The 144,179-nt window shown below is 37.9% G+C and overlaps 3 protein-coding genes across 4 annotated transcripts; 1 reads left to right on the top strand and 2 right to left on the bottom strand.

Moving 5' to 3' along the window:
• Positions 1–35,501: 35,501 nt before the first annotated feature.
• On the top strand, positions 35,502–47,789 carry LOC121075566 (T-cell receptor-associated transmembrane adapter 1). The gene is made up of 6 exons (XM_040568990.1): positions 35,502–35,724; positions 40,202–40,315; positions 41,948–41,984; positions 43,907–43,968; positions 44,522–44,580; positions 45,789–47,789. Exons 2-6 carry the CDS (start codon positions 40,210–40,212, stop codon positions 46,047–46,049), a joined length of 525 nt encoding a protein of 174 aa, XP_040424924.1. The 5' UTR covers positions 35,502–35,724; positions 40,202–40,209; the 3' UTR covers positions 46,050–47,789.
• Positions 47,790–50,077: 2,288 nt separating this feature from the next.
• LOC121075553 (Holliday junction recognition protein) lies at positions 50,078–72,898 on the bottom strand. Of its 2 annotated transcripts, XM_040568974.1 has the most exons (13): positions 71,382–72,898; positions 70,800–70,866; positions 69,361–69,425; positions 68,381–68,408; positions 64,189–64,244; positions 62,449–62,488; positions 59,232–59,293; positions 58,237–58,335; positions 57,434–57,494; positions 54,863–56,460; positions 54,263–54,326; positions 52,991–53,078; positions 50,078–50,856 (listed from the first exon to the last, which is right to left on the bottom strand). In XM_040568974.1, exons 1-13 carry the CDS (start codon positions 71,457–71,459, stop codon positions 50,796–50,798), a joined length of 2,367 nt encoding a protein of 788 aa, XP_040424908.1. In that variant the 5' UTR covers positions 71,460–72,898; the 3' UTR covers positions 50,078–50,795. The 2 variants fall into 2 exon arrangements, with proteins under 2 accessions (XP_040424908.1, XP_040424914.1); XM_040568980.1 differs by lacking the exons at positions 62,449–62,488; positions 64,189–64,244 and having other exon boundaries at positions 71,382–72,897.
• Positions 72,899–87,763: 14,865 nt separating this feature from the next.
• Positions 87,764–121,213, bottom strand: GUCA1C (guanylate cyclase activator 1C). Its single transcript, XM_040568965.1, has 4 exons — positions 121,022–121,213; positions 95,759–95,908; positions 92,969–93,056; positions 87,764–89,993 (listed from the first exon to the last, which is right to left on the bottom strand). The coding sequence occupies exons 1-4, from the start codon at positions 121,211–121,213 to the stop codon at positions 89,863–89,865; spliced, it is 561 nt and encodes a 186-aa protein (XP_040424899.1). The 3' UTR covers positions 87,764–89,862.
• Positions 121,214–144,179: the final 22,966 nt, after the last annotated feature.

Below are 144,179 nucleotides of genomic sequence, written 5' to 3'. Positions count from 1 at the left end.
TTCATATGCTGCAGCTCCCAAGCTCTGAAACCCCACAACCCCCACAAGAGAAATATTGCTCCCATCCTTACCACAGACAAACGGCCAAAAGCAGCACTGACACCTCCTCCCTGACTGCCAGAGAGGGAGGATCCCAGGACAAAAGATGTGTTTTCTACTTCCCAAAGACAGCCCAGCCTCTGAGAGTGCTTGGGGAGGAGGCAGACATGGCTGGAGAAGCAGGGGATGTGGCGGCCTTCACCCAGCCCCCACCCACAGCCAGTGAAACTCTGACAAAAATGCCTCCAGCATGTCCGCTGCTCCTGCCCTCCGCCCTCTTCCCAGCCACAGGTGGTTTTTGGAGGGCACAAGGTCAGCAGTCCCCCACATTCCCACTAAGATTTTACCACCCTCCTTCCTCCTGTCTCTCAAGCTTAGCTTGGAGCAACTGGTCTGCTAAAGGAGCATAAAGATGCCATGAGAAACATCAAATGCTCACACCGCCACTTAGCTGGTTGTTTTTCTCTTGGAAGAGCTTTTCTCAGTTCCTGGCCTGTACTTCAGGACTTCTGAGACTTGCAGAAACACAAGGAATTCCTATCTGCTCAAACACCACATCCTGCTCTTACAGAGGGAGCCCTCAGAACAACTTTATTCTGACTGTACGCCGTTACCTACAGCACAGCTCAAGAGGCAGCTAGGCACCGCTTGTTTTCCGGCCCGTTACTTCCGTCACAAGCAGAGGAAATATCAACTTCAATTACAGCAGCAGAAAGAAGAAAGGCTTTGTGACTGCTCTAGTTGGCAATCCATAATTTAGGCATTAGATTTCTGCCAGTATAGAAATTCAGCCATAATGTAAGTCATTGCTAAATGCAGAGAGGGATTCAATTTCCCTTTTATTCTGCTGTAAGTCAGGAGGGAATCCAGGGGAACAGTGCAGAGCTGTAATAGGTGAAGGGACTCATGTTCAAAAACATTTGTTCTTGGTAATTTTCTGCAATAACAAGGTAATTATTATTTTACAATTAACATCTTTCGTACTTTTAAGCCTGGTATAGACATCCACAATTGAGTGCCACCTATATGACAGTCAGTCCCACACATTTTATGGAATAGTAATTAATTATAAATCTCTATTTCTGGAGAACATTTACTGTGGAATCAAAGTTTGGAAACTGGGTAATAGCATTGCTTTTCATTGCAGTAAGGACAAAGATCAAAGGCTCCATTTAAAAAAGGTGGTTCAACTTGCAGCGAATCCAGGTATGTTATAGTGAGATATTCAGGGAACAAAACCCAAACTTTTTTTTTTTTTGTGTGTGTGTGTGCAGAGAGAACTTCTGTCTCAAATGTTAAATGAAGTTCTGTTTTATAATGAATTAAAAAGTCCACTTTCAAGCAATCACAATATTTTCTTAGAGAAGTGCAAACATGCATCAAACCAAGGATGCTGGGTAAAAAGCTGCATAGCTATTCTTAAACCACTTTGAGCAAAATACTTGGTGCTAATTTTGTTTTGTAAGTATAGAATTCAACAGCACACAACTGAAAATAAGAGCTAAAACAGTTTGGGGCTCTTCCCCAATTTCTCAAGCTAAGCATTATTTCAAATTTGAGAGTGACTCTGTGATATGGCCGGGGGGGCTTTCATAATGTCTTTGGCCTCTGTAAACCTACCAGCCTTTGAAATACGTTCTTTTTACTTGGATTGCCCTACATAGCCTCTGTTACATCACCAGGGTCAGAATAACTCCGAGTCTTGAATACTATACTGGTACTACCACCATATGCTTTGAGACAAAGGAAAGGTCTTAAGTAGTAAGCAGCAAACCACAAAAGCTAAATGGGCTTAAGTCAGCTGATAAATTAATCCCTTTCAGGTCTTACAGAAGGCCATCTTGCTATACACTGTAAATACAAAACATTGATTTGAAAAATAGGCACAGCTACTTTGTGGAAATTTCTCAGACGTGCTTGGGGAACAAAGACACTGCATTCAAAAGATTTCTTCTTTAAATCAGTGTATTAGTGCAACACTTTCTTAGCAATCTTGCTCTGCCAAAGTCAAAAATATGTTCCCCATTTTGTATCGTAACCTTTCTACAGTTGCCCAGAGTGGCTTCATAGGCTGGCTATGGTTGTATGCTCCAGACTTACAGGGAAGTGCAGGCACTTTCTGGTCTGATAAGCACCATTTACTCTTCATGTAGCCTACCAGGCTGCCCATTTTATCTGTATATCTGTAGAAATGAACATGGACCACAGAAAGAAATGTAATTTCATATAGAGCAAAGAACAGCAATAGAGCAGAAAACAATTCGTACAATCACAAAACAGCTAAGGGTTCTCAATATCTTTTCACATCTTATCCTTGCTTTTTAAAAAATTATGTTCAATTATACTACAAAAAGTAATGCAGGTAGGCATTAGGGCATGCATTAAAGAGGACAAGCACATCATCCATGGCTTGAAATTGTCCCATGTTTTTGCTTTTGGAAAACAAACCTAAACCGCTGGACTCCTGAGACCACTCAGGAAAAGACCTAAACTTTTGCTTATGTTTCATACATATGCATTGGTTGAAAGAAGAACTCTGTGACACGGAATGTGGTGCGTAGCTTTTCACATGTTGTTAGAGAACTGTTTCTAATTTAGCACTTTATTGTGCTACATCTTTCTTTTTAGGCCCCCAGATACCACTGCAGCAATTACTGAATACTGAGCTAATTACTTGAGCTCAGTTCAGCATAGACAAGTCAAACATTGAAACGTCCTCAGTAAAGCAGGACTATTTGGACACTTGTTCCTTGGTTTTGGGCTTACCCTCACAACAAACATTACAATTATTGGCAAAGCATAGAGGATTAAATTCTCAAAGAGTCTCTCAGAGGTCTCATAAATTCCAAGTCAGCACAGAAATGGGGTGCAGAATTAAAACATCCCTCACACTGCTCATGAGGTAAAATACTTACAACTCGATTCTAGAACTTCTTTTCCAAGGAGTACAAGAGGTCAAACAGAGACAACATACAATATTAATTAAGCTGAAGACAGTACCTCTTACATTTGGTGAACACTTTTTTTTTTTTTGGTCACCAATCCACTGTAATTCCAAGCATTTCAATTTTCAGACAGAATTCCCTCCAACAAATAAGTGGTCTTGGGGATTAATGAGGTTTAGATGACTTGCACTAGGAGTTCTTCTCTTCTCAACTTGCACTGGTTGCAAAGGGTTGTGTGTGATGCCCTGAACTGGAGGGTTTTCCATGTTTAACATGCTAGTATAGGGTCTCTTCCTTAGGAACATGCTGTATTCTTACTGCAGCCATGCCAACCATCACAGAGGTACTGCTTACAGGTGACTCTTCTGGATTGCTAAAACCTAGAAACAAATGGAGGAAGTTCCATTGGCTAAGCTCTTGAAGGAACAAAACAAAACAAAACAAACAAACCATTAGAGCATGGTACTTGGTTATGTACTGGACCATAGAGTCTTGTTTCAACAGGAAGGACAGAGTTACTTAGTGAGTTGCAATTGAAACAGAAAGATTCACAAACAACAAAACCAAAACCTTTATATCACTTAAGTTTTTCCTCACACCAAGACGCATCAGCTATACTTCACTGTGGTTTATCACACCAGTGCAAGCATTTTAAAAAAAACAAGTTTTGATCAGCAGTTCTCTTTGCCTGCAGATTGTTATATGGAATTCAACGTCAGGCAGGAATAAATTGTAACATCTGAGAGATGGATTTGCTGATGCAGCTAGCTCATTCAATGTCTAAATGAAACATGATCTCCCTCAGGCTAGAGGTTGGTTGAAAATTATTTACCTACAGATGGGTTATATCCGTGGGCTTATTTCATTACTCTGCCGTTGGTCATTACAGTCCTCCCGTCTCCTGTTCAATGTGGTATATGTAAATTTTAAGAATAATGGGTTGTCTGGAAAGACTTCTTGATTTTTCACAGGATCTATAATGTTAAAATGTAGGTACCAAATCTAAACAAGATTTTAAGGAATGGAGAAAGAATGTAATAGTTGATTAAAAAAACTTGCCTAATGTTTTGTCTGAAAAGCATTTCACCTTTCACTTCCTTTTGAGGAAGAGAACAATTTTAGAATGAAGGAAATAATTTGCTGTGAAATGAATGCAAATCAAGAATAAAAGATCCAGAAATAAACCTCACTGATTTCCCAACAAAGGCTATAGAATGATTTCTTTAGGAGAAATGTGATTGGTGGTGGCAGAAGAAAATCTATTGACATTTAGGTGAAGTGGCATGGGGGCATCTGCATTTGTGTGTGACCTGTTAATCCAGCTCTCAAGAAACTAGGGATTTTCAGTAGGTGGAAGTCTTTCTTTTGAAATGAGCCTTTATCCTGGTGGTCTTTGAGACAGAATTAATGAGTTAGTCACATTGCACTGTTCTGCACATACACACTCTTCTGTCTGTTAGCTACCTATTTATAGCCTGTCAGGAGAACTCATAACATGTAGGCAGGTAGATTTGGTGATTTCTGGACAGTAAAGCAGTGCTTTCCAGTGTGAGCAGGGTGTTTCTTCCTGGTAGACCTGCTGTGTTGTTCACAGTAAGTGGGATCTTGACAGGTGAGGACTGCTATGAATCTCATCTGGCAGAGCGCTGTAATACATCCTTACCTTCAACTACGCAAATACCCTTGCTGAGTTCACTATATGCGTGCAAGACAAAACATCTGCAAAACTAAGTGCCATCCTGAATCATAATCAGAATACACAAAAACTGCAGGATTACCTCAGGCAAGATTTTTTTTTTCCTCTCCATTGTCTTCAGTGCTTCTACTGATGTTTATGGGAGCATCATTTTTAGGGTCATTACAGGCTGCAAAGTGTAACCCTTTACTCCAAGAAATTAAGCAATTTAAAATTTCAACAGATTGAATATTGCATGTTTTGTCACTATGGGACATATATAGAACCTGTGTTTAAAGAAAGGGGAATTTTGCATTTTACAGCAAGGATCCCAGAAATAAAACTGCTTTTACATGAACTGGATACTGTTCTAACTTTGCTGGGTAGAGGCGAATGTCAGTTTAAAAGTGACAGAGCAGGTTACACTAAGCAAATATCTTGCTGATGGGATCTAACCCACATACAGCCATCTTCTCTTCCCCATCCCGTAACCCTAACAAATCTTAAAAAAGGGAGGGAGATAAGCTAAAGAGGAGTCAAGATACTGCAGGACATAATTTACAATTAGAAGAAATCTTTGTTCTTTAGGAAGCCAGAGAAGTTTGCCCCAAATGATGGCTGGAATTCATGCCCCAAATGCCATAGCCATCTATGAGAAGGCCCAAATGAGGAGCCAGGAAACTACAGGCCCATTAGTCTTACTTCAGTCTCTGCGAACACCCCCATCCCTGGAAGTGTTCAAAGCCAGGTTGGATGGGGCTTTGAGCAACGTGGCTAGTGGAAGGTGTGCCTGCTTATGGCAGGGGGATTGGAATTAGATGATCTTTAAGATCCCTTCCAACACAATCTATTCTACAATTCTGTGAAAGTAATCAAAAGAGTCCTTCTAGAAACCGTTACAAACCAAATCAAGCAGGTGACTGAGTGAAGCCAACATGGGTTTACCAAAGGCACATCATGCCTGATTCACCTGATCACCCCTTCTACAAGAAAATAACATTTTCTGTTGGTTTGGGAAAGTAGTGGATATTTTTACCTGAACTTCAGCAAAGTGCTTGATGTTGTTTCCCAAAACCTTCTCCTAGGCAAACAGGCAAGGTACAGATTGGATAAGTGGTCTTGCAAAATGGATAGGCTGGTTATTTCAAGGTCACAATCCTCAAAGCATACTCTCATATCTCACTGAGCCTATCAAGGTCTGAGGTTTCTCCCACAGCATTTCTTGAAAACAAAAAACAACCTGAAAAATCAAAAATCACCCCCCATCTTCTCATACACTCGCTGTATTGAGATGTGAGGTATAGGAAGGATGAACTCAGGCTTTGAATGCATCTGTTAATGGTGGGATGAGCAGGATGAGCAGATTTCAGTTTCTGTCTATATATAAAATGGAAGTACTAGCTCTTCTCTGTGTCATAGGAATACATGTAACTATATAAGCACTTTAAGATCTGGATACCACAGTGCGAATAGACCAAGCATAATCCTTGGTATGTATAAAACCATAGGAATTGTGAAGTAACCTGCTTCATGCATGTGCTGTAGCCTGTCCTTTTTACCCAGTTTGAAGAGCAGCTCCTGCCCTGGCTCTGAGCTGTCTCCTTCGCTTTTGGGAGTGGGACAGGACCCATTTCCAGTTAAGTCATACTTTCATAGCAGTTTATATAAAAGTAACATGTGAAACATAAAACACACAAGTCTTCTGAACAGCTTGCCTGTATTTGGTAGGCAGAGGCTGCTCAAAGTCCATACCAGCTTATTCCTTTTTCTCCTTGATTTAGTAAAATGTGGGATGTATTAGTCTTCAGCTGGTTATGTTTCACTTACTCTTACCTACACTCCCAAATCGTCTTTCTACTTATCATGCATACAAAAATACAGCAAACTGATCTCATCTGAATTAGAAATAACCTCTCTGTTAGCCTCACTTTTTAAAAAAGCTATCATTTTCAACAACAGCTTTTTATGGCCTCAAGCAGCCTGATACTGCATTTCAGTCTTCAGGGAATCTGCATATTTTTTTCCTGTTGCATAGCTATGAGTCTGTGCTTTCTCCATTTCCAGACTTGAGATAAATAAAAATAAAATAGATATTTAATAGGAGACACTGACATTTTCTTCATGATCTTGACCAGACATTCAGGTTTGTAAGAGATGTGAAAATTTGAAATCTTCTCATAGTTTCACATACTAAAACAAGACTTCTTAGTGGCTTTAGGGTCCATTTAATAGTGTTCAGCTGGACTTTTAGTCTGTCTGCCTCTGAGGTAGAAGAAATACTTATTAAAACTGATTTCTGGGTAAGAGTGCCTCCTTCAGGTCACTGCAGATCATAGTTTTGCTTGGTGAACCTCCAAGCTATTTCAGAGAATCTTAACAAGCTTCAAGAATTCTGACCGCTTTCAAACACATTTTTCAGTGTTTAACAGCTGCCCTTCACTTGTCATTTACTGTTCTCTAGTTCAGGAGAGCATTGTTATTCCATATAGGAATGATGCAGTACAGTAGAGGAAGCCAAACACCAGAAATAGTAAATGATTTACAGACTACCAATGGGATGCAGATTCTTTCTTAACACCTAGGAAAATAAATGTTGACTTTTTTTTTTTTTCTTTTGCAAGCTGTTTGCAACACCAGAGAAAATCCATGGTTTATGGGTCACAGCAAATGTTTATCAGCTACTGGAACATCAAATATTAGCTATCTTCAGACACAGCACTTCAGTAATTAAAAACTTCATTTAGTGATTCAAAAGGTAACAAGGCATCATAAGCAACTTCTATGGTATAATTGCATATTGTATCCTTAACTCCTATGACAGGCCATACATTGTGTCAAATCTTTTAAGAACTCCATTTACACCCCACTCCAATACTGAGAATAAAACACATTCAGATTTAACCCTGAGAGTCCAAGAGCTGGGAATCTTGGGCTAGATCTAAAGCCTTTATACTTCATTTCCTTCCTTGGAAGCAAGGCAATTTCTATACAGTTCAAATACTCACCAAGTACATCGTTTCTAGGGCATTGATTCAGTTCTGTCATAACATCTAAAATTATAGTTACAAGCTACATTCCAGATTTCATGTGAGAGTTTTTAAACTTGTGATGAATGCTTAACTCTATTCCACCAGCTTGTCTTTCAGAAAGAAAGGGAAGCAGAACCTTCTGCAACACTCCTCCTCAGACACTCACAACAAAGTAATTTGCAGACATCTATAATAAGGGAACATGGAAACAAAAAGCAATTGCAAGCCAGCTGCTTTCCATAGAAGGCAAAACATTCAGACCCCTAACTTAAAAATCATTTTTCATTCATTGCAGTGATTATTACAGATACTTCTGCAAAAAGACTTATTTCAGTCCCTTGGTTTTATATTCTCCCAAGATACCCAAATTAGTCACCTCTAAGAGGAGGGACATCAGACAGTTTTGTTGTCTCTCAACTTCTGGTGAAGAAATCTTTAGTTAGTTTTCACTAAAAAATGTGCAGAAAAGGCACAGTTTTCTTGAATCAAGAAACTAATAAGGATAGGACAGTTGGCAGCTGTAATATTTGAGCAGTTGAACCTGAATTTAACATTTTCAAAAATACTCAAGAGCTTAAGGAGCACAAGGATGTAGTGACTTTTACGTGGTATTTTCCTGATATAAATTATCTCACAATATCTCAGGTGACAAAAACCTCTCTGAACTAGTACTTAGAAGCACCCTTTACAGCTGTACATTAAGTTTGGCAAACTGTTAACTTACTTTGAAAATAATTCACTATAAAACCTCTAAACCCTCAGATAGCTTGGAAAAATGCAATACTTCCCTCAGCATCCAAAGAAGACAGGAAACATTCAAAGGACTTTCCCACAAAGATGCTCATTTGGAGTGAGGTCTCTCCAATGCTTCTCTAACTTTAATCAAAACAAAGTAGTAATTTGTAATTTTATTATCTCATTATGATGTGCACATGTGTAACATCCCTCTGAGGCGTGACCATGAAGGCAGCAGCTGCTGCTTTGCCCACAATTGTCAGTGCTAGTGGAAGTACTCTAAAAAACATCAAGTACTACTGCACTTGACTCTATGAAAAGACAAATTATGCAATCTTCTTCAATGGATGGAGTACAGAAAAGGACTTTGAGTATCCAGCTCTGGTGTTTAATTTATATTAACTTCAGTCCATTTCTGGATGTGGAAGGTTTAGTTTATGTTACACTAGTTGTTGCTGTACAACAGTTGGACAACTATTTAACCTCAGTCTGCTCCCAGGTAGCTCTTGAGACAGACAAGTGCTACACAGTATTAATAGTGCTGCTTCCCTAATCCTAATAAGCAGGCTTCTAATCACAGCTATTTTAAAGCCATTAGTAACACTAGTGAGTGATGACACCAGGATGTAAATGATGCTTTAACCTACTATGCAAACTTAGGACTATGAAACAGTATCTGAAGAGCTATAAAATCAGCATAACAACAAACCTGGACCTTTTCAGTGATATGTGCTTTGCATTTCTACAGGCTGTATAACAACATAGACTTTTCCCAGAACAGCCTATGTTAAATATGGTACATCTGCAATGCTTGCTTTACATTAGATTTCATGTCTCCCTTTGAGGCCGAATTTGACATCCACTGGAACATGCTAAACAACATCCAGGAGAAACTAACCTTGTCACCTGAGCACATGCAGGCTGGCACTAAACACAACATCTCCGATGGTGATGGGAAGTAAAGTTTGGAAGCAATCTTCTGAGTGGTGATGTCTTCTTGGAAGTGAAGAACCCTCAGCCAAGGGAAAGAGGATTTCATGCTTGCCAGGTAGCACACCTAACATCACCTTCATATCTGGAAGCAAACCACAACTGAATATAAATACATGGTAGGATTTTGCTAACCTCCATTTACAAGCTTTTCTCCTCAATATATAGTTAAAACACAGGATGTTTACACAAGAGGAAAAAAAATACAATTATTTGGCAACCAATGAATAAAAGCTAAATTCACCATAATCTTAAATCTTCAAACTTGCAGGAGTAGCCATGGATACTGAAAACCTGTTTATCCACAGGCTGACACTCAGTGCGACCATGAATAATTCCTAAGTTTGCACACATTCCCATACAACTTTCCTGTTTTGACACAAAGGTGTCCTCTAGTCATGGGTTTATAACAGGTAGAAACCTTGCAGCTGCTAGAAATCTTGGCACTGGCAGAGTTGTGGATAGACCATGTATTTCACAATTCAGTTCACTGAAAGTGACTTCTTATTTATCAAAATAGCATAAGTTTACATCTTGGAAACAAAATCCTATATTCCCTGCCACACTTGTGCCATACAATTGGCAGCCAATGATTGTATGTGTACGGCTATGGGCCTAGAGTTTGCAAAGGTGTCCTAAGCCCTGGCAACACCTTCCCTTTTTAGTACTATAAGATTTTAGCAAGGTGCTCTTTAACAAAAAAAAAAAAAAAAAAAAAAACAAAAAAAACCCCAAGGACTTCTAAAGAAAAGGTGCTTACAGTTGCTGCTTAGAGATGTTGATTTTTTTTAACATTTCTGTGCGTCTGATTTGCCACAAAGAAACCTTCCGACTCCTCTTCCTCTTTCCTCCCTGGTAACCTGGGTTTGTGTTCTGCTTGTAGCTGGAGCCATAGCCTTCAGTTGTAACTGAATTTTCAAAAGTTCAGTTAGCTCACACAAGAAGCTTTATTTTGGAAACTCTTTCAATACAGGTGTGATTTACAGGTATAGGTTCACTGGTTTGGAGTTAGACAGCTAGGAAACTCTGTATAGTTTGCATCTGAAAGGAACATTGTATTGCTTCAACCTGCTTCCCTCCATTAAAGAACAATTGCCCTATTCAGCTGGAAAAGGAGAGGACAGGGGAACAAGTCACTAGACAGAAGAGATGTGGACTCAAATATAAATTGTATTCCTATGCCAACATTGTTGTCTTGAGTGCGACTCATTCTTCTCTGTCTCAGTTTCCTATGTGGAATGTGAGGCAGATGCTCTGTAGACACTTTAGGCTACACAAATAATGAGTCTTTAGAATAAAAAGAAAAACAATCAAACCCCAGAAATCGTTGGATGCACAGAATGCTTACCAGAAAATTCTGCTGCAATGGAGTTCCAAGGAGGAGGGGCTCTAAGGTAACAGAAGCACCCCACCACCTCCTCGTTCTTGATAATAATTGTAGGACACCTTGAAAAACAGAGATATGCACTCAGAAGATCATATTATTTGAAAATGTATTCAAATTGCAGAGCTCAGATAGGTACCTTTCTTAGTTTAGCTGAGAAAGAAAGATTAAAATACTGAAAAAAGCAGAGATTCATAAGAACTTTTGTGCAAGATGATACTGAAATCAAAAAGTCCCCAGCAGATTTAATACTACTGGGAGAATCTTCCCAAGTCTAAAACGGACACATCTGAGTGATGGCCATTATGAAGATGACTAGAGGCATTATACTCCTGGCTTCTTGTCAGACTCCCAGAGCTTTATACTTCTCTCTCCCCTCTGCCCCCTGCCTTCCTCATACTTCCAACAGTTCAAAAGCATTTATTTGGCTTTTGTTATTGTGCCAGCTGCTTATTCCTGGTGTTATCTAATAGGATTAGGAGGACATGAAAGGTGGAGATGCACTGCTCCTGTAATACTCTGAGAGAGTCAATATTTTCTGTGTAACACCTTAAAGTTTTATTTTTACACCAATTTATAATGGAATGATTTCTCCTCTCCTTTCCTTCCTCACTTCCTCCTGTGTCTAAAGAGCTGCATATTACCTTGAAAAACAGCATGTGGGATCTGACTGAGACAAGCAAAAGAGAAAAGCTTTCAGGAACAGATTTGTGGTCACTGTGGGAATCAAAAGCATAAATCTGAAAAGCACAGGATTAACTACAGTCTCAGATTCCAGTGTGAGAAGTAATTAAACTGTATGCTTTTCTAAATTCTTGTTAAAAGTAAAACTAATTTTCTTCTTTAGAAAGACAGTGGCAAAGATATCAGGTATTTATCATCACATCTCAGAAGCAATTTAAAAGGAGCCTGGTATCTTCGCAAGAATCTTGCAGTTCAAGTAGCTACTTCCTTTATTCTAACAATAAATAGTTCCTGAAAATTTGAGTAGTCAGATACTTAAACAACAACAACAAAAAACAACAACAACACAAAAAACCACACTGCCTTCTAGTTCATTAGAAACATTCCATGACAGGAACATACAGAACAGATCTATCTATGTAACCCCCTAAAGAAATTAAGCCATATTACGTAATAATGCTGTGACAGCCTTATTGATGTTCCCAAACGCAAACAAAATGACAACAGATATAAGCTAGTGTTCTAGCTAAGTGCACACCTTTACAACAGATAGGTCTGAAAACCTTCATCCCTTCCCCAAGAGGATATTACATGGAGCATTTGGAGAGCAAGAAAGTGCAGGGAGTGTAATATTTAAAGAGATGCAAAGGTAATGGCAGGTGTGCTTCACAGGAGGCATTGCTTACTTGATTTTTTCTCAGCTGCTTTCAGATGTAAAGCAGAGTACATTTACTTAGGCAAGTGGCCAGGATTCAGTTGGCTTTTGCTCAGAGTAGCAACTAAATAGGCTTGACCTGCTGTACTCAGGAGTCTCTTCCTGTCATACTTTACTACTCACACATGACACAAGTCAGTGCTATCAGGAGCCAGCCTTAGTCCCATGCTGCAGATATGTGCCAAGAGCTCTTAGAGAAGTAAAACCAAACTCCAGGTGCTCAGTCAGGGGAGTTCCATCTTCAGGCTGTGGTTGAGAAGGCTTAACTCACTAATTCACTGGGTCTGTTAATATGCACATGGATTACCACGAGAGAGAAAGAGCAGCTTTCACTTATATTGGTTGGTTTGCATCTTAGCTTTAAATTTATCCTCCTGAGGCTTTTCTGAATTCTGGCTTTTTCATCCTTTCTTTCCCATTCTCTACCCTGTTTTAAATCTCTTTTCACAGGTGAATTTTGCTGGATTTTAATCTTCCACTTTCCCAGCTATAATTTTGATCTACATACAGGGAAATGCAATGGTCAAGATGAGCAGCTAGTGAAACGCACAAGCTGCTAGAATAAGCTGAATTACACAAACTGAGTTAGGTAAGAAACCTGCCTTTTGCCTACTTAGTCTGGCAGCTCCCATATCAAACAGCTCAATTTTCTATCTGTAGTAAGATGCTAAGCATCATTCTAAAGTAGATATTCCCATCCATCCTCCTCCCCCATTTTTTGGGAACAGTCAGCTTGAAAGAGTCATTACATCCTGCATCCATCTCCCTCAGCCTCTCCATTATGTCATTTTATTAGCATCTGTGATGTGACTGAAACATTCAGGGTTTCATTCATAACCTGTACAAAACCCAACTACAGACGTTGCTGATAAATGAAGCTCCAAGTTCTACTTGAAACATTATTACATAATACATCAGTTTTATGTCAAAGGTACTGATGTTTTTATGGCCTCTCCATTCAGAGTAATGGGTCTGTACTCACAGGGGCTTCATAATTTGAAATGCAAGCATCTCTTAGATTGACAAAGTCATTTATAAAACCTGCATCATGAGTCAAGGCTAGTTATGTAAATTGGAAGTTTTTCTTGAAGTGAGAATTGTTGTCGCTTTCCTTTGACAATGTGTGGTCTGTATGTTCTCTGGAGAAACTCCTAATCGCTAACAGTATCATCAAAACAGAATTATGCTAACGATGGCATTTTTGATTTGTAATCCTGCCAATTAAATTTGAGCAATGGCTTTTTGCATATGGACACATGTAGCTTAATTTCCTGAGCATTTCCTTTCTTATGTTTTAGCCAATATAAGATCCCACAAATTCTGAGGCACAGCACCTGCAACAGCAGTTCTGGGTTGTGCTTTAATGCATATTCCTTACTTGGCCCAAAATATTCTGAGAAAAAAGGATGAAATGATGTGAAGAGTCTTCAAAGAGTATTTTTAAACCCCTCTAGTGCACCTGAACAACACTTTCTTAAGAAAATAAGTTAAATATTACTAAGGAGTAGGTACTTTTTTGATCTAAAATGTGTTTTTAAATGTCTCTTATATAAATCTCCCTGGCAGGTGAAAAAATAAGGAACATTTTTTGAATTCAAGAAGGTGACTGGTTGCAAGCAATGCAGGATTTGATGAATTAACTCAGACTCTGTATAAGTCCAGTTCCCGCTTCAGGTTCCTTCTTTTCTTCTGAATTTGTTACTGTTCTTGTCCTGTTGCTTGGCCAAAGTCCTAGTAATCTGAACAAAGAGGCACCTTGGCAATCTTTCTACCAGACTTTATGCTGCTTTTTCTATTTCTGTCCTTGTTACCAAAATAATATAGAAGTACACTACAAAATTAAAGTTGTGTCTTAAAAATTCAGTGTGAAAAAAGTGTTTTGCAATGCCGTTCTGATCCTGAAAATGGGGAAAAACAGTTCAGACAGTTTATCAATATAAAACACTTGACCCTAAACTGTTGGGCAGTACATTGCCTCCAGTTTTTCTATGATTCAGCTTTATCTTGGTCACCCTGTTATTCCAGTGTGCCACCAAAACACGAAATAGAATTTTAAGACATTTCTAGAAAAATGGTTGGAAAGCTCAGAGTCCATCTCAAATCTTAAAATATCTGAATAGGAATGTTTCTGGTAATGGTTAAAATAGTGATCAGATTCTCTTTAGACATGAAGCTACTTGGAATGGCTCCAAATCAGCTTTTCCTTCCTATCACCAAAGCACGGAGGGTCTTACTAATACCACCTACAAAACTCAGCGTGCTCCCCGCTGAGTCTGATGTAATTTCTGGTCTATTAATGAGAGAAGGAACTTTCCATTATTTAAGCTTTTACCCTATTAAATAGTATGTTTTGATCTTCTTTTACATGCGTAGGGAAGAAAGGTGAGCTTTCAAAATGCTTAGAGCTTTTTCATTATCAGAAGATATTATCTAAGGAAAGTGGCTATAAGGTTCAAGTAACTTCAAATGGTCATTTAGAGATTTAAGCACATTCAGCGTTTTAATATTATTTGACTGTTGTAGAAATTGTTCAGTAGCCATGAGAGACTAGAAGACACATTTCTAAACCAATAAGAAGGTTATTAGGAGAAATCTAGTAGGCTGATGGAGATAAACTACTTACAACCTTCATTCGAGTGTTTTATCTTGAGCTGATCATTGCTTGCTAATGACACTACACTATTCCACAGCATTTGTATTTTAAGTACTGGAAAGGCAAAGGAAAAGAGACCCACATCACCTTAAATTAAAAGGTTTTGATGTTAGTATTTTTAAACTTTAAGAAAGGTTTCAAAGGGAAAAAACAAACAAACAAACAAAAACCCTTTAACAAAGTTTAAAAGGAGGGGAAAGGGGAAGGTACCATTTATAGTCTAGGTAGCTGTGCTGCTGAAGAAGACAATGATAACTAAAGATACTTCAGCTTAATGTTTTCCCAAAAGATGACCTGAAAATAGCTTAATAGATATGATCTCCACAATCCCCAAACCTTTACATACTAGAGGAACACAACACGCAGGACCTATCTATTTTCAGTTTATTTTGAGCTCTACCTACCCTGTGTCTGACACTTTGCAACCACAGATAAATAAACCTTCCTCCTCCAAGATGTTGTCTACCTTCAGACAAAGGAGACTACTGGCCAGGAAAGCAATCAAGTGTAACAAAGAGAGGATCTTACTTAAATATAACAGTAGTTGTACATGTAAACAACTGAGTTACTTTGGGAGCCTGACAGTGAGAATCACAGTGCAAAGTATGTGTGTATATATATATACGTATGTATACACACACACATATGCATATAAGGAAATGTATACCAGTCCAAAACACTAAATGAAAAATAGTCACATGGGTACACTGTGTAATATTTAGACTATTCAAGATTCTTGTCCTTTATTCTTATTTCCATGCTTTTGCAGTAATGTTTGGCAAACACTCTAATACTTAGATACAGCATCTATTTTTTAAAACAGCAATCCTATTTCTGGTGTCCCAGAAAATTCAACATCCTTGCCTAAACTTTGTATGTAATAACTTAGTTACAATAAAATCTTATTCCAATTCTTTTAAGGTGTATCTTTGCCACTGAAAGTACAAAATTACACCCTAAATAACTTAATGTTTCCTTAAAGTTCTTTCCAGCTTCAAATAAATTCTCCATCTGGTAGATCACATTCACAGCCATCAAGAGATATCTTGATATATGTGGACATGAATTTTGCAGGGCTGAGTAACATGAAGGAAAGATGAATGACCTTGAACTATAAAAATCATAATGTTCTCCTACTTTTCCTGTTCCTTAACAGGAAAGTTACAGATGTACTGCACTTTGTATTGAAAAACAAAACAAAACAACCCCCCTAATGATTTAACATTGCATACAAGTAGTATAAGACTTTTTTTTTTTTCTTGAGAGTCTTAGAGTTTAATTTTGTATAGCAAGTCGCAAGCCAGACTCATAGTCAACAACACACTTCAGCTTCCTAGAATTAAGGTGGTGTCCAGGTCTTACAGATATAAAGAGAGCAGTTATTTAATTGCAAATGTTGACCTCCTTAAAAATATTATGTAGATTTCAGGCTGTTTTTTGTTCTTTGGCTTCAACAAAGAAGTTGTGTTTCCTTTTAATTGTTCTAATGCTAAATAATCTTAACAAGCCATCAACATTTTTTTTAATATATATTATTTGTTTGTTTCAATCAAAATAACAAAATTCAAAGCTGAACCCCTCAAACAATGCAAATGCAAACATGGCCTGCACGCTGCACTGACCAGCCAGCTGACCCTGGCAGTAATTTTCAGAGCAGCATATATTTTTTTGACCTACCATCCAGGTCAAGTACTAGCTGAATTTTTGCCTTCAGTATGCCTCCATTCCTTAACACGTTTGATTAGATTAGATTAGATGCCCCATTCTTTTCCATTTGACTTCCAACAATATATAGTACCTCTATGAAATTATTACTGCTGTTAGAGAGAGCTAAAAAGCAAGAGAAATACTCAGCAGTTAAGGACCAAACTCAGCTCCTCTCAGGACAACCTATTAATATGTAACAGTCGCTGAGCACCACAAATCACTGCTTTTCCTTTCCCCTTCTCTTAATAGAATGTGTTGTTATTTACTTGCATCAGAAATAACTACCAGCTCCTATAATTCCTATTAGTTTCACATTAGCCAACATTCATAAAAGTAGTCAGGAACTGGTGTACTTACCTGGACTCAGTGGAGCTACTCCGTGTATTCCATACCATGGGCTGTGCTCTGAACTATTGTCTTCCACAGAAGTTTACATTTGGATGTAACAGAGCAATTGTCATTTCTCGGTCACTTGACTGGAATCTTGACAGCCTAGACATGTTGCACACCATCTAGCATGATAACAGCTAATTGATCAAAAAATTGACAATTCTTGTGAATCTGTTTAATTTCTGTTCCTAAAATGAAACAGAAGTTGTGTCCCCCTTGGAAGGATTTAAAGTTAACATGTAAAACAATTTACTGTTGCTAACATGAGCAACCTACTGAAAAGTTAGCTGCAAATGGAAATTTTACTGCATTGTAAAAATTTGTTATTTAGGATAGGAAGACCTTCAGAAAACTCAAGGTGAACCAAAAACTCTAAGCAAATAAGAGAAAAAGTTTTTGTTTGTCAGTCCACGGAAGCTTCCCCAAAAACATTAATAAACTTGTAGCCCAAGGTAACAAAAACTTTGAAATAAACCAGTTTTGCACCAAGCTTTAAAACTTGAGTAAGAGTAGGGATGTTGTTGGTATCTCCTCAACCCTTAGTTTATGTACACACCAGCCAACTCCCTAAATTTATGGAGCTCCTTGATAATGAGTCTGACCTTGCTTTACTCAGATCTCTCTCAGTTTTCTTCCTGACCCTCAGAAGAGGGCGGACTGCTTAGTTTCTTCGCTGGCCTAAATTACTCTTAGGAATTACGACAAGAAAGACTAAAGTGCAAGATAGTGGCTAAAGAGGTCTTAATGTGGGGCCTGTCCACACAGGAACCGTGCTGTCAAGACTCTCAGAAGGAAATTAATTTTCCAAGACACTATATCTCCAGCCACAAACTGCTTTCAGCATCAAAAGGACAGCTCAGGTAGTGTTACAAGCAGTCTGCACAACATGGTTATCTAGCCTTTAATTTGTGCAGGAAACTTGAATGTAGCCTTCAGCCTCACTTATGTCTAATAGGGATGAAATAGGGGAGAGGTGTACAGGATCAAATTAAGATTTGAAGAGGGTATGGTGAATCATATGAGCTAGAATTACGATGGTTTAAATGGGTTTATCAGCCGGTCAGGCAACCAGGATCAAGAGACTAGATTATTCACTGTGCAGCAGTGCTGCAAACAAGGGTTGGATATCTTGAAAGGCCAATGACCTTTCCTCATCCTTTTGGCATTTATCTTCTTAACCATCACCTAAATCCTCTAAATTGCCTAGCTGTATTCAACACATTGCACAAACTCCAGCCTCACAGATCTCTGCCTCACTTCTGAGACACTGCTCTTGCCACTGGGAGCCCCAGAGCTGATCTTGGGAAGTTGACCACCAGTCCCATTACACAGTGCCCCAATAAAGGTGCTTTCCACCAGAGTGCTCCCAGGCTTGTTAGGAAATATGAACAGGCAGAGACAGGCAGCATTTTAACCATATTTTATGAGGGAGAAGGAGGCAGCTGACACCAGTTCACTCACTGAAGTCTTCAGAAAGTCCATTAATATCTCAGCAGGGGCTAACCAGCTATTTCTATAGCATACTCTAGCTACTTGCGGAAGTTAAGGAAAGGAGATGGTCCAGCCCCTTGAGAGCTAAGCCTGCTGAAAGCACCATCAGAATATTTATTTTTATTTCTTCCACCTTCGTTTTCTGTTCAATTCACCACACTTCACTTTTTCCATATCTCTTCACATCTCATATCAGTAGCAATATGAATCTGTTTCCCTTTAGCTTTGAGTCCTCCTCCTCCTTTTTTTTTTTTTTTTTTTTTTTTTTAAATAGAAGTGTCCCCTTGCATCCAGGTAACTTTGGTGCTATTGACTCTTTGGCTACATATCTTTCGTTGCCCTAATTACTGATCATTGCCACATACTTTCCTACTTCCCTTACATTTATGTATCATCTTAATTTCATAGCCTCCTGTCTCTTAAGTCCTTGTTCCTCTTAGCTTATTCATTTTCCCCTGCAGTTCCACTCCAAGTAATAAATACCTGTTTTTATTAACTCAGAAAAATATTTGTTACCTTTGTGCCCGTCCTTTTGCTAAAACCAGATTAAGCAACTGTTGCAGTAGCAGCCAGAGGGCGCCACTGAAATGAGGGTTTCTGTTGTGCTAAGCACTGTAAAGGCATACCAGCCTGACTAGTTGTACTTCCAACACACTTTGTCCTTTGAAGAAGTTCAAGGTTTCAAAAAGCACAGACCACAAAGGGGACAAAAAGTCAACCATTTAAAATGAGTTTCTGCAGAGTACAATTTATCCACAACTGTTGAGGGAAGAAATATTGCAAAATGTTGTTGCAACAAGGGAATCTTCAATAAATATTTGATCAAGCTTTTCCAAAAACAAAACATCAAATCCATTTTTAATGAAAAGTTTAGATTTTATTTGAAGTGACCTTTTGATGAAAAACTCTTACAGTAAATGTTGTTACAGACTCTAATTGTAAGCTTTCTAGGCAGGTTACTCAAACAGAAAAAAGTGCATTATTGCCTTTTGTATCATCATTGTGTAAATACTGAATGAAGAGAAAGAAGTGCCAAGGTCAGTCGGGCAACCCTACACCAGAGCCTGGTGCTGAACAGTATTTATCCTGAGTCTGATAATGATCAGCAGCTAACTTCAGATGCAGACATTTCATCCCTGCTTCTTGCGCCAGGGCCTCTGCCATTTCTATCACCACCTCCTTTATGCCTGTGTATACAGAGCAGGAATACAAATAGAGAGCCAGGTCCTCCACAAACTTCACGTATGGCTGCAACCAGGAATTCTTAAAGAAAGTGCTCATTTTATCTGGATTGATTTTTTTTGGCCATAGATATGAATGAAAATATCCATAAAAGTTGCCAATAAATAAGCGAGTAACATTCAAACCAAGTCAACACATGAAGTCTCACTATCTTACTTATGCCCATAGCTTGGCAGGACCAGATTTACAATACAATAGAAGCATTTTTTTTTTTTTTTTTTTTTACAGACAAGTCATGTTTTAAGACACCATTTTAAGACTTGTAGACTGATTAGTGTAGAACAGAAGAAAAATACACAGCTACACTTTTGTATTTCTGACTAGCTTTGCTTTGTTTGTTATATCTTCTCTTGCAGGTCAAGACCGAACCCCAAAATTCTACCAAAAAAAGTGTCATGAAGCATGAAGCAGACTATTTTGCATTGCTGTGCCTAAAGCATAATCTCTGCTGTGAGACCTGTCTGAGCTTCACACCTAAGGAAGAGAGACAACCTTGAAACAAAAAGCAGAAAAACCCAAACATACTTTTTTTTTTTTTTTTTAAAGAAAAACCTACCCACGTTTGTTAGGATAATGAAACAGCGTTTAAATTAAACCATATAATGATTTTCTGCCAGTCACTGTGCAAAGACACAATAGCCACGTTATTCACTGAAAAAAAAATAATAAGCACAAACTTTTCTACTCCAACGTATAGACAAGTTTCTAATCCTAAAAATATTTTGTTGTAAAATGTTGAGCTTTTCTAGCAATGGAATTTCTCACTAATTCTCTACTTGATTTCCTTTACTGGACAAAATAGTTACTATGATCAAATTGTTTAGTATGAAAGAAAGAAGCAACAAAGTCTTCTTTCAATACACTTACTAAGTGGAGAGGAAATTGAAATGAAGTCTTACAATGAAATAAGAAAATAGCCTAGATGGAGCATAGAGAAAAGAACAGAGGTCTTTGTCTGGCAGACTTTGCCACTGTCAGATAACTGACAAACTTGGATGTTTTACACAGTTCTATCTCTGCACTTCCCCAGTATTGGATAAAAATCAAAGGATGTGATGATAGCCAAAAACAGGTCTAAAGAGAGAATTATATAACCCTAAAGGCTGTTCCATAATAAGCTTTTAACTATCTTTTGGACATCCTTCCATTTACCCTGCAGTAAAAAGAGTCAGTGTTTTCATCAGCTTGATAGATTGCTATTACTAGGCTCAAGGTATGTAGGCCCTAGTCCCTCACTGACATGTGACTGCTCTGCATGCAAGTGAGATGAGCCTTCGTTTTCCCTCTGCCCAATCCCAAAGATTTTGTCGTCTTTCTGCAGCTGCCACCCCTCTACACTGCTGTTTTCTACTGTACATGGGTACCGGGGCAAGGAGGATTTTGGAGAGGACAACGAAGATCATTCGTGCTCATTTGCAATCAAAATTTTTGGACATTGTCCAAATGTCTAGAACCTTGTGTGCCACAAGGACCACTTTCTACTTCCTAGCATTATATAGCAGAACTCCATTAAGGTGGTCTGTGCGCAGTCTTTCAGTCTTGCTTTGGGGGACAGCTGTTTGCAAAGAAGCATTAGCAGATCTGTATTTGGACAAGAAGCAACCACCAAATGCTAGCTGTGACAATGAAGGAAACATCTTGAGCGTGTATTCAAAGTGTCATATGTAAATATGTAAAGCAACAGAGATGTTGCCCGGTATAAGGTTATGATGCACAAAAATCTTGCAAGCTTCCTTCTGCTCATATTTGGTTTTGAGAACCAGCAAGGAGTAGTTTCATTTGTTTCTTACATTCCCCTGACATCCAAAAGAACATATTGAGAATAGCTGAAGGGTTCAGAATATCTTTATTTCTGTCTTTTCCCCCTTTCCTCCTAGGAAAGGAGGAGCTTGATATTATTATGATTCTAGATTTGTTTTTTTCCCTAGTTAAGGGAATCAGAAATAAATATAAGCATTAAAAAAAAGAAAACAAAACCGTTTCTCTCTCCAAGTTCCTCTCTTGCAAAACATCTGCAGTAAACCGAACCCAAAAGACTGGCCTTGTTCTGTAAAATAGGGTTTGTAAGAGGAAAATCCCCATGACTAAATCAGCTAATTGGCAGAGGGGAAAAAAACACAAGCATGTAGCATTTCACTATCTAAAAGTTAACTTCTTTTCTTCTCTCTTCCCCCCCCCCCCCCCCCCCCCCGAATATTTTCTTTTCCTTGATCATCTTCTGACTTTATTCAGTCTGTGTATGTCAATTAGAGTTCATGGAAACTTAGAGAGGGAGAACACCCAGAATCCTTAAATTTTAACTGTGACATTTGTTGAGTCCATGACTTTGGAAGTTACTGGCTGATGGCTGGCAAGAGGTGGCCAAGAAATGAGTCTTACCCTAGATTCCAGTGCATAAACTGTGCACTTGACAGATGTACTGCTACAGTAGGAATTGCTGCTGCAAGCTGTATAAGTTCAGGAGAAAAAAAAAAAAAGAGAAAAAAAATAGTTGGGAGATCCCACAAACCAATGTATAACACAAATACTTAAAAAACAAACGAACAACCAACCAACCTCGGGCTTCACTTAGAAATTGAATACCATGATGTATAAACTTATTTTTCCATTAGTGACCTCTGACACATCTCAGCACTAAGTGGTGCTGGTGTACAACAAAAGAGGCAGACTTGTATTTCTGTAAAATTGGAAGCAAGGCAAAGCTCCTCGTTCACATATCATTAGGCAGTAACAGGATAGAGAAGTTACAATGGATGAGGCCCAAGTAGTTGTGAAGGTCTCATTGTTACTCTCAGAACTGACTTACGGTAAGCTTCTAAATCAGAAAGATTAAGGAAGCATCTAACATCTTTGAATGTGATTTTTTTTTTTAATAAATTATTTAAAGATCAAAGGTGATGTGCTCACCCTTATCCCCTCCAAAAAGAGTACTCAAGCAAATGCTTTTAATTCACTAATTATGGATTCTGAAAGATTCAATTTCATGCCCTTTCTGGCACTGAACAAGAAGCACTTATGATAGAGAATCAGAGATGGAGACCCAATGATGAAAATACTTCTCCAAATACAGATACTCCTCCAAAACAGAGGGTGTCAGGTCAGGCTGACCTACAGCCAGAGAGGTGAAGAGTACCCTAAGAACACTTTCCTCTTTTTAAGAGGATGCTAAATTTCTAAGGTGAACACAGTGTAGTCTGTCTGGAAGCTGACAGCAAGAATACCCTTGTGATCCATTCCCACACACAACAAACCACGTCAGTATTAAGTCCCTGAGGTTTGCGGAGTGTTTCCAGCATGAAGCACATAAAGCTGTTGGGTAAGGTTATTACAAACCACTCAGCTTTCAGCCAGGAGGCTGAGTGGAGCTGGCATTGGAAAGGACCCGTGACAGTCCATGGAAGCGTGACAGCCTGTTCTAAACTGATACTGAAATAAACTGCTATATTCAGTGGGCATATCAATGCACATTATGGATGTTACCTATGCCCCTTCTTTGCTGGCATCACTGAGGGACAGATCAGACTGATATATTGATAAAACACACAATATTATCTATCAGCACCTTTAGCAAGGGTAGTTAATAAATAAACCATATTGTTACTGACAAGCAAAATCCAGATTAAGACCTGCATTCAGAAAACCAACAATAGCTTTACTATGGGGAAGGAAAAGAAAAAAAATGTATACAAATTGTTCATTTTCTTCTGCATCAGTAGATGGTGCTCTTTATATTAGGTATCACAGGCTACTTCTGAGAAACAGTGCTTGCTTGCCTTGGGGAGAAAACTCTAAGTGCTTTTTCCATATGCCCCTCTTAATCTCCTTAAATTGCCAGACCTTCTTCCCTCTAAAATGGCTAGACAATAATCATATTAGCTCTCAATGTGTTCAACCAGGAACTTCAGATTAATCTCTCCCAGTAAATAACCAAACGAGCCAAAAACCATGCAGGATTTCTATGCCTCTCTGAAAGGCTACCACTCAGTAAATACTAATGTGATCCTTCCTTTGAAAGTGCCACAAAAGGCATCTCACCATACTTCTGTCCATGGTTGCCTTGGTAGGAATGTGCTGAGCAGCAGAGTGACACTAGATCTGACAAAGCCCAAACACAGTACATGTTGGTGCAGACCATGTTTAGAGTCAGTGTATAAGTTTGACACATCGCAGACACAGCAAAACCACCCTGCATGCTCCTGTAACATCACTTTCTCCTATTAGGCTACCAGAATCCCAAACACCCCAAACAATCACGTTGAGATAAAATGGACAAGTGAAGAGTGAAGAAACCTGAGAAACTCACACAAATACCAGCTTTTTTTTTCCTGGTCCCGGAACAGAGGAATTCATGGTCCAGACAGTAGCAGAACCAGATGTCCTCACATCCACAGCCAAGCACACAAGTCCTTGTCCTCTGGAAATGGAGCATTTGGACATTTGTTCCAGCGTAACTCGGGAAGGTGACAGAATATCACGCAGCCTTTAAATAGTCTCAGAGCCATGACAAAACAGAACCAAATTCTGGGATAATAGGAGGAAAATAAGTCTAAGTATACACAGACACATAAATCAGGCAAGTTGGCACACTTACATAAAAGTGATGCAGTACTGTGCAGGACTCTTTGTCCTTTCCTAGTTGCCTTTTAAGTCTATAGATTTCTACAACTGGCATTAATTTTTTCACATCTTCTTACTGAGTCTGGCACTACAGGCTGCTTTGAAGTTAATGTGTTATATGAAGTGACCTGGATTTATAAAAAAGAAATTAACCCATACCACAAAATGCATCCAACCCACGACAATAACGGCAAGCCCACAAACCACAAACAGTGCCACTGACAGTGCTAAAGCAGCAAAAAAAAAAAAAAAAAAGAGTGCTTTTCAGGCTAGCTTTGCCATCAGAAAATAAAAATAGCAAGTCGATACCTTTTACACTACTGTCTTCTTAATTCCTTATCAAACTTTGTTGGGGCCTTATTCTCCAGAGGTCAGAGATCGAGCTCCTTCATCTCTGGTGGGGGAGGAAACCCACAATGAATGGGTTAAAGGAAGAACAAAGGCTTCCTCAAGAATTGGCTCCTGCACAGCTGATACACCTTTTCAAACTAGAAAAACTCCCCTATTTCTTTTGTTCTGGGTCCTTTGCTCATGTGTACAGAGACTCCTTTTTGCCCTCCTCAGGAGGAGGAGTATTTTCCCAGAGCAGGCAAAGGAGAGAAGAAAGTAGCTGGATGTGAGGCTCTTTCTTAAGCTTCAACACTTTCATAGATTTTTCCAGATAAATGGACAGGCCTTATTTGTCCATTGCCCACTTCCAAGTCTCTGGTCCCCCAGCAGGCCCCCCAGAGATTTTGAGGAGGACGTATTAGCTCCACCATCCAAGGCTGTATCCCTCTGGCTATTTTAAAGAAGCATACCACATGTTTTAGGAACCTTTGTTATCCGTCCTTTACAGAAAGGATTTCAGTTCTGCCCTGTGTCTTTCTCTCATATCTCTTTGTTTATTTTTTATCTTTTCTTCATCTTAAATCATCCCGCTGTTTGCCCTGCAATATCCCCCAGTTGCCCATTCCAGCAAGGCCTATGCTCCCATTCAACCTTTGATGTAGCAGGCTCATCATTAAACTCAAGCACCAACAACCTGAGGAATTTCTTGAGACCAAATGAATTCATCTCCAAAATGTGCTGCTGAAAAGCATACATAGAGACTTAGAAACTCACTGTCTCTGTCTATATTTTCACAATTTCTTTCTGAGTGGGAATATTCACCTTGAGATAGCACCTAATACTGCATGAGTATACAGCTTTGGCACCCAGTCCTTTCCACTTCTTTTGTTTGTCATTCTAATGAAGCAACATAAACCCCCAGTACTTTTCTCCCAACAGAAACCATGTTTCTGAATGGTGTTTAAGGTACAGAAAAGGATATTGCATTTGGGCTGTCTAGGAAATGTCACTCTGCTGTGGTAAACTGAATTATATATCTTGACCTGACATTTGTCAAATGTATATATGGGCTTGTTTTCACTCCATGCTCTGCTCTCTCAACATAAGCCACCCTTTGAACACAGGAGGAGGAAAGGGAGACAAAAGAGGATGAGAAAAATTCACTGACACTGCGACAAGCCTCGAGCTCCTGCTGACTGCACAGTGCTAGTTCTGTGCTTAAAGCAGAAAGATGAGAACGACAAAACAGAGTTGGCCCCAAAAGAAAGCATCACTTGAAGAGCTCTCCAAATTAACACAGGTGTCTGCTGAAAGGATCTGAAGTTCTGGCTACTGAGCTTATCATTACAAGAAAGTCTTCACACACAGCAGATGGATGCATCGACTGTTTTAAAATCCTCTAATTAAATTGTAGTTTGGGTTAAAATAGCAGAAAAGTCCTAATGTTTGCCAGAAACCAGACATTGGAAGAAAAGCAGCAGTTATTGATCCCTCTCCAGGATAACAAACATCTTCATCCCTGATCTGCAGCAAGGCAGCTGCCAATTAACTGGCAGACTTGGTGAGAGGAATATGGCTGATCTGTAAAAATAAACCCCACAGCTCAATAATATGGGATCACAGGACCTCTTTGACCACTGAAGAAGCCAATTTGCTCTAAGAAGGGTTAATGGCATAAGTAACATCTCAATACTTGCATTTTCTAAGTCTTAAGGATTTGCATGCCCTTCCCTCCACCTCCTAGAAGGAGGCATTGGTTACATGCTACTAAAGGCTGGTGTGCTTGGACAAGCCTCTGGTTTTAGCCTCGTTGGTGCTGTCAGGTCTCTCACATAGAGAAGAACAACCTGACCCAACTGTCCCCCATCACTTGCTGCACAGCTTATACTTTGTGAGCTTAACCTCATGAAGCAATGCAGGAGAGAAGCTCAAGGCCTGCACAGGAGGCAGGACAGACCAGGGAGGACAGTGCTCAGGACATAGCCTGCCAGTAGCAAACTACTAACTGTGTGTAGGCCCAGGGTAGGAGTTCCTCACTCACCTCAGAGCCAGGATGGTGGAAGCAGGAGGAATCACATCAGGAAGGCAGAGACGTAGAAGGATGGTACTGTAAGTACTACATGGGATACATCAGTTAAGTTCATTTTAATAGTTTTCTGCTCCCCTCCTTTGCTGTTTCAAACTTGAAATGAAAACATCTAAGTCATCACTACTACTATAAAAATACTGGCATCAAAGGGACTAGCACAGGTAGTATTTCATAATTTGTCAGGCTCTCCACAAACATGGGGTAGTGTTACTGAGTTGATAAATTAATCATGTTATAAAACACAAGCCTGATAGGTAGGGTAGAAACTCCCTTGCTCCAGGAATTTTGGAAACGCTAGTACAATGCCCCTTCCTGAAAACCTGGACACATTTAGCTTTTAAATGCATTAAATTGCCAGATTTCTCCTGTGCTTAAATTAGATGTGAATTAGTGCTTTCAGCAAGTCATTTAAGGCCTGAACTTGCAAATACAGTAAAGCTCAGGGGAAATACAGGCCCAAGACTCGGGACACATACAACACTTCAAAGGTAGTATAGGTTTGCAAAAAGAGAAAAAATTACTCCAGCATATGGAGGAAATTGTGTTATTACTCTCTAATCAGGAGTAGCTAGTCTGCATTTTTCATTTGATGGCATCCTTCCATCATGGTCTTAAACAATCTCACAGGGCTGCTGCTGAATAAGAGAGATATTCTATATCAGAACTGACTGCAGTTCTGAGTTGGGTGTACAATGGTGTTGTTCATGATGCACACAGCATTCATTGATTTCAGTTTATGAAGTATTTTTATTGGTTTCAAGGATAGACACTACAGTCCTGCAAGAAGTCTTCTATATGATGCCTTAAAAAGGAGTTGAGTACAGATTCCATTCTGTATAGCTTCCATCTGGATTTCAGCATTGCCTAAGCTCAAAGCATGGGCACATTAAAATACAGAATTCCATTATATTATAGCAGTAAAAAAAAGTTAGCACCAAGTCACAGCATTAGTGTATGAATCATGCATGCAATTATACATGCTTAACCAGTGAAATAGAAACCTTCTGTGAGCTACAAATGACCTCAGAGGTTCTTTTCTCTCAATTAAAAAAAAAAAAAAGAAAAAAAAAGTATCAACAGCTTCTTTAAAAGAACTTCCTCAGCCTCTAGCTATAGAGAAAAAAACTCTGGTGTTTGCATGTCAATCAAATGCTGCACTTTTATTCATAAGCGTATTCAGTGCAAACTTTTGATGTATTCTGAAAGTCAATAATTTTAAAAGAAAAGCAGTCTTCCATCCATATGAAGAGAATTCCAGCTTTTCTTCAGACTCCTCAGTCTTGTTACTGCTAATGAGTTGTAGCACAACTCCAGGAAAGCTGCTTGCCAGGAAAATCAGAACCTGACATCTCTGTCTCACAAAATGACCTTCTGTAACTGTCCCATGATGTAAAGCCATGATGTGCACATTTCAAACACTAAATAAAAGCACTGAGTAGGAGAAAGCCGCAAACCAGAATGGTCAGCCTTTACCACATTTTTTTTTTTCTTTCCCCATGTAGCTGCATCACCCAGGTTGTGACTGTTCAGCTGAAATAGATAAGTGTTTCCAAGGATTACAGAAAACTATTTGTGCCGTCCTCTCCATTTTAGCATGGTGCCATCCTCCTAAAATACCGCTTCACTTCAGGTAGAGTGAGGCATAAAACTGATGCTGTATCCACGATGCTATAGCTCACAGCAAAGATGAACGTTTTCAAGCATACATTTAGCCTTGTACTAAGAAGGAAATAAAGCTTAGTGCACAAAGATCAAATAGTAATACCATTCCCTTGCTTGCCTCACTTCATTTTTAAGCTTCAGGGGTGCTTTTTTTCCCCCACTGTAGTGTGTATTTCAGGTGTATTTTTTTTTTCCCACTGAAGCACAGGTACAGCATATAAACTACCTCAGTATACCTCTCCACCCCCCTGTACTACTTATAATATGCCTGCTCTGCATCAGGGAGGTTCAGGTAAGGTTAGAAAATGGCTTGCTCTACGTGCCTCCTTGTCTTGTAGGGAATGCTGTCAGCTTCTGAATTCTATTTATGAATGCCTTTCTTTCCAGCAGCTGCAGAGCATGGCCTAAAGAGTTATTCTATGAGCTACTTAGTTTTAAAACACTTTCTGCTAAAACCTCACAGAGTTTTAAAGACAGAAATGTTATCTATTTCTGCAGTGCTCACACGGATAGCGTGTCTGGCTGAAACCGAGCCCAGTCACAATGTCTTTGCTCTATCTGGTCACATCTGATAGAGAGCTGAACCTAAATATGTACATCAATGGTGAAGTAGAAGGATGTGAGGTTTTTATTTATCAGGTAAATCAGCATCTGAACAGAAGTTTCTAAATAGCAATAAAATCATACATTGCCTGTCACCTTTAAATACTATGCAATTTTGTTCTTTAGATTACAGAAAGAGAAGAGTGACTCATACAAATATTTCCTACATCCTTGGACAGTACTACAAATAAAGTACTAAGCCACCAGCAAGAATTTGTTGGCATCAATAATCGCCCATAGGGTAAGTCTTTCCTAAGCATCAGCTACGGAAAAAGGAGCTGTACACATACAAAAAGTTGGAAAAATACTTATAAGTAGCATCTTTTCAAGAAAGAGAAAAACACTTAACTAGTCAAATAGACTCAACATAAAAGATAGTAAGCACTAAACATGAACTGAAAGACTGCAGTACCCTAGATTAGAAACTAAGCCAAAACCAAAATCATAGGATTATTCCTGATAGGTTATAAATCTGAATTGACAAGCACAGAGCTTGCTTAAAGGTGGTCAGTTTCCAGCAATGCCATACTTCTGAAATGAAATTACCTTGTTAGACATGGACCTTAGTGGAATGTGTTATGACACTTTTCTTGGGACAATTTGCCTCCACTGAGGACACAACCTTTGTTCGTGACAGGATAAGGGTGCCCACAACACCTAACTAGTGCCCATGACTACACATTTCAGTTGTCACATGGAGACAGATGCTCAAGTGCACGTCCTGACTCCTTCATCCAGGAACTTTAACCAAGACTCAAAGTATTATATGTTTAAGGTGTTTTCTTTCTCTGGCCTCTGAGAAATGTCAAAACATGTGTGTCAAATATAGAACAATCACTCTACAGCCTTACAACGCTTTGTAGAGAGAGACATTTTCTGCACACCTGTGCTCTTACTTTCTGCAAATGCTAACGAGTCGCTGACAGTTTTGTTATGATGGAACTAGCACACACTACTCTGTACCCAAATCCACTGTTGAGCAGGAAGTAGTAAGAAACACATGTTTTTAACAGCCGTGTACATGGTGAGACAAGTGGTTTTATCTGCTTACCAGATACTACTTTAAACAGAAAGATGGAACCACAACATTGTTAAGCTGAAAGCTTTAGAAGTTGAGTGATTCAGACCAAACTCACTACTCCAATGCATCACTGACCACTTTAAAGAACTATCTCATAGCCACTATTTCAGGTCTTCATCTGAAATTACATGCACATGGGTCGGATCTAAGATGTCTCACTAGTGCTCAGCTGCACTGCAGAGCTGTCTTGGCTTATTGGCAAATGTGTAAACACAGAGATTAAGTTGAGGTAGGCTCATGCATTTATTTATTTATTTTTATTTCCTCATTAATGCCTGTGACTTTGCAAACTTATGTACATGAACACGCCCCTTGACTCCCAGTGCTGTGGTACTCCTACTGCCCTCCAGCAACTGTGTCATAACAGGGGAACAGCATCCCTCAGGGATAAAAAGCAGGGTAGGATATTAGAGGAGAAAACAAGGGGGCTCAAATGCTTTTACCTGCATTGTCATGGCAAGGAGAGGTGGGAGAAGAAGCATATACAGATGAGTCTGACTTCTAAAACATACCCCAACCAGACAGCCTACCTTAGGTCTCCAGCAGATTTTAAAGAGCTCAGAAGTTTTGCTGTGTCCAAAAGAGGGATTAGGCCAAAGCCCAGTTAAGAGCCAACATTAGTCGTGCTGTGATAACAAAGGTTGTATGTCAAGGGAGAATTACAAAAATCCTAAAACCAGGTAAGTGGATTATAGCAACTTTACTAGGAAATATGTTCTTCTTGTGCCTATTGAAAGAAACACCACCAGAGATTACATCTCTCTCAGAATACAGCAGCTGTCTGAGCAGAAAATAAAATCCACTGAATTCAGTGGAAAGGCCATACTTCTACAGGTTTTGGATGAAGGGGCATCTGTTCTGTTTGCTCTGAGCTAGTCATGCAGAGACTCTGCTCAGCAATTTCACATCACGCAACACAAAAACCCCACCCCCAAAGCTGCACAAGTGTGCAGTGTTAGCTTTCAATGGAAATTTTGACAGTGCAGAATTACCAAGATAAGAAGTTTTCTCTTGCTACCTCTCTTAACAGTCTTTGATAATAAGGTTTTGTAACATGCGGAAAAAATAACCTGTGGTTTCCCCACAGGAAACCCATGATATTGCTTGTAATAGGAGCCATAATTTCAGGGGCTATTAATGGGGTAACATCGAGCTTAACATTGGTTTAAGATAAAACAATGAAATTCACGACATTGTCTACAATGCACAAAAGACAATGATTAACTTTACCATAAGTACAAAATTCACAGTATTAGTCAGAATCACTCTCTGAAGCATTTGAAGGTGGATTCAAACTTCTCACTCTCCTCTCTCCTCTGTAGCATTGTTGCTAATTTATATTTACTATAGATGTAGCACCACCTCTGCACCTGCAACCTAAGCAAAGAGCCACGTGCTAAGGTTAAAAGAATAGTTCTATTTCCTTGATGTGTTCATGAGATTAGTGTCGGAGTAGACACCACTTAGCACGAGCTCATCTCAAAACATTTGTTATAGTTGCTTTCCCCAGCGAGTCAGACAAGATTTACGATTAAAAACATATTCCCACTTCAAACAGAGAGGTCATTTACACCTTGCATTTTTAAGACTAAAACCAGTCTCTCTGTCTTCTATTCCTTACAAAGGGGTTTTCCACGATACCATTTAGCATCATAAATGATATAATTTCTAAAAGAAAGGCTTTAATATGAGTAGTGATAGAGAAAGTAGACATTTGAGGCCTGATTCTATTGTCAGCTGTGCAGTTTATTTTGTCTTCAGGAAGCTAGAATAAGTATGCATTCTGAGGTCTTAGAAAAGTACAACTTGCTGGTGACATGCATATATTGCAAAAATGTACTGAACAAAATGAGTTCTTAAGTAAATAAGAGATGTTGATTTATCAAGTCAAATGCATTAGAACCTTGTGCTAACTACCTTTTAAATTCGTCTTTTCTCTGACTACACTTGAAAAATTTTATATTCTTTTTTAACACCCGTTTTCTAAGAAAGTGATAAGACAGCCCCCAGAAGTCTTCTTTAGAGGCAGAGCAAAGAGTTTCTCACTTGAAAACAAGGAGAAAAGAATCGAGGGGGCTTTTTGATTTCTTGGGGAGGAAGGAAGAGGAAATACAAACTGTGAAATGACTTTCAGATTGATAAGGCTGTTTTTTTTTTTATATATATTTTTTTAAAGTTTTCAGTTGCATGTAGCAAATTCCAGGCTTGGAAGAGACTGCTGAGAACTGCTATGGATTGCAGCCACTGTAAAAAGTTCCATCCTGCCACAGTTCATCCAGAACCAGAAAAGTACTTTAAAACATATATATTCCAGTAATGGGTCTTGCTTTTGGAAACTTGCTGACATCCTCTGCGTCTCTGCAGCCTTTCCTTGGTCAGCCATTGCCTTAGCTCCATGTTTTGTGGCAACATACAGCGACCTCATCATAGAAATTGGATATATATATATATATCTACCATGTTTAGCTGCTGTCCCATATCTCCTTCCCCAAAATTGTTTACTATACAAGTTTAACAAACTTCACAGTAAGTGTGAGTTACCATTCCCTATAACATGAGTACTTAAAAGACAAGTACTGCAAGGACTTCTAATTATTCCATTCTGTAGATAGCACCACATATTTTCAAGACAAAAATGAACAAACAAACAAAAACATTTGTAACATATTATTTAATCTTTGTTTTTTTTCCTACACTAATATCAAACTTAGAAAGACTCAGTTAAGCCCAAAGAAAGAAATTTAAGATCAACCCTCTCCCTTCCCAAGTATGGCTTCTCTTCCAAACATCATCTTTCTTGACTGCTTTGGGATTCTCCTAGCCTGCCTTTCCCTAAAGCAGCAAAAACAATAATACTTTGTAAGCTTTCATTATTTTTTCAACTGCTCCTCACTCAGATTCACTTGATCATTCAAGTCTTCTGCCAAACCGTACTGTTTGTCTGACTCTATTTGAGCACAGACTTACTCCTTCTTATATGCCTGTGCATAACCATATTTAATAGTACTTCATTTAACATTTCCAAGAACTTGTCTAGCAAGAACTATTCCCAAACATAGTCAGTTGTCTATTTGATTTAGAATCGTATCTTGGAGACACCAGCAGCATATATTTAACAAAGATCAAATAAGTAGATAAGCGGTCAGAGATACTTCCCCAGAATATGCCCCCAGCAGTTTACAGATCAGGGACTTTCAAAAACAGAGGAAACATCTTTGTACACAATAAATGTGCATGGAGTGACATTACTTTATGTCATGTCTTTCTAAAATTAGGCACAATTTATCCTTGTCTTTGTTATCCTGAATAACAAAACTAAGCAGACGGCTGGTTCTCTCTCTCTCTTTTTTTTTTTTTTTTAACCTTAACACAGATATAAAAGACAAGAAAGAGAAGTAAGAAGTCATATTCACAATGGATTTTAGGGCCTGCAATGAAGAATTTCTTGCTGTCTAACAGATCTTGCAGTCTGTTGCAGGCTGCCCAGCAGAGCACATCAAACTCATGTCTAATCCAATAGACTTCACTCCTGTGACCAAAGATGCTACTGTACAACAATGATTTGCTCTTGGAGAACAGATTTATTAACATGCTACCAGGGCTACAAACCTAGAATCCCCTACTGTATTCTCACTGTTCACCTACCCATTATGGCTCTAATTATCTCCAAAGGAGTTTATTACTTGTAAGCTTCTTGTTCAGGGCTGGTAAACATTTTATTCTGAATCCTCAGCAGATCTCAATTTTACTCCTCACACTCTTAGCTGAGAAATTAAGCAACTGTCCCATTTATTAAACATGTATTTCCCACTCTCATCATCTTCCCCCTCAAATAAAGATTCTTTTTCTTTACAAGGGTCTCTTTCTGAGTTGCATACTCTCATCAGGTGGCTTCACGGCACTTCAGTTCACTTAAGCCTACGACATGGAACTACTAAAGGCAGTTGTTATAACTAGTTGAGTTCTTTACCTTCCCTAAGTTCATGATAAACCTTTTACTTTCAAAGGTATCAATTGCGGTCACCATTTCATAAAAAATGTATCTTTTTTCCCTGCTGAAAGCCAAGGTTTAAACCACGTATCATAGGATGTTTCACTTTTGAAAGGAAGTTTCATTGAAAAATGGAATATAGAATTAATAGGATGGACCTATGCTTTTTGATTTAACACTGAGAAAATATGTATCTAATTTTGATTCTACTGACATTTATAAGTAAGGTGTCTAACTCAGTTGCCGGCAAACACCAAAGCTATAACCATTTAAAAATATGTCATTTTCATACAATTTTTCATCAAGATAATTATAAACTCAAAAACTTTTTAATTATTTCTATATTAATGTCTCATAATCAATGCACCTCATTCTGATAAAGCTCTGAGTAGTTAAGAGTCTTATTTGCCTTTGGATTCAATGGAAGAGTATGTCATATTAATAAGACTAACCTGCACCTGCGCATTCAAAGAAGATGCTAAACCGGTAAATTATTTCTTAAGCATTAATCCTAAGGCAGTTATATAAAAATAATATCCTGAAGTAATAACATCCAAATAAACTTATACTGCCTAGATTGTTTCCTCTCCTATAAGAGCCTTTCTCAAAGACAAACATTTTACATTGCTCCTTAGATTATAGTGAGGACATTTCAATTCATGTATTCCAAAAAGACAACAGTCATGTAATTCACCTTTTTTTCTTAACCAACGCTTCCTACTTCTACATTATGCGTAATTGGAGATAAAACCATTTGCTCTGAAAACAAACAAACAAAAAAAGCACAAAACCCTCAAAAAGGTTAAAAGACAGCCTCTTCAACAGTGATCTACATGCAAGCGTCCTCTGGAAGAAGCTACTGCAATTCTGAGAATAACATGTCTTTTCTAGCCAAACACAGGCATGTTTTGCTAAATTAACAAAAAAAAAAAAGACAAAACACACACAGTAAGACACATGCTGATTTACCCTCTTTTTCCACAACTGTTGTGAGTTGTAAGCCCAGATTCACAGACTTTAAAGAACAGAGGGAGCATATTATATCTTAACCTGACCTTCCAAATCTGGCAGTGGTGTAATTTCTGCATCATGCCTCTGTGTTGTCTTACTGGCTAAACTGTAGGCTCTCTCGGCGACGGACTTCCAGACTTGGTTTAGAAACCTCAAGAGGGAAAGAGTCAAATAGCACTCCTATGTAAAATATTTCTGTAATTGAGTTTAACAGGCATCCAAAATACTTTTGTTGAATTCAATGTAGCACAAATAGGAAGCCTTACAGTATGGGTCTCATATAAATATTACCATAGTAGGTTTTTATGATATAAAATTGAACTAATAGTCCTGTACATGCTCCGTACATGCTCTTCTGTGGCAAGACAAGTGGTTATTGTATGCAAGTGCACATATGAATATTTTATTCCCTCTCAGAGGCGTACACTCAAGGAGACTGTCAGTTTGCTAGTAAAGTTGTAAAAGCCTGAACCACATTTCCTGTCTGTAAGAATGCAGGGGAAGAAAAGACTAGAGACTTTTAAGACTGACGGCAACTCTGGAGATAGATTTATGCTGTCAGATCTGAAATAAAAGCACATCCAAGGTCTGCCAACATAACATAACTTGATTTCCTGTTGGATAAAGAGACTGGGTATATTCCTAAAAACAACAAAACCAGGTGAGTCTTGTTTCAGTATTATAAATTTGGAAAAAAAATTGGACAGTAGAAACATACTTCGGTTGATTACCAGTCCTTCAAGAAGGTTGCCTTTTGTGCTGAAGTCAAATTATTAAGAACATATAATGATGAGGCTGAGTCACTGTCAACAGCTTAAACCTTCATTAATCTTCAGCTAAGTGGGCAAAAGCACTAAGGTTTGTTAATGAAGACTAAGCATTGACATCAATTTTATTCTTAAAATATTTACTAAGCATAGGACTTCTTATTTTATAGTGTGCTTCTTTCCTTCTGAAGTATGAAGTTGGTATCTTACAAAGCAATTAGTTATGCATTAATTAATTGCATCTTAACAAATCTTTTCCGGAGAATTAATCCTGTCTTAAAAGCTCACAGGTCGAAGCATTAATGTTAATTTAACATTCATCAGTCTCTTAATGGGTTTCTCTTTGGCAGGGGTCATTGGTACAGAATATTATTTACCTCACCATTTAATAGGAGAGGGAAAAAATAATTTTGTTTAATCTTTGACAAATTTACAGACAGAAACAATGAGAAACAACCTATTTTGTGCTCCAGCTTATCTTCTAAAATTTGGTAGTTATCAAAGTAATTAATCTGCTTACATGAATAATGAGTTGATACAATAGACGGCAAGACAGCTCTTGCTAGATAGGTATCTATATCCCACCTCTTGTTCCTTTTTGTAGGAAAGTACAGTAGAAGGATGATATACTCCTGTTACTCTTTGTGACAGATTCTCTGAATAAAATACATTAGAACAGGAAGGAACAGAGCTTAATACTTCTACTATTATACATACACTGCTAGGAGAAAACACATCTATTTCTAGCCCCAAATTGCTGAATCTGGCCTGTTCCACCAAAAGGTAAGTAGGATAGGATAGTAGGAAAGAATGATTATGTTAATTCCCTCAAGTTGCAGTAATTGCAGAATTCATCCAGGAAAGGCTAGGGTGTTTCAATTTTGTCTGTTCTTTTTTGTCTGTTATCCTCACGCTCATTACAGTAGAAGGGACTCTGCAAACCTAGGAAAAAGTCAACAAATATTTATTTATTCCTGTGTCCTGTATTTGTTGGTGCAGAAAGTCATCAAGAGATTTAAAAGGGAGAAAAAACACAAATAACTATGTCTTTGGAAATAGTTTTGTTTCCCTGTATTTTGTTGTGTGAATTTACTATAAAGAGTTGGGTAACCCCATCCCTAAAGTCACAAAAGTAGAAATAAATAAATAAATAAATCATCCAGACGGAGTAAATAATTACCTGAGGCAGATACTCTGCTTGGATGGACATCCAGTTTGATGCTGTTTCCAAACTAAAATGAAAGAACAGCAGAATAAGAATGTACCAATAATACTAGAGAGATTCTGGTATTAGGTATTTGAAATACTGGCATCTTTGTAATGATTAAATGTAGTACCACCTCCCAAATGATTAAAGGTAGTACCCACCTCCCAGGTTCTCCTGAATTAAAACTAGAATTGTTGTCCTCATGAAACCTTTGGCTATACGATGAATTTCTTTCACAGCGGAGCACATTGCTTTAAGAACAGCTTCAGTATGACCAAGTAACTATTGCTCTTAGGCTTAGACTATTGCAGAAAACTCTGATGGAAATTAGGCTTATCCTATTAGAATGATAGTGTACTGTCCGTAGGGGCGTATTTTTCCTTAGGACATTTTTCCCAAAGATATAATTTTTTTTTTTTAATCAGTTTGAAGGTAATTGAGTAGAAATGTCCCGAACACTGTTCTAAGGGTTCTTAAGAATAATATATAATTTCAGAATGGTAAATCTAGTTTTGCTACATTTGACAATAGATGATTTAGAATTAAAATTAGAGAATGGAATAAAACTATTTCAGAACACACTAAACTATAATTAAACATCTCTTGCTGTCTATCTCTCAGTCTCCACCCGCACTTGCCTTACTTTTTTTCTTTAGCACAACCAGTTAGCTGTCACAGATTGCATCTGCTATCATAACATAAAGAGAGAGCAGCGTAGTTATCTGAGGAGACAACTGTTCTTCAAACAAGTATTAGCTTTCCTTCTACCACTGCAGTTGTCAAAGTAGTAAATATTTGAATAATGCAATTATAAATGTAAATAGCTAGCATATTGGCAACAAATATAAAGGTAGTAAAAGAACAGCTGGGGGACAGCTGGGAGTTGTATATCTGTAAATCTGAGATATAAAAACAAAATCTCTTTACTACGAAAATTAAGATTAACTTGAAACTGACATTAGAAAACCATAGGCCAAACACAGAGGCACTCCTGTATGTCTGATCAAGGCCTTTACTATGGTTTTATGGGGTAACTGAAATTGATTTTATTTCTGAAATAAGTAGGGTTGTCTGAAAAACAAGTAGCTCATATTGCAAAGGTAAGAGAAAAAGATAAAAAAGACATTTACATTACATACATGTTTGTGTATGTATATAGGTTAAGTCACATATTCTACTGAAATACAAGCAGATGTTTAAATCGACATTTTGGGAAATCAACTTTAAAATAAATTAAATAATGATAAATGAAACTGTTGTTTTCTACCTTTCCCCAAACCTATGCAAGTTTCTAAACTAAGTATAAGAAAGACCTGTAGTTTGTAAGATTTAAAACATTGGTACATTTTATTAGAAATAAAAGTTGTTTTCCTAAGAGTATTTCAGAAGTTCTAGAGAAGTGGAATTGCTCAAATACTGTAGATTTTAAACTTGAAACTGAAAAGGAAAACAACTTTTTTTCCAACATCAACTATTTTCCAGTCAGCAATTCAAATACAACTCAGAAGTTGAAATATGAAAAAAAAAACTTGTCCACAAAAATTTGGTTACCTCTTCCACGTTAATTAAGAATTCTCCTTTTTCTCTGGAAACACCAAGGAAAAAGGGAATTCCTGAAACAGACCAATAAATTATAGCCTTCAATACCTAGAAAAAGGTAGAAACTCAGATCCAAGCTGTATATTTGATATCTACTCCCTGTTTTCATTCCAATGAATCACAGGGTTTTTGTTTCTGTCACAGGTACACGTGCCCTTCTCTCAGGCCACAATACTGTTTTTGCTCGCTGAACAAAATACAGTCTTAGGAAAAGCATTAATAAATGAAAATAAGAAAAATGGAAGGCAATCACTTCAAAAAGATAGGACAGAAGAAGAAGGAAGGATGATTATTATTATTTAGAGTTAGACTATATTGAGACTTAAAATTTCCTGTCTTTGGCATAGACTTCTTGTAGTTTTGGGCAGGTTGCATAGGATGCAAATTTTTTATAGTGATTCATTGTAGAGTAACCCCATTCCAAACACTGGTTACTCTTGATGTTTACATCTTCTCAAGGTGAGATCTCCCTTTTTCTTAATTCCTCCTCTGGAAAATGGGAATAACATAGCGTTATATCATGGTGTTTTGTCTCTTGTAATGAATGTCTCATTCACGTAGCTCATTGCAAAAAAGTGCCTCTCAACATGAAAAGCGTTATTGCAGTAATGGAGAGCCCTCAAATAACTTTTCTAGAACTAAACTAGGAGAAAAGAAAGGAATAGAAATTGGATATTTAGTTTAAAAGGATGGATAAATGGCCACTGGAAGGACTATGTGGAATAAACAGTTACAAAGCTGTTAGGAATTTACAGATTATTTGCTCTGCTTTGTTCCTTTAAAAAAAGAGAGAGTCCAGATCAGGAAGGAGAAGTGCTACATAGAAGTCTACGTGACACAATTTCTCACTAGCAAGGATTATCTTATCTTGTTTAATCATCATAAGAACATCTGTGGATTGGAATTAAAACTAAAAGAGTTTTTCAACACCGATGTAATTAGGGAACAAAAACCAGAAGGGGCATTTTCTAAGGTGAGCTGGAGTCAGTGAGCCAAGGAACAAAGCTGTGTCTTCTCAATAGGAGTAAATGCATTGGTACCCCTGCAACATGTGAATGTATTCCTTTACTCAGCTTTCCTTTAAAAAGTAAAGAAAACATTAAGCCCCTGAAGGAATCCAGCTATATCAAAACCAAATAGGAATATTACGGACCTGACTGAATCTCACTCTGCCAGTGTCATCTGACCTCTGCTCTGCTCCAGCTACCTTTTTTTTTTTTTTTTAAAGGCAATTAGAAAAACACTTTCAAAGCTATTCATTAAGATGAGTTTTTTTTTTATTATTATTTTAAGCAATATGTGATTTTTACTCCATTTTACAGGCAAACTAGTAGCCCAGCCTTTGGTTGATTTGCTATGAAACCACAGCTCTGTTAACAGTTTATGAATGTTGTTTTCTTGTTATTTAGCATCTGGTTTTGATATTAGTTATATAGCTCATAGAGCAATGGTTGCCACAGAATAAACAACAAAAGACTTGAATTACAGAAAGCAAAAATCAACCAAACACAAAGAATACAGTGTAATTGCTAGACAATACATAATATAAAACGATTTTCCTTCAGTTACAGAAATGGAATGCCACCCTTCTGTCTGGGGAGTTTTGGCCTTTCTGAGTCTGGCTCTGATTGTTTCATTGATACTGAATATTTCACACTATATGAAAAAGAAGCAAGAAAGTAAGTAATGTTGTCTCTGTAAGGAAAGGAATTTGACTGTTTAAAAGCACCCGCAGAGAAAGACATCATTTCTGGGAGATGTCAAGCCAAAAGATTTATACTTTTGAGTCTTAAAGTTATTCTTTGGCAAGAATGATTCTAGCTGTGAGGATGTAACTTTAAAATTTTTAGAAGAATCAGGTAAGATTACAGAGTGATTATTACCTGCCCAACCCACTGCTAAAAACCACTATCCAAATCTGTCCTCTGATGACAAATCAACAGAAAATGTACAGGGTGAAGAATTTATTTCGGGCTAATGTTTTATTTTTATAGTGTACTTTTAAAGTCATTAATTCCTTTTTTTTTTTTTTTTGAGTACATTTCATGTTACTTATTTATCAACTGTACTTTAATTTAAAAATGATTTTAAGTAACTGTACTAACATAAAATACATTTGAGAAAATCTGATCCTCCCCAAATTCCTGAATGCTTATTTGAATTTGGCTTTCATAATTAATTAGATTAATATTAAGATTTAATATTAATATTTCATAATTAATCAGCTTAATCAGTTTGTTTTGAAAACAAACAAAAAAACTTGCTTTTCATCATGGGATTCTCTCTCTTAAACCAATGTGTCACTGACAATAAGGAACTCATTTGTTTATTTTTTTAGAGGATGACTACAGATACTCTGTTTTAGTTAAAATTAACTATTTTTTTTTTTTTTTAAATGTGATTGACTATGACAGTACAACCAATCTTCTGCATATAATTCTATAATCGGTTGTACAATCCTACTGCAACCCTTCAGGAAAACCTGTCTTTACACAGGGAAAATTGTACCTTGTGCTGTATGAATATGAATGGGCAAACACTGTTAGATTGAACTACTTTAAAGGCTTACACACATATGTAATCCACATAAACAGAAGGTTTATGCTAATAAATTGAAATCACCAAGAATAAGAGAATTGGTATGACTACAGGCTATTAAAAGAGATGTTGGAGTGTTTTGGGAGGGGGAGGAGGGTGTCGTTTCTTTGTTTTATCTTGACTTTTAGTGTTATTAGGCAGATATTTATATGGTGAAAAATCACAGTCATTTACAAAACTAACCTTGAGCAAGGTTGCAGTCAGATTGGCTGATGCTACAGTGTTCTGGTATCAAAGCCTTACCATGGTAAAGTCTGGAGTCCTGGAGCACAAGATAGAAAGTCAGGCATTCCAGAGTTATTAATCAAGCTCTAGCAATAAATCTCTTTGTGGCTATTGCCTCTCTGCTTCAGTTTCTTCATCTGTGGATCACAGGATATCTCTCTTTCAGAGACAGAAGCAATGGAACTAGTAAAAAAAATGAACCCTTCATCTTCTAATATAAACACGATGCACCTCCCTAGGCATAGAAAAGGATATGTTAGAAGCAGAAGGAAGAGGAAACAAGAAATGAATCCCATGTGTTACAGTACATGTTTGGGAGAAGGGATTATATTTAATACACATATATGTTGCTTAACAAAATAGAGCCTGGAAGACTTACTTCTATACAGTGAAATCAAAAGCATGTTGGTTAGGACAATTATCTGAAGCACCCTTAAATAACACATTTCATTTTCTTTCACTTTTTTTTTTTTAAACAAATTTTCTAGCTAAAACGTATAAAGACTACGAAGACAACAGTCCAAGGTAAGAGTGGATAAAAAGTTTCTTTCTGAGAAGGGCAAAGTAAGCAATAAATTATGATAGATGGCTTTAGAGAGGTGACACGGGGGAAAATCCATTATCTCACATGGCCTGCCTGGAACTACTGGAGAGCAGGAGAGTTATGAAAAAAAAAAAAAAAAAGTTCTATGAAGGAGGGAGGGAAATAATTTCACACAGGAGAGATGTATTCCAGTCATTTTATCAACAATAAATAACTGCATGTTGATATGGTTATTTTATATACGGAAGGAAGTACAAGATATTGAGCCAAAACACTATTTATCACTCAAATTCAATGAATCTATTATAATTAAAGAGAACTCTCAGAAAATAATGAGAAATTATAGCCTGATATTTAATACTTGTGGAGCAGTAACTCGTGTGTATTTACTTTTCATAACCTCCTTTTGCACATTGCATTCAAAAGCCCTAAAACAGTCTGCTTGCACTGGTTCCAGCTGCTGGACAGCTCCTGATCTCTCCCCAGTTTATACTATATCAATGAAATTACTTTAGAAAACAGAGATGGAAGGAGTTTCGCCTCAACACAAACATAAGAGGCCCTTGAAACAAAAATACAAAAGATGTTGTCCTTCTCCCCAAACCAATCCTCAATGACGTGCTTACTTGAAATTGGGAAGTCCCTCTGTTTGTTACTGTCTGTTCAGCTGATTATACCACTGAAAAAAGCAGTCTAAGATTGCATTACTACATCCTCTTTACAAGGCACAGTATAGGGATGCAATGGGAACAGGATCACACAGTGCTTCACTCTAATGATTCTCATTTTTACAAACATGCTTAAAAACATTTTCAAGAAACACCAGGTAATGGAATACAGAATACCATTAAATATCCAAAGCTGAACTTTGTTTTGGTCTTGTCTAGGTGCATTGACATAAGAATTTTAGTTTAATCATGAGTGCACTTTTTTAAGAACATCCTCCCCAAAAGCATCATTTACTTCTTTAGTCTGTATTGCAAAGCGGTCTTGGAGGATGTGAACAGGGTTCCCTTCAGATGGAACCAAACTAAGAGCCATGCTCCAGGATTGTACCTCATACTCCAATTGTTAATCGGATTTCAGTGAATCGAATCAGGCTTGAGCTAAATAGAATTTAGCCCTCCTTCCCAACCACATACAGCTTTATCTATTCCTTAGCAACATTTTTTTGACTCTAAAGGTGCACTCCTGTTGTGCCACACTACTACATTGGGCCTCTTTGACCTTCACCAGCTTCCCCCAGACTTGTCAAATTTAGCTTGCAAAGTGGAGGTTCAGAAGGATTAAGCTACCTCTGCACATGAAGTTGTCATCTGAAAGGGAGCACATTTCTGTAGGTTAAAGGAGTTTAGCTTGAGAGTGAAGGCATATAACTCGACAGTGAACAAATTTATTTTGGTGGTAGAAGGTTCCTTATCACAGCAGTCACTATAAATATGAGTAGCAGGATTAGAAAAGTTTGATGTAGTTCTCAAATGATTATATGGTATGTGAGCCAATAAAGCAAGAGGTTGGTTACACTTATCCATGAAGTCCTTTTTGGGCCACTTTTCACAGTTATCTCACTGTTACTAAGAGACCATTAATATTTTTAGAACTCCACCAACCAGTAGCTTAGTAGTCTTGAGATTACCTTTATACTTACTTAAGTTACAGGAAAGAAGGGTTCAATTCTTGGCTAGATAATAAATTTATCCTCAGAATATTGACAGTGCCTTCTCTTCCCCTCCTGCAAATCCAGTGTTATTACCTCCCATTCCCCCAGATATTCTTCGTGTTGTTTTTTAGGTCATATACACTCTTTTACTGTATATTTGTGTAAAATGTTCGAAGTAGAATAGTGGGGTCTTAAATAAAGCTTATTATGTGATTTTAAAATATCTTTCCATTCCCATTCTAGCTATGATGACCATTACACAGAAGATGACCCAGTTTATGGCAATCTCAGTCAAGAAATTTTAGGTAAGCTTCACTTTAAAAACATGTGTCTATTCGGTGGCTATGAGAAATGTGAAGTTAAAAGCAAGATGGCCAACACATTCTGTGTTTCTCAGAAAACTTGGGAATCCTTTCCTTTTTAAATTGCTGTAGTAATACCTACTTGGGTTAGAACAGCAAACTAATGTACTGCACCGTTTATAAGACCAGGTCATCTACTGAATAGATCACCTCTACTGATGAATATTTATTTTGGTAGGTGAAGTTATCCCCAGCTGAAGATGTTCTAGCAGTCTAAAACTATGTCCCTTTAGTGCACAACAAGAAGCTTATCATCCACATGAATAGAGCATTATTTTCCATTTTAGAGTGTCTGTGCCTGAATTTCTAAGCTACTCTGTAAGCAGAGCAAGAGGGAGAGACTTGTGTGTCACTTCAAAACAAGTGAAGCTTCTATCAAAGTAAATTGGTGGGGGTAAAGGGTGGGGTTACTTCTGTCAGAGGGATTTGTTAATTGGATTTTTTAATCCTCAGTAGGATGTCTTTAATAACATTTTTCTACTTTGGTAAATTATAGAGGAATGTTGTTACGAGCAGATGAAGTCCCAGCCTCAAATGCCAGTTAACCAACTACAGGTATCTTCAATTTTAAATTTGGATATCCAAATTAGGGTAATGTGGTCTGTCTCAGAGTTTTTGTGGTAATCCCATGACAATAAGTAACTCAAATTCTTACACTGCTCATCACAAAAGTTACCATGCTTGAGTGTCTCAGTTCATCAGGAAATTTAAGCGCAGACTTGACACTTCGTTCAGTCTAGGCCATTAATAAAGGAAGCAGGAGAATTATGGACTGCTCATTTTTATCCATATGGCATAATAAAGCTCAGTCACAGGCATGCAGATCAGGCTCAATTAAGCATGCATCTACTGCCACGGTTTATATGAAGAATTGTATTTGTTTTGGACATCAACCAAATGAAAACATAAGTTGCATCACATGGTAATCATGAGTTTGACTGACTCTCTCCTGCCCAGCACAAAAATCTATGCCTTAACAAATGAAAGACAACTGATTTTCTATTGATTTTTATCTTGTTGTTACTTGGATACCTAAAAGCATACAAGCTTCTATTGAAATTTGTCTGTAATTGAAGCATTCCTAGTATCAATTTTTTGAATTGATTTCCAGGTATTTCATAAGGAGTTATTTCCAGCCTCTCTCTCTCAGGATACTTCCAGGGGGAAGAAACATGCTTTCTTATCTAAAGATCTGTTAACATAAACTTCACAGAAACAGAATCATCTATGAAAATTCCAATGTCAAAAGCACTTAACAGTTTGACTTGAAAAATGTATAGAGAGTAGCAGTGGATACACACACACAACATACATTTTGCACTGGAAATCAGATGAGATATAGAACAAAGAATCGTCCATCTTCTGTTTTCCGCACAAAGCCTGCAAAAACCGTTGTCGTGAACAATGGCGTTCTAATAGATCAAATGGGGGAAGAAAAACAGATCAAACAATGCCTTGCATCCCAAAGAACTTGGGCTGATATAAGCTATCCTTATTCCCATAGAGGGAATAATACCTTAATTATTTATTTTCTTACTGCCATTATTCCAAGAACATGAGTCATTTACCATTAGGTTATGTTGGTCTGTTTTCTGTGCTGCCATAGCTTAATCATTTGTACTTTCAATTAGTTCATTTACAGCTAGTTTGTGTAAGCTTCAGCCCCTACCACAATAACAATACAGACATACTGAAAGCCTTAGACATAATTTTAAATCAAGCATGACTACTGAATGTTGAATGCAAAGTGAATTTCCTTCCAGGTGGAGCCTGACCATCAGATGTGTTATGCCTCACTTGATCACAGTGTCAAGGGAAAACGCAGAAAACCAAGGAGAAAAAAAGACCCTTCAGTAGAGGATGAAGAAAGATCATCCAAACCCACCATTATCACTTCAAAAGTTAGCATTTACCTCAACAGTGATCAGCTGGCTGCTGAAAATACTGTAAACATAGAAGCCATTCATGATGATCCCATAAGACTAATGGGTTTGATTCATACATCAAATGGAGAGAACATTTGAAGTAGCTTCATGAACCAAATATGTAATCACAAAGTGAGATCTGCTTTGGTTGTTCTGGAGGAACGGTGAATGATTAAAGACTGTATCCTGTCAAACTGACATACCAAACATAGGTGTAAAACAGCTAAGTGAAATGTTCCAAATTGTCTTCCAAGCAAATCCACGGACTAAGCAAGAAATAACTGTAGGTCCAAACTGCCATTTTAAAGGACCTGTCCTCCTGAAAAAGTTTTGAAAGGGAATTGTAGGAGCAGTATCACAGCATTCACATGGTACTCAAGTAAAAATTAAACCTTTGTTTAAAACAACCATCAACCTTCAAACAGTCACAAAAGACCTACTCATTTGTGTGTAAGAACTCCTGCACAGTACGACTGTTCTTCTATATAGGTTTTCACAATACTTTTGGAAAGAAATGGTGTTTTGCACAAGTACACTTAAGGATTTAGTTGTTTTCCCAATTAAACACTGATCTGCTATTCAACATTGTGTACTTCCCCACTGTCAGTAGCCTACGGTATTAAAGGAATATACTTAAAGCTAATTGGAGAAATTTAACAACTTGTTTTAAGTAGTACCTGTACATCTAGGAAGATTTAACAAAACTCCTATATATCTTTATTTTCCTTCTGTGAGCAATATCAACATACATCTCAAATCTTCATTCCTCTACTAACAGTGTTTTATTTCATCCATATTCAAGAATAAATATTGACAAATGATCTGTACCAATAAATCTCCTGTAGAGAATTTTTTCCTTCTAAAATTATATTTGATATTTAAATTCCTACTGGGTGTTACAGTGCCATTTATCATTATTTTTATTTTTAAGTAGAAAGATTTTTATTTCCTAAGTATTTACATACTGGTTGCCACTCATAAGATGGTAAGATTTTATAGTGAGGATTTCTTTTTTGTAGCACGTTCTGGGAAGCCATTAAATAGTAGTAGCAGAAACAACAAGACATGCTGATGTACCACGCCTGCCTCTAGGTGTCAGAAAGTTCTGCCTTCTCAAAAAAAAAAAAAAGATATTAGTGCCTTTAAAATCTATGCAGAGCACCGTGCCGAGGAGCTTGAAATGCTCAAGGATATTTGGAGACATGACAGCATCTCAGGTCCTGAAAGAGACAGCGGCCTCGAAAGCAGTGACAAAAAACAAACAACCTATAGGTACAAAGAGCCACCACCTCTGGAAAAGCAGAAGTGGCTGCCTCTGTCTAGAGATGCACAAATTCATGAAGAAAAACAAATGTAGAGTTCTTTGACAGTCTGGCCCACATTTAGTTTAGCTTAGTTAACAAATCTCTCTCACATGCCTTAACTTCTATGTTAGACCAAAATGAATGACCCTGAGAGCCAAGCTGCTCAGTGTCTTGTGCTAGCATGGACTTTCATGTGCAAGATCAAATCACAATATGTTTTGACCATTAGATCCCAGAAACAAGGCAGACTCAGTAGCATTAAACTGACTGTTATCATGGCCACTGACCACATTAACACTAGAGAAACAGGAATAAATACTTGTGAAGAATCAATTAAAAACAAACACACGCACACCACCATTTCAATGGAGCATCATATTAATGATGACCCTAACTAAAATCCCAGGAGGGGAAAAAAAAACAGAAGTCAAATCCAAAATCCAAAGCTAAACAGCAAGATAAGAGAGCACGAAGTGCTATCTTAATTTGATCAGGTTGGAAAGAGTACCTTTTTTTTTTTTTAGCAGGGGCAAAGTAAGGAAGAATAAACTAGGCATTACAAGCTCTTGCATAGCTTCATATATGAAATAGTTGAGTAGGCATTAATGATATGTAAAATATTTCAATTTAACTGACACCAATCAGATTCAATACTCAGCCCTGTGAACCAATCAGAAGTGAAAGCTTTCTAAACAGCCTCTCCAGTATATAAGGAGAGTCCCATGGGAGCTATTTGTCATTGTTTTTCCAACACATACATGAAAAAGGAATGCTATTTTCAGTTAATACAATTTGTGTAAACTTTGTACAAGGGTTGCTATTTCCTAATTTTCTCTCAGCATTTGTACTCTGGATTTATGCCTTTCCTCTCAAAATTCCAAGATCAAAGAACTTCTGAGACCGATCATTAGAAAAAATATCAATAGAAATGAAGCATACACTTCTCATTGAGTAAACACATAACAATAAGCCCACTGCATAATGTTTTGGTAACATTTAGTTCCTCTGTATACTTAGCCTCATTGTTCAGTCCAGCTATTTATTTACTAAAATATTCATCCGCTGCTTTTCCCTGCAACTTTGTTTCCTAAAAAAAAAGTTGTTTCCTCTAAAAGAATAGAGTTATTTTGTAAATATCCTCCTTCAATATACATTTTCTTTCCAATTGTAATCACTGTTATCAATAAATTATCATTGCTGCTCTCACAGCTCAACTTCAGGATCATCTTTTGTCAGGCTTATCAATCCAAGGCCTTACTAATGCTGCTACAAGTCCAGATTCAATTTTATTCCTCCAGATCTTTACCTTCTCTTTGCTCTTAAATAAGGGAATCAAACCTTTTTTTTTTTTTGGGTGGCTTGTTTCAAGTGACTACTATTTTTAAATGAAAGAGCATGTTCCATATTGCTCCATCTTCAAGCCATTGACAAGACTTATGTAAGCTATCATGCATTTCTTAAATTCATTCTGTATAAGATTTCCTTAAATCCATTCTGTTTAATAGGTTCAGAAGTAATTAAAACAAATAAGAAAAGGAGATCCTAGGTCTAGTTTTGTACTATCTCAATAACTTAACCTGTTTTTATAGCATTCTTTACAAATATTTGAAGCAGAAGGATGCAGTTTGAAGCTGTCTTTATAACAGTAAGCTTAGCATCTGACTCAAGTATCAGTTCAGTGGAAACGTGAAAAAACAAGCCTATAGGAATATGGTGGCAGAAGCAGAAGACTGCTTGGAATGCGAGAATAGATATCAAAACAGAGTATCAAGTAGCACCATTAAATTTTCATAGGTCTAGAACAGGTATCCTTCAGCAGTCACGACAGACCCTTGGTGATACAACACTTTAAGAATCAGAAGACAAACAAGTGGATGTTTTCCAAATTCCAAAAACAGTTGTGTACTTTCTCCCAGTCCTTGCTACTGCTGGAACCAAAAAGGTTGCACCGGCATGAGCTTATCTCCAAACACCAGGAGTTTTTTCCAAGAACTACCTCTTAAATTCTAAGCCACTTCCATAGATGGAATGAACTATTGCTAAGTTCTTAACAAACTGTTTTTCCTACCTTGGTAAGCCCGTGTTCTGTTGCTTGTAGAAGTCATATTTAGACATGTCCAAAAAAATGATTCCAGTTTAGACTTACTTCAGAACAGAAATATTGGTGGAATTTTGTAGTCTCTGGTAGTGGTATCTCAAGAAATACTGGGAAATAATTACCTCAACAAATCAAAAAAAAAAAAAAGGGTAGTTCATAAAGTGTTTCCCTAACTGTTCATCCATATCTGTGGCCAGAAGTGAGCTGCCACAAAACGCATCAAGCATTTCTAAAAGACTTGTAGAAGACCCAACATAGGAACGATGAGGGAGGGAACACGTGCTATACGCATTGCAGAAGCCACCCACTGAAGTTTGTCTTACCCTAGAGTAAGCATTACTGAAGCTGACTTCTTGTTCCATTCAACACCACTTAAAAGTGACAAAAAATCTGGTTTTAAGTGCTACAATAATGTAAAGACAAAGAAATAAGCAAGCAAAACACAAACAGCAGAACACCAAAACACAATAAAAAAACACATGCCAAGAAAGGCAGTCAAGGAAAACTATTTTTCCTTTTCTGAAGCCTGGAAAGCTGACATCGGGCAATGCCGATAAAAGAGTGTATTTGACCTAACGCTTACCACTAAAACAACCCCCTTGCCAAGAAGGAGCACAGCAACGAAAGCCTGTGGACCCTGCCACATCGTTCTCATGTATTGTTGTAGGCATACAAACTTGTCCTGAGAATTTATACCTAAAATAAAATTCTGAAAGCAGATATTAGTTCAGAGCATGTATTTATTTAGAATATATAGTATGTCAGTTAGAACTTGGTGAGAACATAGAGATCAAATCTATTATTGTATAAAATTTTATTGTACAATCAAATCTGGTGAGCTACTTAGAAGATTACACACTAAAATTGCATAGCAGGCATATTAAAAGTTATTAAAAGTTAGGGTGTATGATACTGCATTTGGACCATCCAGTCCGGTTTAGATTTCTTTCATACATTTAGTACTGACATATCTATAAAGCAGGAAGGGGGTGGGTGGGAATTAAGCGGACACAGAACTTAAAACTGTAGCATTAATAGATTAAAAAGCAAAGTTCCTCAGCAGATGAAAAGATAATACAAACCATGTTCTACTATTAAAAACAATACCATATACAAAATTTAAATAAACTGAGACATAGAAAGGAATGTTGATTCCTTGCAATACCTGATGAAGCCCAAGGAATAAGGAGTACACTGTCAGAAGGGAGGAACCAGCTCCTGACAATTTATATTACAGGGAAGTATAAATCGCGACTAATTATGTATTACAACAATGTTCTTCCATACTATGGATCTTTTGCTTAAATATTAAATTATTAATAGATCTGTGATTCTTGGAAAAAAATAATGAACACAAATCAAAGATTACAAAACATGTTTTCTCTGTAACAGTCCATGAAGGTTCCTTGGTGACTTTTGACCAGGACATCATCCAAGGGATTACTAGAAGGGATTACTAGGATTTCGGTCTTTTCCATTGGTGTAACTTAGTTTTCTTGATACCCTGTGAAAAATAATTGTTTAGAACATAAAATAAATTACACAAAAATACTATACTTGCTGACTATCTGATGAACAGAATGAAAGTGAAACAACACACCAAAGCAAGATAAGTGAACACCTTGATTGTGAACAGCAGCAGGACTCCTTGCCTGCATTCCTATGTGTGTTCAGCTGAAGAGGAAGCTTTTCATCCTGTGTCAATTTCAATATCTCAGTAAAGCTACTATATTAACCTAAATTATGTTAACATAACTTTCTATTAAATTTTCAGATGCAAACTCTGAATGTATTCAGAAGTAGCTAAAAATTAAAGATACAAGTGAGAATAAAATTATTCATTTGCAAGTTACTTAAGAAATGGCATATAATTTTTTAAGATCTATTTTAAACTAATCTGGTATACATTTACAACTAAGTATAGCAGTGTAGTTGTAGAACAGCATTCCCATATATTTCCTTTTCTGAAAAAGGTCTTTTCCATAATCAGCCTCTAGATAAAGGCAGTAAAGTTATAAACAGGAAAAGAGTCTCCTTTCCTTTTCCCGGAGGTATGTCTTCCTCTCCTCTCCACAAACAGTTACTACAACAAACAGCATTTTGCCACCTGGCTTAGGCATAAAACTTTCGAGGGCTCTGAAGCCATTAAAGAGCTTCAGTCCTGGCAAGTGTATTTCAACCATAGAAGGCTAAGAATATCACACCACAGGCCTAAGGAATCTTGCCAGCTGACAGACCATTTTGGCTACATATCAGCAAACGTGTATTTGTGTAATTAAGGAACAGAGCAATAGATTTTCTTCCAGATGGCTTGACGAGAATGCACACAGTGACATTCTGATTTCCTATACTTTCTCAAACTTCTCTACTTGCATACATTAATGAAAGGAAAACCTTTTCCTTCTTGAGAACAATTACTAATTGAATAGGGAGGGCTATTTAGTGTGGACTCAGGAAAAAAGGAAATAAAGGAATTAAAAACAGAGCAGAATTGCTCTCAGCTAAGTGGGTATAGTCAAGATCACTTAAACATCCTTTTATAGTCATCAACACACCTCCAATCTTCCACTGTATCAGAAATAATCCAAATACAATCTTTATTGGTATTATCATATCCTTGTAATGCAAGCTTTTAAGTTTTAATACCATCTTTGCTTAAATTGAGACTTTTTTGATATACAATACAGTCTCTTTCAGATTAAGTTCTCCATACAAATAGTTTAAAAGCGCACTCAGGCTTCCTTTGAAAAATCAAAATTTTTAATTTGAGCACTGTCTTTTTTTTTTTTTTTTTTAAATATTAGCTGTATGATCACCTTAAGCGTGGTGAAAGCATTTATTGATTTTAAGTTCGGGAAGGCAGCATATCTGATGGTGCCAGAACAGACTTTTTGGCAAAAGAATGTTAGAAATGTTTCAGAAAATAAAACAAAACTGTTTAGAGAACTTGTAATATTTTTAATCCTGCTACCTATTAAATTAGTTAATAATTAAAAAGCCAAGAGATCAGAAACTTGAGAAACTTGCAGAAGCCATATTTGCTAAGGAAAATAGATGTAGTAGGCCATTTTCCAGGGTGCTGAAAGGCGTTTTCTCTATCCAGAGATGTCAATACATTGCCAATAGTAATAACAGAACAGGAGGCAAGGATCTCAGATACCTTCTGAACATATCCATTGCTTGTTTACCCAGAGCCAAAATGCATATAACCACGATCAACTGCACAGAAGCTGACTTTTGGAAGTCCATCTAAATGGCAATATCCTACACTCTCCAGAGCTTAAGGATCTGAGAAAACTTGTCAGCTCAAGCACACAGCCAGAATCAAAACGACTATGTAGTCACATAGTGGCTGAAATAATAAATATCCCTATAACAAACACAAAATAAGAACTGGAGTAGCTGATCCCTTAGGTCCATCTTGTATTCACTGCCATCCACGTTGGTCTCTGGCTAGTTTTGTCCACACTTGCCTCCCAGTGTTCAAGTGTGCAGGCTTGAGCTTGTGTTCTCTCAAGCATCCATGTTCATTTTCATTATAGATGCACTCATTTAAGCAACAAAACCCCCTACATTTAATATAAATGTAGAACAGTACGAATTTCCTCTGAAACTTCTTTTTCTCCAAAGGCACTTACTTTTGATGATGTTTCTGTGCACCTCCAGGACAGCTGTAATTCTGTGTTGTCCTATGCCAGCTAGAGCAGGCATCTGCAATCCCAGATTCTGGTGATGAAAGATAGTATCGAAAGGGTAAGAATGATGCTAAGTAGCATAAAGAATACAATATGTTTTAAAAATACTAGCCTGTTAAGACACTGGTAATAATCACCACATTTCAGTCAGAAAATTCTCTTCTGGCAAAATTTAATTTCAAAACATTTTATAACCTATATTCAAAAGCCTCAAATATATTTAAGTATAAGCTAACTTTTTCCCAAATTGTTATTATTTAATGACCATTAGAAAAAGATACAAGGAGGAGAAATAGTTATTTCCAGAAAAAAAATGTGACAAAAAATGTGACAGAAAGTATGAGGAATTAAAATTTGAGGAAGGCAAAATAAGACAGATGGGATACATCTCAAATAATATGTCATCTCAAATAATCGAATTCTTTGTAAAAATTATTTATTGGTAATGAAAATGCAGCAAGGCAAGGACCATACAAACAAGTTCATTTCTTTTGCCATTTTCTCTTTGTATATTAGTTAACAACTTTTTAAGTAATCTTCTTCAGTATTTTCCCTTGCATGTTAATTACTTATTTGATGACCTGACTCATAAAAACGAGGTATAGAAAAGAAATATCGTCAATTTTGACTAAGCTGGAAGAAAACCTACATCATGTTATAAACATACTTTAACCAAAACCAGATTATTAAAGGAAAAATATAAAATTAGCATCTAGAACCTTAGTAGTCTTTCAGTCCAGAGTTAATAAAATGATACTGTCCTGAATCTGCAAAAGTGGTCTTTTTCAGATCAATAATCCAATTCACCTAAGCAAGTAATGATAGGCAAGCAACAAGGCAATTGCACATTTTTGTAAAAGCCACACAGAAACATTTGGTTATTCAAGCGTAGGATTAATAAACTATCCATTTCCTATGGAACATTTTTATACAGAAAGTAGTTAGGAAAAAAAAAAGAAGAGAAAGCTAACAGGTAACAAGCAATACTTTAGTAGGAAAATTCCTACAGAAAAAGCTTACTAAATTACTATTGTGAGATTCAGGAAACCCTTTTCTACTTAGACTCCTTACTTATTAAAGAAAAACAAGCACACCTAATTATTAATGAGGAAGAAGAGCTGTCACCTAGACAGGGGTCTATAGAGGAGATCTATATATGTACCCTTTAAAGAAGTGACTGGTATAATAATAATTCACAAAGCTTCTGAAACTAACCTTTCAGGGAAGTAACAGGACTAACAAGAAAAGTTCTATCTGAAGAAGCGTGAAAACCAGAGTCCTGAAAATAAAGCATAAATATACTACATCAACAAAAACACTCAATTATTATTTCTCAGCTTGCCTTAGAAGAAACAACTGGAAACTTGGAAATAAGGGCCTGATTTAACAAGTCTGGTGATTCCAAAAGAGCTTTTTTTTTGGTCTCACCTTGCTCATGTATATAATAAATAAAACATAATAGTTTCAGAAAGATAATCTGTTAATTAACAGAGTCACTGTATGAGAGTATTTTAACCAGTGACTGAGTATTAAAAATATGAGAAAACCTTTTGCTGAGCATTTTAAAACCACTTTCCATGTTAATAAATACAGTGAGCTTCCTCACAAGATCCAGGAGACCCTATGCAACTTGTATTTTGTTTAGCAAATCAAATCCTCCCAAACTCACAAAACAACTCCACCAACCAAATAGCACTGGAAATAAATATATGTTGTCACTAGTCTAAAGACCTTCCAGCTCGAATCCATTTCTAAAGCACTTCTCTAAATATCACCACAGAGTACACAACCATTTTTTACAATGCTCCAAAGTACCTGATTCTGACAGTTGCGACTGTCAAAAAAGCTGGTGTTACTGCCATTGTATGGGCTCAAAAAATCCACATCAACTGTCTGAAGATTTACATTTTTCCTGTGAGATATTTGCTGATATTTTGTTGGAAAAAAATAACGTTCAGGTATATTTTTCAGTTTCTTTACTGGTGAACAAAGATCATTTTGAAAATTTCCTAGTCTCTTAACTCTGGGAATTGCAGGTAAAGATCGAACAGGTGAGTTAACAAGAGCATTTACAGTTTCAGATATCTGTATTCCTTCATATTTCCTTAAATTTGAAGCTCCCTGAAAACCAGGAAGTTTTGAAACTGCCTCACTAGACAATTGCTCATAAATCTTCTCAAATGCTCTGTCATACTGTATATTGGACCTCACAGACCCACTGAAGTTATACTTCATTAATCGTCCTCTCTCTTCAGGCTTCTGTGAGTTTGAAAGCGCTTTTGTCAATGTGAAAGGCTTTTGGAATTCTTTAGAACATATTTTATAGTAGAGTTTTTCAAATGCATCTTCATATTTCTGGGGCATCTTTGAAGGACTGTGCTTCATAGACAACGAGGAAAATGAGTGTCTGCGCTGGAAAGAAATCTCTCTTTCAGAAATTTTTGTCTGAGGATTTATGACAAATGTATTTGATGCTCTTGCAAGAGAATGATTTGTGACAGGTACAAAAGCGCTACTATTGTCATTGAAATAGCAAGTAGATGAACAAAATCCCGAAGTATCATCAGAAGGACAATCAATTTTTTGAGCTTTACTCTCTTTTACCAGATCAAGCACTGTTGAGTCTGAACTGGCGGTAGATGTTAAAAAAGGGTATTCCAAAGAAAATTTGTAAGCCAAGTTACCACTTTGGTTGCATTTCAAATTATTCAGTGAGACAGTAGTCGGTAATGGATCTTCCACTACAAACGTCTCTCCCATTCTAGCCAAAACATTAGGAAAAACAGTCTGTTCAGGAACTTTTTGTCCCTTTCCAAATAACAAATGATGATCTACACTTGAACTAGAGCAGTCCATTTCCATTTCACTTGTATCTAGGTAAGAATATGGTACCAGACCAGATAAATTATTAATAGAACACTGATCATCACAAGGTCCACTATTCTCATTTACATTATTTCCTGAAGTCTGATTCTGGATGTCTTTACTACCACTGCTTATGCTGGCTAGTGCTTTCTTCAATTTAAGTGGTCTGAACCTCCTTATTTTGTCTACAGTGACATTGAGCTTTGGTCTTCTAGGACACCATCTTTTGTGCCTACAGTGTCCAAACATGTATTTAAATGCTTTTCTCCGAATCTGCTTTGTCATGAGCTTTATCAGCGTCTCTACCATTGCAGGATACAAGTCTGCAAGAGTTACATTGCTCCAGGAACATTCCTCATCTGCAGACTGGTATTCTTCCAAGACACTGTCATAGCAAATTTTATTAATTTCTCGAAAAGGTTGAAGTCTGGGTACAGTTATTATATTTGGTGAAATGGGGACACCAGAAAATTGGAACTGGTGAGGCCTGGATGAAGAACATGCATTTGTCAGCTCTACTTTCTTTCTGAAAACACTGGTGTGGTTGCCTATTCAAAAAACAAACAAACAAAAAAAACTTAAATCACAAAAGAAAAATCAGAAAAAAAAATTAGGACATGTCAGTAACATGTTACATGACAAACAATTGCAAGTGGTACATATATTCTTTATGTGCTAACAGATTTCATTAAGCTTTTCTGCCAAGCTAAACGGGTGATTACATACAATTGATTAAGGAAAATTAAAATATCTTTTTAACCACATTGAATTAACAGATTATAGAAGGTAGAAATTAAATATTTCTATGGAAATTTTTTTATTTCTATGGAAATTAAACATTTCCAAATATTGAAAAAAAATATTTTAAAATAACTTATATAAAGATAGAAAATATCTTAATTGTAGAGGCAGATTGTTTCACACTAATTTCTAACCAGGAGGAACAGATTCTACAGATTTTGTTAATCTATTTTCATATTACTTGAAAACTTGGTACTTAATTAGTACCAGTGCAGCTTCCCTTGAGGTAAAGCATGAGGAGGATAATGCTTTTTGTAGTTTTTAGGCTTAAAATATTTACACCAAAATTTTATCTAAGGTTTGCTGGGGCACGTTTGGAGATTTGAAGAAAGCAAGCTTACTAGTGAAGTAGTTCTTTGTCTACCAGAAACCAGCAGACCCAAAGCCATTCCTCAAATTTAAAGTAAATAGAACCAAAAAGTCATGTTTTCATTTAGCTGAACTTAATTCTGCTGAATTTTGTAACTATGCATTTTTCTGGGGTTGTTTAACAAAAGCTGCTTTTATGCATACATGCCATTTATTTTCTGTTTTTCAAATACAGTTTGCCATAAGCAAAATCACATCTAACTTCTTGGCATGAAATCTGCCTAGAGAACTGGTCTGATGGTTAATTACTCCCTGTGTTTTCAACAAATTAAATACTTATTTCTAATCAATTTCAATTAAAAAAAAACATAACTATCATATTTGACCCACAGACAAAAGATTTAGTTGTACCTATCATTTCTTGCACTGGTGAAACTAAGTGAAGATCTTCTGACAATCCTTGAGGTGCTGCCTGAAAAATAAATGAATAAAAACCAAAACACATGAATCCTGAATTCATCCTTGATTTCTGCATGTTAAAGGTAATATAAAAATCTTATTTGTGAATCCTTCTGCCCTCTCTTTACTATGCTTGGTCCTGTGCAGTAAAATAAAAAAAATATAAAAATCTAGTCTAAGATTCCAGTAAGAATTCTTGAGAATTACAAGTTCAGTCTTGGAAACCCATCATAATCTTTGCAAATTCTACATTGTATATCATATTTTATTCATTTTTCTTAAATATTAGAATGTATACATATATGCATAAATATGTATATTTATGCATATTAAATTAACTATATAATATATATGTGGATAATTTACATATCTCTGGCAAGTTGAGTAGGAAATAGATGCTGTACCATGTAACGTAAAGAAATTAAATTTAAAATCTCAATTATTTTTCCCCCTCTACAAACCTCAATATTTAGGCATTTCAGAAGACTTACTGAAGTGAAAACCAACTCACACATCAGGGTAAAAAGAAAAAAGCATAAAATTCAGAAAAAGAACTATTTGGATATTGTCTGCTCCTTTTCTTATAATTGTTGCTGCCAAAGATCTGAAATACTGTGATATTTATGTAGGAGAATTGCAATAATGAGCGCAGCAGAGAAGTTATATTATGATTCATTGTGCTGCGCATAGTTAGAGAGTCATTATGTTATTCTAATTAGCAAATAACTTTTAACAGAACAGGAGAAATATGTTACCATAATCCACTTGGGAATTCCTCTTGCATCATCTTGTACTATCACATCCACTTGAACTTTTACTACTTCTGATGTTTTCACATTATCTACATCCAGATTCTTGGGGCAGGAGGGAAGGATTAAAACACATAGAAGTTATTGATACAGAAGAACACAAACATTACTTAGATTTGTTTCAAACTGGTGTTATTCGATAAAGATTTCCCGCCTGCATAAAACTTATTTATTTAATGTACATTTCATGTCAAAGAAAAAAAGTCTCAAGAAGGAACTATGTCAGAAAACAGAGAGATAACTAGCTAGTTAATTGATCCACGGAAAAGCACATGTTGCCTCTTTAAGGTCAAAGACATGAAAATGCCTAGAACTAACTTCTGTTCTTTTGCTAAACAAAAGAGGAAAGTAAATATTTTTTTGGTAATTGTACCTGAACAAGCTGAATACAGGATTAGAATGGCTTCACACACAAAGCGTATATTGTACTTTTCTTCACCGCTGTAACCTGTTTGGGTAGTCCTGATACCCATAGTCTAGCTTTGGCAAACAACAGCAGAGTATTCCATTCTGCTTTTGTTATGATGGTCATTATTTAAGGTTTGCTTTTTAAAATCATGTTGCTCTGTTCTCCTGAGATATTCTAGGATAAAGAATCATGTTTAAAGCTTCTTCGCTTTGTGATTATTTCTGGTTATTCTTTTTGCATACCTATAATAAATTTTATCAGAAGTGTCTGTTCTGTACAATGAATTGATGGTTTGGGATTATAAGTATACTAGAGAAAACCATACATAATTACTTCATATCATTCTTCATGACATTATTTATTGAATGTCTCATTTGCTATATTGACAATAAACGTGCATTAAGATGCAGACTGCAGAGTCTTATACTGTCAGTGCATTAACTCTTCAGGCACATATAAGCTGTTTGAATAGTTCAATTATTTCTATTGAACACAAACTTATTCCATTACATTAAACACCAGAAATTTTTACCTGGAAGTGGGTGTCTTCAAATCTTTTTCTTACTGAAACTATATCAGCATCACTTTCTACATCTGCAATTTGAACATAAACACTAAATAAAACGTAGTTTAACTCAAACAAAACCAAAATCAAGTTTCTTGGAAATGTTTTGAAACAAATAATTTCATTTCAGAAAAGTCTTTTCTGCTATAAGGCTTTTTATCTGTATTACATTCCTTTTAAAGTCCAATTGAAAAAACATGATTTATAGACTCATAAATAATTTTGTGAGGGAAACAAATAAGAGTTAAGATAACTTGTCTGTAGCCAGTCCAAGACATATGCTAGCCATTTCATAAGGTAAAATATTTTCAAAGCACTGCTCTTCAGAAGTATTCATGCATCATTCCCACTTCCTTCCTTCTACATTTTTACTTATCCCAGCAACAATGGTAAGGAATGGGACATTGCCACTTGCTTGTACCATGCTTCCTTTCTTAGTTTCTTATTATCAAGACAGCCTTAGAATTGTGAAGATAAGAAATAAGACAGACCTAAGAATATTAAAAAAACAAGTCCAAAACTTCTAACTCAATTTTTAGGTATTCTACGAGTATTTTGGAAACGATTTTGCTAGAGGTGGCCAGATGTTCCCATTAATTACTAGCTAAAGCCTCAGTCGTTCATGATAATAAAACATTTGACTGTATTGTAAGCCCCAATTTCTCAATTTCCTTGGCTGTTATGTATTTGTCCCATGATTATGTTTACTCCAGGAAGAGAAAGAAGAGGGAAGAATAACCCTGAAAGGGAAAATAATGACTGAAAAAAAAAGTCTTGTTTATGATATCAAGCACATCATTGACTCTTCATACTTTTTTTAAACCACTAAAAACAAAATGAAAATCTTTTCCTTATAATCCCATGTTCCTTTTACATTCCCTCTCATTGCAGTCATCACCTAAAGCTCTGTGGGCTACTGCCATCATAGAGCTAGGATAAAGATTCATATCAAATAAACACTGTTTTTAGGGTAGACCACACAATTTTGCATCCACTGGTGAAAACGTTGATCAATCAGAGGGCTGGCTTTGACAGTCTAACCTGAGTTGAACTATTTCATTAGAATGGAAACCCATACCTGCCAGATGGCCAGTTCCTACCCACATGACTAATAGAAGACACAGTCGTGGGCATTTTATCCACAGAAAATCAGTTACTAAACATCCATTGTAGAGAAATTAGCAAGAACTTTAATATTTTAGTCTGGAAAAGTTTCGCCCACCTTTTCCTTTTGTAACAGGTGATATTCTTTTTCTGGTATATAGTCTTCTTCCCCAGTAGTTAAGCACAAAATTGGCAGACTGCTCTCTAAACAGTCACTGAAACGACTAGACTAGACTACTACAAATATAGGATAGTCTATGAAATAAAGTTAACAATTCTAACCTCCAAGAATGTTTCATAGAATATCCCGAGCTGGAAGGGACCCATAAGGATCATCGAGTCCAACTCCTGGCACCACACAGGTCTACCCAAAATTTTAGACCATGTGACTAAGTGCACAGTCCAAACGCTTCTTAAATTCAGACAGGCTTGGTGCAGTGACTACTTCCCTGGGGAGCCTGTTCCAGTGTGCGACCACCCTCTCAGTGAAGAGCCTCTTCCTGATGTCTAGCCTATAGAATCATAGAATATCCCAAGTTGGAAGGGACCCATAAGGAAGGAGTTGCACTCCATCATGCCAATTACTGAACATTAGAAAAGGAGTTTGCATCATAGAATGAGCTGGTCTGTAAACAAATTGAATACTCTACTAGAAATGAAATCTCAAAAAAATGTGATTTTAGTACATCTTCACTGTATTCACAATCAGATGTCAAAGCACTGGAACATTAGTTATCAGTAGAGAACCACGGTACTGCACAGAATGGAAGGAAGTGAAATATTTTCTCCAGGGAATCTGGAGGTGTTTTAAGGGCCAAGAGGGAAATCAGGTAACACCTTTGTTCCTCAAATGCAGAAGTGAATTATAACAAAAACTCCCACTTGTCTCTCTGGAAAATTTGTCTTAACGTACAGGAAGTTATTTCACTGTAAATGCACACGATGTATTAATATTACCTAAAAGATGTATCATATTGAAGAGATGAACATTTCAGTGAGGGGCTTACTGCCAAATTTAAGTTTTGACTTTGATATGATCCTGTTTATTTAAGTGTATTATAGTTTAAATAATTCAGATTCAACTTTGCCCTTTCTCTCCAAATAAAATGATTTTTCTGTGATCCTAACAGATGCAACACGTTTTTCAAATATCACTATGCTTTGCTATGCTACTTCCTGTGAAACCAAAGGAGGTAGGTCCTAATCATTTTCCCTATCAAGGGCAGACCAATACTTATAGGTGCAGGTGAGAGCTGTTTTACTTCATTTGTACTTGCTGTTGACAGCTTTTGTATACTTTTAGAACAAAAATAATGTATAATATCAGAACAATCACTGCCTTTGCTGAGAAGTGTGAAGCATCCCGTATGAATATTAAAGATGAAAAAAACAACACCAAAAAAGTTTTAGCTAAAGTAGCTAAACTGCTCTTTAAATCATTAAATGCTGGGTACCACCTAGTCATAGTTTAATTTATAGAAAACTGTATGTTTTTATGTTAACAAGAATCAAAAGATATTGTGCAGTAAAAGACTGAAGTATTTTTAAAACAGTTGAAGATTATTATTACAACCAAGTAATTATTTGGGAATACAAGATTAAAAACACTAAAGTTTCGCAGCCAGGCCACAAGACTGTTACTGAAACTGTTATAAATGCTAAATAAAATAAAGCCAGCCTCCTGAAGATGTTATGACAGTTGAAGTTAATATGTTACTGGTTAAGTAACTGAAGTTACTTTTTAACTGGGCCACTAGAAACTAACGTCCTATTTCCACTCATGCAAAACTCCTGATCTCACTGTTCCTTTCAATTTATTAAGAAAATGCAATTGAACATCTTCCACATTGGATTTTCAGCATATCAGGGATTCAGGACTGAGATTTAAAGAGGAATGTGGACATTGATTTTGTAGCATTACAAGTACTTCACTTTCTTGTTATTCTCTGCTTTGTGAAAGGGATTCTTTACTTTGTGAACATGGATTAAAATTACTTTTACTATATCGTAGAATTATACAGAATAATTACTTATAATTTTTTTTTCAAAAAGCTATTAAAAAGTAAATTACAAAACTTACCTGCGTCAGATACATCCACAGAAGAATTCTCAGGAAAATCCTTAAAAGCAGATGAAAACAATTTTAAGACTTGGTAGCATAAGCTATATTAACTAGCCTGTAGAATTCCCTGCTTGTTACCTGGGTGAAAAAAAAAAGTCGCATTCCAGAAACTATGTCCAAGTGACACCATCTTTATCAACAAACCTATACACAAATCTATCTTAATTCACATCTGATTATTCAATGGGGAAAACTATTTTCTTATCAGCCTTTCCATATTCAGATGAGTAATGTAAAAAAAAGAAAAAAAAAGCTATTATACAACAAGAACAAAAAAGAATTGACAGATGAATTTTAATTACACAATCTTTATCAGGAAGTACTCAGGGTTCTCTCTGTTCCAATGCAATTTATTTTTTAATTGCCCACTCAAAACACTTCTCTATATAATGATTCCTTTTTTTTTTTTTTTGCATAAAACACTTATTTAGAATGGAAAAGAAACCCTTTCAAAATGCTTACAACCCACATCTCAACAGAATTCTCCAGAATTTATTTTAAAAAAAGTGGTTGACCAATCAGTCTCTTTGTAACACTCTTCAAATGCTATTTTCTCCTTAAGATCAAGCATCTAAAGAAGTTACTGTAGATACATACAGAGTTTACAAGTAATAATAAAAAAAGCTAGACATGCACTGCCTAACTAAGAAGACATCTGACAGCTTAAAGCTTATGTCTAACTGCTATCTTCTACTTTAAATAAACCTCAAACAGCTGGAATTCAGCTAAAATCCATGGCTGATATCAGAGTTGATATTTGATACTCCTAATATCACAGCGGGAGGGAGGACATGTAATTCTATGACACATAAAAACTACTAAAAGCAACATGCATTACTCATCAAAAATTGAATAAAAATACAACTGTTAACATTTAGTAGAAAAAAAGAATGTTATAGTATATTACTACATGGATTCTGCTCAAAAACAAACTATTCTACGTCATTGCAGTTTTAGACAAGTACAAATACTGGTCTTTCAATATTCTTTGAGACCTCCGTCAAAACAAAAACTAATCGTAAAATGGACCATTTCTGTCCAACTATGGGCTTCTCCAAAATATTACAGCTAGATTTTCTTCCTGCATCAACTGCAAATAACAATTGAGGCACCCAAAATATCCCTAGGGTAAGCATAGAAGGATTATATTCTGAACAAACAGGGACATAGAAAACACAACAAAATGCAAATTCACCATCACAATATGTATTAAACCACCATACATAGCAATCAAGAACTTGATTTCATCACTATCTCAAAAAACAAAACTGACAACAATCAATCTGGGGAAGTATACTAGATGATCACATTAACCAAAACACAAGAATTTAACTGTATGTGAACATACACCTTATAATTAAAACAGAGCTCTTCTTAAATAATGCGACTATATGCAATGAACATCACAAGGGGAAACGTGAAGCAATTGTGTAATAAAGTACCTGAAGTTTGAAGAACCAGAGTGACATACTTAAACAAAGAAGCAAAATACTTAACATTAATGAGTAAAAAGCGTTAGGCCTTTAATTTTCTCAGAAGTGTTCAATTAGAAGAATAAAGTCAATCAATTCAGAAATTAGTAAGTCTTCTAAATATAGTTTCATAGATCAATAATTTCTTAACTTTTAGCTTGTGACTATATAAATGTTTTTCCTAAAGAGGCTTTATAAAAAAGGAGATGAAACATAGCACCCATACCTGATGTACTGTCGAATGTCCATCTTCAAAATCACCGGCATGTTGCTTTGACATTTCTTAGTGTGCATATGGGAGGAAAAAAACCCCACCCATTAGAAAGATAACAGATCAAGGTTGCACCTGAACTCATTAATTCTCCTTTTGTATATAAAACGCTTATATATTTTGAACATATTTAATTCAAACGTTTAACAAATGGAGAACTGAAGCAAAGAATAGACAAGTGACAGAACAACATTCTCATCAAACAAAGCAGACTAATTCTGATCATAGTTGTAAATCTAAAACATTATCTGTTTTCTTCTTAACCTATGAAGTGACACAGAAAATGAAATTTGTCCCTTTTGGTATGACTTGCAAAAAAGGAAGACAACCACAATTTTTTTTTTTTGTTCACTTTCATGACATACGTTGAGAAGAGAGAAAGAGACTAACTGGTCCTGAAAAATGGGGGAAGGAATGGCGGAAGAATCCCGAGTCTTCTATTCTATGATTTTATTTCATCATCAGGGGAAGTTCAGATCGATATTAGGAAAAGATTCTTCACTGAGAGGGTGGTCGGACACTGGAAAAGGCTCTGCAGTAAAGTGGTCACGGCACCGAGCCTGCCAGAGTTTAAAAAGCATTTGGACAAAGCTCTCAGACACAGGGTCTGATTTTTGGGTGGTCCTGTGTGGAGCCAGGAGTTGGACTCAGTGATCCTTGTGGGCCCCTGCCAATTCAGGATATTCTATGAAAACTCTGTAACATCTTTTAATTTTATTTTATTTTTTGGCAAGGAAGCCTTCCAAAACTGTCACGCCTGCCTTCCTTTACAGATAGGCCCACCAGTGATCTCTTTTTATTTTCTACATTTATTTCTTAAGAAGGAATATAAAGAACAGTCTAAGATGTTCCATATTTCACTAAAAATCATTAAGCTGATTTCCTCCTTTGACATTTCAATCTATATATTATTCTACATTAGCTATAACAACACTAGCACTCAAGCTGATTTCAATAAATCAAAACATTAAGACCCACAGAGAAGCAGCTGTCTTCAAACAAATCTTACTTATGCATAAGCTAATTTCACAATTAGCATCTAAGTCAGATATTGTTATTAAAATGATTCAAGTCTGAAAACTGTTTTGACATTGCTGAAAAAAGTTACATTTCTAAATGTCATCTTGTTAGATTTAAAAAAGGGATCCACAAGCTACAACGTCTGGAGTTTGTATACAGACCATATGATTATGACATGCACCTAAAAATTATTGCCTACATCTAGTTAATGTTCATACTGCACAAGTTACAGAAATGGGATCTTCCCCAAAAGACAGGATCTCTATCCTCAAGCACAAGACATGCTTGTGCTAAGACTGTAGCAGGGACTTCTCATGGATGGATAGATGTGATATATCATTTACATTAACTGAGTCTACGTGCTTTAGCAGATATGCTTATACTACTCAAGATGGTCATTAAAAAAATTTCTCCTTAACACAGAATTTATTGTTCTTGTTTTCTCTATATTTGTTTCCAGATAAATTGATGTCAAATAGCACAAGGAATTTACTTTTTTTTTTTTTCTCTAAGTGGTAATGAGATGTATCTAACATCTAACTGAAGCACATGGATATTATTTACTTCTGTAAATACTTCAATTTATTTAATAGTGTTAGGCAGATATCTAAAGATTTCCCGTTTCCTAAAAGCTTCAAGTGTACGGAGAGGAACCTAAACATGCCATTTATTCCTTCTTCCCTTCTAAGGCAGGAACAACTATACCTAACTTGTCTTTAGAAGTCTAACCCATTAAGAGCAACTCCATAATCTCTAAGAAACATCTGTCAGGGCTTTCTTTTATTTACGTTTGGAAAGCTTTTCTAATATGTTTAACCTAGGGATTCTCTTTTGTCTTTTTTTTTAATTCCTCATTTTTTTTTCTTTTTCTGAGTCAGTCCAGTTAGTCAAAACACTACTCAGTGCAAACATAATGGGACAAGAAATTGATCTTCACTACTTTGCAAATATAAACTACAGTAAGGCATTCGTCATAATACTTTATCAATATATTTTTAAAAGCTGAATAAAGCGTTTTTCAGATGTTTCTGAGCTAGGAACATAGAAAATCAGGACAACACAATAATGTCCCATTAAAATCCCTGCTGAGCAAGAACTATGAAACACCGCAGAGGGTGTTTTGTTTTACAAAATTTTCTGCTCAAGGAAAGAAAGAATTTTGTGTCAATAATATATTACCGAAATATTGCCTTTTTTTTTTTTATGTTGAAATTTAACATAGATGATTCTCCCATACTCAGAACAGCCATACAAAAGCCACTCAAAGGATTGTCATGTGACCAAGTAAAATTTCATAGGGCTACCAGGCAGTTTATCTGAATAGTAAAAAATAGTCTAGCAAAATTCAGAATTGAGAACTGAAGAAACAACACTAATAATATTAAAAGGGCAGAGGGGGCATCATAAATATTTGGGTACTATAGAGATGCTTTGTATGTTCACACTTAAGTAACCTATTTGAAAACACATTGTGAGGAAAATCTAAGAATACAGAACAAGATGGGGTAAATTGTGCATGCTAGCTTCAACAGTCCATAGCCAGAACCTGCTGGTGATATTTTTATTATTAACACCAACCACAATGAACCAGTTCAAACACTTACAGCATGTACTTTTGTGTTGAAATAGAAAGATCAGTGCAAGACATGGTTTGCATAAATATAACAAAATTGACGAGATTCTCTTACAGCATATACAAATAACAATCTGTAAGAAGAGGTTTTTCCTTATACCAATCACTGCTAACACCAGTTATTTCTCCACCTTCAATATTTAAATATTTCTTCTCTACGATAACTAAAACGTAACTAAATAATAAAGACTGCTGAGTTGTATTGAAAGCTGTTAAAAAAATATTTAGAATATCAAATCTTCTGTTCCTCTACCTCATCTATAATGCAGAACACTAAGTTTAGAATTAATTATATCTAGTCTTTGTAGTACTAAGAATCCTCCAAGAGGTAAAGCGTTCTAATAAGAACTTCTATGCCACTCAGACCTTAGGTCAAAACCAAAGACTAACAAACAGACAAAAAAAAATTACCTCTAGAAGAATTCAGGTACTATATCTTTTAAAAAACTACCTGCTAGACTCTCTCGTTTTCTGAGACTGTAGTAAGAAAATGACTGGCTAGTCAGAACCATCAGCACACGTTTTCTAAAAATTTCAGTCAAAGGTCTGGACCATGTTTTTGTACCAGCACCTTATTTCTCAGCTCAACATTTAAATTCTGTAGGCTGATTCAAAATACATATACGAACTCTGTGTAGACAAATTTCTGGTAGGATTGTAGAGGAGGGAGGGAGGCACACATTGAGTTTTGTTTTGGCTCCAAATATTTAGCATAAAAGCCTCTTTGCTGTATATGATAAAATAAACAATAGATTGAAAAAAAATCCTTAAAACCTTAAAAAAAACAAAGCCCAACATACTTTCACTGCACTATATATCATAATGTCTCCCCCGTCATTTATCCCAGTAAAAAGACATTTATTTTGTTGGAACGTACAGATCCTTTTCAGAACAAAGGAAAAGGGAGAAGCATAACATCTGAAGATTAAGTAGTATCAGAATTACACTTCGTGTGCAATCTTGATTTAATTTCCATCATGATACTTGATCTCTAATTAAACATCTACTTTTTCTGCAGGTAGCCCGATTCATTCGGTATACAGAACAATCTGCTAAATTTGTGATCACTCACCCTGCAACTTCACACATATTTTTGAATATGTGTGCTTGTCTAGTTATTTTCAGAAATCTAGTAAATTATAAACTCTTCCATATGTACAGCCAGGTAACTCAGGGTGGGATTTTTAGATTCAAAGAACATCTGACAAAAGCTAAAAATAAAAGAAGGAAAACTGTCTGTACAATTGATAAGGGGAGATTATTTTAAATCAAGTTGTGATGATAGCAACACCAATTATAAATTACTCATTTTAAACATTTTTAGCTACATTTCAGAATCCTTATGAACCTAAATGCTGATGTGTTTCTTTTTTATCTGTTTGTTTTTTAAAACCAGTAAGTATCTTAAGGAATTTGACATAAAAACGTGGTATTTTCTATGAAGTCAAGACTCTTTCGGATAATTTATAGCACTTGTTTTTTTAAACACTTTACCTGTATTCCTTTGACTTTTTGTATGATGCTGCAATTATAAACAGAGAAAAAAAACATCAGAAGAATCTTAGAATAACAAATTTACTTTAACTGAAACATTTATTTCCTTTGGTATATCTTACAAGTTGTCACTTCGTAAATAACCATTCAGTTTCCTTCAGCTTTTGCACGGCCTGACTAGCAAAGCAACAAATACATGGTAAAACATAGGTATGTTTTATCATTCAGTTCTTGACATGCTGTTGCTGTTAAAAGCACTACAATAACATAAGCTGTAGTTAACTTCACACATGAGAGGCTACAACAATTCTTCTTACAGTCCTTAATGGATTTAGCCTGTAAAGTTGTGCAGCCACTTGTCGCAACGCTTAGATGATGATGCGCAAGATATTCCCAGAAGTTCAAAAGGAGAGAAATACAGCCACATTTGCCTCCATTAAATCCACTTACACCCCAAGACTGAATTTCACTCCTCACACCATGGGGTTCAGAACAGCTTCTGTGTTAACTAGTAAGGCACACTACTCAGCTTTCCTTTTTTGACAGGTAACGTAGAGAACAGAGCAGCTAGGTGACTTTATACAGTTATTGAGAAACACTGTGCTTTTGACCAAATTCTCTGTTAAGCTCTTACGAAGGAGTTTAGGAAATAGATTAAGAAATGACTGCTTGTTTAACATCAGTACTTAGAAAAAGAGCATACAATAAACAGGCCCACAACACTACATATGGGAAATACTTTTCCAGGTTAACCAGTGGTATTAGCCAATAATAAATACATCATCTATTTCTATCCATCTCATCTGATGTTCTTAAGCAACCTATCCTAAAACCCTATTTTAAGGTAGTTGTTGACTTCATTAATACCTCCTGCAAGTGTACCTCCTGGCACAGCAATACTGGAATCTATTCCTACACAAAATACAGAAGAAAAAAAAATTTACTATATTTTGATTGCATAGTAGGACTACATTAGATACCTTAAGTAGTTTCTTCCTCCATTTTTTAAGACTCTTGTCTGATACTTCCCCCCATTGTTTTGGTCCTATAAATAACAAGAGATGTTTATTTAAACAGCTTTTCTTGTAACACTGTTTATCTATACTGAGTAGCATTCTACCAAACACATAGAAAGAACACATTACATAGTAACAAGACATTATCAAATCTAAACAATCTCCAATCCAATTGTTCAAACAAAAACTTACAGGAAAACAAAACAAGACAACATTGTAATTTCAAGTCATAATTGAGAAGTTGGTTAAAAAAAAAAAAGTAAAAAAGAATCAAATGAGTCTAACAACACTCTGCTAAAACCCAAAGAGCATTAAGAGCCCAGATATTATGAAGATAAAAAAAAAAAAGCATATTATTTTATTTGAGTAAATAAGTTGTACTTAGCGCATGCACACTACATGGAATTTGAAGTTATTTAAAACTATAATCAAGGCTTTATGGGCTAAGATCCATATTCACAGAAAGCATATACAGAAGTTACCAAATCAAAACTATAACCAAACCTTTTCAAATCCAAGACCTTATATTACATTGTTGTACGTATGCATGAACCTCACCCCGCCCCCAGCCTTTGGTAAATATTTGGTGCAACAATTACATTGGGCTTGACACTGCGTTCATACCTCTTGGGTATGCCTAGTAAGCTGTTCCTTAGGAGAACTTACATGGCAATTATGCATCGTAAACCACACCTCACTAAGGATAAAAACTGGCAGAACATTTCATCTTGCTATAACACCACCTAGCTACTAAGTCACAATTCCCACTAAAGCTCAGAGAAGTCAATTTTCGAAGTTTCTTTCCCCTCAATAAGCTCTTCATAAGTATTTTTCACTGTGTAACAGACCAACAGTTATAACGAAACACTAGAAAAATAAGACATGGCATAACACGTTATAGATTTATGCTAACCACATGAACATTCAATGAAAAATTAAAGACGACACTATCTACCCATTCCACCCTGACATTTGACGACATCTGACGTGCGAGAAATTTATCACTTTACAGCAGCCTTCAGAATGCTAAGCAGACCTGAAACTACAGAATCCAATCAAACATATCAGCTTCCTGCTATTAGCTCTGTTCCTTTGTCTCCTCTCATCCTTCTCCATTTTGATTCTTTCATTCCAAGCTATTCCAACATTGTCCATTGTTTTCCTGTACTTTGCTACTAATTCTTTTCTGTTGTCTAAAATGGAGCACACGATGGACTAAAAAGGTGTGTGTGAACCATCTCTCCAGGTATTTCTAATCAAAGTTTACAAATGAAATACCACACCTGAGCGCAAAACATGCGGTATTTGGTGAAATCTCACATTACGTAACCGCTTGCAGTTGTGTAATACGCAGTATGCTTCTCTAAGTCTAAATATGTAGCATAGCTTAAAGAAGTTCTTACCATCAGGGGTATCAAAAGTGAGGGTTTCCATGGAAATAAGAAAATCATCTTCAAAAGGACGATTATACTACATAAAAAGAAATATTTAAGGTTAGAATAAATAGTTAACAAGGCTTTTAACAGGCATTTTACACAACTTTGTTTCAATCGAGACATGAAACTGTCAGTGTGCTGTGTTATTGGCATCAGCTGGGAGCCAGCAATCTGGAAACAGGAATACCAAGAAAAATAAATAGATAAATACATATACATGTGAAGCATTAGATAAATAAATACATATATATGAAGCACGTGTATAAGTCATTCAGTTTCAGGCCATAACACTAACAAGACAGAGGTTCAAGATTTTCAAAGTGGTCAAGTGAGCCTGTTTCAGGGTTTCTTGTAGGCTCGCTGCTAAGAAACTGGAAGCAGGCACGCAGCAGACCCACCCGTCCCGGTACCCAAACACCCAGCCTGAGTGAGAACAGCCCCGTGCCAGCTGGGGATCCCCGGAGGACGTCCCATGACGGCACCCATCTCCCGGTGACGGCCCTACAGGGGGGCCCGAGGCCAGGGCCGGCCGGGGAGGGGAGGCCTCACCCACTCCAGGATGCGGTTGATGGAGGCGACGAAGCGGGAGTTGCTCCGCTGCAGCCACTCGCCCAGCTCGACAGCCATAGCGCGGGGCCAGGAGACCCCCGCCCCGCCCCGCGCCGATTCAAACTGCGCGCCGCCCGCAAGGCTTCTCGCTTTCCATTGGGTCTCGATCGCGTCAGTCCCGCTGCGGCAGCCTATCGAAGCGCGCAGCGCTCTGCCCTCCTGGCTCTGATTGGGTGGTAAGGATGCCGAGCGCCCACTCGCTGTCGCGTCGCAGTCAACGTGCGGCTCAAAATCCTACCATTGGGCACTGCGCTCACGGCTGACGGCGGCCAAAAGTCGCAGTTCCACCTAGCAACAGTGACCCACCGGCAGCTGCCATTGGCTGCGGCGTCAGTTGCGGGTTGCGCCACCCGCCCGCCCTCCGGCAAGAGGCAGCGCCTGGACACTCGGGGCACTGCCCAGCCCTTCCCTTCACCGGGCCTCGCAGTGCCTCGGGCGGATTGGGGCCCCGTGTCCAGCACTTTCTTGCCCGCTGTTTTTTGCCGTTTAAGTATTACAGAGCACTTTCATGCTCCCCCAGCCTCCTCGCCCGGACCCTTACACTGTAACAACCCCCAACAGGGCACTCTGCCTGCCCCTCAGTGGAAAAGCCAGCTGCCATCTTCACCGTGGGCCTGCTGAAATGGCAAACCACAGCTGCTATACACAACAGGCAAAACGTGTTTACCCTTAGCTGTGTCTTGCCAAAGGAAAGCTTAAAGCATAAAAGCTCCCCTCCCTGCAGAGCGCTGGAGAAGTCCTCCTGGCTTCCTTCTGAGTGTGACTCCTCTGGGGATGTGCTGCTTCCACATCGGCGTAGCACTTACTGCACCACTTGTTCGTTCAGAAATTGAACCCTCCCATCTACTTGTGTCTGTAGCTAAAGCTTGGACACCTAGCCACTGCAGCTGTATTCTTGATATATCAAGCATGTTGATATTCCAAGCTTGTATGTCCCTTTCAGCACCCTTGCTTGTGCTAGGGAGCGTGACAGGCAAAATGTGAAGTGCAGAGGCAGCTTCTGAGCTAGGCCGCATTTTCAGTTCACCAAAACCGTTGGTGTGATGTGGTAAAAGGCCAATATTTAAACACATTAAGTGCTATTTCTTGTACAGGAGAAGCCTTTCTTCTTCAGCCAGGTTTTGTCAGGGCTCCCCAGGGTGGCAGGGCCTGGTTGTGAGGCCCTGCCCTAACACACACACTCAGGAAGCAGCCTGTAGGCAAAACCATGCAGAATATGGACATTTCTGCTGGATTCATCAGAAACAGACAGAGAATTGATGACTGGAGAACTGAATGTGAAATGGCCACCAAAGTTCCTGCCCTTTCTAGTCATTCTCCAGCTAGCCCACAGGGTTGTGGTACCGGGGTCACAGAGGAGGGGGCTGTCACTGGCACCACTGAAAGTGTCACCTGTCCACCAGCACAGAGTTTTCAGATACTATGCCATTCCTCTCCAGTATTCTTCAAGAAGCCATCCCTTTTCTATAAATAAAGCTAAATAAAATAAAATAAAATAAAATAAAATAAAATGCTATCAGCACATCAAGTGCCTTGGAACCGTCCATTATAAAAACATTTGGTGTTTTGCCAACGTAAAGACGTAGATGCATTTTTCATAATGGCTAACTGTCTAAAGCTGATTTATATTTATCTATTTACTATTTGTGAGTTCAGTTGTAATAAATCTTACTATTGAAATGCCAGAAATAAAGACATACCTGGCTGTTTTAAGCATTGATAATGTTATGTGGTAAAGTTCTACAGCCCACAAGTTCTGCAGTAAGGCTTTACCCGTCTTCTGGTGTCAGCAAGGCTCAATTTTTCTGTCACCACTGCATGAACCCCTGTGCTCAGCGGTTACATCACATCTGTGGTGAGCAAGCCAGCCACAAGAGTGGTGAAATAGATTGTATTCAGGCCTGGTGAGGTCTCACCTCGAGTAGTGTGTTCAGCTTTGGGCCCCTCACTACAAGAAGGACATCGAGGTGCTCGAGTGAGTCCAGAGAAGGGCAACGAAGCTGGTGAGGGGTCTGGAGAACAAGTCTTACGAGGAGCAGCTGAGGGAGCTGGGGTTGTTTAATCTGGAGAAGAGGAGGCTCAGGGGAGGCGTTATTGCTCTCTACAACTACCTGAAAGGAAGGTGTAGGGAGCTGGGAGTCAGCCTCTTCTCACAGATAACTAGCGATAGGGCTAGAGGGAATGGCCTCAAGTTGTGTCAGGGGAGGTTTATGTTGGAAATTAGGGGACATTTCTTCTCAGAAAGAGCAGTCAGGCATTGGAATGGGTTGCCCAGGGAGGTGGTGGCGTCACTGTCCCTGGGAATGTTTAAGGAGAGGTTGGACCTGGCGCTTAGGAACATGGTTTGGTGGGTGACATTGGTGGTAGGGGGATGGTTGGACCAGATGATCTTGGAGGTCTTTTCCAACCTTAATGATTCTACAATTCTATGATTCTATGACTTGGGTCAAAGTATTGAGTGTCCATTGGTTTTGGAACATTAATCTGAGATGTAGAGAATCTGATTTATTCTGAGTAGGTACTGGTTTTAAAAGTCTTACAAAGTTTATATAAAGATTTATATTGTCAAAGCATAGCTTTAATCAAAGTGAATAGCAACAGAAAGCACAGAGAGCTTCTGCAAATCCATCCCTGCATAGGGGGATGAGAACCTATCCAAGACTACTCAAGTTAGGTGATCACCAGTGTGATTCCGGGTCTGAGGCAATTTGTTCTGCATTCATCCCAGTGGGATGAGATTGACAAATGTTGGGGTGCAATCTAGTTCATCAGCTTTGAATTACAAAGCTTATCCTTTAGAATCATAGAAATCATAGAATCATTGAGGTTGGAAAAGACCTCCAAGATCATCCAGTCCAGCCAAGGTGTAACAAAAAAAAAAATCCAAATGGATTCAAATCTTAAGAATCAAAGTCAACAAATATTAGGTAATGCCTAATGCCAGGGGATGTGTTTATGCAGAATACAAGGCAATGTAGTGTATTAATCTGTAATCAAGCAAGAGAAGGGAACCAAGAAAGAACAATATTAAAACTTTGTTTGTTAAGGTCTCTATAAGAAACAGAGCAGCTGTCATTTGTCTTGCATGACCATGAAGTTGGGAATCTTTTTCTTAGTGTTCCTCTGTATTTCCTTATGCATCTGTTGCTTGCCATGCCTTGCTTATTTATTGAGATTGTAAATGAACAGGGAGTACCCATTCATCTTGCATTTACACAACATCCTTGTCTTAGGTTCCACTCCAATAAAGATACTTAACAACTCGTTAAAGCTATTTCTGAAATCACAAATAAGCTGAGTATTGGGAAAAGTGTTTTGCAATCCTCATTTGAGTGGGGGTGGCTGGGCTGTAAAGATATAATTGTGGTATGTGCTGTGAGGAGACATGGATCTTGGACAGTACCAGCAGAGAAATGAAAACGTCCCAGTCCTGCAGTCAGTATGCACCCAGACTTCTGAGACTTTGCTTTTAAATAGGTTCTCACTCTTGTTCTGCAACAGGAGAGGGGCATACTGATATCAGCAGGAAATTTCCTGTGATATGAAGACAGCCAGCATCTTTTTAATCTTATGATTAAATAAACATCGAACATTGTGTCCTTTTTTTTCTTTTTCTTTTTTTTTTCTTGCTATAAGAGACAATATTGCTATTTAATATGATCCAGAAACCCAGACATTTCAAGATTTATTTTTTTTTTGGTCCCTGTGAAGTGCGAGAACTTCATCCTGTCTTCTGCCATTCTATTGAGTAGGTCTGCAAAGAAATGGTTGACAGAAGACTTAACCTCAACTTCTCTTTAATTACGTTTGGCTTAGAGAAGAATAATTGGTAGGATGGAGTTGTATGTGCCATTGCTTACCCTGTGGTGCATTGCCATGTGTAATTGTTTTATTCATGGTGTTTACATCACTCATATATTTCAGGACAGCTATGTTCTCTCTAGCTCATCAGTTAGCCTCGCCTCAAGCTGTATTTTATCCCTTTAATCTTTTATCTTTTTTTTTTTCTTTTTATAAATCAAAACATCTGTGCTAAATGATCGTTTTTACTATTCTGCTCTGAACTCTCTCCAGCCAGTCAATATCTTTTACTATTTAGGCATCTGGAGTAGTAAATCATTTTCTGGAAGCAACCTCTGAAGAACCATATAAAAAGGAATTTACACATTATTCTCTGTAAATGTTGATCTTCAGATACAGCCAAAACATTACATTGACTATTTAAATGGCAAACTCATCTCTCTTCAGTATATTTCGTTAGGATTACATGCTGCTCTTACTCTTTGTACAGGGGAGTATGTAGGCATAAAATAACTGCTCCTTTCCAGAAACCCTTGCAGAGCTCAGCTTGTGTCAAGTCAGTGAATATAACCAGGCATGAGGAGGCCATGCAAAACCACAGGGTGGTGGAGCAGGGAGTAACTGTAGGCAGGGAGAAGAGCTGGCTGCCTGTGGGAAAGGCAGTGTGAGCATCCGAGGAAAGCACAGGGTACCTCAGTCTGTGCCTTCCCTGCTCTTGCAGATGTAGGACAGACACGGTATCGTACTCCCCCATACTCATAACTCTATCCGGAGTCAGAAATCAGTTCCTTTACGCAAGGCAGCCCTCACATGAGTGTCCCAGTTAAGAGAGTCAACTGGTTTCAAACCATAAACACACCCAAGCAGTCCATAACTGCTTTTATATATATAATATATAAACATCAGTGCCAAACCAACAGTTGGCCATCAGGAAGTCATCAAAAATCTTACTCATCAAGCCAAACAATTTGCTGAGCTCCCAAACACAGTCATGGGCTGAGTAAGGTTATTTAGCTCCTACCACTGAAGAATGTGTGCAGGCCTGCTGGAAGGGAATTGGAGCAGGCTCTAAGGGTGCCCTCATTGTTTTGCCCATTCTCTGAAGGCTGTTTTCTGCTCTCTGTTGTGCAAAAGCATGTTTAATTTTGTGGGGGACTAATTTAATTGGTTCTATCCTAATCACTCCACTGCACAAATGGGGCTTTTGGCTTTAGTAGCTTCTTGCTATTTTAATTTCTTTCCTGGTGTGCCGGGTCATCTTTGAGATGATGTTCATTTTCCTTATAGCAGCCCCTACAGTGCTGCATTTTGGATTTGTGATTACAATGGTATTGGTGGCACATCAGTTAATACTTTGGCTGTGGCTGAACAGGGTTGTACTGTGTCAAGGCCTTCTCTTTTTTTTTCCCCACTGTCCCCCTTGCAAGTATGAGTAGGCTGGAGGTGGGCAAGAAGGTGGGAGGGGACACAGCAGGACAGCTGGCCCAAATTGGCCAAAGGGATATTCTATGCCATATAACATCATGCTCAGCAATAATAAATGGGATAGAGGAAGAAGAAGGTTTTTCTCTTCCAAGATGGCCTTTTCTTAGAGACCAGCTGGGCATGCCTTTGCTTGTGGGAAGGAGATCCATTACCTTTGCATCCCTTGTTTTGTTGTTTCCCCATCACCACCCTTTCCTTCTCTTGCCCAAATGTGTTTATCTTGACTCAAGATTTCTCACATTTTCTCTTCCGATTTTCTCCCCTGTCCCACTGGGGCAAGCAAGTAGCTGTGTGGGTACTTGGCTGCTGTCGGAGCTCAGCCCGCAGTACCTGGTTACTTCTAAAAGCTTCTGAAGGCTGAAATATTTGTAACAGTAACCTTATATAAAGGCAGGTCCAAAGTTCAACCACCATGTCTGAGAATAGAGGGACAAGCAATTACTAGGACAGCAATTACCGTGAAAGGGTCAGTCTTCTTTTCATCAGCTGTGGAAATGGAGAAGTGAGAACAAAAGTCACTTTTTATCATTGAGGAATCAAAGCCCAAAGCTCGGGAATCAGACCTAGTAAAATTGTACTACCATAAAAGCCAAGAGTGAGAATTTCCTTGAAAAGGAATGAGTGCTTCTTGCTCCTTTCACTACTCACCACTTTTCCCCATTTCTCAGTATCAACTAAAACTAACTGGATTGACTTTTGCTCCAAATCCTTCACTCTCTAGCATTTTGTAGAAGAATCTCCTGCCTGTATTGGCAAAGAACTGAGTGTCATCAATGTGCTGAATGAATGCCACCACTCAACAGTCACATCACGGCTCTCCTACATAAATTTCAAACTGTTTCAAAAAATATAGGAAGAATTATTATCCTTGCTTGATAGATAGAAAACCTGAGGTACAGAACTAAGTGATTTGCCCGAAGTTATGCGTGTGATGCTGGCATATTGGTCAGTAGGCTGTCAGCATGTTCTAAATTCTAGTCTGGCATGCTATTGCTTGACAGTATTGACATAGGTAATTCCCCTGAGTGCTTTCACGAACATCAGGATGGAAGGCTCTGGGTGTGTCCCCAGTGTGCCAGTCCTCCCGAAGAATGCATGACTGTCTGCCACGTGCCTTTAGGCCTTCCTTTGAAGGGAAGGAAGTGACCAGTCTGCATGACCCAGTCCATTCCTGCTAGCTTGCACAGATGAATGATCACGATCAGATGCATTGGAGGCAATATCAAAGCATGCTTGTCTGTAACAGAGGCCAGCAAAAGATGTGCTGTAATCAGTATGGCTACCTAACCTCTGTCCTGTGTTGGCAGATTGAATTGTTTTAAAATGTTTGAACACAGCACCCATTGTCATCAATGTCATTCTGTTGATCACATCAGCGGGAGTGAAAAATAAAGCCACATTTACTCAACAACAAATATTGGCAGTGCTTCTGAAACAGGCCAAGGGCTTATTGAAAAGAATATTGATTGAGCCAAGAAAACATCAAGCAGTTATAAAAGTTTAATCATATTCTCATTCAAGCCTGCCTTCAGTGCCAGGAATTAAAATTCTCACATCTCCTGAGGATGGAAGATACATTTCCGTAATGTTCTGTAAGTTCCAATGCTCTGCATCTGTACTGAACGGTAGAATTATTCATTGCAAATGATTTAGCTGAGATACATAGCCCTTTCGACTGCGAGCATACAAATTATGCATAAACAAGCTGTGATTTTTTGAATTTGTTTCTCATTTGCAATTGTTCAACAAAGAGCTGGGCAAACAAGTGTTAGCCCGCAAGGTATTTTTGAACTGGTTGAAATAAATATTTGGTCTGCATCATTCAAGAGCATATGTCTGGTCACTTGAACCAGATGAAACTATAGCTGTTCCTCAGCTAGAAAAGATTAGTTGCATTAAAAGGATGTGTCCGTATCCTTATTAGAAAATTGCTCATAAACATTTGCAATTGCCTGAGAGAACTATAGGTATGCAGAGAGTAAAAGGTCGTTTTCAGAACGGCATATTTTGACACAAGCGTTGCTGTGGAGTCTGGATAAAGAAGCATTATGTGGTTTAAGAGCACAGAAGTTGGTGCTCGTCAGGAGAAAACAGGAAATGGTTTTGCTGGGCTGCAGTTATGAAGGTTCACACCTTTCTAAGCTAGACTCGCTGCTGTGGAGAACAAAAAGAAAATAGAGCTGTACCTCAGCACTTGTTTCCTCTCCTCCTTTTTCAGCTCTCTGCTTCTTGTACAGTTGTGGCAAACTTTATGGAAGTCATCTCTCACCAGCTCTGTCCTGCAAGCAGAGATGTGAGCAGAGCAGGGGCAGCAGTAGCTCAGCAGCTTCCAAACAACTGGAACTGTAACATTAGCAAGGAAGGTAATGCTGCGCGGGGTGCAAGCACCCCTTTTTTGCCCCCAGGAGCCCTCGAGCACACTACTGTATGGTCATGGTGTAGTAAGCTAGAGTTGAGTGGCAGGTACTTTTACAGGTTGTAAAATTCCCTTACGTCCTACCCAAAATAAGGTGTGTGTGTATGAGGATCCTTCCTCTGCTACAAAGCTGGTAAAAATTCATGGCTATGAACAGGGAAGAGTTAAACCACCTTAGACACAAAGCTTTCAGTTTTCTTTGGGTGGCTTATTTCTTCTGAAGTAGAAAGGCCAGTTGCATTGGTGTGTGGGATTCTGACTTTCTGATCTTCCTCTTCCTTGCCCCTTGCTTACTGTGGGATCTCTTCAAGCAATCGTGAAGATATTTCATACATGAAGATGGCTTAAAATTAAGACAGGGTCTGCATGAAGATGGCTGGAAGATTGGGTTGCAGAAAAAGAAATTGATGGGGATGGATAAAGACTTGGTAGCAAAGTGCTAGGGTAGAAAATCAAAAATTGTTGCACATTGGTAGTGGTAGCCTGCGTGGAGATGGGTAAAAATAGGAGCAGGGCCAAGATGAACAGGGAAAGCCTCGAAAACTTCCTTGAGCCCTCAAGAGATGGTTCAAGTAGGGATGCTTGTAGGCCCTTTTCTCAAGACATGAGGAAGAACTACATTTCTCCTGCTTGAAAACAAACAAACAAACAAAAGGAAAAAAAAAAAAAGGAAGATTTAGACTCAGTCCTCTCCCAGTTTAGCTGGGAAGGAAACAGTCAAGTGACAAGTGAGGAGCATAGGGTTTTGCACAGCTGCTGTGTCCTGAGGCACTCTGCTTGCTTTCACTCACCTCTTCAGTCATCTAGCACTCAAAGTTTTATACCGGAGTACCACTAGCTCCAGCTGTACTCCTGCTACACAAGTCAGGACAGTGTTTCCTAGTGTCACCTCTGCTTAAAAAAATACGTAAGATCTTCGTAACAAGATAGGTGCTGGGAAGGAACAAAGGAGCTGTTATACAAAAGCTTGTATCTCCTGCTTAAATGTCTTAAAGGCCTTTGGTGATATCATAAACAGATTAGTAGCATGTGGGAGAACATACAATGATTGGGAATCCTGTACAGATACAAATTAGGATTATTTTTAGAGTGGAATTGAGAGCTGGACTTGTATCTGGTGACCATACTACTGAAAAGCTTATAGTAACATTAATTTCAAGCAAAGGGTCCTTTAAAAAACATTTGCCTTCATTCAGGCTTTTCTAACTTTGCACTCATTTTGGTATCATAAAAACATGTGGAGATAGATCTGTCGCCAAATACTAATCTCATAAACTCCACAAATGCTAACTAACACCATCTGTGGCAATTTTTACTGCAAATTATCCCGATATGGGAAGTGTTTCTTCAGTCCGATAAGCAGAGCCTTGCCATGGGAATAGTGTCACAAGGCCTCCTTGCACCATGGCTCGCATTTCCAGATGTCTGTTTTAGATATATATGAAAGAATACTTTATTATCTCTTTGCAATAAACAGGAAAGTTCATCTTCTGAGTGCACCTTGAATGCCAATGCAGAGCAGAAATCAAAGAAATCAGAATAAGCAGCAAGAGTAGCACATCTGTGGGTAAACAGTTTTCTCCAGCAAGATGCTACTCCCCAGATGCCACAAAGCCATTTCTATCTGTCCTCTCCTGCTTTCTGTCAGGGTTTGACTCCGTCTCCCTTGAGCTACCAGTAGTACTTTGGGTAAAAAGAAGAAAGCAGAATGAATTTGTAGGGGGAAAAAAAATCAGCCACAAGCAGACTGAAACTGTGGCAATAGGACAAAGACAGGGACAAACAAGCTGTCATGCTCCGTTCATATCTGACTTGCTTATGTCGTACAAAATTTACATTCCTACTAGCAACGGATGGCCATGTCACAAACATACATTGCCATCATCACTGTCATGAAAAACTCTGGGGGGCTGTGAGGGGGGCTTTGCTGTGAGAATTTCTCTGCCAGCTGAAGCAATTGTATGGATTATTTGTTGTACTATTTTCCCCTAGCTTGTGTACCTGCAGGACATGCACTTATGGCCATCTCTTACACACCCCCTTTCACTACGAGATGTCTTAAATCATTGATCAGCACTTACCCTTCAGTCTTGGGAGCAGCTTCTTGGCCGTTTTGTGCATTTGGCTTCTATTCAGACACCTGGCAGCATTTGGCACTTTTTGAGACAGGAGGCAGAGAAGCTGACAGCAGAGCACATCCTATATCTGAATGGGCACAAATGTGTGTTCTGAAACGATCAAAACCCACCAGGAAATACCAAAATAAGATTTATAATTGTGTTCTCCAGAGGCATTCACTAACCCTGGCAGGCAGAACACATCATTTCTGGAGCCTCCCTTTTCCTTTTCAGAGCAGCATTATGCCCTTCTTTTGTTTGATTGTTCATATCAACTTCTTTAGACAGTAATATTGATGCTCTGCCCTATCGACACAAGTGCTTTCTCTTTCCACTGTCCTGGGAAAGTCAGCTCTTAGCTTGGATGCTCAGGAATCTCACCAGTTCAGATACTTTGGAAAAAACAACTGATAATTAGGAAGCTTGGATTTTTCATGTATTTGTTTTCCCTGTGCACTTTGAAGTCCTAGAGAAGAGCCTAAACTTTCATGGAAAGCTGAAGAAATACTCTGCTTAGAATAGTAGGTAGGTAGTTCTGGTCACAAATTGTCGTTTGTGTTTTGTGAGCTTTTTGATGTTTACTATTATAGAATGTTGTTGGAAGTTATCAGATCACTGAATTATTATGATCATCACCAGAAGCTGTTTGCTAGCTGGCACTACCATTAGAGGCTGAGCTGGTGAAGAGGATATCATAGGGAAGACTGACCTAATTAAAAACTAGTTCAAGACCCTCTTTTGAGATAGAAAACCTTTAGCACAGGAAAGGAACAATGCAAGAACAATAAAAAAAACCAAAAACTTAATTACAAGTGTTCAACTTTTTCCTCAAAGTATTAGCAACTTTTTAAAAGTGAGCTGTGTTTTAAATTTGAGAGGTTTTGAAATCCTGCAGGACAGAATGAGATTGCCAAATACATGTAATTTAAATAAAAAGAGGAGGAAATGCATAAACTCCTCCTATATTGTCTGAAATTATTAAAACTATGTGCCAGAGGTACACTGCCAATGCAAAAAAGAAAATAAAATACCCAAACCAAAAAACAACCAACCCCAATTTTTATTGCCTTGTGGACAGAGATGGAAGGAACGCTTGGATGGAGGCTAAGAATCAAAAGCTGTGCCTAAAGCCAGATAGCAGTTTAGTTCCTTTTGAAACACACAAAAAATGCCATTTCTTTCCATAAATATTTCATTGTTTTTAACAGGAAAGTAATCATGGCACTGATATATATTTTTTAAAAAAAGTATTCCCAGAATACTTATTTCATTCTTTCCCTACACCTGTCTGCAATAGCCCATAGAAATACTGTGCTGCATAAAAGGTTAATAAGATTCTGAATAAATCAAGAGTTTGATATATCTTTAGACATTACTTGAAGAAATTCTGTTCCAGTTTGCAGTCAGTGGGATCATTGACTCTCATGGGACCACAAAGGCTCCATAAGTCCACATTCATTTAGCATTTTGGGTGTACTTTGGCTTTTCCAAGAAAGGTAGAGTTTAAGAGATCTGTAATTACTATGGTCAAATTACTATATTCAAAAAGCCAGAAGACTAGATGCCTGATGGGAAAGGAGAATGGAATACCAAACATTTTCTCCATCGATATTTTACCAGTCTAAGTTGTGAAAAGCAATGTTTGAGTATCATTGCCATTCAGAAGGTGCTCAGTGTCCTGAGAAAAGAAGTTAATGGGCTTTGTAATAAACAGTTTTCCACAGGGTGCAAATTTCTACTCTGTGTTAAACAAACACACTTGCTGGCACCCTGATAACTTTGAACAACTAATTAAAATAACCTAAAGAGGAATGAAAAAAGTTAAATTTGTTTTGCTGGGCTGTTGTACTTCCTCTTTGAAGAAAGAGAAGACATCTTGAGTGGTTAATTACTTTGGTATCTGAGAAATAAAGTGCAATTAGCGTTTAATTAGAACATAGGTACAAAAAAAAAAATGCTTGTGCAAATTATCACTATTTCAATACCCTGTTTGTGACATTACTAATCTGATTATTTCTGAATGCTAGACTGTCTCAGAAGGCAATTTTGGTTTGACTTATTAGCACGAGATTGGCGTATAAAGGGCAGGACGTGACCTACTTTGTGTTCTTCCTTCAAATGGTGCATTTTGATAAAGATTTTTAATTTAGTTAGGGCACCAAGGCATGAAAAATCTCAGCTCAAATGAAATACTATTTACCTTCTGTTTAAACAGAGCTTCACTGAGCATTTGTAGAATTAACCGAGTTTTTAAGTATAGAATCATAGAATCATTAAGGTTGGAAAAGACCTCCAAGATCATCTGGTCCAACCATCCCCCTACCACCAATGTCACCCACCAAACCATGTTCCTAAGTGCCAGGTCCAACCTCTCCTTAAACACCCCCAAGGGACGGTGACGCCACCACCTCCCTGGGCAACCCGTTCCAATGCCTGACTGCTCTGAGAAGAAATGTCTCCTAATTTCCAACATAAACCTCCCCTGACACAACTTGAGGCCATTCCCTCTAGCCCTATCGCTAGTTATCTGTGAGAAGAGGCTGACTCCCAGCTCCCTACACCTTCCTTTCAGGTAGTTGTAGAGAGCAATAACGCCTCCCCTGAGCCTCCTCTTCTCCAGGTTGAGCAACCCCAGTTCCCTCAGCTGCTCCTCACAGGACTTGTGGTCCAGGCCCTTCACCAACTTTGTAGCCCTTCTCTGGGCACATTCCAGGCCCTCGATGTTCTTCTTGTAGTGAGGGGCCCAAAGCTGAACACACTACTCGAGGTGAGACCTCACCAGGCCTGAATACAATCTATTTCACCACTCTTGTGGCTGGCTTGCTCACCACAGATGTGATGTAACCGCTGAGCACAGGGGTTCATGCAGTGGTGACAGAAAAATTGAGCCTTGCTGATACCAGAAGAAGGGTAAAGCCTTACTGCAGAACTTGTGGGCTGTAGAACTTTACCACATAACATTATCAATGCTTAAAACAGCCAGGTATGTCTTTATTTCTGGCATTTCAATAGTAAGATTTATTACAACTGAACTCACAAATAGTAAATAGATAAATATAAATCAGCTTTAGACAGTTAGCTATTATGAAAAATGCATCTACGTCTTTACGTTGGCAAAACACCAAATGTTTTTATAATGGACGGTTCCAAGGCACTTGATGTGCTGATAGCATTTTATTTTATTTTATTTTATTTAGCTTTATTTATAGAAAAGGGATGGCTTCTTGAAGAATACTGGAGAGGAATGGCATAGTATCTGAAAACTCTGTGCTGGTGGACAGGTGACACTTTCAGTGGTGCCAGTGACAGCCCCCTCCTCTGTGACCCCGGTACCACAACCCTGTGGGCTAGCTGGAGAATGACTAGAAAGGGCAGGAACTTTGGCGGCCATTTCACATTCAGTTCTCCAGTCATCAATTCTCTGTCTGTTTCTGATGAATCCAGCAGAAATGTCCATATTCTGCATGGTTTTGCCTACAGGCTGCTTCCTGAGTGTGTGTGTTAGGGCAGGGCCTCACAACCAGGCCCTGCCACCCTGGGGAGCCCTGACAAAACCTGGCTGAAGAAGAAAGGCTTCTCCTGTACAAGAAATAGCACTTAATGTGTTTAAATATTGGCCTTTTACCACATCACACCAACGGTTTTGGTGAACTGAAAATGCGGCCTAGCTCAGAAGCTGCCTCTGCACTTCACATTTTGCCTGTTGTGTATAGCAGCTGTGGTTTGCCATTTCAGCAGGCCCATGGTGAAGATGGCAGCTGGCTTTTCCCCTGAGAGGCAGGCAGAGTGCCCTGTTGGGGGTTGTTACAGTGTAAGGGTCCGGGCGAGGAGGCTGGGGGAGCATGAAAGTGCTCTGTAAAAGCTAAAAATAAAAAACACAAAAAACAGCTGGCAAGAAAGTGCTGGAAATGGGCCTCATCCCGCCCCACTCAGCCTCATGCATGGTGAGGCTGCATGCATGGTGAAGGGCAGGGCCTGAAGCACAGAACAATTACAACATGAACATGGTTCTTCACAGCCTGAGTCTTTTCCATACTTTAACATTTGGCTTTTCCTCTACAGCATGCTCCTTATGTGACAAGGTTATGACAGCTTGATGTTCCTTCACGGGGCCTGCTGCCCTCTGCTTTTTCTACCTCTTCAGCTTTCCTCCTCTGCTTGTTTTCCCCATGGTTTTGTAGGATGTTCTGCACCTCTCTCCCTTCTGCCCTCCCCGCCTCTTCAGCATTTTGTGAGGGATATAGTGGTAGTTTAAATTTTTTTTTTTTTTGGTAAACAGTACAGCTTTAAACGAGACAAGAAGCTCAGACCTTATTTAAAGTAACTAGAACTTCAAACTGGAAGCAATTGAATTTGATGGTTTTACAACTCAAAAGATAGTATTTCATTACAGTTTTGATTATAGGCATAGTAACAACTCTGTAGTTAACAGTCTTAAATTCTCTCGCAGCTCTACTGCAGAGAAAGGGGAAATAAAAACTAAGTGGAGATACAGGAAAATACTTAGAAAAAAATTTCTTTGTCAAATAAGTTACCTTTGATGGCTGTACCTTCTCTCACATAGCTGTTGTAGGCAAAAATCAGTGCAGGACATCACTTTTTAAGTCCATCCTTCTGTCTTCAGAGTCATGAGCCAGTGGTTTGTCTTCTACTCAGTGTCCCAGTCAAACTGTAGAAGTAAAAGGGTCCCTGCCTGCTACACATACCAGCTAAACCATGGCTCTCTTCCTAATCTTTAGATCAGGAGTTGTCAGGTCACTGGAGACCAAAGCAAGGGTTCACCAAAGCTTTATTATTAGTGTAGAAATGTTAATGATGCAAACAGTTGGACAGGGACTGGAGAAAAGAGCCTGTTCCATCCAGCAGCTACATTTTGCCATGTTAAAAAACATGTCATTCAGCTACTTTCTCCCTCAGCTTTCTAATAAAGGCCTGTCAAAAAAGTACAGCGTAAAGCTACGTGTTTCCAACTTTTGGAATATTCTTCTATATTTAATAGAATGTTTAAAAATGATAATTAAAAATCCCTCCTTGAATTCTTCAGTAGTTTCTATAACCCCTCAAGACTTTTTGTAGACATTGAGCCAGTTTCTTCAAATAAGTAGACATATGTCCTAACACACAGGGAACCTGAGGCTTGAATATTTAACCATTATGCTCTACATGATACAGCTAATCTTACATAAGGTCAAAAATTAAATGCAGCTATGATATCTTTTCCACACCACAGCAAGCTTTCCTCCCACTTTATCAGGGATGCATAACTATGGCATAAGGTTTAATCATGCCTGTTAATGCTTAAGCAATTTCATATCTATAAGAAAAGGTAATTTTCTTGTCACTTTGAATTCCCAGATTCTCAGAAGAAAAAGTGCCTATTTATTTTTCTAGCATATTAAGCTACCAGAATAGAAAAGGAGATAACGTTAGGACAATTATGAATTGTTTGAAAAAGAGAACTGTCATACTAATTACCTTTAGCTGTTTGGATGCAATAAAAAGAGCATAATGCTAAAAGGATTTCTTAACAGTAAAAGAGCTTATATTAGAAGAGAAACTACCAATTACCCTGTTGATTGGCTAAGCTCACCCAGCTGCACAGAGTGAATTTGAAACCTGTGGTTCTTTCCAAGGTGAATATGGTGACAAAACGATTAGCTATTCTCAGGGCACATTTATCCTAACTAAAACCTACCCCCCTGTGATGATGATATAGGCAGCCCAGCTTCTCCAGAGTTTCACAGCTGGCATCTGCATCAGTCTTGTTGACAAAGACATTTCTTGAGAGCATATGCTATAAAGTTTTTTTTTTTTTTTCTTTCCTCCCATGCAGGGTTTTGTAGCAATAGATCAGTGGCTCATCACTACCCCTTAACCACTTAAATATTTGCTAAGGGGTAAATGTAATGTGAACTAACGTTTGGCTTGCTTTTTCCTTTTCTGCTGTCTATTAAATCAGCAATAAGCATTTGAACAGACAGGTCAGCTTAAAATATTCCTTCTTTAATACAAAGCACCTGTGTGGTGATGAGCTGCAGCTTCAGGTTGTTTCAGAACAAGACTTCGGGGAGTCAGATTAGGCAGTTTTTGCACGTGCCACCTGATTTCACTGATACGTTCAATGAACACCTGACAAGTTTAAAAGACTGAGATCAGTAGAAAATTGTGACTGCAATGCATTTATCTCAAGCACCTGTATATCGAATAGTGCTTAAGTCATTAAAGGAGACATACACTAATCTAGATGGAATCTTGTGAACAACCCCAAAAATGTGTGGAATTCTTGTAGGTAAATATTTTAGGAAATGTGCCACAATGTTTACGTTAAACAGAAAAGGTACTTTTTCTTAATTATATAGGTTTCTGCTAAATAATTTTATATTGAGGTGTATAAAGTAAGCATGTCAGGTACTCCTTTAAAATTTAGTTTCACACACACAAAAGGCTAAGAACTTCCTTTACATATATTAATTTTTAATACAAAACAACACTCCCCTTGATTTGGTAATTCCCGTCATATAATTACAGTTGCACAGAAAAAATAGGCAAATTTAAATGGAAATACTCTCTTTTAATATCCATTTATTGAAAGAGAAAGAGAGAGAGAGAGACCAATATACGTAGACAGTAGTCACGTTTCAAAGTCAGAAACTTCATTATTTTAAAAGCAACAATCCAAAACACAGCTGTTTCTGTATACCCAAGTTGCTTAGATTGGATCACTGTATTTTAAATATTTTAGAGCCAGTTCTGAAGACCACCATCCTCACAGAATCTAAATGCAAAACAGTAGATAAAGAAAAGTGATTTTCTGAAGTCTAGGTGTGAGAAAACTGATACTGACAGTGAGATATTAATGTGTCAATGATGAATAAAAACAAGAACTTAAAGTTCGAACCCGCCAGCAATCTCATACATCATTCTCTTTTTTTGGGAAAGGATATAAAAGATTCAAATGTCAGAACTATAATGTCAGAACTGTTTATAATGTCAAGTGATGCTTGTTGCATACTTTTAGTATATTCCATTGATCAAACCAGAACCTGGGGTAATAATTGCAGATGATGGAGCACATTTCTGTGCAAATGGACATGGACTTGTAGTGACTTAGGAAAAAAAAAAAAACTTTTTCATATTAAGTCTTAATAAGTGTTTCCTTCAACCTGCACCTACCCATGCACAAATGATTTTGCATTAAGATGATGTTTCTAACAGCATCTAGTATTAGTGTGATGCCTTCAGGGCACTGCCAGCCAAGGAGAACTTAGTCTTATGACATAATGTAGTGATTTGATAGAACTGGTTGCAGACTTGAAAGAGAATCCATCCCAACAGAACTGGAGAGAGCTATGATTTTCCCTTTTCAGACAACTCATGCAGTTACATTTCAGCTTAAAGAATTAATCTTGTTTGTTAGAAAGTAAGATTGAGTTGTTTTTAGCTTGGTTTCCTAAAAAAATGAGACATATGTGATCATGCCATCTGTGAATCCCTTCTCTGTACTCCTAACAGCTACCACATTCAGAGATGATTGCAACCCAGTTTGAAAGAAGGTAGAAGTCTCAAAGAGACTAAATTGCTGAAAGCTTTCGCCCAGGTGTCTGGGCAGGACAAAAATACCATAGTACTCGCTGTCAGGGGAAGGCAGGAAGAATTCATCTGTTAAGCAGTCTGTTTGGCAGACACCAGCAGTCCCATCAGCATGAACTAGTCATCATACATCTTACCTTTTGTCTCATGAAGCTGTGGCAAAGAGCCCAGTGAAAATGAACTGTTTTGCAAAGGAGGTCATACAAGTCAAAGGACACATCTCTGGGAAACCAGATGATATTCGTTCCAGTGCTTACAAAATTATTTGTTTTAAACATTCTTTGAACTTCTAATGCTACTCTACAAAGATAACAAAATTTCATCCCAGTGCTTCTATAAAAGTTAATTTGAAAGAACAGTAGCTGAACCTTGTGAAAAAACATCAAAACATCGTGTTATTTTATTTTACAAATGTAATGAAATCAAGAGTGGTAGATGGTTTCTTAAAGAGGATGCACATCTCTGGAATACTGAGCTGACTGAGGTGTTTCCCAGAAAATCTTCTCTGATTTTGAGCACTGATTAGATTAAATGTTAAGTTAATACAAGCCAGGCTTTGTTCTTAATTGGTCCTGATAGGAGCCAATCCTACCTAGATGTTTATTGCCACATTTTAGATAGCAGGTTAAAGAACCTGTACTTAAAAGAATAAATTTATTAGTTCTCTGTTTTCTAGAAAGGTTGCACTTTATGATATTGTCACTGTTTTATTGATTATTCTGAACAGTGTTCATAGAGACCAAACAAGTTATTTATACTGCATCAAACATCTTTTCTATTATATGTGGGCAAAGGTTTGTGTTCTGTAGCTGCCACAGTCCTTAGCGAGAGACAGAATAAAGAAGAGGAGAGATGTGGAGTCAAGAGTGAAAATTCCGAGGGACAATTATTCCTGGAGCTGAGTGATTGTTATTGTCTGGGCTGGTTTTGACAACATCAAGCTCTCTGAATATATCAAATATTATCTTTCTTGAAACAATGACAACAGATGTCACATCCGTCACTGAATCCTTCAGATGCTGTGCCGCCTGCCGCTCTGTATGACTTTGAGTACGTTGGAAAGGTCAAAACTTTTTGTAATCAATTCCATTAGGTCCTCATCTCTTTCAACACCACTGATAAACTCTTCTAAAGTCAGTTCCCCTAAAAGGAAATCAGATACTCCTTAGGAACCAAGGAATGCAGCAATCACTCTCAACCCAACACAAGGCCATTCATGCCAGGTTGCATCCCCCAAGAAGATTCCCTGTACTTCTCTGCTGATATGCAAATGCAGGAAGAATATTTTCATATGTTTTCCCATTTTGCATCAGATTTTAGAACTCATATTCACTTTTCTTTATTAAAACAGATCAAATGCCACTTTCACAGAAGTCTAAGACACCTACAGTGTTTAGCATCTTCAATGACAGATGTGTGGGGAAAAGGGCTCTAGTGAAGGGTTCATTCTGGCATAATTTAGCTGCATGAAGCTATTCTTACCAAGCTAACTGGAGTTTAGCTTATAGGTGGTTTTAACAGAGATTAGGGGATGATTTGCTGAGGATTACAAAGCATATCCCCTGTGTTGACTACAAGGATTATTTAGAGCCAGGATAAGATGATGAAAAAAAATCAGTTAAGTGGTTTGATTAGAGAAATTGTTCCAAGCAACTGAAATGGTTATGATTTTTAAGATTTTTTGGGAGTGTGTGATTTTTTTGGACTCATTCCAAAATCAGGTAATACTTTGGAAATTGCAAGACAACCTCCTTTTTGCAGGAACAGGAATACCATTTAACATTCTTCTTCTCCTGCTTACTTCCCTGGCAGCAAAGGCAAAGACCAGTCCTAGGCATCGGTCTGGTGGCAAGGTACACTGGAGCGTACACGATTCTCTGGCTAGAAATTATTCCAGTGATATTGTTTTTATTTGGGAGGGGAAATAGGCCTTGGTTTAAGAGGAAGAGTGATTCTTTCCTCTTAAGTTTATTTTTTTTTAATGAAAATCATAAAAATGAATGATTTTTTTTACTGAAATAAGAAATTGAAAGAGGCCAGGCAAAAAGAAACCTGCTGGATGACTTAGGGCCCCTGCATTCTGGGGCCCAGCAATGTAAATCACATACACTTCTGGTAAATGCTTAAGGTAGATGAATTTTAGCTCTTTTCACATTTAAGTGGTCCCTGCAGGTTTTTTTTGTTTCTGTTTTGGTTTCTGTTCATGGCAACTTTGGAAGCTTAATCTGACTGAAAACCAAAAATGATCAGCGTGTGAAGAATTTGAAAATGACCCATCGGCAATAAAGGCTGCTTCCTCTTTTGTCATATGGTCCCCACTGCACTGTGAGCAGGCTCACATACACACTAAGTGAAAAGAGCCCCTCTAACACAAGTCCTGGCTCTTAGGCTGCAGCGAGAGGAGTAAGACCCACCCCAGTGGTTGATGTACAGTGTCCTGAGAATGTTCACTCCTCCCCTATCAACCCCAGTGCCCTCATATAATCCCAGGAGCGGAGCCAGAAGGAGCTGTCTCTGCACACTTGTCTGCATCTTTCTGCTTTGCTACTCATCCACTCACTTCTTCAGATCTTTCCCCCCGTCCCACATATTCCTCTTACTCCCCATCTCCTCCCCTGTTTGTCACCTTTGACTGACTGGAATGTATTAATAGGGTTCCTGGAGTCATCAGATGGACCTGCTGCATCACTTTCCTGCTTATGCTGGTTTCAGTTGCCAGAACTGGACAGTCTGTTTCATGGTCCGCCCATTCCCTTCAGCAGGTCTTGACTTCCCTCCTTTGATCCCAGGGCTATATATTTCAAATTAACAATACCAGAATGCAATTGCACAAAGAACACTGCAGTTACCAGCGAGATGAAGTTATGCTAGCATGTCCAGGCTCACTGGGACTGTGATGAGCCTAAAATTTCCTTCAAGTAATGGAAATAAATTGCAAGGCCATCAGGAGATTTGTTTTAGGGATTGCTCCCTGCTGCCATGAGATTATTTCTTGTACTTTAATGTGAGGAAGGCCATCACAACTTATTTGTCTATTTACTTTTATTTATTTATTTTATTTTTAATAAGCAGCTACAAGGAGGCAGCATAGCTTAAGATAAACTTTGAAAAATGTGTCCCATTTCTCAGGCTGAGTTAGTCCTGCTGCTTTGTAGCTATTTAAAAAAGTATCTAGTTATGGAAAGTAGTTTGAAAGGGGAGTATTATGAAGGTGATTCTGAATAATTCATGTTCTGGCGTCTCATTGCTAATATTGAAGACACAAGTTATTTTTTAGCTGATGGTCTAGCTCAGATACAACTATTACTTGGAAGTAAACATATGGTCAAAGCAGGGGTCAAAGTAAAAAGTATCATAGTATTGGGGTTACATTCTAGAATATGACTGTGTTGTTTGGAGTCTGTAATTTGCCTTCACCCCAAAAATGGACCAAACAGGTGGGAAAAATGTTCTACCAGTTATTCATATGCATCACAAGATCACTATTTATATTCTGATTATATATTGCAAACAGCTTCCTTAAAAATAACTTTAATACACCAAATGAGACCTCAAAAAAAATGAACAAACAAAAAAAAGCCACAAATTCTTGGCTGGAATCTGATCTTGCTCTGCAATGCTTTCCTAACATTTCTAATTTGTCAATTACTATAGTGGTTGCCGGTAGGAGCATTTTCATGGTTAGGAATAGCAGGGAAGACATTCATGTGTGACAACATTCAGACTTCAAGAGACATCCACTATGCTGTCCAATCTTTCAGACATGATAGGGCATGTGCAACCATGCATCTTAGTTGGTTTTCTTATGCAGTTTAGGTAGATTGAGCCGTTGCAGATATACTGAAAAAATACCTTCAATTTGCTGTGCAACCAAAGCACTGTTATTTTGGATGAACAGTGCAAGACCTTCGTGTTTTAGCCACTATTGCATATAATTCCTGTGTCAGGTTAATAGAGGCAGTACTGTAAACCTGGATGAGTATAGGTAAAGAAGAACAGACAGGTTTTCAGTTTATCTAAAACAGAGTTCTTCAGTAGTGTGTTCAACTCCCCTCCTTACCCTACACTCTCTCACGGGGAAAAAACCCTGCCATTACCAAGAAAACCTAAATTCTTACCATCATTGTTCACATCTATCTTCTGAAATATCATGTTCGTGAATTCTTCAGCGGACATGTTGGTGTGTCCATTAATAGCCTGGATAGCCTGAAGACAGAAATGCAGAAAGTTCCGTCAGACTTTTTTCCTTCAAGTTGTGAAAACAATACACTGGCAACTGCAGTAATTGGGATGCAGCTCTTTAGTTCACCAACCCTTTCAAAATCGCTAAATAAATAGCTATTTCAAGTAAATCTTCAGTAATGAGGATTGGAAATTTAATTAACATAACACCGCCTGAAGATTACAGACCTCATTTACATATCTCTGAAGGTCTTCTGAAACCATGTGGCACCTCTGTTCTGCAATACACTAGATTCCACACCAGCATTTTTATCTCACCCTAGAGAGTTCTGTGTGTTGAGAGTGCCCTATGCTCTGTGTGATTTAAATGTAGTATTATTTTTCACAGCTGAAAGCACATGATGAGAAAGCCTAAGTCATTTTTCTATTAAAAAATGTTTAACTTAGTAATCACAAATAAAGTTAGACTGGCAGTCCTGAAAGTTGGCAGAATTTACTTGTCCTCCAAAGAAGTTAAGAAAAGTAATCTCCCCTCTGCTTTTTCTGTGGCAAAGGTATCCAATATTTGGAGTAAAGGTATAAATGAATACCTTTGCAAAATTGTGTCCCATTCACTGAGACGATCATTTCTGAATTATGGTGATCATTCTGGCCAATAAAGAAGAAGCCTATATGTTAATAACTGGTGGCCCATATCCAACAAGCATGTGCTTATAGAATTGGACTCAGAATCAATATCACAATTAGTGACTGAGAAAATAGATACATATCTATGTATAAACATCTATTTTTGTTATATAATGGGCACACTAGGCTTTTTTTTTTTTTACATCTAATTATCATGAGATGAACTGTGTTGTGCAAGATAATTCACCATATGATTTTAGATACTATTTTAGAACTCATTATACAGAAATAAAATGCAAGCTAAACACATCCATCACTGATGTAGAATCCCTAACCATCACTATCTTTACCATACTTTGCACAGAGTTCTGAAAGGCAGCAAGAATTTTACAAAATATAGGTACATAAACTTGTTTGTATCACTCATTCGTACTATGGATACTTTTGGTATTTTGTATGCCTGACCCCAATGCAGCCTTCAGAAGGTTGTACCTCTGTCACAGTTAAATTTGTAGCACTAAGAGGAAAGCAGTGCTTCCTGAAGTACTTGAATCACTGACTACCACAAAATCCCCCTAAATAATAAATTATCTGGACTGCTAAAAAGACACTGACAGGGTGCCTGGTGCTCTGGCAAGAATTTTGATGTCTTAAAATGATCTGCTGGTCCAAAGCTTGTATAGCTGTAGGGGCAGATGAAGTTTTAATAGGACTTATTTGATTTATATTAAGGTCTCAGATCTGATATATCTTTTTGGATAAACCCTTGTTTACTGATGCTCAGTATAATCAGAGCCCTTACTGGCTGTGAGTCAGAATTTTTATTTTTGTTTAGAGTTTCATCTATTTTCATCTAGCCTAAGTCAAATGACTTGTACAGGTTTAAGTTAAAGTTCTGTTACTCCAAAAGAGAAGCAGAAGTTTTAAAACCAGTTAAGCTAAAAAAGAAATCTTTATATTAAAATGTTTTTAATTCTCTTTTTGGATAGAGTCCAAGACGAAGGCAGCTGCATCAATGCCTTCAAGTAGAAAATGATGGAGAATAGCAACAACAGAAAGATGACATTAGTCTTAAATGAGGAGAAATTGAGGCTGTGCAGCCTCTCTTTCTGCATTTAGAAAGCCGCTCTTTAGAAGGAGATGCATCAACTTAATTTGTTTGACCACATGGCTAATCTAGCTCTGGTTCCTTTCATTTGAGGCAGCAGCTCTTGAAAGTCTTTAACAGTGACTAGCCAGGCACCAGCAGCAAGACAGAATCTTGGAAAACTACTTTCCTTGTTTATTATGACATTAAATCCCTATTTAGATTTTATGCTCCCTGCAGCAAAACCTTGATCTGTAACAGGTTCTGTACATTTAGAAAGAAGTATTAAAAGTCATTCATATTTGCAAGGAACCCTATAATATCTTTTGGTTGAAAGCAGCTACTGAAGTGCAAAATATTAGCTCACCAGAGCAAGTTGGAAAACATGGAAATCATTGTGCAGAAAGAATTACACTGTTTTGGTTTGTGGGTTTGAAATAGGCCCATTTTCAGAAAAAAAAGATTATCTACAATATTTGTATCAAAATGTCAGTGCAGGATTTAATGACAAAATTAACTTTCCCCAAGTTAATTTAAAAAAACAAGTAATGGCATTTGTAGTAAACGAATCTAAAAGCCTTTCAAAAAGAATGAAAATATTTGAATATTTTGATGACATCTATATTTTTTTTTGTGCAGAAAGTTCAGTTTGAGAAGCCATTTTTCCACAACAAACTGGCACAAATGCTTGCAAACAGCTGTTTTATTCATTATGCTACTTCAGCTCTACCCTGCCTTCTTATACAGTTTATCTCAGTAATGCTTCTACTGTTTCTAAAGTGTTTCACTTTCAGTAAATCAGCATATATAGAGAATTATGTTTTAAAGTAAAATACTACTTAGATACGTTTATTTCAGTAAGCAAGAAACCAATGACAAGAGTGTCACTAGTCGGAACAGTTCTGGTTTTGTGACTGTAAAGCATTAGGTAAAATACAACATGTGATGAACTACTGATTCAGAGATAACGCGCTATGCCAAATGCAATTATTATTGGTCATAATTTGCTTACCGTGAATATGCTTAATAGTTCTTTTTTGTCAATACATCCATTTCCATCAGCGTCATATAGCTTAAAATACCATTTCAATTTTTGGTCAATTTTCCCTCGTATAACCAAATTTATTGCAGCTATGAACTCCAAGAAGTCTATAAATCCATCCTAAGAGAGAAAGAGAGAAAACCCCATTTAATAATGTTCACTTTCTGTTCATTCTGGCAATTTCACAGAAACAGGTCATTGAATTCAATATACAAGCTGATTTATAAAGCACCTTAACATAGAAATTTCCTGTGGTCTTTAAAAAGGATGAGCTCAACTGGAAGCACTGTAGGAAGAAGTGTTAGCTCAGATAGTTTTGTTCTTCCCTGAAAGCTGCAGGGGAAGCAAATCAATTCAGAGCAATTACTATTGACATTGTTTGAAGAGAAGAAAAACAGGTTTGTGGTAGGCTTCTACATGCAGAAGTGGGGAGTCTGGGATATCCAGTTTGGTACTGTTGAGATGTCTGCAGTGGAGCTGCTTATCTTCATATGATTACTGCAGAAATATGGATGTTTTCCAGTGCAACAGAGATGCTCCAGGTGTTACTCATCTGAGAGATCATGCAATAAGAATTGTATGTGGTAACTGGTAACCTGGCATGAGCTCCAGATACTGTGGTTTATCTGTATAAGCATCAGACTGATATCCATCCGACTGATAGATTTTGCATGGGATATAAAGCCTTCAGGTCATAAACTAGTTTCTAAATAGCGAGGATTGGGGGATATTCATAGCAAAGGAGCATTTGAGATTGATTTAATTCTGATTTGATTCTGATGATTGATTTTCTGCTTCCTTCTCTGAAGCTACTGATGGACAGGACTCCATGGTCAGGTGGTCTAAGCTACTGTAGCAGTTCCTCTGTTTCTGTATAAAAGGGGTGAGGATGGAAGAACAGTTGCTGAATTTGGAGAGTACTTGCTCCAACTGTTTCTTATGCGCATATAAAAAGAATTAGCAGCTGGTAAATGTAATCTTGTGATCTTTACATTGGTCAGAATCCAAACACTTGGAAAACCTTGGAAAGACTGTCATCAGCTTCAGATGGCCTGTGACTTAGAAGACTGGATGAGTATCTACTAGGTTTAGCATGTTACTTATTTTTATTGTCATACATCAGCAGGCATTAATCTGTCCTCCTGACGGTATTAGAACAAAGGAAAAGAAGTCTTGTAAAGGCATGGTGTGATTGCCATACTTGTAGTGCTTGTTTTCATTTCTGTGCAAAGCTGCTCTGTGCAAAGCAGTAGCACCTAAGAGGTAAATCCAATCCAACACACTGGAATCAGTGTACATGCAGAAATTGTGCATGCATATCTTGTGCAGGCTGACTTATGGCTTCACAGACTTTCTGTGCAGGTTCTGCCATCATTGCTGAATTTACTGTAATTTTAATTGCAGTAAAATCAGTGAAGCCAAAGATACCCCTCAACTGCAGTTTGGGATGAAAAGAAATCTGACAGTAACTTCATGTAGTTTTCCAGCAAGATTAGGCCCAGTATTACAAGCAGATACTTTGCCAAAAAATGGCACATCATGTACCACAAACTTTATGCTTCTTTCTGGCACACCAACTTGGATTTTATTTTTGGAAATATTATTTCAAGAAACATCTCATCAGATATTTTACATTTCCACCCCCTAATTTTATAGATCTATTAAGAATGTGGTTAGATGCGTTTCACATTGCTGCTTCTTTATTGAATTTCATACTACTTACTGAAGCTACAGATTAGTTTTAGGCTTTCTTCATGTCTGTGACTAGATTCATTTTTTTTTTTCTCCCTTATATTTCACTCTGGGTTTTGGAAAACTGTATTTTGTTAGCTTTCTTCTTATGTCTTTGTTTTACTTCCATTGCTCTGACCAGCAACAGAATACCTGAAGTTTGGAAAATGTAAAAATCAGCTTAATGTTTTGTAGTATGAACTCTTATCTGGTGGATTATTTGGCCTGTCCCAAGCAGGAAGAGACTGAGGACCAAGGTAAAAAACAAACAACCAATCTCTGAAACATATCTGAGAGATGCTGTGGTTGCTAGGAAAGCCCCAGACACATACGGCTGTAGACACACAAAGACCACCAGCAACATGTTAACCTCAGCAGCCACTGCTCCAGGAATATGAATACTGAGAAGGCCAACATGTTTATCTACATGATATGGAACCAGAAGCGTGTTGCACAGAGGCATTGACAAGAAGCATGCTGTTTTTCCTTTCTCCATCAAAAAACATACATTATATACAGAAAATATTTATGTGATGTGAAAGCTATAGAAATCGTGATACACATATCCAGAGCTTTCCCAAAGAAAGATAAATGCTGCTTTTTTTACAGTGGCAAAGAGAAGCCTCAGAATAGTGCATTAAATAATGGAAAAAATCATAACAATAACCTATGAAGATAATCCCCTGGTTCTTCAAGTACAATAAATAGTACAATAAATGTATTATGATGTTATTAAAAGAATACTGCAGTGCTGATTTACCCATCTGCTGCTCTATAACCATTCACAATACAAATGCCTAGGTATTTCCTCATGTGTCTCCAGGCTCTGTAAAGCTTCATGCTGTGCAGCACACATGGTAAAGTATCTGTTGCTCATTAGGATGTCACTCAATCACAAGCAAAGGGACACCATAAAAATAATAAAATAAATAATAAGAAAATAGTAATAAAGGAAAACTAACAACAACAAAGCACCAAAACCACAATAAGCAGAACTGTTTACTAGCTGGAAGACAGAAATAATTTACTTCCAGTGCTTTACTGTGTTATTGCAAAGTGCTAATTCAAAATATTTTTATTCAAAGGAGTTAGCGCTAATGAAACCTGCTTATTTGACATTTTAGGACACCGGACAGAGCAGGGTGACTGACAGAGTTGTTGAGTGTCAGGGCTTATTGTCTGTGCCTGTGTGGAGCTGGCACCTGCCTACCTTGGAGGCAACCTGTTACTCTCAATGCCGCCAGCATTCAGAGGGAGGGTGAATTTATCCTCCCTTCCCTGCCCGCATACATAAAGCCTGCTGGGTTAAGCTCACAAGATACACTCTCTAGATACAGTGGAAAAGGAAGAAAATCTCCCTCACAAAATGGGGGAAATCTCCCCAAAGTAGTTCTGAGGAGAGGGCTGGAGAACCACTGAAAAGCCCTCAAAACTTCTTTTAGATGCCCCTGAGTAAGTCTTAAAGACTTACTCCTTACCTTAACAGACAATAAAAATAAATAAATGAATAAATGTATTTTTAGCCTCCACCAACTTAACCAGGAGAACCACAAGCTTAAGGGCAGACTGAACCACATGATAGTTGTGCATGCTAGTTCCCCTTGATGTTGTGATTGGCTTTCATTTCACTGATGGGCGTTTTCGAAGCCCCTTGTGACAGTGTTTAACTCACAAAACAAGCACAAAAGCAGACTCCAAAACTGGAAGGAGAATTTTTTGATTGCATGACACTAATCCTCAGGGCCCTAAGGGCACCACCAGCTCTGACTGTCTCTGCATGGACTGCCCTGCTCTGCCCAGGCCCCATGCCTGCTCCCTGGGCTGCAGGTGTGCCATCCCCTGAGGCCCTGGCCTGCCCGCTGTCCCCAGGCCCTGCGTAGGCCATGCCTTTGCGATGGCTGCCCTGTGCTCATCCTGCCTTAGCTGCTCGCCAACACAAAACTGCCACATTTACCCTCAGCCCCTACAGGGCTGAGTTCTCTCTCCCTTCTTGGTCCCTTTCCAGGGCCTGCACAATGCTCTGCACCTGCTGTGCAGACCTTGCCTCCAGACACAACTGCAGAGCTGAGTGACCTGCCTTGGAAACCATGTCTTTGGGCTTGCTAAGCTACTTACTGCCATCAGGCTGTGTCAAGTGAGCGTTTATGAAACAAGGCCTTCTGTTTAGTGGAGATCTTACCGATTACACCCAGCAAAATTTGTCCCTTTCTTTTTAGCACGCCTGTGACCTGGAAGCATCAGACTAATTTGAGAACAAGCTCCCATGCAGGCAATAAAGGTGGTCAGTGGTCTCACCCTGCCGTTAGCCCTTGACTCTGCTAGCAGAAGCTTCTAGCACTGTGAGACATTTCCCACTGCCCAGCTCCTGATCAGTAATAAGCAGCTCTGTGACATTAGGACCGGAGAAAGAAGAAAGAAGACAACAAAGCTGAATGCCCGAGAATCTGAGCTCAGCCTCACAATATTGAAAAGGTTAAAGTAAAAGTGAGCTGGAGCTGGGAATATCTGTTCTGAAGGAAAAGATTCAGGTGAAGAACTTGCAACTAAATTAGTTTTAAGCAACAGTGAATACCACAGGGTGAAAGGCCTCTGTTCACTTCAGTCAAGGTCAGACTACCAGAGTGGTGCAGCCCACATACTGGAAGGAATGGTGACAAGGTCTGAGGATTTACCATCCCAAAATTGAATGATCTGAAGCATCTCCACGTTTGAAAATAACTAGCTTGAAAACCTAGCTAGAAAGAAGCAAATGACAGGTGACATCTTCCTTTGTGCCAGAAACATGAGATTTCCCTGAATCTGGACAAGGGCATCATGGTATATAAAAATGGGACTATTCATTAGTTATTAAATTACTCTGTTCTCAGGAGATCCCATATTATCTTTTTTTTTTTTGTGTGTGAGATATTTTTGTTTCAGAATGTCAGTTTATGTGTAATTGCTGGAGGCTGCCCACTTATACTGAGTCAGGACAGAGAGCCGTGTTCTGTGAAGGAAAAGGACAGTGAAGGAATGGTGGCCTTATGCAATTAGTACTCAAACCCTGAAAGCCTGAGAAGGGCTTTATGCTTTGGTTCCTAGAATAGTGTTGTTAATCTTCACAGGTCCTTAAAAAACTCTCACAGCTTCAAATTATTTGGATACAGATTAAAAATAATTGAATTGGAAGCTGTGAATACACAGCTAATCCTAAACAGCATAGTAATTCGGGGCTTGGGCAGAACAACCAGAACTGGGCACTTTGGGTCTTGAACACGATTTCCTGACAGTGTTGATGCAGTCCTATGGAGACAGACTCTGGGTGAGCCAACTATCTCCTGCCACACACAACAGTTACACATACGGAAAGGGACGATTTCTGTCCCCACAAAATCCCACTAATAGTGAACTCATCGTCTTAGCTAGAGTACTGAGGACTCTATTAAGTGTCTATAAGTGGTGCCTTGTTTTCAGATTTGCTCTTGAAAAATCTCTAAAACTCAACGTGACAGCAGGAGAATAGCTCAACAGACTTTATCTGGATTGACAAGTGTGCAAATATAGACTGTCCAGGTATTTCAAACCAAGGGCTTAAAACATTAAGCCACCTTCCCTCCCCTCCCAGTCTTTTAGACTGCTATTTAAACCTGATAACAGAGAGAAAAGCTGTTATGTATATATTGGCACAGGTCAGATAGCAGATTACCACAGCTCAGAATAACTGTGTGAAATTTATAGCTAATCCTGTGTACTCCTCCCTTTATGTCTAGCCCTACCAATTCATAGTCCTGGTTTCTCCATCCTCAGAAAACTAAAGGTGGATTCATTTTGATCCATTGCATCTTCCCCAATTTCCTTGCCTTTTTTGTTTGTTTGTTTGTTTTGTTTGTTTCTAATTTCTGAAGACTTTCAGCTGTTCATCAAAGGCAGCATACAGATTACTGAAGAAATACAGAGCTACTTGTGACTCTGCTACTTTGACATGTCCCAGAGGTCTGATGGAGTTTGGGGCTTGGAGAGGACTCCAGGCTTCCTTCAGGCTGTGGCCAGAATCACCAGTTTCCTCAGTAAACAAAGCTGGCTTTTGTCACAGGGCAGGGGGGAAACTCTTGGCAAGCAAAGGATATTAGGTAGGGATGAAGAAAGAAGCAGGGAATTAGGAGCAGCAAATCATTAAGTGGTTTTGTGACAGCTGCATACCCACTGTTATATAAAGAGACCAGGCTATATTGATTAGCCTGTTACGCAAGGTTCTGCTTTGTCAAGCTCGAGACCTGTGATATTTGGGGACAGAAAATACCAGGCTTTCAGGTGTGTTCACCACCCTGGCGAAACCTTTTGAAATCCAAAATGCTAGGATGACCAACAATTATATTTCTTTAAAATTAACAGCTCCCCTTCTCCCTCACTCCCCCCGCCTCCCAGCTAGCTGCCACCACTCACCATTTTCTTTCGAGGTTACTGGCCAAGCAAGGAGACAGGGATGTCACCAAGGCACTGGGCTGGGCCCTGTGCTCAGCCTGTGGCATGGCAGAGCAGCATCCAGGGGAGCTGTACAGAAGGAAAGCATGTGCCCAAGGACCTAGCCCTCCACCACTGCCTCCCAGATGATGGGGTTCAGCTTTCTCCACCCCCTAAGTTTGAGCCTCTGCCTATGTTTTTAGGAGCATCCTTATCAATTTATAATAAAGCAGTGGGCAAGAGAGAGAAAACAACAACAACAACAAAAAACCACACAGCCATGACTCCATGGCCTGTTTTTCCAGCAAATTTTTGTTGGCAGTTCAAGCAAATTTTTCTTGCTTGACAAACCTATAGAAAAAGAACTTTGAAGACACAAATGCCTTCTTGTGGCAGATGCTCTATATGGCAGATAACCACAGGTGGGTCATATTTTAGGCATAAATGTTTCAAGGAATGTATGTAAGAAATCTCCCCCAAATTAAAACACATTTCCTATCATTCTCTAGACTACTCTGTACTATCAGATAAGGGACCTCAAGGAAAAAAAAAGTTAATACTTTACCTTCTTTATCTCATAAGCATTTTTTATTTCTGTAATAATGGAAGATTATAGATCATGTCTCATCACAAGAACAATATAAATTTAGTGTCATTACATGAGTTTGCGACCAAGTTAGTTAAAAGAGATCACCCAATTTCTGTTGCATTTCTTCTGCAATTCTTATCATTTCCAAAGCTTAGTTCACCAACATCATTATCACCAACAAATGCGTTAATCACAGTTGCATACTTTTGGATATTTCAAAGCAACACTAAAGTGATAAAGGAAGAAAAAACAAAATGTAAACTAGGAGTACCCTTCAACTGCTCTATTCAGAATTATTAAGGCAATAAATAAAAAACTATGGTTGTACTTCTAAAAAATAATTTCTTTAAATAAAAGAAACATATTACTGAACTCTTTAAATTCATTGTTCTCTTTATCTACATCATAATTTAACAAGCAGTATTTTAAAGTAATTGTGATTAACTGTGCAAAGTTAATCTTCATTGCCTGTTCACTTAATGTGATAAAATTCAGCATTAACTGGTAATGTTAGTAATATGCTCCAAGTGCTTTTAAATCTCAATGACATCTGCATAGTACATGCTAATTTGTGTACACTTAAATGAAATTTTCAAAGAAGCCCTACACACTTTGCTACAAAGGTATAATTGCTTCAGCTTGATATATAAGATTGGTCATTGAGTAGGTGCACAGGAGACAACTCTAAAGCTTTCCTTTTGTTTTCCTTTTGTAAAGGACCTAAAGGCTGGGCAGTCTTAGCCTGTGCAGATCTCACGTGCTGGGTCTTATTGTGAAAGGGGACTCATGACAGCCAGCTGCCAAAGCAGTAGTGGGTGCAGCAGAATTCATCTATACTCAAGAATTCAAGAATTCCTCTGTACTGACATTTAGCAAGTGATGGTTTTACTGATATTATTAAAATAGTCTTTTAGCTGGCAATGACACACTATTATAGTGTAAGTTAGTACTGTTACAGCAATAAATTCTATACCAAACCATTAGAATACAAAATTAGGATTGTGAAATTGCACCAATAATTATGGGAAATCCCTACAAAGTAAAGGATTCCTACAGCCTTTTTGAAATCAATATAAAAAATGATTTTTTTAAAAAAATCTGGAGGTAAGAAGAAGAAAAAAGACATTCTTTAAAACCATCTATAAATTGAGTAATGTTTCATGGAGCCAGATTAAATAGTTATAGAAAATCATTTCTATTCCATGGTGTTGTTGGTTTTTTTTTTTTTCACAGTCCATTTAAAAGGCACTTAGGCGTACTGACAAAAATGATATAACTACACTACTTTGAACACAGAAATCCATATTTTAATCTTGTCCTTATTTACAGTAATCAGACTAGTTACTTTATGTTGGAGATAATTTTATGCAACATTACTTCAGATTAAGGCGAAACAAATGGTCTGGCTTTCTTGGTTTTGTTGCTTTTGTTGGATTGTGTCCAAAACTAATGTGAAAAGGATTTCTACATGTACATATCAACTCCAAAAAGCCAGAATATTTCAAGAAAAGCTGTAGACTTCTGTTACTTCTGACAGAAGGATTATTTCTGACTAAGAGACATTTCTATTCTTATTTTCATCTAGCCCTTGGTTTAGAAGCTAATTAATTTTTTGACACACAGGTTTTTATTGCTGACTTTACAACGTGACAGCTATGATTGCCATGAAAAGAAAAACATTTTCAAAATATTTCCTGTTGTGTAGACTTATTTAGAGGCAATTGTGAGAATGAAAAAGTGATCAAAACCAGAAAAAGCAAGAGTTTTACTTCTCTAGGCAAAGTGGTAGCACTACCCATGTGTGCTGAACCAACACAAGAATCTCAAGGACAGAAAAGAAGTGACATAAAACCTAACATGTCTTGCAAGCACAATATCAGCTTATATGGCTCTTGACCCCTTATTGCGGTATGTAACGCATGTGTTCCTGTTTCAGCCTTACTGCTTTGGCTAACCTGGCTGGTTAGAGTAAGCTAGGAAAAGTTACTTGCCCGAAAAGTTATGCCAGCCTAAAGATATCCCTAAAACTACATGTGCAGCTGAACTTATGTTTCCAAAACTATTTGAAGACTTAGGATACAAAAACCAAAAGCTGTTCAGAAAAGTCTGGGAAAATATTTTTATAATTATCATCCTCTCACAACTATAAGCTATAACATCAAATGTGTGTCAACTTTGGTAGTGCCTCTAGAGATGTAGGAATGCAACAAACAGTCTAGGCAGTTTCTTAGGCAGCGTGACAATTCATATCATAGCAGCTATTTGGGTTTCTCGAGACACTTCAGAGGAAGGCAGTCCAAGAAAGGAAGCCCAACTGGAGAACCAAGTTTTAAGCAAAGGAAAATAAACAGAGATACCCTGAGTCATTCTAATTAATCTCATAAGAAAATGGAACACTTAATATTTAGGTTCCAGGTAGCGTTTGAAGTATTGCTCACTAGCAATGCTTTGAAAGCTCTTCATGTTCTCATGGGAACATGGACGGCAGCTGTCACATAGCGACAGAAAACCATTGCATAGTTGGGCCATATCAAACATTTACAACTTATCACTTCATGTCAATGAAAATAACATTTCTTTGTCTCTCACACTTCTTAAGAAGGGGGAAAAAGTGGAGGAAAAAGCAACTGCAAGTCAGTGAGTTGCAGTTATCACTAAAACATCTATGAAAAACATTAAATATTTGTGTGAGTGTTTTTATATTTTTCTTAGAATGAGCTACAACCACTGCTTTCACAGAGGATTTCATAGCAAATGATGTACATTTCCTTCTACTACAATACCCAAGAGGAGATATCGACTAATCCCATTCAAGCCACAATAACCAGAGAGGATAATATCTATTTATAGTCAGACCACAGAATAAGATGATGAAAAGTCTAGCTGAAAATCAGTGTAAATCAAAAAAAATAAAATAAAATAAAGGCACAGAAGTACAGTAGGGAAGGAGGTAGAGTGAGGAAAAATGGAGTGGTGATCTGGCTCCCAGCAAAAGATGTTTTGAGATTTAGTTTTCATTGCTATGTAGACATTTTGACAGGCAACTGTTCTATTGAAGTAACACACTTTGCATTTCTTATTATCTGTTCTGCAGTAAATAATCTGCCGTAACTTTCTTCTTTAGATTTTAAAATGGATTCCTTTTCAAATTTTTTTTTCTGTTCTAATCTGCATAATGATATCAGATGAACTCTATTTTATCACAGGACTACTTTAAATATTAAATGAAAAAGCACAAACTAGACAGATGACTACAGATTAACAGCAGTTGTTGATTACTTACCTAAAGATTTTTGTAAACTCTTTGCTATAGAGCATCCACTTTTCTGCATCTACCAACTTAATCTCTGCACAAGAGGTTTAGCAAGAAATACTGTTCTCTGTTGAGGACCATCTGATGCTTTACAAAACATTAGCAGAAAATCCTTGAAATTGCATGTTTTTCCTCTAGAGCTACATACCAAAATCCTATTAATCTTCTTTACTCTTCATAGTGTATCTAACTTTTAAAATACAATTTTCTTACAAAATGACAAGACATTTATTCTTGTATCTAGTTTCAATTAATGCTGAAATAGGCAATAAGAGAACTACCATAGCAGCATCCCATTTTCAGTACATTGTTTCACACATTAAATGGCTATGTAAATTTTGTCCTTCACAGGTCACAAGAACTCAATCAATCTATTCTTGCAGAATTCAATTATTAAATTTAGCAGTTCCAAACCTATCTGCAAGCCATTGGATGTGGATGACAGTGATCTGGATTTTTGATTTAAAGTGAGAGTATGATCCTGAGAAGACAAAGCTTGGATCACTAAACTCCAACAGAAATGGGCACTGACTGGAAACAGCTTTTATCCATTGAACAGATACACTCTGTTGAGACAGTGGCTTGAATACCTGTATGATGCTATGCCCCATCACATACAAACATGCAAGATAACTGAGTCCAGAAAGCCCTGCAGCCACAGTAGCACTGTCTCTTCAGCATGGTAACTTAGTGCAATATTCCTAGCTAACACGCTTTGGCTATGGCCAAGGCCAGAAGTAACCTCAATATCTCTACACGAGACTGAACTGTGCTGTGAAGATGTACCGCCCACTGTCACATGTTGACTGACCAATGTCATTTCCATAAGAAGGGTGCTGAACTATTATCTCCAACTTAAAGAAATTCAGGGGACTCTAAGGTTTGGCTTGCAATTGAATTTTTGTTAACGTTTATATAGATGACGTGAGTGAACCAAGCTTTGACTAGGCTATCGATCTATCACAAACTGGTAAAAACAGAACAAAAACAACAACAAAAAACCCCTACCCTGCTACCAAAATCATTTTTTCACTGTTTACAGTTCAATGGCAAGTGGCTGTTTTTTTTTGTTGTTGTTGTTGTTTTGTTTGTTTGTTTTGTTTTGTTCTAAATGAAAATCCTAAGTAGGCGAAAGATGTCTGTAACAAACCTCAACTGGAGGCAGGAAGGTTAACAAGGAGGTGAAATGCAATTCACTACTGTAATTTTTTTCCCCACAAGCCTTGTTGGCTTCCTACGAGGCTAATGTTTCACATTTTACCTTCTAGAGATTTTAAACTGGGCATATATGAAACATGCAGGAGAAAGCCTATGCTCTTTTTAAGAGTGTTTAATTATAATATTCATGATGGAATATTTCTTGGCATGGGTGACCCCAACTTACCTTAAGAAGCATTAAGCTGCTATAATTGAAATTGTAGTTTAATCTCAGGCCTAGCACTTTAGCACAGCTTTCTGAGCAGATTTCTATTTGTGTGAAAACAGAAGCCCACATGAGAAATACATATTTTATGCTGACAGAAGAGGACCTGATTAAATGACTTAAGTTTCCAAGAATTAGTTTCTTCAGATTTAGATGAACTTTAAACCAATCCACAGACCATATAATTTTATATATAAACTTCAGCAATAGCAGTCATGACAGTTTTAAACTGTAAAAAACCCCACTTTTAAACCATGTTTTTGTCTGGCTACAAAAAGTTATACAAGGAAAAAAATCAGGTCATATATCTATAAAAGTCAGCTAGGCAAAACATGGGAGAATGTTCAAGTTTGCTAGCTCTAAACAGCACTGCTATATAAAGGGTACTATTAAGCGAAAAGAAATCATTTCTATCAAGAAATTTTATATACTCCACCACTCACTGTGGTAATGACCCCTTTATTAGAAAGCAACAACCAGACAAGAGTGCAAAAGCAAAAGAAATCAAATTTTGACCTACAAACCTGAGTAGTTTCTGTAGTGCCGAAGGAAACTGATTGTAAGAAAAAGCCCAAATAACCAAATTATTTCTGAATCCGTGCCTATTATGCATGTAACCACTCACATACATTAACTTCAGTGGTTTGCAGATGAAAGATTATCATCTGTTTAATACTGCAGAGTGCCTAAATGTTCTACATAATGTTGTAGAAGGATAATGACCCCTTATTTGTACAATCATAGCTGCCATTTAAGAGCCCACAGTGTGATACTCCCAGTCAGCTATCCATTGACCACTCTTCACATATCTGTACTTAACTAAAAGCACCTGTCAGGATGAAAGCCTGTATTTCCATCAAAAACCCCTGTGGAGAAGAAAAAGCTGTAGCAAGGGTACAGGACAAAAAGTGAACATGTGGAGTGAGGGGATCCTCTTATTTTACCTCATCAATAACATACACTGTTCCTTTCTCCTGCCCTGAGAGGCTGTTCTGTTGCTACTTTATTCCCAGCTTAACCACATAAAAAGCATCATGGACAGGTACTTGAAAAGTGTTTGCCTGATACTTGTTATTTCTAAAAGTATACCTTAAAATAGTGGTTTTCAGTCTCAGAAATAAACAAAAAAAGGTAATTAAACTTATGAAAACAGTGTTGTTAACAACAAAGTGTTAGAAAAAGAAGCAAAGTAATTCAGGCTGTATGGTAACAGAAACACAGTCATTATAACTAAATAGAGATTAAAATACAACAAATCAGAAATATAGACTCAGAACAGAGACATGGAAAAAGGCAGTAGTAGGAAATACTTTCTCTTGTATTGGCTATACAGCCATAGCCTGCTGTCCCCTGAGGATGTATTCATAAAAGGTGTGAGGGTTAGCAATACGATGAGTAGTAAAGCAGTTTTTCTGAGACTGAATCCCTCTACATTACCCCATAGATAGAGAAGTGACTATTAGCAAGGTGTTGCCATTTTAAATGCATCTGGCCACTGCCACAGCAACTAAACCTGAGCACAGGTTCTTTCTGAAAGCTGCATTTATTTCACTCTCCACAATTCTATATCAATCCAGAATTGTAGAGTCTCAAAAATCTGCGGAGCATGTGCTGGTAGGCAGTGTCCTGGGACACTCCAGCATTGCCATGAGTGGAGGGCTCAAGCTGGCCATCTCCAGGACCTACGAGCGTAAGACAGTCCTCAAGACAGACCTAGAAAACAGCCCACACTTGCCTGGCAGTCTGTCAGTTGTTAGATTCTCTGATGTTTGCCTTCTTCCTTCACAATGACATGGTCTAAGGTCTTCTACACCTACTGAAAGGTGCTGCACACAAGTACCAGATGGCCATAACTTGGACATTACCTGCATGTTAGGGAGAGCTGACTGCAAGCACAAGCAGTTATTGCAGTTTCAGGGAGAGTAAACTGGAGATACAATGCAAAGAATCTGCTTTACCTCTTCATTTGGTAGTCTGTCCGGTCTCATAAGTTGGGCACTGTGTGTTATTTCCTAATCTTAACTACATTTTCCTCTGTGCCACACATTCAATACAGTACCTTGGACAAATCTGTGCATCTGTGATGCACTTCATTGGTTAAGTGGAGACTGTATTTTCCCTTTTGTATAACATTGTTGTGAAAAAGGAATTTATTAACTAACTTTGTATTTGAACATACAAATACTTTTATATGCTCACATACAAGCATAGGATAAGCAAAGGATAGAAGAATAACCAGTGAACTACAAATTACATCTCATTTTCAGAATTGTTTCTTGACATTTTTCAAGTGCATCTGGAAAGTACTAGTGAGAGTCCTCCTCAAAGCTCCCAAAGCACAGTCCCACCTCTTCACCTTTAGCACACCACAGCAGCAATCTTGTCCACGACAGCAGTTTTGTGAGCAGATCACAAAGAAAAGCCTGCAGGCTACAACTCACAAACAATAGTATGACATTAAAGACATAAATAAAAGAAGGTTTACCTGGTTCAGATCAAAGATATCAAACACTCGTTTAATGTATAAATCTCCCTGTGGATCCAGCCCCTGCAGACCCAGGAGTTTCTTGAATTCATGCAGACTAAGTTGCCCAGATGGGCACTCTCTCATAAATTTGCTGTAATAATGATGCATCTCTGGGACAGGGCCATCACCTGGCAATGATTCGTTGGCACCCATATTATTACACAAGTGTCTCTTGTATTCTGTTCACAATTATATCTCCCAGGTTCAGAGTCTTGCTCATGACCAGAACTCAGGCGAGTACTGCATTTAAAGGGTCATGGTAAACCTCTTACAACTGAGTTTCTATTTTTACTTAGTGACTATTTGTACCCATGTAAGATTACCTTTAATGCCTGGTTCTAAACCAGATGGGATTTCATAATGTGGCTAAAGTGGAAGTAAACAGAGCCATGGTCAAATTGTAATTCTTGAAAAGCCAAACTCTCCCACTCACTACAAACATGTGTACTAGAAAAATTAGGAGATCCTCACAATGGTTGACTATTAATTACATGCTAACCATTAGCAACACATAGAAGTCTAATCCTGGACTGACTGTAAGAAATAGTTACAATTTATGCCATAAATAAGGATGGAGAAAGTTGAGAGTGCAAACAGTGTTACATTTTCTCCGTTGTAGGTGTGCAATTGCACCCTATTTGCCCCCTCATAGCACGGGTCCCCAAAGAAAATGCAACACTCTGGTCATGAGCCTACTGACATAACCTGAGCAAAAGAGGAATCTTTTACGGGAACTCCTTTAACAAAAATCAGCTTGGTCTGTTAAATAGATTAAATACAAGTTTCCTTGTTATTGGTCAGTGCTGTAGTCCTGCTTTTTATTTTACAGCTTCCAGGAATTGAATTCTTTCTTCCTCTGTGAGGTCAGGGAAGTGGTTAGGTATCAATAATACTTCTGTACTGATTAGCTTCTATACAGGGAGATGAGCAGCTCAGGGGCATTACTGTGTCGCAGACAAATCTGGAGTTATAAATACCAGTGCAAAAATATAGGATGTTAGAGATGTAGGAGCAAGACAGTCCCACGTGCTTATCCTTTTCATTTACCATCACTTGGTGGAGTTAAAGAGCACAGTCCTGTGAAGTGCTGAGTAGCTTATGAAAAACAGCAACCTCCCTTCAGCACAACTGTAGCCAGAGAACAATTAATATTTTATGGGGTTTTGGTCAATTTCTGAAAAGGGCTCCACACGCTCTTAATGGCTTTTGCTACAGTTCTCTCCACAAGGATATTATTAAGTTTAATATCATATATATCCTAGTCAGACATATGAGTAAGAAAGCTTGAACACTCCTCAGAAGTGTCCACAAACTTCTGAAGATTGAGCAGGAAAACAAACATTATCGTGGCTTTAGCCAAAGGTGTTCCTGCAGGCAGAGCACATCCAGCAAACTGGGTGGTGGTTGTGCTGTCCTTCCCCCAGAGACCATCTCTGAGCCCTCGAGCTGCTGTGTGATCCCTGTGACAGGGAGAGTGGGGACATGTCTTGTGCAGGGCGCAGGTATGGGGGAGGCCCTGGGGTGAGCAAGCAGTTCTGCTGCCATCCCTCAGGGATGGCAGGAGAGTCTTTGTGGGGCTTAGGTGATTTATTGGAGCTGAGGGAGTCTCTGAGCTGAGGCAAAAAGGGAGGGAGACACAACAGGATCCCATCCGTGCCACAAAATGCTTCTCTGCAGAGGGAGGAGCACCCTAGCTGAAATCTACTGCCTGTCTGCAGGTGAGTGTAGGCTGGGGCAGTGGGGTTAAGGGAAAAGGAAGCAAAGACAAGGGAGGTGAAGGGAAATAAGCAGACAAATTTCTTGGTTATGTATAGTCTGACAAAAAGGAATTTTTTTCCTCAGCCATCATACCTTAAAAGCTTAAAACAATGCACAAATGTCAAACACCAAAGAAGGACAGGGCACCAAGGACCTAACTTAGGCAGGCTGAAAACTTTACATGGTATGATAGGTAAGGACTGTTCTTCAGTAACTCAACCAGTCCTGGACATCCTTCCTCTTCTCTCTCTGCTCTTGTGGAATCACATCACCTTCTGCAAACACTGCTCCCAGGATCCCTCTTAGGCATAGGGAACTTGGAAGTTGCCCACATCTATTTATCCCTCTCCACTCCCACCCATATTTCCCACTCTTTCCCCCCACAACTCCCCACCTTTCCCTTGCTACTTTCTTCCAAATAACAAGCCATGGGACAGTGTACCCATGGTGACTGAAGCACATCACAAAGTCTGCTGTGCTGACGTAAAGATGGGGCCTTAGAAGTCAGACTTTTGTCAGATTTTGCACTTTCTCATAAAACTAACAAGAAAATGTTACTTTAAAATAATTCCAAGTTTAATTTAGTACTTGTTTTCAGGATCCCTTTCATTTAATAACAGTAACTAAAAGATTTGTAAAAGACAGCAAAAATGCCTGGGGAAAAAGAGATCTGATTTATAGTTCACTGTCACAGCATCCTTCACCCCTAGTGAGAGACTGGAATAGTATGTAACGCTGATATTACACATGACAAAAATAAAATAATAATAATAATAAAAAACAACAAGGTGAGTTTTATAGAGCACAAAAAGGCTAAAATTTATAACCTACTGCATAGTTTGACAGCAGTTAATAAACTTACAGACAAAGTGTGTGCTGAGATAGTAGAAATTCTACAGAAGTCACCTGTTCCTAAAGCCAATGGCATTGGAACATTTCTACTTTTCTAAATAAAAAAAGAAAAAAGTCATAACAACATGGAGCTGAACTGAAGAAATTAATATAGCAAAGCCACCTCAAAGAGCACTGAAACAAAGGTTACAGGGACTACCTTGTAGATAGGAAGCACAGTGAATCAATTTCAAATGAGCAATCTATGGCAAACCGAACTGATGGTGAAAGACAAAAATAAATTTTCAGTATCTATTGAGATCTACATTAGAGACACCAAGGAGCTTTCTGGAGTCTGTACAATATTTTGGGAAATAAGAAAGAGGTACATACAGGTAACAGGGATGCAACATACTTGCACTGAACGTGACAATCCTGCAATAAAGAAGATTGTTGGTTCAAGGACAGACTTCGGTGAAACTGCAAGAACATGGGGCACACAGAAAATTCACACTGCAGCTAAAGCAAAACTGTCTCTGTAGCCAAATATGAGAAAAACATCAGATCCATTAATCCTGCTCTGAAAATGGTATAAAATCTCATCAGTATTGGAAGGCATGATGCCATCTGGATTTCTTTAGAAATGAAAAAAAAAAAGGTAACGCTTCCACATAGGCTGATAATAGTGGTTGCTCCTCTTTTTATTCTTGTCTTCTTATTTATTTATTTTTTCCTTCACATTAGGGTTATTAGTAACTATCTTGATATGAAAAATGGCAGAAAAGTAAAATATTAAAGAAGATATTCTCTTTATTATGAAAGCAGTGGTAACTCAATTGTGAGCAGCAGATACTAAAACCCTGTGCTGTGAAACAAGGTCACATATCTTTAGACTATGGTAGATTCAGCTGAATACTACCTATTTGAAGCATAAGACAAAAAAAAAGACAACTGCTAGTGCTCGAAGTAGCAAACGATAAGTTTTAAATGCATTTCTCTCCTCCATAAACCAGATAGCTTTTGCCCCGATGAGGCAAGTTTCTAGTGGGGCACGATATTCAGTCTCTGCCTGAGAGCAGAAGACTCACTAAATTCCTGCTAACTCAAGCATGGGGAGGAGGAAAAGATAATTCTTTACTGTTTCCTATGGCCTCTTACCCATGGCATACAAGGCAAAGTGTGTGGGAACAGGTGTACAGTCGCTTGATTATTCTCTCAATGAAAACACTGATCTAGCACTGGCACAACTTTGTTAGGTCATAATCAAATTCCTTGTGTGCCTTCTATTATATTTCTATAATGATCTCCTTGGGTTTATGTATGAACTTAAAACAGAAACAGAAGGCAGCGACCATTTAGAAGTACATCTACAGAAGCCTTTTATGTCTAATTCCTTTTTGTACTACTGTCTCATTATTCCTGACATGGAGATTACAAGTATAGCACAATGATACACGTGCTGCTGATGAGATAAGGAATTGTGCTTACCTGAGTTGTGTGTACTCTAGCCCAGGCATTTTTGTCATTATACTAAGCACTCAGAGACATGATTCTGCTGATCTGGTTAGCTACACACACCACAGCTCACCAGTATCTATAAATAACCAACAGACCGTGTGTAATGAAATAACGTCTTATACTTCCCACAGAAACATTTGCAGCACGGTTGTTTTTGTTTTAATGCTTACAGGAAGCGCTCTGAGATACTGACCTTATGCTTCCCATTTGGGATCAAAGACTTAACACAATAAGGGGCTCCTCCTGAAGCTGTTATTTTCATTAAGGTTTCTAGTCACCAGAGAAATATATCCTCCTCAAGCAGTTATGCATGTGGGGTCAGAAATACATTCTTTTTGTAGCTATTGCAAATTCACTTTTTTTCCTGAACTGACATTAATCAAGTGGGACTGAAAACCTCTGTCTGAGGACAGAAAGGCAGTGTAATGACTATTAAACTGTTACTTTTAAGTGGTCTTACTAGAAATGACAGAAAACGGTCCTCTCATCAAGTCAAACCTGAGAGGTCAAGGAAGTGGCCTGGCTCCAACTGGGAGAAATAAAAATAAAACAAATCCCGCAACTTTTGCATGCTGATAATCTGGGAAGGAAAAAAAAAGTACTTAATTTTGAAAAAAAAAACAGCTCAATTATCAAATACGTTTTTAACCTAAATTAATAGAAATCACTTTCAATTTAAGTTAACAAATTCTTGTTTCAAGAGTCCCCTAAATCTTTGTGTTAAGGGTCATGTCTCTGAATTAACTCCCACCCCAATGACATTTTGATGCCACAGACTGTTTTCATAAAGGATTTCAGCTTAGACAAATTGGATTTTTCAAGTTAATTATGTTACATACAGCTCTTTAACAATTCTAAATCCTAGCTGCTTCTTTTTATCTGCCTACACAGCACAGCCATTTGGAAGAACTTAGGCTATTCAAGTACCCTTTTTATTTATTTATTTATTTATTTATTCATTCATTCATTCATTCTGTCACCCCTCAACAGCAAAAAGATCCACTGAGTTAAGCATTTTAGAAGAGGGAAAATATAGCCAAAAGACAGAGACATTAGTAAACATTTGATTAAAAGGAGAGTCTGCCTTCTTTAATTAGGCACCATTGTTTTGACTGGAGATGTTCTCCTTGGTGTCTCAAGCCATTCCCAAGCCCAGCAGACAGTGAGCAACTTGCATCTCCTAGTGGCTCCAGCTAGAGATGCAATGATTTGTTGCAGCTGCTAAATAACAATTGCATATTGGTGTTCAGCAATTCTGTCCAAGTGCTTTCCTTGGCCTGTGGGAAAGGTGGGCTCTGTGGAGCAATGCCCAAAGTGCTGGATCTTGGGGCTGCTATTCCTGGCCTCTTCTTTTACCTCTTACTGCAGCTCAACAAACTACCACGTTTATTCCCGTACATTTTTTTTTTGGGTCCAAGTGTCAGCTCAGTTTTGGATAGAAAAGGGATCTGTCACGAAGATTTTAACTATCTTTTCAACACTCCTTCTCTGCAACCTGCATTTCAATTCCACAAGGGTTCGAACTAATATACCAAGTTGAGATTAGACATTATTTCTTCTTTTCACTGTTTGTACGTTTTCATTTGATATATATATATATATGTTGTTTATTTTCCAGTTTTCTTATTTCTTCTCCCTCCTGGATGGTCTACTTATCTTATTCTTGCCTAATTGTATTTTTGATTCTACTTTTTTTTTTTTTTTTCCTTTTCCTCTGCACTTCTTGATTCTTTCCATTTATATTTAGAACAAATAACACCATCTTGGGAATTCTGATTTAATGTAATAATTCGAGTCTATCATCCTTCCCCTGCTCAGACTTAATTTTTTTTTTTTTTTTAAGGAGTTGGGAAGGGAAATATAACAGCTGTATTACTGTTTTACAAACTTTCCAAATAAGAATAAGAATGGTGGTAATCAGATAAAGAAAAAAAAATGATATTCATTGTAAACATCCCCCAAAAAGCAGCCTAATAGATCTGAAGAAACTTTGCTTTAGAAACAGTGCGGAAAAACATTTTTAAAAAGGAGAATGAAGACAGAAATATTCACACAACATTTCAACAGCGAAAGGGAGAAACATGAGGATTTTAAGACTCTTGGCCAGTCCTACCTGCAAGGAATCAAACATTTCTGGTAGATTTTTGAAGAGCTCTTCTATTAAACCCCCTAAAAAGACATTGGAAAGAATCCAACAAATCCAATTTTCTGAATTTAAGCAGTGCTGATGAGAAAAAAGTGAAACAAAAAACACCAAAACAACTTCTGTTTACCTACCCCTTCTTATCTGATATCACTAAGCTAAAGTTTTCCACTGTGCAAGCTAACATACACATTTCATGATGAAAATAGTCCAAGAAAGTTTCTTACCTGATTCATGTCAAAAATCTGAAACACCTGCTCAACGTACATGTTTGCCTGAGGGTTCATATCACATAGACCGAGTATTGTCTTAAACTCATGGAGAGTAAGTTGTCCAGAAGGGCAATGATTCATAAATGTCTTGTACCACTGACTGTTTTGTATTGCTGCAAAATCATCTGCTGATTCCCCAGCACCCATAACGCCGTCCGCCCTTTCTCTCCATCCACAGCACACTGTTTACCTTTGCACAGTGCTGTGTTCCCTGGCTTGCCTCCAGCTAGAACTGAGCCACAATCCATGAGCTGTAAAACTACTATAAACTACTCGAAGATCCCTGCAGATTAGGTAATCCCTATTAGGCAAAAATAGAAACTCCATAGGATCATCCTCTGCGATCTGTTTGAACACAGGCAGGTTTGTCAATAAGCACATACATCTCCCTGGCCAGAGCTACCTCAACACCTCAACATGTTCCCAGGGTTCATCCTGCAGCTGCAGGGGCTGTCTTGAAGATGAAAGATGACATTTTTGTTTATGCTGTGTACAAGTCTGTGTCAGGTTTGCAGCCCTGGTACTCTTACTAAAATCATAATGCTTTGCACTAAGGATGTGCTGGCTATGATGACTTTGAATGCTTCCCAAACAGTGAAATGGTGTTACAAATGCTGTGCTTTGTTTGGAGTGCTTTACTTTCAACCCTTCGGAAAACAGAGAGAATCAAAAATCCTGCTAATGACGTATATGGTGACACTAATGTGTGTTAGTGAGTGCATGTTCATCCAGCTGAAGGAGGATAATATATAAACAGACCATACAGTAGGAAAACATTGGTATTGAAAACGAATGTTCTGATAATCTCACACAGGAGACATCAGGTTATTTAAATACAAAAAAGAAAAAAAAAAAAAAAAGAGGTGAATTTCACACACCAGAACCAGAGGAAAGTACATAAATCAGAGCTAGTGAAATTTAGGACCCTTTTCAAAGGGTTCGAAAGCACTCTCCATGACCCTCCAATTAAAACACGTACTTTGAATTTGAGTTACATCCTATCTAACCTGAAGTAGGAGGTAAATACCTCTCATATAATCTTGATGTAAAAAGAACTAGGAATGTGTCCTTAGTTATATAATTCTTAAGCAGTAAGAGTAACTGAAATATAATCATATTGCTTCATTTGCATAATCCATTTAACACAGGTTCTGTTCACACAATCTCAGTGATGGGTTCTCAGATAATACAGTGATAGAAATCAGAATATTTAAAGCATGTATCATAGAAATTGGAAGCTGATAAAGCAACCTCCAGCAATTTCAGGTTCAGAAAGAAGCCTGCAGCACACCAAGTCTGTTATTTGCTTGGAATCTCAATTCCTAAATGCCAGACATACTGCAAGATATTAGATCCCAAATTCTTCCTCATTCAGTAATGTCAAAGATCTGGCAAGAGATTTTTACCATTATGGCAGGAGACAAAATCCGATCCTCTAGCAGTAGAAAAATAACATGTAGACTTAAGAAAAAACAGAAAACCATCCCTGTAGTTTTCAATTTGCAGTGGGCAAGACAGTCTGAATAATAACTTTTAGCATCTCTAAACGTTATGACCTGTCAGAACGTTGATTTATATGTAGTTTTTTTCACAAACAGATAAAAGAGGATATCTCCTTATTCTATTAAGAAGTACTTAAATAGTTTTTGCTGACTGAATCAGGTAGGCTGTTATTCCACTGAAGTATGAGGGAGGGCAGAGAGGCTTGGTTCATGTAACGTGCAAAGAGCTGAGTCATCTCATAATAAGATCCTTTGGCTGAGCTTAGCATGGAAAGGAGTCTTGAGCTGGATTTCTGCATTAAGACCAGCATCCAGAAGACAAATCCGTTTTGATTGCACTACTCAGAAGTCACACTCTTGTTAGGGAAGAGTTGATATGGTCAAAATGATCAAGAGCAGTATGAGGATAGTTTCTAAGAAAGCTCATGACAAGCCATAAAAATCCCGTATGTGTTACAAGAGAAAAACATAACCAAGCTCATCTAGATGCTATGTATAGTATCTGAATCCTGTTGCTATACTGCTGTAAAACATTGCAGTTCAGTTAATGCATTTCTTTAAGCCTTTCCAACCACTAAATTATAGAAACAGATCGGACAAGGAGAAAAACTTGACAGTCTTTTATCTGGGAGGAGATTTCCGTTCTTCTTAATATTCCCTGCTGCAAAAGGATACAGACTGTACAATCTCAGGTATGTGACTATTCTCAATGTACCCTGCCAATCCTGCCTTCTAAATAACTTTTCCTGAGCCTTCTGCCGCAACAGCTCAATTAAGAAAATATACAATGAAATCTATGCCTCAGATTACAGTAGCTAATGGCAGATTGTTAAAACATCTTGCAGAACTGGAAATGAAGATCAGATCTTTAGCTGGAGCTCATTATTAAATAATGAAGTTTTAAGCCTAGCATAAGCAGTTTTGTAGTGGATTTTATGAAGCCCTAAAGGCCAAATCGTTGTTTAATTTCATCAAAATGGGGGGAAGACTTCCAAATGGATAAAATATTGAAACATCTTTTTCTGTCTAACATGGAACATTAATTAAACAAGCTCTTCTGGGAAGAGCAAAACAAAAGCCTTCATTTGTACAGACTCTGTCTATTGTCTGCTAAATCTCCTCACCCTGGTACCCCGGCTCCACCCTGTATCCTCACCAGGCAAAAGAAAACAAGTGCCTGATTATTGTGCCAACCAGCTGCTGCCTTGAACAATGAATAAAAGCTGAGTTCTACATGAGTGGGGCAATCATCCTGGGTGTGTCCCTGCTACCCAGCTGCCAATTTTTATGACTACTTTAGGAACTAATTAGCTAAAATTCCTACTCCAGGAAATTTTATTGAAATATACCAATTGATTAAAATGTTATGGGTTGAGCAGAGAACAGGATTAGAGATTGCTAGATGGGACCATGTAACAATAAAACTCTGATGGGTGTATAACCTGGCAAGTTTAAGGCCTATGTCTTAATATTCATCAGAAAACCTGAGCAAGCTACTCCCTGGGTACTAAGCTATTTGTACTAGAAGGGAGGCTCTGTCATCAGTAACTGGTAAAAAACAAAAACAAAAAACACAGCTGATCAATTAAAAGACATCCCCCTTTTTATAAAGCTCTCCCCCTTTTTAGTTTTGAGCTCTTTCCCTATTTAGACAGGTGCCAGGTACACACATGGCTTGTCCTCATGCAGAGAGGCTAGCTACTTTGACAACATAAATTTTTTTCTTATGGAAATAACCTAGACACGGAAAACTATTTTCCACAACTGTAATCTGTTGGACTGTAATGCCTCGAGTATATAAAAAGCAAATATCAACATCAATAACCCCATTCTCAGTACTATGAGTATTATAAACAAGTGAATAAAACTGTTACAGTTTTAATTATATTTAGTATTACAGGGGTTACAGATAGTAGAAAAAGCTGAAAGGGGTGGTAAAGAGCAACTGCACCTTGAAAGTTTGTGATATAACTTATTCTGCACTTGCTGCCTGTACTGGTTACACTATTTACTGAGTGGAATAGGTATTTTCAAAGATAGGAACCACTAGCAACAGTAGTGACAAGTTCTCCTGGGTATTTCTGTTGGTGTAAAACTATTCAAAATGGTACTTTCCTATTCCCTGTCCCCATCCTCAGTTATTCCGCAGCAAGTACCCAGTTTCCTGATGCCTGCAGTCGGTCTTGCATTGGAATGCCATCACCTTGACAGAAATCTGATTTTTAGGAAGTGTTCATTTCACATTCCAGTTTTCTGAAAAGTGACTTAAGCAAGTTGAGGGCTCAATTTTCTGATATACTAATGTTTTTATTTATTTATGTATTAATAAGTTTTTACTCCATGATGGGCCCATTTGCTTTTTCAGCTGGAAGCTGACTTTGATTGTTGTTTCTACTATTGACAAATCAGCCTGAACCTTATTTCAGTCAAGGACAAACATTTCTGTAGGAATTACAAATGACTCTCCATTTCTGTAGTATTTAATAGAAATTTTTATTTTCTCCTTTGGCTCAAGGAGAAAATAACAAGGCACAATCTTCTGGATGGGTCTCATGGCTGGAAGGAACCCGTATGAACCCTGAGTTGGAAGAACAAATAACAGCAAGGCAACCAACAGCTGCTGGAGGCTTTTGTGTTAACCTAGGATGTTAAGAAGTAAAATTGGGATGAGGGATTAGAATCAGAAAGATGAGTCTTTGGAAAAGGGGGATTGACTGATACCAACCTAAGTCATACCAGGTGCTCTGAATGAATCCAGAAACCTTTTATTTGGTGACAGAAGAAATCATCATGGCTGTGTTTTATATTCTTAAAGCATTAACAACAATGGACCCAGACAAAAATTTAGTGCTTTTAAAAATATTTTTCAAGTGGAGTTATGCAAATAAACTTCCAACTACAAACACACATGGAGAATAATAATAAAAATACGTTTCAAAGATGAGAAGTTATTCAAAAAATATTGGAACGCAGGCATCCAAAACAGCAAAACGTGCTGGGAACAGAGCATTCAAAATTGTTTGCCTGCCATTCCCATTTATTTGCCAGTAGTTTTCTATTGAATCACCTCTCATTCACTTCCATTACCTCTGAATAGCCAGCATTACCAGCGCCCTGAGACATGTTGCTGAACATATCAAATGGTAGAGCCATAAGAAAGTCACAAAGTTAAAAATAAATTCTTACCTTATTCATGTCAAATGTGTGAAATACTTGTTCAACATAGCTGTTAGCTTCGGGAGTAAGTCCATGCAGATCCAGGACTTGTTTAAATTCATGCAGACAAAGTTGTCCAGATGGGCACTCCTTCATAAATTTTGTGTACCAATGGTGAATTTCCATGGCGTTAATGTCATCGGCTGATCCAGCAGCACCCATAGTGTCAAACATGCCAGGTAACCTTTTTCAGTATTTATTCATCCAAACGTTCATTCTTGCTTCCCAGCAACAATCATTCAAACACCAGCTCTGCCTCTGAGAGCTACTTTAAACCTCTTATAGATCACTACCAATATAGACTAAGTAAATATAGCACCCTAGCAAGATTACCAATGCCCAGTTTCAGGACACTATGGTTTTATCAGCTGATCACGGTCTTTGTGAACAGTCAGTTTGCAGAGCCTCAGCAGGGCACGAGGACACATTGTGCTGATTCTCATCTTGTGTTGGCATCTGTGGTGCTAAAGCTATGTAAACTGGATGAATATTGAGTAAGCAACACTCAGGGATTTTGAGAGTAGTTTCTAAACCTGTTTTAATAATTCACAAGGTTTTAACCAGACCTTCAGCCCAGACATCCTTTCACTGTTGCAGTGGTTATATTTATAAAGACAAAGCACACACTCTTCACAGTAACTTGTGGAGTCTTGATAGAAACTACAGCAGATTGGTAACCTGAAGGTTGGATGAGTTGCAGTCACTTTCCCTTCTCACCTTTTTTTTTTTTTTTCCAGGGAAGAGGTCACAAAAGAAAAGATAAGCTGCTGAATATATAAGAAGAAACAAGAAGTTGATCTAAGTCCTACTGTGAGACATCAAGATGCATCTGTAAGAGCTGAAAGAGCTTTAAATAGTAGAAAGCATATAAATAATGCTTTGGTGAGTGGTTTCAAATACCACCCTCAAGTAAAGCTTCTCTGAACATCTTATTTTTCTATCCTTATTTTAATAGTTGGATAATATTTTGGATACTTTTTGGACAGCTGCCTTATAGCAATTGACTTTTCATTTTTAATACTTCTCTATATACCTTGGTCCAAGTACAAGGTATTACCTTATAGGCCCAAACCATAAGATTATTTGACTTGGATAACCTGAAAAAATGAAAACAACTATACACCATGTACAAAAACCATGACATTGTCTTTAGAAAGCAGTTCTACAAGTGTCTGAGTCTTGAATAAGCCACTGCTCTCCTAAAAAATATTCCCCCACTGCCACTGCTCGTGCAGTCTCATGCTTTCTCTTCCCTTAGGTCAGCATGAATTTTTGTGTGGTTGCACCAGGTAACAACTGTAAGAACAGATCCAGGTAAAAACTTGCAATAAAATTGAATACTAATAAATATAGTTAGCTGAGACTACTTTATTTAAACTCTGCACTGCCTGGTCTCACAAAACAGTGTGTTGTACAAGAAAATAGATCAAGTGAGTGGGATGGAAAAGAGTGACCCGCAGCACAGTGAGTGAAAGGCCACTTCTTTTGTATAGGGAAAATGAATAATTGCAGCAGAATGCAGTCCTCCCATGGAGCAGTGTGTAGCTGCATAACCTGAATTTTCTTTTGGTCAAAGAGTCAGGCTGGTTTAGTTGTGAATAGTCAACACAACAGCCATGAGAGACAGATGCTTTACAAACTTCATCTCTATGGCACATTAGTTGGGTGTGCACAGGGAGGGAGGCATGAATGACCCTGGACCATGCTGCCTTTGCGTGTTTTGAGCTCTGTTTAATTTTTCTGGTGAATAAAGATTTGGGACACACTAATCATGTAAAATTAGAATGGCAAAATAGTCCAGAAGAAAAAGAAAACATGGAAGAAGAATCAAATGCAAAAAGGAGATGTTTTCAAAGGAGTTCTTGTAGGCCACATTCCTGTTAGGGTAGCTTTACTGGTGGATTATAGCGATGAAGTACAGAACATAAGGGTTATGTTGGCAACTCTTTTTAGCAATTTAACAGTATCCTCACTTTCACTCTGAGGAAAACAGGCTTCTCTAGTTAAAGCACAATTGTCTCAGGCTCATTCTATCTACATGCCAAGGTTAGTAAGGGATTGTATTTCTTCATATGTATGACGCTACAAGCAAAGTCAAGAAGCAGAATGAGGGAGAATAACAAGGTAGTGAAGAATTTGGATTGTATATCTGCAGGCAAGGTAATGGCAATGTAATAATGGGGGAAAAGCAGCCAGAAGAGGAAAACAATCACAGAGCAGACAGACTGACAGGACTTTGAGAATGTATGGCCATACAAGAAAGGATGAAAAAAAATGATGTCATAAAAAAGTATGTGATCTGGAAACAAGAAGCTAAGTTTATGTATCAGGTTGAAAAATGGATTTTAATTCCAAAGAGCTCCTCATTCCAAAGACCTCATCATCAACAGTTGTGCTCAGAAACCTATTGCCTGAGTAGTGCCTGTCTCAAACAGGCACTACTGTATCTGAACATGAAAGAAACCATGGACATGGAAAACAACAGAACCAAACAAAACAGGTCACTTGGAGCCTCTGCACACTCTACCAGATGACACCTGCACTTAGACCTTCATGATGTAATGGAAGTTACTCAAGATTACAAATACAGGTTATAAAATAAAGGCCCTCAAGGCTCTGATAAATTGTCTAGTTAATATCAAGTTTTCTATGCATGACACTATGAAATATGGGGGGAAATATAATGAAGCATTGGAAACCTAAAATCGCAGACAGCAAATCCCATGATATCACAACAGAGACATCAAGAGCTCTTATGGAAAAGCTTCAAGGGAGTAAACTCTAACCCCAGCATTTTGTCCATAGCAAAATTCTGACTAAACCTCAAAGTGTTATATATTAGCGCCATCAGTCTCTGCAATTCATAGCTTGCACTTGAAGGATGTAGGCAAATGGCACCATTTAGAATTTTTTATTTGATCCCTTTGCTACAGTGACATGCAGCAATCTTACTTGTGGCCATAAAAATTGCAGGCCTCTGAACTGAAAAAAATCTTACTCTCCTTTGAATTTAAGGCAGCCTTTCCAGAATGATTTGAAATATTTTTGCAAAATAATTTGAGAAAGGATCACTTGGAAGTCCTAAAAAAATCAAAATGTTTGCATAATTACACCGTGGAACTAATTGCCCCACAATAGTAAACAAATATGGGTTCAAAAGGCAATTAGACAATTATGTGTAGGAAAAGTCCATGAAACCCATTTACTGACTTTGTTATCTGACTGAGCAGCCACCGGCTGCTAGAAGCAGGGAGGGTGGCTGAGGGGCATCTGTTCCCCAGGTATATGCCCCTGGCTATTGCCAGAGACAGAACAGGAGACCAGAAGTACTTCTGAGCTGACTAATGAGTAGGGCTATTTTTACAGTCCAGACACGATCCAAAGAATGTTTAATTGCCTTATCTCTATCCAGCTGGTGGTCAGACTGAAGGAATGAAGACCAATCATTTTGGAAAAAACAAAGCTATTTGTGAAGAAGGTCCTGTCCTAGATGGATGTCTGGCTACAATACAGGCAAACCCAGTTTGCTTGTAATTTGCATATATATCATAAAATTATTAGTGTCAGATTTTTTTCCTTACAGTTTTCATTTGCATCTTCCCATCACCTTTTCATGCAGGCTTAACACTTTCTTATTAGGATACTTTATATTTAAATTTTCCTATAAGCTTTTCAGTGTGCTCCTATCTGAAGATATGCAACTCTGAATACACAGTAATAAACCTGTAGATTAGTGATTTATTATTGTTATGTCCTATACCTGTTCTCTAAGAGGCCAAAGCTAAACACATGTAGGAATCTGCCTGCTATCAAAGCCATGATGTATACAAAGACAAAATTGGGTGCCACTGATATAGTTAGTAAGAGAAGAAAATCAGAAGAGTTGTGACAGCACACACTAAGGAGATGGCTAGACTGCAATTAACCTTTAATTCTTCTTCTTATGTTGATTTTTTTTTCTAAATTAGTTAATTACCAATGGTTCTTGTAAACTTTAACAGATGTCTCTTGAAATTAATTTTGTAAATTGTTTCTAAAATGTTGGTAAGGTCACTTAAGTAATATTCTAATTCTACTAAAGCCCTTTATATAAAGAATTGAGGTGACATCATTGTCTGTCTGGAACTCTTATGCAACACAGACACAACATTATCTTTTTTTTTTTGTTGTTGTTGTTAAAAAAAAAAAAAAGACAACCAAACCTGTTCCCTTCCCACCATCCTATGTGAGAAGAAAAAGATGGGAAACATAATAAAAGTTATCCCTCCTTCAGAAGCATACTAAATATCATTGTTTCATTAATTCCTTTTGGGGAATTTTACAGTTCATGTTTATAAACTGACTGTAAAAACTAAAACTGAAGAACAAACATAACACACTCAGCACCACCAGCCTTGTAAAGAAATCTTACATTTAATAAGTAAATCATAACTTGATTTGACAGTAGTAATTGCATTTCATTTGTCAGTCCTTGCTGGTGTAGAGTCTGGGATTACCTAAAGGTCAAGATTACTTCTCTGTGAACTGGCACGGGGATTCACAGCACGCAAAGCACCACATTCCCCCTGAGTGCCTTGTCACAGACAGACTCAGTAGGAAACTGGAGCACATTCAGCTCCAGTGCACCAAGGCACATCTCCCAAACTACAAATAATCCATGTCCATCTATGCTTGTACACAGACACACAGCCAATTTAGGAAGCCCAAGACACACCACATTTTTCTTCTTGTGTTCAATAACTAGAAATATTTGAAATTGAATGTCATTTATCTCTGAATGCACTTCAGTAATTCTGCCATTTCCCCCCTTAGGCTAATAAGTTTTCCGTAGCTGTGTTTGCAATTCACAGTGTTGCTGTGGTTTCCTAGCATACTCTGCTTTGTAGATGTGGCAAGTGAGGGACAAAATTATTTTCACTTTATTTTTTTTAACTGAATGAAATGGTCTTTCAAACCTAGAGAGGCTATTTTGTTTTATATCCTGGCTATCAGCAAGCCTGTACTCCTTCCTGGATGCAGGAACTGAATGCATCCTTAGCAAGTTTGCTGATGATACTAAACTGGGAGATGCTGTTGGCTGTCTCAAAGGATGAGAGGCCTTGTGGAGGGATCTAGATATATTGGAGCATTGGTAAATCAGTCACCAATGGCGTGAAATTTAACAAGGGTACATGCCAGGTGCTGTATGGACAGAGTAATGCCAGACAGGTACAGAGGGACAGATGAGTTACTGGAGAGCAGCTGTGCAGAAAGGGACCTAGGGTACCAGTTGACAGCAGGCTCAACATGAGCCATCAGCATGCCCTGGCAGCCAAGAGGGTAATCCTCATTTTGGGATGCATTAAACATAGCATTGCCAGCCAATCAAAAGAAGTGATTCTTCTCATATATTTAACGTTGGTGTGGCCTCGCTTCGAATATCATGGTACAGTTCTGGTCTCAGCAATATGAAAAGGATGTTATGGTACTTGAAAGCATACAGAGGAGGGCAACCGAGCTGGTGAGAGGGCTAGAGGGCATGTTGTGTGAGGAGACGCTGAGGAATCACGGGTTGTCCAGCCTGGAAGGAAGGAGGCTGAGAGGTGATCCTGCTGCTCTCTGTAACTTCCTGAGGAAGGGAAGCGCAGAGAGAGGCGCTGGCCTCTGCTTCCTGGTCACAGATGACAAGATCCATGGGAAGGGCACAAAGCTGCACCAGGGGAGGTTCAGACTGGACATTAGGAAATATTTCTTTTCTGTGAGGGTGGCCAAACACAGAAACAGGCTTCCTAGGGAGGTGGTTGATGCCCCATGCCTGCCAGTGTTCAAAAGACATTTGGACAACACCCCCAATTAATATACTTTAACTTTTGATTAGCCCTGATGAGGTCAGGCAGTTGGACTCAATGGTCTTCATTGGTCCCTTCCAACAGAACTGTTCTATTCTATTCTATTCTATTCTGTTCTGTTCTGTTCTGTTCTATGTCACATTTCTATTGAGAAGTACTATAAATATACATTTAAACATGGAGAATTACTAGCTAATAACCCATCATAGCAACCCAGAACAAATGACATGCAAACAATGTCCTGTAAGGCATATCCATAGTTCAAGTATGGACAACAGCAGAATGAACTCAGGTGATTACAGCAACTTACTGTATAACTGTTGTGGTTTAGCCCGGCTGGCAGTCAAACACCACACAGCCGTTCGCTCACCCTCCCCCCTCCCTCTCAGGGATGGGGGAGAGAAACGGGAAAGTGAAGTCTGTGAGTTGAGATAAAGACAGTTTATTAAGACAGGGAAAAGAATAACAACAATAATAATAATAATAATAGTATTAATAGTAATAATGTGTACGAAATAAGTGATGCACAATGCAATTGCTCACCACCCGTTGACCGATGCCCAGCCTATCCCCGAGCAGCCGGCCCCCCCCTCCACCCCGGCTAGCCACCCCTATATATTGTTCAGCATGACGTCAGATGGTATGGAATACCCCTTTGGCCAGTTTGGGTCAGCTGTCCCGGGTCTGTCCCCTCCCAGCTCCTGCTGCATCCCTAGCCTGCTCGCTAGCAGGACAGAGAGAGGCTGAAAAGTCCTTGGCTTGGTGTAAGCACTGCTCTACAACAATTAAAACATCAGCATGTTATCAGCGCTCTTCTCATTCTAATCCAAAACATAGCACCCTGCCAGCTACTAGGAGGAAAATTAACTCTGTCCTAACTGAAACCAGGACAATAACCTATCCAAAAAGTTTTCCCTGAATTTTTACCACCCAAATTCCAGCTTTTTGCATGGCTGAGTTCAGACTGAAAAGGCTGGGAAGTTTTGTTTTCTCATCCCCCCCCCCCCCCTTTTTTTTTTTTGTCAGAAGGACCCCAAATAATTGAAAGATCTATTAATAAGGATTGGACAAAGAAAACAAAGAAGAAATTGATATGATTTTATGTTATTATCAGATTTGGCATTACATCCTGAAAGGCAATACAGAAAAATAAAAACAGCATGGAATTCAATTTAAGGGAAAGATGTGGGAAAAATCTTTTGACCTTTTATACTTAATATTCCTCAAGTGGAATTTCATCACCACTGTGCTATGCAGCACTAACTGTTCTGCAAAGTTGTCTCACACAGCCACAATTCCAAAGATAGTTCCTGACTGCTGCAATTCATAACAAATTTTAAGATGAAAAAATATCAGTAAGCACAACATTTATTCTTTTTTTTTTTTTTTTTTTTTTTTAACTGACAGTTGATAAAGAGAACTCTGTGTTTCAATCTGAAAAGCTGAGACAAATACATCTCGGAGAATCTGTCTTCACTAAGAAGTTGCATGCTATGAACAGGAAGTCATAACTTCAGTGCTTTTAAAAAGGGAATGTAAGAGGTTAATCACAGTATGCAATTAAAATAAAGACATGGAAAATCTGATAGAGTTTAGAAAGTAAAGAGCAGAGTTTCCAGACAAAATTGCTGATGTATTACAATTTCTTTTTTTTAATTTAAGCTATTTTCATCATCATGTAATAGGTCAGCATATCAGCATTCACTGTTAAGAGTAAACTGCTAGAACTCTAAGCTCTGAAAAACTGGATTCAGACTTGCAATAACAATTTGAAAAGAAAGAAAGGGGGAAAATGGTTTGGGTTCCAAAGCTGTTTGAAGATTCATGAAAAGTGCTGTCTAGTTTAAGTGGAGGTCACATATTCAGTTTGTGCATTCAAGTAGGTTCCTATCAGCCATTTTAGTTAGTTGGAAAGAGAAACTTCAATGGATCTTCCAATTTCACAAGCTTGCATTTTCAGAAATTCTCTAATCTGTTCTAAACTTCCATTTTCTTAGAGGATACCGATATCCACTGAAGTGATAGAAACTACCAGGAAGATGAGATAACAGAAAAGATTTCTCCTACCTTACAAATCACATGTTCAACATACAACATTGAGCACGAAGATTTTACCAAATCTTTTCCATAGCAGATACAAAAGAAGAAAAGTATTCTAAGTCCTCCAAGTTCATTTACTTACTAAATCTGGCCTTATCCTTGAAATGCAAATCACAGTAAAACACAAGCTATTTTTGACAAAGTGCTGTTTGCATGAACCTGGAAAACTAATCTTTAATGGAATAACCTTGCTTCTCCCACAGTTCTTAAAAGTCACCACGCTGATATAATTTGTTTAAGACAGAAGATCCACCTCCTGAAGCGGTCCTTGTAAAGCTGAAGATTATTTAAAGATAGCTAGCCAAGTTTTGCAAACTGCACACACTAATAATTTTGAGATAAAAATTTCCAGTCTGTCTTCAAAAAATTAACGTATTCATACACATATGCACACACACACAAATATTTGCCCCCCAAAACCAACAACCCTGGGTGAACTAAATTCTTTCTTGTATTAATGCTTTTGATAGGCTTGACTGCTACAATATTTTACAGCACTAACTGAAAGTTAAAGCTGAGCTCAGGTTTTCTGTATTGTGCATAACCTTTCTGTCTACTCTGCATAATTTAAGGTGGCTCTCTGGAGTATTAAATGTACTTATGTTATTAAATTCAAGAATATAAATCAAAGAATGCTCTATTCCTTGGAAAGTAAGATTCACAAAGAATAATTACAGCTATATAATAGCACATCATCATGGAATACAAATTAATTGTATATAGTATTTTTTTACCTTGTTGTAGAACAATTCTGACTTCTTTAGTTGTTCAGGAGGTATCTCTGGTTATTCTTATAAATAAGGAAATAAGGAAAAAGAATTAGTGTTTACATTCAGAAGAAGTATTTAAGCACTATGTGTGTGTATAAAAGGAATCATGAGAAATTTGTAAAGGAGCCAACAGCTGAAGAAAAGCAAATAGGGAAAGGAAAAAATGAAAAAAAAAAAAAAAAAAAAGAGGAGAAAGTATTATCAAACATCAATTAATTCAGGAGGATATGGAAGCCTAGAAGTGTGAACTAATTCTTTACCATCAGCTGGAGAATAATGACATTTTCATAGCTGAGTTATCATTCTATGCCTTAATAGTGATATTGGAGTGTTTAATAATTCTGTAGTACTGGAGAAAAAAATGCCAGGACAACTGATAAACCTGCCCTCAGATACTAATATAATTTTCAAATCCCGTAATCTAAAATGAAGCTCATCAGAAGATCCATAACAGGTGGTTTAATTCTGTGTACTGTTCGTGGAGATGTATGTAAAATTGAAGGCAGGCTCTTGCTGCAACGAACCTCGGAAAATGTGAATGTGTACTTCTGACAACCATCTGCTGTCACCTTCCAGTACCTAAGCCCTCAGTAGACATGCACATGTAGTAAACTTTACTGATGCTGCAAGACAGCATAGGACAAAACGTAAAAAGATCCCACAAAAAAAAATAATGTCTGTTTCTTGGGTCCTTGATGGGGAAGTAATTTAAAAGTTGCATGAAGAGAGCTGATCTTTAACTTTCACCTTAAAGCTGCCTGGAAGCTGTTCCCTTTCTAAATGGAAATAGCAATATTTAGAAGGCAGAGAAAAGCAGCTTATTTACAGGGGCAGACTGAGCTGCAGCTTCCCTGAATGGTCCCGCAGTGGTGTCTTTTGAGTTCATCACAGATCTGTGAAGTTTTTGAAGGAGGGGCGTAATAATTTGTTCACATCAAAACATTGCAACTAAGCAGAAAGCACAGGTAGTGTGGACTGGTAAAAAAATAATCAAGGTGAGTACATACCTACCAAACTTGTACCTACCAAGAGTTACTCCCATAGCATATATTTACTGGTGGTGGGTTGACCTTGGCTGGTGGTCAGATGGCCACCCAGATGCTCTCACTGCCTGTCCTCAACAGGACAGGGGGAGAAAATGCGATGAAATAGCTCATGGGTCTAGATGAAGACAGGGAGATCACTTACCAACTATTGCCATGAGCAAAACAGATTTCACTTGGAGAAAATTAATATAATTTATTGCTAATTAAATTAGAATAGTATGGTGAGAAACAAAGACAAAACTAAAGGAAAATGCCTTTCCTCCCCCTTCCCCCCACTTTCCCAGCCTCATTTCTCCATTCTTCACTCCTTCATTCCCCCCTCCTCTACCTCGTGCCCCACAAAGCAGCACAGGAGGGATGGGGAATGGGAGGTTGCAGTGAGTGCATAACAGCTTCTCTCTGCTGCTCCTTCAACCTCACACTTTCTCCTGCTCCAGCATGGGCTCTCCATGGGCCACAGTTCCTTCAGGTCATGTCCACCTGCTCCACCATCATCCTCTCCTTTGCCATGGTGTGGTTATCTGCACCACTAAGGTAACTCTCCAGAAGCTGCAGGGAAATACCTGTTCCACCATGCTCTCCTCCAGAAGCTGCAGTGCAACTCCTGCTCCAGCACCTTGGGCAACTACTCCCCTGCTTCTTCTTTAACCTTGGTGTTCATGAGGCTGTTTCTCACACTTTTTCCCCTCATTCCTCACTGCTGTGTGGTGTTTTGTCCTCTCTTACCCTGGCTGTCCCCAGGGTGGTGCTAGGCCCAGCTGTGCCCTGTGATGGGGCCACTGGAGCCAGCTGGATCTGGCACAGGGCAGCCCTGGCATCTCCTCACACAGCAGCCCCACAGCCCCCTGCCTCTTCCTGGGCACACGAGCTTAGTAAAGTAGTTCAACTAAAATTTCAGTGCAGCTAAGGATGGGGACACAAGCAGACACTGCCCTAACCGAAAAACAGGAGAGGACCATCACTTCCCTCACAAAACTCATTTGGAAAAATTGCATCAATGCACGCCTTGATGGCAATTCTATGAAGCCTTCATGTAACTGTAAGTCAGGTGAGACGTTACCCTGGTTTTCAATGAAACTGGATCTCTGCCTGTATCTGTGTGTCAGGAGTATTTAAGAAAGCAGTATATTCCACCTAGTAAGAATAATGAAGTATCGTTTTTTTAATTATACCAGCTTGGACATTCTCTAGAGGAAGACACTCTAATTCTGAATGAATGTAATCAAATTGGACAGCTATAAGTTCAGATAGTTTAAGCATAGATGTGGGATCCCCTATCAACATGCAGGTAAGTGGTTCTTGTGATAGCTTTCGTCTCGCAAAAAGATTACAGCAGAACTCTAGAAAAATTCAATGACAATTACAACAACAACAGTGATGAAGATTCCTAAAGCAACAAGGCCAGGGAAGTCATGTCCTGGTCACTCAGCTGGGACATTTTTGTTAAGGACCATTACCTTTAGTGAAGCTCTCTCTTGGTACAGTAGAGTGAAGCAAACTGAATGCAACAAGTAAAACTATGCTCTTAAAAACTGCAAAGTTTTAACTTCTGGTAGCTCAATAAGAAAAGGACTTATGGAGGAAGGTTGAAATCCTACACACAAACTGTGCTTACAAGATTTCAGTGCACACCATTCCACTATAAGAGCTATCAGAAAATTTACTTAGTGGGCAGTTTCCAATTTAGTACAATGTTAAGTGGCAGAAAACTTCTCAATTTTATGAAAATTAATTCTGTTTTTCAACCAGCTGTAGAAGATGACACTAAACCATCTGGCAGCCATCATGTATAATTTTCTATGTTTAAAATTAAGGAACTGGACTGGAGGCCAACTATTTGTGCTATTCAATGCGTCTTCACTTTGTGTCTGTGCTATCCAATGCCATCAGCTTGTCTTCTGCAGACTGCCAACAGAAGGACAGAAATCTTTTTTTAATCTTAGATTCATATCACTGGTGGAAAAAGGCCATGTTTTACAAAAATACTTCCTTGTATTTCAGATATGAAGCTGAAGCAGAGCTGCAGAGAAACCATGCTTGGGTCAGAAAGAGTACATGCAGATCTGACACCTGATTTTGTCACTTGACATCTCAGGGAAGAAGTTCCCTCCCAGTCTGTTCACTTTGTCCTTGGAAGAGGTGTAGAAGAAACAGCATCCAGTGAGCAACATACAGATATTTACTCATATCACTAGCTGTATGCATGGTGGCTTTCGGTTTGGTAAGCAGGGTGAGGGGAGCAACAGAGTAAGGGGATGAAGAGGGATGCAACGGAGAAGGGAAGAGGATCTTCTTTCAGGCAGAATATTCGTATTGCCTAGTCTGTGTTCCCTAATAACACTGCCTGAATTACTGAATTATTGAATGCCGTTGGGATGAATGATAATCAATTCGTGGATACTATTCAATAAATGAAGAGTGTCCCTGATCACAGACAGAGGTTTAGAACACCTGGCAACCATTCTGCAAGCTCGTGTGCTTGCACATTCTGTTATTGTGCAACTTAACTCACAGAGTACAGGAAGCAAACTTCTTACAAGCTTAATTTTATCTGCAAAAATTCTGACTATAAAGACTGACACAGATGGTATTTCAGATACCTGGACTTCTGGTATTAAGATAGCCATGCTTTCCCACAAAAAATAAATAAATAAATAAATAAATAAATAAATAAATAAATCGGTGTTTAAAGTCTGTGTTTAATTCATTTCTCCCTGTTGGCATAAAAGCCACTTTAGGAAACCATTGGTGGTACCTCTGGCAATTTTATTGGACAATTGCCCAGATTTAGACCCATGATGATGCTGAGGCTGCTATACCATTATTATAACACATATTTGAAGAAACTGGTTAATGCATGAACTAAAGCCTGGCAATTCATTTGCAGCATGTTCACACAATTTTGCAAACTGCATCTGCAGAATCGAATAGTAAGAGCACACATTCATAGTTTTTCTTCTATCAAAGTTATTAAGAGGTTTTTGAGTGATTTCAAGATTTCTTTTAATTTAGGAATTATTATTCTCCTCTCATAAATTGACTTAGAGAAATTACATTGACAAGCTTAATGATGTAGCTGGCCACAGCATCTCTATTCAGTCAAACAGAAATGTCATCATTCTGCTAACAAATAGCTTCTTCATGTCTCCACTTCTCCACTTCAAAAGTTGATAGTCCTTAAATAAGAAGCCTGATTAAGTTTTGTCTATCTACTTTTAGTTCCTGTGCTTTATCTGGTAATTATTCAATGTAAAAGACTTTAGAAGAGCAGAAGCCTACTATGGGACCAGGTTCTCTTTATGCCTGACCTAGAGCTTCTCAGTTTTAATGATCAAAGTAACCGGAGCACAGAACACGCATCTAATTCTGTTATTTGCTTAGTACATTACTCTTTTTTTTTCTTTTTTTCTTTTTTTTTTTTTTTCCCTGTTTGCTTCAGGAGATAAATGGTCTGAAAAATATCTAAAAGTCCCTACGTGAAACACAGCGTATCATGAGCCAAATTTAAAATGAAGCAAAAAGTGAAGAGACACTTGCAAAGGGAGTTGACATAACACTATTGCCACAAAGCGTCTAATTTCAATTCTAAATGTGAAGTTTCGGTTTTGCTTTCAAATCCCTATTCCTGCCTCAAACGCAGTAGAAATAGCATCTGCCAAAAACTTTAAGTATACAATTTATGCAATTTCCTGACCACCATGTTTAGCACTAAACTGAAGATTTCCTCCTTCATCCAAGGACAAACTACTTGCAGCTTTGCTCTTTATTCAATTCACTGTCCAGAAGAAGGAACAGTCTTTCACCGCCTGAAAAAACAGTCCTGAATACCTGCAGGGAGTATGGCTATGAATGGCTTCAGAGAGAGACATAAGCGGTAGTAAGAGATGAAAATCCTTACTTCACCCTGCTAAATCCAGCATTACGCTTCAGTGATGTGACAAGAAAAGAGCCAAATACCTGCCACTTTCATCCTGCTGAAGTCCTGAAACCAGGATTAGAGTTATATAATGTTGTAAAATGGGAACCGAGCTTGTGAAGGAAGAAATCTCTCAGTTCTCTTTATTTAAAATGACAGCCTGTGCAGCTGAATAGCATTTCCCCAACACAAACAACACAGAAGAGCCAAGTCCTCAAAACTGTAACTCTTGCCCAAGCACAGTCTTACAAGTGCACTCTCTAGGTTAACTACATGCATCTGAGAATTTCTGCTCAAGAGTAAAACTGTCGGGCATGTCCTAGACAGGGAAAAATTTGATCAGATACTCATTTTGTTCTGGGTATTTTGCACAGTGCTCAATCTTTGTTTACATTTCAGCATAAACTCTGAATCAGAGACTGAAATTAAGGCACACCTCAATGAATTCAGGGTTCAAATCCACAAGTGTGCAAGATGAACACAGCAAGATTGCTTCAGGTACAGAAAAGCTTACCTTAAATGAGAGGTTGGTATTTCTAGCATCCTCCTCTACATGCACAGGCCAGATCCCATGAATGCTGTCACTGCATCCCATCTAATGAGTAACCCATGTTCAAATAAGTGCTACAGATAAGCAGAGCATAGAATAAACTTAAAGGAACTTGGAAATATCCTTTCTATTGCCTTCTTACAGTTAACATCTTAAAACTGCCACAGTAAGCGTTAAATAAAACTTGAAATCAGGGAGACTACACAGTCTATTTCTGCAAGGCTGTCCTGGAAGCAGGTGAAATCTCCATCAGGTTGAGGGTACAGGCCCCAAGGGCTCTGGACTGGGCAACTCCAGTTTTTCTCAGCCCTGCGGCATGATCCAAAAGTCCAATTAGTCCTGAAGGCAGGGAGTAAGGGATGGCTGTCCCAAACTTCAGCCAGAGAGCAAAAAACGTGCATTTAGAGTTGTAAGAGCAAAGTGAAAGTGAAGGGCTGACAAGGCATACAAACTTGGCCCTGCCAAATTACGGCAGGACTAATGCCTTACAGGAAGAGGTGTTGCATGTCCTCAAAGAGGGCTGGAAGACGTTGAAAGAACTGGAGGGAAAGCACCTTGGCTACCCAAAATCTTTTTGTTTGGGAACAAAAGTGTAGGTTGCTTGGAAGACCACAGTCTCTCTGACAGGCTGGCTTTGTACGTTAGAGAGTGAAACACGCAGTGTAAGACAGGAAAATATTGATTAAATCAGCTGTTTTTTTCAGTTGGAGTTCAATAATATTGGACAGGGCTGAACAGAAGACATTGTTCAACCTATTCTTGCATCAAACAGGAGACAGGTAATTTTATAGTAGACAGACAAAGTGAATTAGAGTTGTAAATTTTACTAAAGAACAAGTAAGAATTGCTTGGTGGAATGAAACCATAGAACTTAATTAGCTTTACAAGCTCAAAATCAAACAAATAACAGGTGAATAGGTACTGTTGCAAAGAAGCAAGGAAGACTGGAAACAGACTAAATAATTTAAGAAACAGCTAGTGTGGTGTATTTTGGATTTCTAAAATTGTCGGATATTTTATGTCAAAATATCTAGTCTTTTAGTACTGACAAGCCAGTATTTTTGACTCATACTCCCCCCCTCCACAAAAATTAAATTATTTTGATAAATCTGCTAGAACAAACCTTTATTCAATGGGCTTCCTTTCACTGAGTTTTAAGAGAAGCACATGAGAAAAGCAACAAAATCAACAATTCACACAGTTTCAACACAGAACTGTAGTGCTCAGAAATTAATACTGCACTCAGCAGCAGTCCAAGGTACCGTATTAAGATAAATGATTGAACTACTGCAGGAAACGTATTTGTCCAGATACTGCCTCATTCTGATACAGCATTAGTTTGATACTCGCATTAGTATTACTGATGTACCTTTTCTGTTTATCTTACCTCTGTGTGGCAACTATCTACAGATATTTAAACTCATTCATCCAACAAAGCCAAAACAGTTGCCTGAATGCTACATTGCATGTGACCATCCTGACAAAACTAGTGTTAGGCGTCCAACAACCCCAGCCTCAGGAGTCTTATTACAGCAAATTTATGAGAGCAGATGTGGCTCCACGCCTTGCAAGACTATGTGTTGTGTTTGGCACACTGGAGTTAAGCAGCGACAGAGCTTCATATATTCCTACAGCTGCGTAAAGTAGTAATTATATCAGTCTAACTACATGCTAAAAATGTATGACTGAAACTAAGTTAGCATGATTAAGGGATCTGAAATCTTGGATAAGTCCTTGCCTTTAATATACTGTGTGAACTGTTTGCAGCACTGTCTTGAAAAATAATAATAAAAAACAAAAACAAATTTGTTTCATGGCAGTTTAAGTAACAGATGTTTAATCACTGGTTTTAAAGTCTTCTTTCTGAAGATTGAAATTGTGTTTTTCAACAAGAATGTCAGGTTTATTTTATCAATATATTTATGAATATAGTACCAATAAATGAAGAGAAATGTAAACAAGAATGCCATAGATATCATTTATATCGAGTGGCATTTATTTACAGAAAAAAGATTGCATGTAATATTAGTTATTAGTAGTTTTTCACAATCAAGTTGAATTATGATTTAAATACTTAAAAGAATATTCAATAGGTATTGAATACAAAATTTCATAAATTAGACTCAATCACACACTTAAATCCAGGAAAAGGTTGTTAGCAAGCAGAAGAGTTTCTATTGCTTTCAGTAAAAGGAGAGGCTGCTGATTATCTGTTGCACTAAAACATGGACCTTGATCAAGTTATGAACAGAGTTATATGACATAGCTGACTCTGGGATGAGGAGGTGGGAAATTATGTCTCAGAAAGATACTCCTGGTCATGCCATCCTCAGATAACATTAATACTCTATTTTCATATATTGTAAATTAAATGTTGTATTGAAGATACTCCCCATTTACCGTTGTACCTTGTGATAGACATAAGCCTTTGGTCTGAAATATTTTTAGAACTGGAACGTTTTTTGTAATCAGGTTATTATATAAGATCAATTAAATAGATTTAGTGGTTATGCAGCCACCAAAAATAAAGCATAAATACAAGACATCATTCTCCAGGGAAGATCTCATCACCGAAACCTGAGGGGATCATTAGCCTCAATTTCAATTTCACTCTTATACAGCACAGTCCACACTATGCAATGCATTATGTTTTGTATCATTAGCTGCAGCTATGCCAAATAGCACAGTTACTCTTCTCACCTGTCTGGCTTAGAAGCAGCATGCTGCTTCCTGTTTCATCCACAGCATCATCCCCATCAAACAAATACATGTGTCTGCATCACAACATTTTTGCTGCTCTCAAATGAATCTACGGACTTGGCCAAGAACATCAGCTGAATAATTTGTAAGTAGTATACCTAAAGAACTTTTAAGCATGATTTCCTTTAGTAAAAGTACATGTGCTTATTATTTAAAAAAAAAAATAAATTAGCAATTATTTCCTTGAAAGAGCTTACACAGCAGTATCATTTTGTTCTCTACAGAGTGCAAGCAGAACAAAAGACTCTTCAGCATGACTTTTCTTTCAGGTAAAAAAGCTGTAATAGGCAGGTGGCATTCAGATTGGTTAGTTGCTGTTCCACATGAAATACTAGCAGAATAAGGTTTTGGTCCTGCTATGTAAATAGTTTTGTCAAAAATCTCACTGAAAGGCAATGAAATCTCATGAATGCAGATTAAAGCTCAGAATAGCAATTTTTCTCCCTGTGATCACTAAAGCCTACTTTTAACTTTCCTCATGCCAAAGTCTTTAGTCTTATCTTACTCTTGAATCTAAAAAGCACCTGAATCTAAAGTCTCTAAAAAGTCACTTACAACTAAGTTAAGTTTTTTAGGTGTTAAACTACTTAGCTTCTCATAACAACATGGATACAGCTAAGAAGAGTTAGATGCTGTTGGTTCATCAAAGGCATTTTGGAACATGTTTTGTCTTTGCTGTTATTTTTATCAGATATAACTCCACTTATGTTAATGGGTTCAAGAGGGCAGAGCTGGTCTATAAATACTTCCTTGCTAGTTGTTTCCCACTTCAATCCAACAGAGTTCCAGACACTAGCTCATCATTATTATGAAACAGATTATGAAACTATCTTTATCTTGACCCACAAGTATTTCTCACATTTGCCCTTCCGAATCTCTTCCCCATCTCATGGAGGGTGAAGGTAGGGGGGTGAGCAAATGGCTGGTGGATACTCAGTTGCTGGCTGGGGTCAACCCACCACGATGACTGATTTGTTTTGATTAACTTCCATTCTCATGCACTGTCACTTATCAGTGCAGATACCCTGGAAAGATGTTTTATGAAAGGTCCATGTAGAGTACTGTAACTTGGCAATAAAAGCAAGATGTTTATCACTTAGATCAAATCAGACTAGCCATATAAATTTAATCCTGGGTCTAGATGCCCAGTATAGAAGTCATGGAAAGTTAAAAATGATTAGCACACAAAAAGAGATGGACAAACTTCTACGCTAATGGAAGCACCAAAATAAACGGCCAACAAAAGCATATAAGAAAAGAAAACAGAGAACTCCTGAAGTCCGGATTGATGTTGGTGTCCTGGGCATTTGGGACAGATTAGGACAGCAGGAGGAACAGCATTAAGGGCTCTGGTTTGACTCATGGCCACAGTAAATTCTCAAGTCTGTTTAGATGAGACTTAGCTATTACATTTCCCTGAAGTGTGTTGACATAGCTAATGACAACAAGGCCCAACAGATGATTGAAGAGATGAGGAAAGGAAGCAACATCATGCTTTCCAAAGAAAAAAAAAAAAAAGATCGAGACAGATGTAATTTACTCCAGTTCTTAGCATCACGTTCCTACAGATAGAGAGCAGTACTGGAGCTATTATCGTCACCATTCAGGCATGATAAGTGTGAAAAATAATGAACTATCTGAACACATAAAATGAGCATAGTATAAGGCATAGTTATCAGACATTTCAACTATCCCTGAAACAGGAATAATGTGTGTTCTATGAACCATCCATCAAATCTATCCCACATTATTCCATCTGACAGATTAAATGGCTGATCTTCAGTTTATGTAAAATTGCCAGATATCCAGCAACTTGAGATGAACCAGCCTAGTTTTCATGAAAAAAAAAAAAGAGATTGAGTACAGTAGTGATGAAAATTACTATCTTCTTTTATTCTGTCAAAATGCCAGAGTTTGCATGTCTTGAAACATAAAAATGAGAGAAAGACTGTGCACAGGCAGACAGTTAAGCAAAGAAGGTAGGGTTAAGATGAACAAAAGCAGCTTGCAAATTACCAGCTTTAGGGCAACAGTTGCTGCTAAAGGAACACAAGAATTAAATCTTAGGTTCATTTTCTAGCACAGAACAACTTAATTAAAAAGCAATTAAAGGTACATGAGGTAGGAGTGATCAGCTGACCTAATTTTTCATTAACAATCAGAGACTAGATTGTCAGCTGTGATCAGCTAGTCCCTGTTTGGGCGAGTTATAAGTCTAAGAAATATGTATATTTTAAACATATGCCTTAAATTGAGACAGTGGTGTAAAGGCTAAAGGAAACATAGACAGAATTAGAAGAGATAAGTATCATAGTGAGTGGCATATCTGCAAAGAACTGTGCAGTAATTTTGAAAAGTTAATGTTTTAAAAAGAGTATCATGGTAACTTGAGGAAAAAAAAATCATTATCATTTGGGGGGAGTTTGTAGCCATTCATCATTTACATGACAACCAGGACAGTATCTAAACAATACTTAAAGACAGATTAGGATCAAAGATTACAAAGAAGGGAGAACTTGTATCACGGTGAATTCTTAGTCAGTAAAGTAAATATTTCACTGTAACACAAGAACGTGACCTCAAGATGTAACTGGTTTAACAGCATGAAGTACTGGGTATGGACTCATCTTTTGCTGAACAGAAATACAGACCCTCTGTTACAAGGAAAAGACAGTGGTCAGGCAATTTTATTTGTAACATGACTTGGCAAGATCCACAAACTGAGGCCAGATGATACTAATTTATATTCCAATTCTATCACACATTCTGCCTTCTAAAAATGACATTATTTCCATACAGCCAGGTATTCATTTGCAGGAGAAGCATGGAACACAATGTGAGCAAAAGCAACTCAGCTACGGGTCACCTTAATCATGAAGACTACTAATGAAACAGCTTCCTGTGATATGAGCCCAAAATGGCTGAGTTCTGAGGTCCAATAATAAATGACGCATACTTCAGGGAATTGCTCACTGTTAGGCTTCCTATCCTTTATGAGAAACAGTTGTGAGCTATAAGCACTCAAAACTTTACTGACAATTAGTTTAATGGAAGGAAATTATTTTACTTTCAGTAAGTTCAGAAATATTCTGCTCTTAAATTGACTGCTAATTCTTAATGCAAGCCTGTAATCCATCCACACTGCAATTATAGAAAATGCTCCTTAATTTGGAAGTCCTTCTCTTTCTCCGCCAAAGGTGTCATAAATTGGTAAAGATTTCTTTTCTTCATTACAAAGAGCATTAAGATTTTGTTGTTATTATACTCTGTATTCTAAAAGGCCCTTTCTGCACTAGAGTGAAACAGTGCAACAAATTCATATTAAATAATCTGCTAATCTTCTAAGCCTTTTCTGTTTTATCTTCTGCTTGTACTTTACCCTCTTAATTCTGGGGTGTTCAATTCACGACATTTTCAGGAAATTACTTTTCCTATATTTCTTTGTAATTTTGCAAATTAACCTCTGGCTATCAGATTTCAATTTCTGAAAGCTAATACATTATAGATGTCTTCACCTCCTATATACTATATGAGGGTTTCTATCTTTTATTTATTTATTATTATTTTTTAATTTCATTTTGTTCCAAAGAGGGAGGGGGAGAGAGAGAGAGAAGTAAAGATAAACCTGCTATTTAGAGAGTTTATTATTATTGTAAGTTAATTGTAAGGAAGTATTAATTGAACTTATCTAGGAGGTTATAGGTTGACTTTCACTGCATCACCAACATGATGTTTTCAAGAAAATGCCAGCAGTTTGAGACAGCTGATCCACAAGTAATTAAGGCAAATGATACCTTGAGCTGGAGATTTAGAGTGCTCAGTCACCCTGTTAAGAGTATTACTGGCTTTAAGACATTTAAAGTCCATCCATGCTAAAGACAATCCATGCCACTTTGCCTACTATTGCAAGGTCTTTTATCATAATAAACTTGGTAAATTCATATTTTTACACTACAGCTCTCAATTCTCAATGATAGTATAATATTGCAAGCCACCAGCTTTAAATGTGGGATTTAAACAGCAGAAGGTTTAGGATCACTTCTGCTTTTGATTTTGATATAATTTGTTCCCATACAACAGCTTTGGTGCCTTTAAGTTCCTCACACAGGTAATTTCTAGATCACTATCTTTCACTTCAGTTGTGACAACACCCATGGTTCACAGAGCAGGTATTTTCCTCTAGGCTGTAAAGGGTATCTGAAAAAATCTGTAGGAAACAGATAGGTTGTAGACATTTCTAGCTCAACAACATGTAAGTTGAATCCCTTTGTAGTCTGCAATCATTCCCTGGGATGTCTCCTTCTGTGCCACACTGCAGACTATGTTCCTTTTTCAAAAGTTATCGAGTTTGTATTGGGATGTTTTGGATATGACTGTATGTCATACAATGAATGGTATGCATGGGGAGCTTGGAAGAGATGCTGTGTGAACCTTTCTGGACTGTGTACTGCACCACTGCCCATGGCTGTGTAGGACCATGGAGACAGACAGCTGTCCATTCAGCAACACAAAGATTCATCTGCCTAACAAAATACCATTAAATTGTCCTACAAATCACTGCTTTCACAGAATAAGTTACAAGTAGTGGAGATACACTGTTAGATCACAATTCTGGGGAACATACATCCATGTTCAAACATCCTGTTTTTAATTCTGATTTTCAGGTGGAATTTTCAAGAAAGTGGCCTCTGTTTTTAAGGCACCATTTTCTTGAGCAACATCCTGCTTGCAGCTTTTGTAGAAAACCGTGGGCATAACTGACTGCTTTTACCTTTCTCTGATTGACGGTCGTGGAAAAAACAGGTTTTCAGTTTTCAGCTTATTGTCTGACAGCCCTTTATTTTGATGACAGTACTTAGCTCAATGGCAGGTTAATCTTCCAAAGACTGAGATCTGACACACCTCTTTTTCTGGAAATCAGAAAACAAATAAAATACTAATCAGTTCATATGAAGCCATATAATTCCTCACTATTGTTTGCTGCAAATACGACCGATAATTATTTTATCAGGTTAAACTGATATTTCATTTAATCTCCATCAGGATTCAACAACAGGGAAGAGCAAATACACCAGCATGCAAACAACTGATATGCTCATATTCAACAAACTTGTAGTGAAAGAAGGAAGCGTGGGCTGCGAGAGGATGAATTTCTTCCTGACCTTTTTGAGTGATCAATGTACATCCTGAACAGCACCAATAAGTTTTTGTCCCAGCCAGTTTAACTGCAAGTATTATTCACCCCGTGTCTTATAATTTAGATTCATATTAACATGCAGCTTTACTTACTGCTTTCTGACGTTCTATTTCTTCTAGCACGACACAGAAACATTGGGCAGGTTGAATTATACCAGCTATAATGTGACAATGTTATTTTCCCAATTGTATATACATTAACATTCCGATCCTTTTCTTTTGAAAATGAAATCTGAAGTGCTAGAGGCCTGGTCTCTATCCAAAGCAAAGCCATTTATCTAGTTCACTATTTTTTTTTCTTTAATCTTTAAAGATGTATGTGGGGGTGGAATTTTCAGCCATCTGAAATAAAAAAAGATTCTGGGTTTTTGATGCTTGAGGGAATGTGAGAACAATCTAATTCTAGAAAAGTTACTTTTTTGTATAAAATAAAAACCTGTAGCAAAGTCCTGAGAGCTGTCTGAAAAATGGCTTGGGAGCTATTCTAATGAAAAAAAACCATAGATATACACAAACTGTCAGAAGAGCAATGTAATTAGTCCTCTTGTCAAAGGAATGACCTGCAATATCACTGTGTAAGATGCTACTGCCAAATCCAAGAAGCATTAATCCTGAGTTGATCTGATCACTGTAATAAAATTACCAACATAGAAGATGAGCTTCATTATCATACATGAGCTATAAGATGACTGGAAATGCTTGTGGTTCAGCATATGACTGTCCTTTCCAAATAGCTTGCTAACTATAACGTATATAGAAAACACATGCTCCTGTACTTGGTATTTCATACAACCAGCATCAAGGGCAGTAAACCAGACCATTGTCTTGCCTGAAACTGCTACATCAGTTTCAAAGTGAAGATGCTGAAACCTGTAGTTAGTGCCCATAATCACAACGAAACTTCACTGACATATGAGATAGAGTAAAATTTATTCAGCATATTTACTATTCTAAAAGAATAA

This window comes from Cygnus olor, chromosome 1, assembly GCF_009769625.2.
Source record: "Cygnus olor isolate bCygOlo1 chromosome 1, bCygOlo1.pri.v2, whole genome shotgun sequence".
In the NCBI taxonomy this organism is placed as follows: domain Eukaryota; kingdom Metazoa; phylum Chordata; class Aves; order Anseriformes; family Anatidae; genus Cygnus; species Cygnus olor.
The sequence above is the reverse complement of the archived record's forward strand: the minus strand, read 5'-3'. Positions and strand labels throughout refer to the sequence as shown.

Bases quoted from the DNA above. Each gene is read 5' to 3' on its own strand.
- LOC121075566 (XM_040568990.1), top strand. From the start codon at position 40,210: ATGGAATGCCACCCTTCTGTCTGGGGAGTTTTGGCCTTTCTGAGTCTG. The intron at 41,985-43,906 runs GTAAGAGTGGAT...TTCCCATTCTAG, and splicing joins TACGAAGACAACAGTCCAAG to CTATGATGACCATTACACAG. The intron at 43,969-44,521 runs GTAAGCTTCACT...GGTAAATTATAG, and splicing joins TCTCAGTCAAGAAATTTTAG to AGGAATGTTGTTACGAGCAG.
- LOC121075553 (XM_040568974.1), bottom strand. From the start codon at position 71,459: ATGGCTGTCGAGCTGGGCGAGTGGCTGCAGCGGAGCAACTCCCGCTTC. The intron at 69,426-70,799 runs GTAAGAACTTCT...TGTTATTTATAG, and splicing joins CACTTTTGATACCCCTGATG to GACCAAAACAATGGGGGGAA. The intron at 64,245-68,380 runs GTAAAGTGTTTA...ATGCACACTAAG, and splicing joins AAAAAGTCAAAGGAATACAG to AAATGTCAAAGCAACATGCC.
- GUCA1C (XM_040568965.1), bottom strand. From the start codon at position 121,213: ATGGGTGCTGCTGGATCAGCCGATGACATTAACGCCATGGAAATTCAC. The intron at 95,909-121,021 runs GTAAGAATTTAT...TTTCTCTCTTAG, and splicing joins ACACATTTGACATGAATAAG to GATGGATTTATAGACTTCTT. The intron at 89,994-92,968 runs GTAAGAATTTAG...ATTTCCTTTTAG, and splicing joins GATAGATGTGAACAATGATG to GGGAACTGACTTTAGAAGAG.